The 119,322-nt window shown below is 46.0% G+C and overlaps 4 protein-coding genes and 1 long non-coding RNA gene across 10 annotated transcripts; 3 read left to right on the top strand and 2 right to left on the bottom strand.

Moving 5' to 3' along the window:
* The first annotated feature begins 7,870 nt into the window (after window positions 1–7,870).
* On the top strand, window positions 7,871–55,630 carry ABAT (4-aminobutyrate aminotransferase). Of its 3 annotated transcripts, XM_088152918.1 has the most exons (17): window positions 7,937–8,023; window positions 24,874–25,058; window positions 29,675–29,818; window positions 34,354–34,451; window positions 35,884–35,913; window positions 36,606–36,723; window positions 38,041–38,090; window positions 39,401–39,481; window positions 40,775–40,867; window positions 41,765–41,827; window positions 43,998–44,061; window positions 45,502–45,650; window positions 47,021–47,158; window positions 48,097–48,264; window positions 49,459–49,605; window positions 51,276–51,387; window positions 52,395–52,678. In XM_088152918.1, the coding sequence occupies exons 3-17, from the start codon at window positions 29,737–29,739 to the stop codon at window positions 52,565–52,567; spliced, it is 1,566 nt and encodes a 521-aa protein (XP_088009044.1). In that variant the 5' UTR covers window positions 7,937–8,023; window positions 24,874–25,058; window positions 29,675–29,736; the 3' UTR covers window positions 52,568–52,678. The 3 variants fall into 3 exon arrangements, with proteins under 3 accessions (XP_088009048.1, XP_088009038.1, XP_088009044.1); XM_088152922.1 differs by lacking the exons at window positions 24,874–25,058; window positions 52,395–52,678 and adding an exon at window positions 53,174–55,630 and having other exon boundaries at window positions 7,871–8,023; XM_088152912.1 differs by lacking the exon at window positions 24,874–25,058 and having other exon boundaries at window positions 7,871–8,023; window positions 52,395–52,675.
* Window positions 55,631–62,224: 6,594 nt separating this feature from the next.
* Window positions 62,225–64,681, bottom strand: TMEM186 (transmembrane protein 186). The gene is made up of 2 exons (XM_088152904.1): window positions 64,353–64,681; window positions 62,225–63,216 (listed from the first exon to the last, which is right to left on the bottom strand). Exon 2 carries the CDS (start codon window positions 63,214–63,216, stop codon window positions 62,497–62,499), a length of 720 nt encoding a protein of 239 aa, XP_088009030.1. The 5' UTR covers window positions 64,353–64,681; the 3' UTR covers window positions 62,225–62,496.
* A 365-nt stretch (window positions 64,682–65,046) lies between these two features.
* Window positions 65,047–77,377, top strand: PMM2 (phosphomannomutase 2). The gene is made up of 8 exons (XM_088152893.1): window positions 65,047–65,212; window positions 67,006–67,117; window positions 68,785–68,861; window positions 70,571–70,662; window positions 71,390–71,489; window positions 73,256–73,331; window positions 75,312–75,427; window positions 76,141–77,377. The coding sequence occupies exons 1-8, from the start codon at window positions 65,138–65,140 to the stop codon at window positions 76,243–76,245; spliced, it is 753 nt and encodes a 250-aa protein (XP_088009019.1). The 5' UTR covers window positions 65,047–65,137; the 3' UTR covers window positions 76,246–77,377.
* A 5,081-nt stretch (window positions 77,378–82,458) lies between these two features.
* Window positions 82,459–100,095, bottom strand: CARHSP1 (calcium regulated heat stable protein 1). Of its 4 annotated transcripts, none has more exons than XM_088152877.1 (4): window positions 99,987–100,095; window positions 89,281–89,460; window positions 85,603–85,725; window positions 82,459–84,441 (listed from the first exon to the last, which is right to left on the bottom strand). In XM_088152877.1, exons 2-4 carry the CDS (start codon window positions 89,436–89,438, stop codon window positions 84,279–84,281), a joined length of 444 nt encoding a protein of 147 aa, XP_088009003.1. In that variant the 5' UTR covers window positions 89,439–89,460; window positions 99,987–100,095; the 3' UTR covers window positions 82,459–84,278. The 4 variants fall into 4 exon arrangements, with proteins under 4 accessions (XP_088009003.1, XP_088008992.1, XP_025027577.1 ...); XM_088152866.1 differs by lacking the exon at window positions 99,987–100,095 and adding an exon at window positions 99,298–99,456; XM_025171809.2 differs by lacking the exon at window positions 99,987–100,095 and adding an exon at window positions 98,238–98,437.
* A 1,026-nt stretch (window positions 100,096–101,121) lies between these two features.
* LOC148216957 (uncharacterized) lies at window positions 101,122–105,190 on the top strand. Its single transcript, XR_015798288.1, has 3 exons — window positions 101,122–101,202; window positions 102,230–102,484; window positions 102,576–105,190. It is a non-coding gene; the product is annotated as an uncharacterized LOC148216957 (long non-coding RNA).
* Window positions 105,191–119,322: the final 14,132 nt, after the last annotated feature.

Raw genomic sequence — 119,322 nt, 5'->3', positions numbered from 1 at the left:
ATAAATATCAATAAATGCTGCTTTGTATTTAAATAGTGGCCAGGAGCAAAGAAAACCAACGCGCTCAGTGTAAAAGCAGAAAAGGATTCATGGCAGTTTTGCACTGAGGGTGAGTCAGACCTCTTCTAAACATAAGGGCAATGGGTTCATCCCCCATCCCTGGGTTTCTGAGGTCAACATCATTCCCACTGCCAAGATCTGGAAGGTGTTTTCCAGAAAACGTCTAGCAAGACGAAAAGAGTACAGTTCCTACACCCAAACAGCTTATAATATCACTTCCATTTTGTTGGAAGAATGATACAATTTAGGTTGAAATAACAGCAGGGAGAAGAAAACAGTTTACCGAAACAATTAACAGGCAGGAGTCAGCCAGTTCTGGATTCTACAATATTAGCTTTTGATTGAAAAAGTTGGAGATGAGTCGCTCTTGGGGTATTTAATCATCTCTCTTAACCTTTTTCAGACTGAATACATCTGTAAAATCTTCCAGGGATTTTTATGAGGGTGGTTAAATTTCCAATATACCCTTACAGCAGTATTTCTCTACTCTTAGAATATTTCTTCATTACAGAAGCTGCCAAAAACTTTCCAGAAAAATGAACAGATCTTGCCACTGGGGGACACTGTGACCTGGTGATGGCTGAGTGTTATTGTGTAAGAGGAGCAACCAAAGAAAGATGAAAGAGTTGCCTTTGCTCTGATGATGATGCATTTGCAGACTCTAATAGGCTAACCACAAATGGAGGCATGGGGAGGAATGATTCTCATACTACTCTGTGATCATTCCTGAAGTGTTAAACCTAACAGACGGGCAAGGCCAGCTTTCCTCAACTTGGAAGCCCTCCAGTTAGGGTGGACTTCAATTCCCAGAATTCTCCTGGCAGCATAATCAGAATTCTTAGAATACAGCAGTACATAAGTACTAGAATAAATTAAATAAAATGCTGAGAATGTTGGAATCTGGAGCATCCAGGTTGAGAAAAAGGCAGATGATAGATTCATTGGTCCGGTACATTTCACTTTTCTTTTCTGAAGGTTCTCGGTGAAATCTCTTCTCTGGAAAGAAATGTAATTTGCATGGGGGGTGGTGTTTAAACAAAAAGAAAAAATAAAGTAGTTTAGATAACTATAACAAACAATACTAAAAACCATTTGTATGAATATAAAAAGAACACAACCTTCTCCAGGATTAGAAGTGTAAAAAAATGTAAATTTCACAGGCTAAAATTCACAAGTTTCTCCTCTAGATTATTCAGAATAAATCAGGAAACATGATGTGGAGGAATTCTGGAATGTGGCTCAGACTGATGGTTTGGGTGTCACTTTTTTTTTTTAATACACCCCCCCCCCCCCGTCCAACTTTACTGAAATCTAGTAAACTGATCAGAGAAAAGAAAAAGACTACATCTGCTTTACACCAACACTACTCACTATACTTCTCCCTCCCTGCCTTGCAATTTTTCCTGATTTTCACCAGGTCCTTATACCAATTCATTCGCCTTTTTTGATCTGTAAACTTCTTTTATAATTTTATTAAACATTACAATTAAAAAAAGAAAAACTAATACAAACTACAAAAAATAGTAAAAAGGAAAAAAATAGTGCAGAAAAAAGAAAAGAAAAAAATAATAAAACAAATATATGAAGAAGTGACTTCCCCCTTCATCACAAATATAAACAATTTTAGTAACTTACCACCTTCTCTTAAAATATAACAAATGGTCTCTTCTTCCCATATCTCTTATCTAAAAACAAATCTTTAAAACCTCCTGATCAGCAAAAGTCCATTAAGGGTTACTAGAGATAACATATCTATTTTAACTTTGATCATATAAACCAACTTTATATTCCTTTTAACAATCTTGATCTTTAATCCCTTCAAATAATGTCTTAGAACTTGATTTCTTTTCATTTTTTCTTTGTCTCTTCTCACAAAATCCTTCAAAGCTTTAACAGGTCTCTTTTGCAAATCCAATATAGGAAAGTTATCCAGGTCACTCTTGATCTGTAATTTGAATATCCCTTTAAATTATTAAGACATCAGCCGGTTTTGTTTTTATATCCAGTGTAGCATCTTTTTCCATATCATTCTTGTAACCTGTCTTTTTTAAATCGACTTTCAAATCAATCTCAATCTTGGCCAGTAAAACTTGTTCCTCTTCCATAACGTATTTTAAATACACACTCTATAATGGCAAACACTCTTAAAATTAACTTAGTCCATTGTTCATAAATATTATTCGATACATCCAATGTTAAAATATTTTGCTCCATTCTGTATTAGTAAGTCAAATGTGTTTTTCTCCTTCACTTGTAATCTATAGTTCCTTCTAGTTCCCTCTAGTGTCTCACCTTCAAATTCCCATCCTATCTTTTTTTTTTTTTTTAAGAATTCAAAACAACAGCACTTTCCCATGGGAAGGATTCTTATAATTAATTTCAAAATTTTATTTCAATTTCATCTGGACCCTTAGTCCATTTGTAACTTTCCAGAATCAACATTCTAATCATCCCTTTGCTGTTTACCCCCCAAAAAGATTTTTTTTTAAGTTCTTAAACTTGTATTTAAAACTTCTTTCACTAAGGATTGAAGGAAACTCAACCAGTGCTGTAAAACTTGCCAATTCAAAGGTTCCTAATAGTTGAAAAGCAGTTAAAAAGCATTTTCCAAAAGTGATTAAGAAACAAGGCTCAGCTTATGTCCATATATTACATACGTTATGGCTGTGAGCTTGATTGAAATCTCTGGACTCCTAGCCGCTCAACTCACAAGTCAACCAGGAAAAACAGAGTTCCTGCAGTCTACTCACGAGGAGCAGCTGTCCAGAGTATAAGTGGGCAATCTCACGATCTGTCCTTTTTCCAGAGAGACTTTGCTGGCCAGAATTCACCATCTGGCCACCGATGTCCGCCACAATGCCATCCCTGCTCCTTCAGGGATGTCTAGTTCACCATGAATCCTCACTGGAAGTCTAAACCTCTCTCTCTGAGGATCGCATCAATTCCATCCATCCACAACTCCGTCCTAAACCATCCCCTCTTCCTTCATCGATTTGGTTGTCATTCATTTTTTCCATGTGACCAGACCACCTGCATGTTCCTCTTTTATAGTGGCCACCCACTTTGGTATTCAATCCCCATTCATCCAGACCCCTTCATTCTTGACTCTCGTTTTACTGCACATATGGCTTCACTTCACCTTCCCACAACATCCAACTTTTATGTTTTTCCTGACAGATTCAACTCTGATATTACAGAGTGGGCAGAAGCTGACTCCTGTACAGCCAGATCCAATTTTTTTCCCCAGATTCAGGTAGTCCCCAGTTTAAGAACGAGTTCCGTTCCCAAGGTGTGTCCTTAAGCTGAATTTGTGTGTAAGCTGGAACAGTATTATTGTATAATGCTGTATTGTGTAATGAACTCAAATCATTGTGTATTTAACTCAAATTTTGCTACAGTAGGCTCCGGTCTTAACTATGGGTCATCTGTAACCCAGCTGTTCTTAACCCAGAGACTCCCTGTATATTCATTCTTTGCCACAGACAGTATCAGCAGAGAGGGTCAAAAAGGCCAAGATGTCCATGTGGTTGAAGTTTCAACCCCCTTTTTACGTATGTCACAATGCAGGTAAAAAAAGGTGGGGCTTTGATGGTGTGCTTCTGGCCACCATGTTGACTTTCTGACCCCCTGGAAATATCCCTGGGCTCTACACTTCACCTCTACCTTTCTATCAGCATCTTAAAATTTCTCCATCTATTTTCCCCTTGTCAGTCAGTAAAAGTTCTATCAATTCATCCGTTTGCTCTCATTTTTCACTATTGACGTGGAACTTGCAATCGTTCCCTCTCTTTCCTATGCCACATGTTGATCCTTGTGAGACAATGAGCATGGTGTCTAATTACAATAAAATTGCTAATAAAGCTGTACAAATGAAGAGGCTCGGTAAGATTTAGAAGCTCATAAAAATTCTTGCCTACTAAAATGAAGCATATCTGAATAAAAGGCCTTCTGTTCACCTCATTTTTCTCTCCCTTGATCCTGCACTGAGGAGGGGGTTGGACTTAGGATTCTGTGACTCTTAAGATTGCTAGTTCCTCAGGGTGAAGATCTTTTTTCAAGGACTGCTGTGACTCCAGCCAGTTCCAAATCTGAAGAGTCCAGGACTGTACAGTCTCGTCTTCTCCCTCTTGAAATGCCCCATCATGTTCAAGAGGACTGTGCTGGGGGAATGAAGGCCTAGGTCCTTCCCTTTAGAAAGTTATGGGTTCACTGCACCATTTTGTTGCAGGTTCCATTAACAGTAATGAGCTGGAACCCTAACTAAAAGCCTTGGGCCTTCTCTCTGCTTTGTGGTTTGTGTGAACATTACAAAGTACTTCATTCTACCTTTTCCTAGATTTCTTGCATATCTGATAGGCAGCACAGTTTCCCCTCCAGGAAGCAGAATGGAATAATATCATGGGGTATCCAGATAGGAACTCTTGATTCTGCTTTTTTAAGAAAAAAAAAATGGAGAAAGTTTTATTAGTGACAGCTTTGAATCTGCAACCAGTGATCTTGGCTCCCTCTGTCTGTGAAGGTGTTTGGATCACCAATCTGAGTCCTCAAACTCTGCCCCTTTTCTCAGGCTTTGCATTCCATCACCAACGACCCATAGTTAAGAACGGAGCCATCCTTGAAAATGGCTGGATCTTGCAGTTTTTTTTCTCCCTTGACCTCTTCATGATGCACCTTCCAAACTCAGTAGATTGTCCTCTACAGTACAAAAGCAAACGGGCTAGCCCCTGTTACCTGTCCAGGAGCAGGTGCTTCTCCACATTTCCAATACCACAGCAAAGCTTTTAGGAAGGTGCTTGTTAAAAGAAGGCATTTGTGATCTTGGCTCACCCCCCTCCCTCGAATTGCTGTTGAGGTCCTCCTGCTTTCGTGTGGGGCAGGAGTAGGGGGAGTTGCTGGGAAATTAAAGGCAAGGTTAGAAGAGAAAATACTAAGGGAGAACATGGGAAGCGGGGGGCTTGCAGAAACGCAAAGAACAGGCAAGGGGTTTAAGAAGAGATTGTCATCTTGATATGAATCTATTGCCCTACCTTGCAAAAATCTCATTGCTCCTGCCGTAAGCAGGTGAGGATTTAACAGTACAAGAATCTCTTACAAGGAGGCAGTTTTTTCCTCCCTGCTATTAATTCTCCTTATCAGAGCGCTTTTGTAGAATCTTTGCCTCGGCTTGAATGTTGCATCCTTCAGGAATACTCCCTCAGTTTTTTTTCCTCCGGCTCTTGGCCAGGAGTTTTTCACAGTTTTCCCTTCCCTTTGTACCCCTCAAACTTGACACATGAAAACCTCAGCAGAAAAGCGGTTTTCCCAGAGCGCTCCTCCGGTGTCTGTTGGCCTTAGATGCATTGATGTAATTAAAATGCCAACTCCCTTGAGTATTAATGACTCAGCAGAGAGATTGGAAGAAATACTTTAGAACAATAAAGATAATGAAAGGGAGAGTAAGGGAATTGAAGAGGGAAAATTTGCTCGGTCAAAAGAGCAAGAACAAGCTGTTACTCAATATTGAAATGGGACTGATTTGGGGGGTGGAGAGGGTCAAGCAGTTCCCAGAATCGCTACACAATGTCTTCAACTCAGGAATTTGAGAAATCAAGTCTATCAACACTTGAAACCCCCTGCTTTGCAGTTATTGCAAACTCTTCCCATTTTCCTTTTTTCCTCTCTCTGAGGTTTATACACAAAATTTTATTTGATTTATTTTGGCAGGCACGATATGCAGACTCTCCTACGGTCACCAATTGGATGTCAATTGTTAAATATTAGCACAGGTCAAATGATGTGATGCCAGCTATTGATACAGATAACAAAGAGTCCTTGGTGAATATTTGTGTACTTAAATAATATTGAGAGAACATTGAATATTGGAGTTTGTAGAGGATTTTGAAGGCACTTGAAGCAAATTCGAGTTTGCTCTAAGGCTAAACTGATGGTGGTTTCTCAGATCATCTCAGAGGTTGGTCTGCAGAAAGCCCCAGGTGACCACCCCTGTGCCCTCTCTGGTCACTGTGATCTTCACCACTTGTTAGCAAGCCAAATCATCTGCTGCTAAATTTTCTCTTAAGCCCACTTAAGTTTTGCTTAAGTGCATTCCAGTGTACACTTCAGTGTCCCCACACGCAGCGCCTAAGAGGAAACGAGGAACATCAGAATTGGCTTGCTGGAGCAGGCCAAGATGTTTGTGATACCAAGGAGTCACACTGCAAGATACTAGAAGGGCTGTGAGAGGGAGAGAAGGGGATTGTGCGGTTCTTGCAGAAAGACCCCTTGTCTCCTCAGGGGCAACCACCAGATCGTGCGGGCACCTGTGACATCAACTGGTCCTAGTGAAAATGACCAGAAATGGTGCCTATGTTTGGTGATTCTTCTTCCCGTCTTGAAACTGTAAGGTGCTCTGACAGCCTTTTGGCTCACAAGTGGCTTTTAATGCTAAAAATAATCCAACAATGTTGGAAAGGCGGTCCTCTTGGCTGAGTTTACCTCAAGTCAAGCTTGTTTGTGAACTTCGCGTAACACTTAGAGTGGACCTAGTCAGTTCAGTACATTGTAGTTAAGCAAGCTGCGGTTATGGTGAATAAAGCCATAGAGTTGGGCTAGGTTAAGTCAGCGGGCTTTGACATTTCTTCCCAATAGCCAGAGAGATGTCACTGGAGTCGTCCTGTCCCTGGTCGGGCTGGGAAGAAGTGATGGGAATTGGTTTTGTTGCTGCTAGAAAACCAGTTTGGTGTTGTGGTTGAAGCGCTGAACTAGAAACCAGGAGACCCTGAGTTCTAGTCTTCCCTTAAGCATGAAAGCTGGGTGGGTGACTTTGGGCCAGTCCGTCTCTCTCAGCCCAACCCACCTCACAGGGCTGCTATTGGAGGTGGGAACAGTATGTTCGCTCCCTTGAGTTGCATAAAATACAGGCAAGGTATAAATCTAACAATAAAAATAGGTGTCAAGGTGGGCCCCCAAAATGCAAAGGCTTGCAGTTACACCTTGCAAATCAGCTCGGAAAGCAGTGAAAAGCTTTGGTGGGTTCAGGAAATGACGCTGTGGCCAGCGGTGATTTTACGGACCTTTGCGGGAACTGCTTCTTTCCGCAAGTAAAAATGGAGCAAGTGGAATCCCGGTTCTTTAATGCTGGGTGGCTGGCCACAGACAGGCTCGAATGCAGAAAAAAGTTTTCCGCAAATGCTCTGAGCCCATTTATTTGTTACTTGCTGTAACGTGATGTTACCTGCTGTACGTCAGACTCCTGAACGGTAAAATACTGTTGTGCGGATCCTTGGTCAGTCCCAGCTCCGAAAACAGATGTGATGCCCTTTAAGAATAAATGAGCGCTGCGGTAAATTCACACACCGATCAATCGAGGTGGTGTTTTCAGGTCGTTGGGAAATGCCATATGATCTCGGATGCATTTTTCCGGAGGCGGAATCTGAGATTGGGATTTTAAGTGCGACTCCAACATCCCCTCCCCGGCCCTTAACCCCATCGAGTACAGAAGCTGTGAAAGGCCAAGGTGCCTCTGAGCAAGTGAGGAGTGCATGTCGCCAGGAGAGGGGGTGGTCGTGAGCCAGAACCTTCGCTGCCTCTCTGGTCCATTCTCCCTAATAGGCAGAAGCTAATCCAAAGGGCAGCGCCCAGCTTGAGCCTTCCGCCCACCTCCCTGCAGAAGCGCTGGACCTCTGGCTCCCCGGCTGGGGATCATGGGAGCTGAAGTCCAACACCGCTGGCGGAGAGAGCAAAAGACGTCAGTCCGCCGCCCCTTCCTTAAAGGAGGGGTGTGTCCTGGGCGGCCCCTGCCATTGGCCAGGCCGTAGCGGGGCGGCGAGTTCTCCCCTCCGATTGGCTGCGGCGCGTTCGGCGAGCGAGCCAGCTGCTGGCTTCCCCCTCCGGCGCCCTAGTTGCAGGCGGGGGGCTGTGGCGGCGCTGGGAGACGCCGGGGCGAAAGCGGTCGAAGCCGAGGACGCGGGGTCGCCTGGACGCGGTGAGTGGAGGAGGGGCACGGCGCCGGGGGGCGAGGGGCCGCGACTCCCCGCTGTCCGCCTTTTCTTGGGCAATCCGTCAATGAAATGGGCAAGGCGAAGTTGAGAGCGGCTCCCGCCTCCTTCCTCCGCTGGTTTTCTGAGCAGCCCGTTCCTCCCCTCCCCTCCCCTCCATTCATTCCTGCGGGTTGTTCCCCCTCCCAACTTTTGGGGAGGTGGGAGATCGAAGCCGCGCGGCGGCGCTCGCTCTCGGCTGAGCCCGTTTTCCCTGCTGGAAACGCCTGTTCGCGCTAAAGCCCCCTCCTCTTCTCGGCAGGGGAGTAATTCTTGCCCCAGCACCTCCGACGCCCCTCCTGGTCTCCACCGCCGTGGATCTCCCCCCTGCCTACTTCAAACCCCTGTCCGCTTTCCCCTTCGTCCGTTTGGGGAAAAACCCCTCAAAAACTCTCTCCAGCGCCTCTGCGTGGATCGCCGTCATTTCCTCTTGTTCTACCCTGCAGGGTTGTTGTAGGCGAGTGCCTCCCCCTCATATCGCCCTTTTGATTGCTCTGATCCATGTTTGCTCACCAGTCCCTCCGGGGAGATTCCCATTCTGTGGCTGCATGTTTCCCTGTGTGTGCTTTTTTTTAAAGAGCATCGCTCTGTGCTTTTCTCCAGGCTTAATTTGGGGAACGTCTTCCAACTCTGAACATGCCCAGTATCTTCTCCTGCTCTGCCCGGGGGGCTTCTTCCCCATTTTCTGGATAATTCTGAGCCTCTCCATCCTTCTCAGCTCTGTGTGCGTTTCCTACAGGCCGCTGGAAGTGGTTTCTCCCCAAACATTGCTCAGACCTCTCTAACTGAATTTAATGTTCTTATCCTTTGCGAAACAAGCACATGCTACAATATTGAAATTTGGCTGCTTGGCTTTGATCAGCTTCCTGGGGAGATTAATTGGCTACAGCTTGATTTGATTAACTAAGAGAAGCTACTTGCATCTCCAAAAGGAAATGTATTATTTGCTTAAGCTATTTTTCATTAGAAGGAGAGAAATCCCAGTGCGTTTAAATTATTCTAAAAACCAACCCCCCTCTCCCCCTCCCCTAAAAACATCCAAATCAGCAAAAGACAAATGTTTAAGAGGGGTTAGCTTTAACAGTTGAGGCTTAAAGTTAAAGGCCTACCTATTTCAAGGCACTTAACCTTGTTTTCTTAACCATCCCACCAAAGATGATTTCTCCACCCAACAATAATTAACAGCCTGCTTACAAAATAACAAGTCCTTTCACAGTTCTGGTAACAGATCATAAAATATCTTATGCAAACCTACACATCCTTAAGCCAGTGATCTGAAAAGCCCTGAAAGTCCTTATAAAATTAGAGAGAAGAAAAGATGTGGGGTCATGACTCTTTTCTCTCATTGATGAGTCAACCAAGTTGTCTCCTTCTGCCCAAGCTGGAGCTGCCCACCAAGGGATTCCACAGAATCAGCAGCGTACGCAAGCCGGGCAAAGTTATGTAACTGTTGGAAAGACTCGGATGACTAGAGAAAGTAAGGTCTCCTGGAATCAAATCAATTCAGAATCACTCTTGTTTGGCTGGGGAATCTCTTAGCCAGTCTCCTCTGGCTTAAAAGCTAAGTAGGATTAAGCTGGCTTAGTGCTTGGATGAGCAAATGCAAACCCTGCTCGACTTTTGATATGTCCCAATTTGATCTGCCCTCTCTCAGACATAACTTGGAAGTCTTGAGGACTAGAAGCTTTCTTAAGGGAAAGTGAAGCTGAGTAGCGATGCTAAATTCTATTGCCAGGACAGACACCCGTCCACCCCTGAGCGTTCAGGCTGTCTTTGTCCCTGAGAAGTCAATTTCCTCCTTTTGCAGAGGTGTTACGCAACCAGATCAATTCAATTTCAATCCAATTTCCTCTGTTCATTTATCACTCTCAGATGAAATGTATACAGTACGGTTTGGCAGGAAGATCTGGGTGAGCAACATGGGAAATGAGGAAGTTGCACCTTCTATTTGAATCCCCAGACCTCACTTACATGACAAGGGATTAATTTTGGAATTCCAGTTGCTCTTGTCCTAGAGATCTCCAATCCATCTTTGTGACAAGATGCTGCCAGACTTTTCTCTAGCCATGGAGCACTCCCTACCTTCCTTTCTGGGTCCTTGTTCTAGCCTCCTTTCCTCTCCTTCCCCCCACCCCCCAGTGTGGAATCTCCACTTGGTAATGTTTCCCCACATCCTTTGAACTTCTCCATCCTGCAACTTCGTAGAGTTATTCCCCACCCCACCCCATTTCCTTTTTGGAAGAATGACCCAGCCTCTGTTTTCCTTCCCGATTTGCAGCAGTGAGCTGTCAACCTGCTGTCATTGCAAGGTTTTTCAGCCTTTAAAAGAGGAGATTTGGGCATTTCAGAAGTTGAGAGAGTAAGGGGGAGGGTCTTATGAAGACGCTGATCTTGTGGATGAATGCAGAAAAGGTTACTTGCAGCTAAATCACCTCTGTCTGGGTTGAACCAAAAATGTTCCCTGTTCATCTCCTCCCCCTTTTGTTATTTAGAGGGAAGAATTATAGCTTGTCCTACAGTCATGGAAGGAACAGATTTTTGCATCGTAAGCAATGTCTTCTATAAGATCTCTCTGTAGCATGATATAACCATGATGTGTGGCAACAGCCAACCGAACTTTGGTCTTTTTTGCTTAGTCATGATTAAGCTGAAGATGCCAAGATTATGTGATTGCTGCCGGAGCAGATTCGCCTTGTTCTGGTGGTTGCCCAAGAACATTATTGATTGCACCAGGTGCAACCCAGAATGGAGAAGCCAGATTGCTGTCACTTCCCATCTGAGCTCCCTGGATGCCCAGGAGCAGGGCCAAGGGTGCCGATGTCAGGGTGGTGCAGGTGTAGGAGAGCTCGCTGAGGCTGGGAAAGAAAAGGGGGCCGGTGGAGGTTGCGGTCCCAGGCTTAACTGGGAAAAGAGCAGTTAGTTCTTCATTTGAAAGAGGAAATTCAAGAATTCACCAAGACCCCATCTTAACAAAATCATGCAGACGTAAAGGCAGGAGACTTGCTTACTCGGCTTCCAAGAGTCTGTATATTGATGCCTTAATTCTTGGCCTTAAACCTGATCAGTGAAACTCCATGCGCACCTTGCTTCCTGGTCGTGCTCCGCTTTAGGAATTTGATTTTAACCTTAGAAGCTCACTTTAAAAGAGAGCTACCTGCTTGGGGTCCAAGACCTAATCCACAGCAGAAGGGGTTGGCTCAGACTGGGGAGACCCGGGTTGCCACTCGCCCTCAGCCATGGAAGATAGCTGGGTGACTTTGGGCCAGGGGTGATCTCTCCGACTTCCTTATGGTGGGGGGATAAAATTGGAGGAGGAAAAGGCTGCAAAGTCTCTTTGATCCTCATTTGTTTCCAGAAATCAAAGCCAGGCAAGTGAGGGGACTGTACCATCTGGAGGGGACTGTGCCATCCAGTTAAAAGAGAAATCAGTGGTTCGTGTCCATGTGTGATCAGGACCAAAAGAATGTTGCGTGTGTACACTTTAAAGGGCCAAAGTTATTTTGAAGTTTGCTGCTTTCTGTAGGAAGTGGGAGAGACAGACAGACAGGCATCACTTTCTGCTCTTCTTTCTTTAAGAGCATCTTGACATTCTGCATAGCCCAGGCAGAGAATCTTTTCATGATTAAGGGGATGTGCATTTTGTTATGTTAATTATGTCTGGGACATTGCAGGAGACGGTTTCAGGGTAGTTCCGTTATGATACCACCAGAGTGAGGGCAAATATATGGATTTCTTTTTTCATTGCAGTTGGGGGGGTGGGGAGAGAGAGGATTTAATCTTAGACCTGGAGGGTAAATCAGCAGTCCTGACCCCAGTCCAATTCTGATGGGTTTCTGGTCACTTATCTGATTGCTTCGGTTTTTGCAAAAGACGCTGGACCTTGGCCTTAATCTTGCAAGCAGCACTGGCCAAGTGGGGCAGTGATGATGGAAAGGAAGCCCCCAGCATCCTTGTATTCCTGGTTTTATTGCAACGTGTTTACTGTTTCTGCCTGCCTTGTCTGCAAGGAGAGTGCTAGCAAGTCGGAACAGTTAATAGGTATCGTAAATTATTCAGTGCTTGTATACAGCTTTCCTTCAGGGAGCAAAGCAATGTGGGGAAGGGGGTCTCATTCCTCAAACCTTCACTTCAAACAATAACCCTGCGAGATCAGTTGGGCGGGGAGATTGCAAGTGGCCCCAAAGTTTCCAGGAGGCTCCTTGGTCAAAGCTTCCTGCTCTAAAGTCCAGCTTCTTGACCGCTACCATACTCCAGCACGTACTTTTCATTTCTCTGCATTTCTTGGGCCCTACAGTTGGGTAGGGAGAACAGATAAAGAATAAGGGGATCGTTGCAGAGAAAATCGTCCACTACAGCAGGGTTCCTCAACCTTGGCGGCTTGAAGATGTGTGGACTTCAACTCCCAGAATTCCCCAGCCAGCATGGCTGGCTGGGGAATTCTGGGAATTGTAGTCCACACATCTTCAAGTCGCCAAGGCTGAGGAACCCTGCACTACAGTAATGGTGGTTTGCTCCAGCACCCTGAACTGAGCCGTTCTGGCCACGCGCTTCTTGCATCCTTAGAGGCGAGCGAAGGCTCAGAGTTTGAGCAGCCGCAGACACGAAGGCCTTGAAAATGGCCAGGGAACGGAACATGGGTTCTCGGACTAGGAGTCCCAGTGTGATGTCAAAGGGTGCTGCCTGACCTGCACCCCTTTCTCTGGTGCCCACCAGGCTGGCTGCCACCCTTAGAGATGGAAGGAAAGAGCCCAACTAGCAGGCTGGCACAAGGCAAGGTGAAGCCCTTAGCTCGGGCATCAGGCGACTCCTCAAAAATGTCTCCGGGCCATAAGAAATCCTGCCAGATAAAGATGGCAGTGCTTCCTATTACCAAACAGAAGGAAAAATGAGGCTTGGGGAGAAAATAAGAAGAATGGGAGAAGCAGGAGCAGGATGTTTGACCTGCGTTATGCACGTTACTTGGTCTCTGCTTTGGAGTGGGTTTTCTTTGGCCTTTGGTAGATGACCTGGAGAACGGTGGAGGCAAATATTGGGGGGAGAACCAGATAAAGGGGGGAAGGGGTGCTCTTCCTACACATTTCTGGCCTTTTTCTTTTCCTGGTCATCTTTAATTTGGGGATACAGACATCTGGAGCAGCAAGACGCTTTGCATGTGTTTTGTAACCTCCTGCAATCTCTTGAACCTCCATTTTTGTTTCTCTGCCATGGGTATCATGCTTTGCCAGGGCAAATATATCATTTCATATTTCAAGCTCTGACTGGTTTTGCTTTGTGCTTCGTTTCTTGCCCAAATTCCTTGTGGTGAAGCCTCATCTATGCTTTCGGTGACATGACGCAAGAGCAGGAAATGCGCATTCAAACCATTTTTGTGGGGGGGGCTGGTTTTGGAGGTCAGGCAGTGCTGCTGCCTCGCACTCAGGTCCTCAGGCAACTTTTCACAGCCCACCAAGTTCATACACAGTGGGCTTCACTAGCCTGGCTGGCAGGGAATTCCCAGTATTGTGGTCCCAACATCTGGCAGCAGCAGCTGGGGAAGGCAGGAAAGAAGCAAGCCGCCCCCCAAACTTTGCAGCTGCTGCGCTGTGACATCCAGGAAGCCTCTTCAGTGGCGGGTGCCGCACACTAATGGCACACAAATAGATTTTCCACCAAGCAGGTGTTCTGTTGCCAACAGCTGCTCCGTTTTTCTGGGGGATGAAAAGAGTCAAAAGCTGTTTTTTGCAACTGTTTACCAGCCATGTAAGCTGCTGCTGGCATGATCCCATGGTTCATAAGGGAGTGTGTGATGGGGCTCATAAATTCCTCCACGACTCTTGTTGATGGCCAGAGCCTGTGTCTGGAACCGCGCTAGCCAGTTATGCGAGGATAATGGAGGTGAGGGTTGCTGAGGGCCTTCCCGGGAAGGCACGAGAAGCGGGAGTCGCGCACAGATTTGGACGCCTTCCTAGGCTGGCACGCTGGGTCTCAAGGTTGCCGAGAGCCAGTTTAATCATTGTAGCCATTTATTCAACTTGTATGCTGCTCGACTCTTGACGACGCTGGGTGGCTCGCAGCCATCCAAAAAGAAATTACAAGAAAATCAAAAATAAGGACCCAAGGAGGCAAGTGCATTGAATTGAGGGTCTCCCTCTCCCTCACCAAAGGCCAGGTCTTTGTGGCTCTTCTAAACATCAGCAGAGGGGGGCATCCAGAGGGCAGGTGCTGCTACCGAGAAGGTGCGCTTCCGGGGTCCCAAGAGATGGCACTGTTTAATCGAAGGAACCCGGAGTGCACCAACCCTGCAGGATCAAATCAGCCGGGCAGACGTTATGGGAGACTGGCTGCCCTGCAAGCATCCAGGCCTTGTGCCATGTTTAAGGAAGTTTAAGGCAGCAGGATGAAAAATGCCTGAAGTCATTGATTAGAGAAATGCCCATTCTTGTGCCAAAGGAAGAAGGGAGGACAGATTGCAAAAACCCTGGTGTTGCCTTGGGCCCCCTTGAGAATCGCTAGAGTTGACGAGCGTGAACTGGGGAAAGGAGCTGTGCCTTGGTTGAAGGCTGTCTTCCACCCTTTTAGGCAGGTATGCCAAGGACTAAGTCTTAGGACTCTGACCACCACCCAGGGGGGCTGCCCTTCTGCTCCTGTGGCTGCAGGATTCATTCAAAAGCTGCAGAAATGCAGAGGAGATCTGGTCAGGTTTGGGGCAGAGCTGATGGAGAACACGAGGGTTGATTTTTCCTCGCAGGATCAAGGATAGCCTTTAAAGCATGAGGCATACCGACCGACTGGCCTTTGTCTTGCTTTTTTTTGCAAATAACATGTTCCTCTTGGAACACAAGCCTGGAGTGTCACAAAATTGTGCACAGCTTGGAACAAGAGGAAGCAAACTGGGCCATTGGATGTAACTTGGAAGACGATTCCCATGGTGGTCACGTAGCAGAAAGCACCAAATTGTCAATCCCTCTTTTAAACAGAGATGAAAAAATTCCTGCCTGAACCTCTGCAGAGAGATTCTCGGCCACAATAAAGCACCTTTCTCAGTAAAAATGTAAAGTCTGCCAGCTGAATTCAGCATCTTCATGTAGTTACCTTGGCAACAATGCAAAGTAGTTTGCCCTTGGGTATTCTTCATTTCCCAGTCCAGCTTACAGTCCTGGGATTTCCTTGTGGTGTCTCATCCAAGGACTAACCCTATGTAGTTTTTTGATGTTAAGGTCATCTAAGTGCTGTGACCTCACCAGACCTCTTTCTCTATGCCTAGCGTTATAGCAGGCAGCAAAGAAGGATGTGAAGGAACATCATAGGAATAGAAAAATAATAGAATTAAGTGCTGGAAAATAAGGTTGGTAAAATCTGTAGGTACAGAACTAAAATGATCTTAATGCAAAAGAGGGCTTTAAACTTGTAGAGGTCTCGAATGTGTGCAGAGCCAGGAAAAGCAGACCTTCCACCCCTACCCACCTCATCCCAAGCCTTCAAGATCTTTCTTGACCCAAAGCTTAATGAAGAGCCAGGCAGATGATGAGGGGTTTGATAAACAGCTGGACCTGGTTGGCCTTGAAACCTTTAGAACAGTGTTTCTCAACCTTGGCAACTTTAAGATGTGTGGACTTCAACTCCCACAATGGCTGGCTGGGGAATTCTGGGAGTTGAAGTCCACACATCTTAAAGTTGCCAATTTGAAAAAAACAGCTTTAGAACAAAGAAGCCAACTCATGTCTATCACTCCATTATTGCCGTGATGCATTTTACATCTGTTTCATAAGTGAGAATTGCACACCCCTGGCCAAATTCTACCCTTCGAGTTTTCGGTGCAAGTGATCACAGTACCTGGGGCTGTGTATGTTTGGGGTGGGGGCCGAAGGACAAATGTTGAAGACTCTTATCAGAGGTTGCATACCCCCACCACCACCACCACCACCACCACCACAAGGTTCTCCTACCCAATTCACCTTTGGTTAACGTTCTTACCTTGTGGAATCTGTTAAACATCCTGCTGATGAATTAACAACTGCTTAGTTGAGATCTCTCTTGCTTTTCACCATCCAGCAGATCTGCATATCTTACAGAGGATGAAAACAAGTTTAACAGCCAGAATTTAGCATTTCCCCCCCCCCCGCCCCCAAAAAGTGGAATTTATAAACATCTGGTTGCTTCCTTTTCCCATTTGGAAGGGGAGAGCCCTTGGTCCTGCTTAATACCATTTTGGACAAGATTCAGTTTGTGTTTTTGGAGGTTATTTCCTAGATTGATCTAACAATGCAACTTGGTTATGGATGTATCTTCACCCCATCGTGTCTGATGAAGAGTTCTTGGAAGCTCATAAGCTTCTCCTTGTTTTCTAAAACTTCAGGGGATGTAAAAAGGTACCATCAGTATGGATGTTGAATTTGTAATACCCCTGTTCCCCACAGAGTTTTTTTTATCATCCCTATCCCCAGTCAACTGCCAGCCTGTCCGTTAGCCATCACTGAAATAATGAAATTCACTTACTGCAAATAGACGGGGTCTCTTGTGGAGCTAAGTTGTATTTGTAGATTATCAAGAACAATCCTTTTTAAGGAAAAACGTCTTGCTTTCAAAGCAGATCTCTTTTAGAAGTGGGATAAACCTGGCTCTAGCTTATCAAAGTTTAATACATGTGTTAGTTTCTAGGGTCCTATGAGATTTTTCAGTTTTGATCCAGGAGACAGGTAGAACAACTCCTCTGCAAATGTCCTTGAATAGATTCAACCCGAAAGTGTTCAACTGCATTTGAGCAAAGACTGAGCTGGCACTGACTGCTAGCTTCTCTGGCTACATCAACATTTGTTTTTGAAGTTCTTTGACCCACAAATGTGAAAAATATTGTGTATATATGGTCAAATCTAACTTCCCCAACCTGGCTGGCCTCCAGAGATGTGCACTTCCAATTGTGTTAGATTTCAACTCCCAGTTTCCCAGCAAACATGACTATTGCTGAGTTTTCTGGAAGTTGAAGTTGATATATCAGGAAGATATCAAGGTTGGTGAAGATATCAAGGTTGATTTATCTTAGTAGCTTATGAGCAGGACCTTCAGATGTCCTTACTAGATCAACCAGGTTTTGCTCCAGCATCTGGGTCATCTCAGGCTTTGTTTGCTTAATGTACATATGCTGCTCCTTAACAAGAGGGTCATTGGTCTCAAGAGGTCTTGAGGAGACACAGTTTAAGACACTGGCCAAAACCTCCATTTATTGGTGGACATACACTGGTTACCTGGTGGCATTGACCAGATCAAGAAATCAACTCCACAGGAAGGCTAAAACTACTTTTATTGAGATTGGCTAGAAGAACAGAAACTTGCAAGTCTGACTGGGTTGCACCTCCTCCCCCTTACAGTTCAGTAAATTAGGGAGTCACTTCCAAATGTTATCTTGTTCTGGACTAAAAATGCTTCAGCTCCTTTTGCCTTGGATAGTCCCTGCATAACCCCATCAAGATCATCTTCCTTACTCTCTCCATGTAGCTGTTTACTTTTTCTTGCAATACATATCTGGCCTTTTCATGAGCACAGTGAAGGCAGTTGCCTAAATTAGCCTGGAATAAAAGAATTGCACAAAATCTGTGTAGTACGGATTCGGTCCCTCCTGAATCCTAGCAACTGAGGGTACCAAATGATGCAGAAATAGCTCCTGTTATGTCTTTGTCCATCAATTCCCACAAATATCCTCAGATTTAAGCAGGATACAACATGGAGGAGAAAGAGAAGCCCTCTTTCCATCATTGTCCACTGCAGCTTGAACCTGTGTGGTGCAGAAAAACGATCCTGCATTTTTTTCCCTGCCTTTTTTCATTTCTTTTACTGAAAGAGAGTTACCGTAGCTTTCAAAATTGGTCTCAAGGGGAAGAGGATTTGATGATGTAGTTGCAGATAGAGTGTGATGTTTCTACATGTATTTCTTGGTGAGTGGGCATGCCCTACGCTTTGTTGTACAATCTTCAGTGATCAGCGGTCTCTGTAGCTTCTTTACTCTTCCAGTAATCCTAAAAGAAGATTGGGAGGAATTTTCAGATTGTGCAGGCTCCCTGGCTACTCCAGAATGAAAAAACTACACAGTGAAAAGCAAAAGGATGGCAGAAATACCTCTCCTACCTCCAGCAACAAACTAATTTGAACACACACACGCAGAGCCAGGAGAGATTGAAAAGAAATTCTCAAGCCCCCTAAGAATATGGTAGAATCACAGTCTCTTTCACCAGGGAAGAACTTGTTTGAAGCAGAGCAAGAGAGATGTTGGCCCCATGTTAGGAGGAGACCTGGCCCTTTTCTGTCCTATTTTGCTTGGTCAAACTGTGGTTTGGTTTCTTGTAACAAAAGCAGGGAGGTGGTGTCTGGTTTAAGTCTGGACCAAAGGCACTGATTTTTTGTCATTTCGATTATTCTGCTAAATTGGTGAACTTCGTAGTCATGGCTTGCAAGCATCTCATAATGCTTCAGCCTCTGATTGGTTCAGTATCTCTGTAAGGCAGTGTTGTCCAAACTTGGCCACTTTAAGATGAGTGGACTTCAACTCCCAGAATTCCCCAGCCAGCATGGCTGGCTGGGGAATTCTGGGAGTTGAAGTCCACTCATCTTAAAGTGGCCAAGTTTGGACAACACTGCTGTAAGGTTTAGAGCAGGAAGGAGGAAAGGAAGTGCACATTCTTGAATCCGGTCTCCTAACCAGCTCCCTTAACATTTTAGCATGCGCCGTATTTCTTGCGCCATCTCTGTCAACAGTGCAGTGAAGGAAGATCAACACTTCTTCCTTGGAAAGCTTCTTACTCTGGGAAAATACCCAATGTTCATACTGCCTGGGGATAATGGGAGCTGTAGTTCAACATACCAGGAAGAAGATACCAGATTGAGAATGCTACACTAGAGCAGCCTTTAATTCGCTGTTTCTCAAAATCTGATAAATATGTTCTTCATTTATCCGATTGAAAACTAACATCACATTTTGCTGCATTTTCTTATCGGGATAATTTTGGCTGTGAGTTTTACTGCAGTTCTAAAAAAATGGCATAGCCCTAAATAAATCGGCTTCTGATACTACACATTGACTTGTGAACAGGCAAGGCAAAAGGATTGGTTGCGCTTTTAAAAGATCTCTGTAAAAAAGATCTCAAGGCCAGACACGACAGCCAACCACGAGCTGATCGGTGTGGGAAAGGGAGGAAGGAGACTGAAAGAGGAAGATGCTGGTGCAAAAGTTGTGCAAACTTCTTGGTACCCCCTCCTGAAGCCCTCCACATTTGCAAATTCTGCAGAGAAAGCTATTGAATGTGTGTTCAAATCAAGCACATCTGTACAGAAGGTAAAATCTCCTCTGCATCTATCTGGACTCTGTGTGACTTTGTGAACACGTATATGGAGTTTTCTTGACAGCAGCTTATCGTGGCCTTCTGCATTTTGACTTCCTGCTCTAGCCTACAATCCTGGGATTTCTTAGGTGTCTCCATCAGCCCCACGAGGTAGACCAGACCAGGAAATCAGCTCCATGGGAAAGTTGAAACTACTTTTATTGAGCTTGGCTATAAGAACAGAATCTTGCAAGTCTGACTGTAATGGACCTCCTCCGAATAGTTCAGAGAATTAGGGAGGCGTCTGTCTGAGCCTCTTCCGAAGGTCATCTCATTGCGTCTACGTTGCTGGAGGCTGGTGCGTATCACTGCGGTTTTGAGAGTAGGTCGTGGATGTTTCCCCCAAAATGGCTGTCAGGAGACAGCGTGCCTACTCGTAGAACGGACGCGACAAGGGGCAAGGCTGGGTCGAAAGCAGGGCTGGTGAGCCTTTCTTGTCAAAAATTCGGAAAATGCCTAACTTGACTCTGTTGGCGTGTCACCACCGTCCCCCGAACGAAAGAGAAGCAATTCTTTACATATTCATGTATTTTAAAAAAAATACAGTCCGATACCATCCATAGCACCTGCGTGGTGCTACGCATTATATCAAGAAACGTCAAATAATTACAAAAATGAAATGCGAGTAAAACAAACTCAGTTTCTTTGGTAACGCAGACAGGGGGAATAGTCGTCGTCAGGTGCTGGTGAATGCTGGCGTGTCACCCAAAATGTAGGGGTGTGTCACCTTTGACACGTGTGTCATAGGTTCGCCATCACTGGTCTAAAGCATGTCTCAACTAGAAACTCTACTTCAGCCCTCCAAGATGGTCTCTGTGACTTGAGTTTAGGTTCGTTTTCTGGGCCGAGGAGCACACTTCCAAACCAGGTTTCAGCAACCTACTGTTTTGGTTGCTGAAGGACACCAACGACATTAACGCAGCACATTGAAGCATCCTGGTAAAGTTTACGATAATGGCTGCGCTGTGCTGCACATCAGTGTCATCTTCCATTTCTTATAAAAGTTCATGAAAAGAACCTTTCAAAAACCTGCAGCTGAGATGTGGAGCATGGGGAACCTGGTGGGAAGTTTCCATGGGCCAAATGTTGTCTCTCTGGGTTGTTCGGTGCCACACCTAAGTGCATTAGCCCATCACACCCTGGGATTTCTCTCTGGCCTCGAGAAGGTGGTTCCTTTAAACTCAAGGTGTCCGCAGAACCTGGTCAAAAAAGTCAAAACAATGGCTGCGATGGTGCAGTCAAAGTTCCACCTGTTTTATGTGCGCCAGGATAGATAAAAAAACAGAGCCGCCCCTGCGCCATCCACCATCTTTACTTTTTTTACTATATCCTGTTAACCCCCTGGATTCTAACTGTTAAGGCAAAGAGGCAAAGAAAACTCTTTTCAGTTTTATATTTAGAATAAGATAAAGGCTGAAACAACGACGTTGAGCTTCTTTGAAATTTACTGAACTGGTGAGCTTATATAGCTATTTTGAGAATCTGTTAGAACCTCAGCTGTTTGGTTGCCTGCTTTGGCAGTTTTCTACTGCAACTATAAACAAAGCAGATATCAGACAAACAACATAATTTGATGACCCAGTGACAGACTATCAAAAGGAAATAAACTCTGCAGCAACCCTGGAATTGTTCAGTGCTTGACAGGCATGTCTAGTAACTGGTGCTAATAGAAGATTTTAGTACTCTGGCCTGTCCAAAGCAGAAGGTCGCTCATAAAAAGTGTACAGGGGGTCCGCGTTTAGCAACAGCCTCATTTAGTGACCATTCTCAGTTATGACGGTGATGAAAAAACAACTTAGTGACCAATCCTTGCATGTACGACCTTTGCAGGTCTGTAAAACAAAGGAACAGAAGATTGTAAGCACCATCGCGGATCCACTGAGCGGCTACTTCGCTTAATGGCTGAGTTGCTGGTCCCAATTGTAGTCGCTAAACGAGGACGACCTGTACTTCAAAAAGACATTGGAATAGTACAGGCCTCTGGACCAGATGAGTAGATAAGGAGGTTTAATGGTTGAATATTGTTGTGGGCTAGCAAGAAACAGGGCAATTTGTCTATTCTAGAGTTGCAATAACTGATGAAGTTTAAAAGCTGGAGGACATCTCTTTCTTAAATATTGGACTGAAAAACAGTCTGGTGCAACGATTAGGAACAGTTGGAAAGGGGAGATCCAGGTTCAGTTCCCCATCTAGTAGCAGAAGCTGCTCTGGACCCTCCAAAACGGGAAGGAACCAGCTAGGAAATTTCAACGTAAGGCCTGAAGATGGAAAGCAGGAAGGAGCAGAAAATTCAGAAGGAATTTTAAGCCACCAATTGCACCAAAACTGAGTAGGACACGAGAAGTTGGAGAGGGGGTAATGCAACATTTGGAAAGCAACTTGTTGCTATAATATTAGTAGTTATAATAATGTGGACTCCTTTCTCTTCTTCTATAGCGAATTTCAGGTCGGGCAGAAGCGTTTGTCCCTCTCTGAAATAGTTCACTGCAGAGCTGGAGAAGATCTAAGGTTGAGCATCTCCAGATTCTCTTTTGCACCATTCACTTCACTCCACCGTTATCTAAGATGCAAGAGTTGTAAATTTCCTGCCTGGTTTTCTTCTGCTTGGTTACTACAGCAACCGGGTAATTGCTGAGATGAAGCAGTTGCCAGGAGATTGATGGTGCACAGACCCCCCCCCTTCCCTTCCCTTCCCTTCCACTGGCTCTCCCCCCACCCTTGCTCCCATTCCTGCCCCACTGTGGGTGCCATGGCAACCCACTTGGAATATGCCAGGCTCCCGGTATGGAAGGAGGGCGGGGAGAGCCGCTGCAGGGGCTTACATTGTGGACAACAGGTTTGCGTCCAACGTGTCTGTGCGTGCTGAATGTTTGTGCAAACGAAAGGGTTTTTCCGCCCAGATTTCATGCTGGACCTCTGGACTGAGCACAACACTGGGCACTTCACACCCACGTTGGCACATTGGGCACCCCTGGGGTACAGCCACAATCTCAGAGTCATTGCTCTTGTTTGGAAAAAGAAGTGTTCAGCAAAGCTGCCTCGGTTGGTCTGTTCACCCAGGCGCATTCAGCATTCATCCAGGCGCAGCTTAAACAGCATCTTCGTGTCACTAAGCCATATCGATTGCCTTGAGCCAGAGGTGTTTGCCTTGTCTATGAGGAGCTCTAACACAGGTACGAAAAATGTACAAGGCAACATTTAAAATGTACTTACCCCTCTTGTTTGCTATCCTCAATACAAAAATGATCTGTTGGTGAAATTTGGCCAAATGAATCTCCCACAGTGGACAGTTATCTACAAATGTCTGTTTTTCAGATGTTCTTTAGCACTGATGCGTCCAGTGGCTTGCATGTGAGGCTGTGCATTGATCCAGCCCAACCAGCAAACCATTTTTTAGAAAGGACCACCCAATGGACTTCGATAGGAGCAAGAATTACGTATTGGAGAGATACTTCGTTGGATGGAGGAAAAAACGGATAGGAAGGGATAAAGGAAAAGTATAGCCAACTTAGGAATCATTACAAAGAAGAAGAAAAAATGCGCCTTCCTTTAATGGATATTTTTAAGAGATATCTTAAAATATAATGGATTACCACCTCTAGGACGTACCCCCACTCAGAAATGTGACAATGCTAAATTATTTTCTTTCCCAGTGAATGTCACTCAACCAGTTCTTACGTTATTCTGTGGATTTTTTTTTTGAAAGGTTGGTGCCCGTTCAATCTGGAAAATTATTCACATGTTTGTCAAAATGTAGCACACAAAGACAAGCCGACTGATCACCTCGATCTGTTGAAGCAGTCAATTTAGCTAGCAAAGAGCGATGGGAGTTGTGGTATCTGGTTGGGGAAGACCACCCTCAAAGGTCACTCATCATGAACGACGGGTGATCCTGTTGAATTCCCGGCTCCATCTCAGAACGCAGGAGATTTGGGCTTGAATCACGATTCACTTGTGAGCAAACCCAGATTTTGCTGAGAGTCAAAACAGATGTGACAGCACATCCACGGCTTGACCTCTTTCCTGTCAATTCATTTTGAAATTAAAAAAGACAAGCCTCAGAAGGAGCCTGGAGAAATGCCGGTAAGAGAAGGATGAGTCTCTGCCTCTCCGCCTTACCGTTTTCAGGATCAACATTGGTGCCAAGTGGAAAAATCCCCTTTATTTTTTGTTCTACAAAATCTTCCGTTTGGTGAAAAGGACATTCCTTTCCAAGAAGAAGAGGATTTCTGAGAAACTCTCCTGGATAGCATGCCCTGTTCTTGCACTAACGTAGGCATGGGGTGTGTGGGAATATTCTCTTTCTCACTGCATAAACTGCCCCCCTCGGGGTCTGCAGCCTCCCTGGCTTCTCCCATTTTCATCCAGTCTCATGGAGCTTTTCAGACCAAGAAAGGTGGGCAGCCAGGGAGGCTGCAGAAGGCTCCCAAGATGTCTTACGGAAAACTCCTGTGTGCGTCTGTCCTGCCCTTGAGAAATAGTTGGGGAATCTCTCCCTTCCTTGGACTACTTGGGGAAACCATCCTTCCCCATTCCCTGCCTACTTTGTGGGGGGATTCATTGGAGAAACCAGGTATGCTATCTTAGAACATCAAAACCCTCCTGCCAAAATGTCTGCTCTGTTGGGGAGGGAGGCCGGTGTCCCTACTGCCTTCCCTTCCCTTCCCCACGGCTGGGCGCCCACAATGGGTGCCTTTTGGGCAGGACAGTTGGGTGGAGAAGATTCCATTGAAGATTGCATCTCCCATCAACTGCTGCTGCCCCGGGTGTGTGGGGAGATTTAAATCAAATCAAAAGTTGTGTTTTGCTGTACTATAAAGGCAGTCCCGTTACATCTTTTTGTGGGTGTGTGCAGCGGGAAGTCTCAAAAACTGGCCCAAGAAATGCTTTGGGAACATCTGTAAAAGGGGAGTTTTTGAAAAAATCAAGATAATAGCTGCAACCACGTCATTCCTCTATCTATCTATCTATCTATCTATCTATCTATCTATCTATCTATCTATCTATCTATCTATCTATCTATCACATTTCTATGGCTGCCCGTCTCCAATACATGACTCTGGATAGCTAACAATTAAAAACAGAATAAAGACAAAGTGATAAATAAGACAGAAACAGCAGCCACAAAAATGAGGCGGGGCTTTCCCTGCGCCTTTGGGGCTGGCTTCTTGGGGTTTTTTTGATCCCTGGAGGGGGAGATGGGGGGGAATGTCTTAGACCGAAACCTGTAGTAATTTGCCTTTTACAGCAGAAAATGGGAACAGGGACTTAAAATTTTACATTGGAGTGTTACCTGAAACAAATTAGCCTGGAAAAAGTTTTTGAGAGGGAGATGGGGTGAAATTAAGTGTGTTCCTTTATTTTACGTATTTAGATCGGGTGTAAAAGGGGGTGGGGGGATTTTGATCCAACTAACTGGGTTGTGTTTTACCCTGTATTTGTACATACAGTGGTACCTCAGGATACGAACGCCTCTACTAACGAACATTTCGGGTTACGACCAGCTTCAGCAGGAAAATTTTACCTCAGGATACGAACTTGCCTCTACTTACGAACTGGATCCGCGGCCATTTTCCCTGCTGCCACGCGGTCGCGGCTTCCTGTGGGCGAGGTCGCGGTAGCAAGGAGACGTTCGGTGAGGCTTGTGGTGTGTTTTGCGGTGTTTTGCGAAGGTTTTTGGTGTGCGTGTTAGCATGGCTCCAAAGAAAATGCAGAGCAGGTTTGGCGGGAGTCAGGCTCTGAAGAGAAAATTGCCTCGGGTTGCGACCAAATTCAGGCGGAGGGTGGAACGGATTAACCGGATTTACATTGAACCCTATGGGGAAATTCGCCTCGGGTTGCGACCAAATTCGGAGGGCGGAACGGATTAACCGGATTTACATTGAACCCTATGGGAAACTTTACCTCGACTTGAGACCAACTCGAGTTGCAACCAGAGTCACGGAACGGATTAAGTTCGTATCCCGAGGTACCACTGTACGTGTTTGTTCATTGGCTTGCTTAGGTTCAGAGGCTGCACGAATCACAAATGACTGCATGGAAGCAAATCCATCAGGCCCACCATATCATGCCAGGGAGGAAACCCCCCCACCCCCCCATCAGTCCTTTCCAAAACAGCCAAGTCTTGGAGGCTTTTCTAAATGCCAGCCGGCTGGTATTGATCTAATGTGGTGGTGGGCTGTTCCAGAGGAGAGGGAAAGGCCAGCTTTTGTAGTCTCTGGGGTGACAATCCCTCAAGGAGGAGGCGCAAAGAGGGGCCTTCCTAGTAGATCCTCCTGGGTGGGCAGCAGATTCAGCTGGTCCTGAAGATATCCAGCCCCTGAGCCCTTTAAAGATGACCACAAGCACGTTGAATTGCACCCAGTGCAGATTTCTTAGAGGTGCTATAGAGGCAGATTGTGCCATTTCTGTCACTGCTCCAGCTGCTGCATTCTGGACCAGCTGTAGCTTCAGGTCAGCCCCACGCAGAGCCCAAAGGAAGAGTCCAACCAAGAGGAGGTCAAGGCCTGAGTGACTGCGAGCAGGGCCTCCAGATCCAAGAACGGTTGCAATGGGTGCCCAAGCTGGAATGGCGCAAAGGCCCTCCTAATCACTGTGGCCACCTTCTCAAGCAGCAGCTGTGAATCCAGGAGGTCCCTCGAGTTATGAACCTGTTCAGTCGGGGGGAGTGCAACCTTATCCCAAACCAGAGGTGGAATGTCACTGGTCTCAGTTGGTCTTGAACCCTGAGCTGCTCCAACTGGCTGGGATTCTCTTCCTTCTGAATCTCTTCCTTCTCATCCACACCTTCATAGCTTAAAAATAAATTCGGCGGTTGAGTCCTCTGTTTTCTGGACGGGCATCATTGTTCAAGGCTAATGCGTTTGTTGACCTGACCCAAGTTATGCAATCCTTCTGCTCTCATCAGTGCTTGGCGAGGACTGGAATCAGGCCCAGAGGTCCTTTTCTGACCTCCCACTCCCACCCCACCCCAAAAAAGGCCCACTTCTGATTTTCTGAGCTGAAAAACTCTGGAAATCGGAGTAACTAGTCTGCTCCGTTAGGTAACCCTTCTGGAATTAATGTCAAGCAAGAATCGTTGGATGTAGCATTACCCAGTTTAGTCTGTGAGTCAGCATACGTGAAATTCTTATTTCTAGCAGCTGAACTGGATTTGACCTGCTTTCCATGTTGGGATCCTTACCAAGATTCCATTAGGCAGGAAAGGGATAAGATAGAAATAAATGCACACTGCTTACAGATCTCCCTTTTGTTTTGCAAGGTTTGTTAGAGCAGGCAGGAATACCTTCTGCACAGAACTGGGGGTCCTGCACAGCGTGGCTTATGACGATGCAGTTCTTTAACCAGAAAATATGTTTTCAAAGTCTTGGGCTTCCAATATTGCTGTAACAATTTGGAGCAAGCCACATCTTCTTTGAGGCTGTAGATGAAAAGCCAGAGAAACGACTAAATAGCACTTGAATCCATGGGTTCCTTTGTGAAACCTCTGTGGCCAACTAAGAAAAATCTAGTTTTTATGTAAGGAAGAAGTTTTGAACTTGCTTGTCTAAACAACAGAGTCCAGGGGGGCATTTTGAATCTGGATCTGGAATTATTGACTGAATTCTGCCTACGGTTGTTTAAAAAAGGAAATGGGTAGAGAGGAACACCAGGGGACGTTTCCAGCATTTTAATTAAGTGTTTCAAATTCACTGCCTTGTATTGATGTTAATCCAAGGCTGAGTGGTTTTAAACAGCAGCAGCCAAAGGATTTACAAATGCTGAAAATTGCCTGTATCTGAGCAACGGATTTAAATTCAGGGTTTTTGAGAACAGGAGGTAATGTTCCAGCATGAAAGCTGGAATTGCCTGCCCTCTAAACTCTGGATGGAATTCTAGCAATGTGGAATCATAAAAACAATGTTAAAAACACCAGAAGCTCCTCTTGGAAAGCTGGATTTGACATTCCTTTTCATGGCCTGGTCTTGGAGACTCTTGACCAACCAGTTCAAGGATCTCCATTTGCTCATTTGTGCTCCGTATTTATTTTTGTTGCACTTTCTTCCAAGAATCCTGGGGGTGGTTGTTTGAGTGAAGAAGACAGATGCTCCTGCTGTGCTGAATATTTTACTTCCATTTGTTCTGTTCATTCTCATTCAGCTTGATGGAGAGTTAGTTTTGAAAACAGATTTCCAATGAGAAGAGAAGGTCAGAAACATCAAATTAGGGGTGTATGATATTCCTGCACTTGGTGGCCAAGGAGCTTCTGAGAAGCTTCTGTCAAGGGGGGGTCTTTTCTGCAGCCATCGGCAGACTCCTGGTTTCCCACCTTCCCATTCAATCCCAAGGGAAGACCTCAGCGTGGAAGTCCTTTGAGGAAGTTCTTCAAATGGAGAAGAGAGACTTCAAAGTAATAGAAAGGAATGTGCCACTTCCAGCAGGAAAGCCAGCTCAAAAATCCCTCCAAGAGAGACAATCAATTTTTTCCCCGAACAACTGAAAACATAGTTGAAAACTAGGAGACTGTTTGGGTTTTTTCTCCCTTTGTTTTTTGCAAGGGAAGAATTGGAGGACAGATTGAATGCTCAACCAGGTATTATGATAGGCGTTGTAGGAGAAGGGCCGTGTGGTCTATGGTAGCAAAAAATCAGAGGGAGCCTGGTAGCCCCTTTTCTGACTCAAAATGTTAGTCAAAGGCCCACATTTTCATGAGTGTCAGCCCACTAAGTACACCAGACCAGAAAATCGACTCCACTGGAAGACTACAACTACTTTTATTGAGATTGTCTAGAACCATGTTTCTCAACCTTGAGAACTTTAAGAGGGGTGGACTTCAACTCCCAGAATTCCCCAGCCAGCATGGCTGGCTGGGGAATTCTGGGAGTTGAAGTCCACCCCTCTTAAAGTTCCCAAGGTTGAGAAACACTGGTCTAGAATAACAGAATCTTGCAAGTCTGATTATTCAGCACCTCCTCCTCCTCATTATTATCCAATGAATTAGGGAGGCATCTGCCTGATCCACTTCCAGATGTTATCCTGCTGTTCTGGACTTTAAAAATGCTTCAACCCCTTTTTCCTGGGGAACACTCCTTGCGTATCTCCATCCAGGTCATCTTCCTTACTCTTTACAATAAACTTCAGCTCATTTCATCAGATGTATGATATTACAGTAGTAACTCTTCCCTGCCTTTGGAAAAGAATGAGATGACTGGGAGGGTTGAGAGAGGAAGGGAAGTAGAAAGTGGGGCGTCTACAGCACAGTACCAAAGACTAGTATCTGCAGTGTTGTATGGATCTTGGAGCATCCTCCAGCTGAAAAAAACTTTGACCTACCCAATAAAACATCATTTGGTGCTTTAGTGAAGACAATGACCAGCTAGGCAGCAACACCTAGACGACCTTGACAGATCCTGAAAAACTTAGCCAGATTCAGATCCATTCAATACTTGGATGAGAAGCTGCAATAGGTCCTATGGCTTTAGTTACATTAGGAAGTTTCAAGAACATTTCAGAATAAGGCAATGGAAAATAACTTCCGTATCGCTGCTACGAAAACCATATGACGTGCCTATGTGTGGTCACTGAGAATCACTCAACTTCAGGAGACTTTATTTTTAACCAAGGCAAGAAACTCCACATTCCGTTCAGCTTAACCCACTTACTCAACCGTAGTCGTCTTTTTGTTAGACCAACATTTTGTCCAAATTTAATGCACGGTGATAGTTATGGTCAACTGTTTTCAGATTGGAGTCACACATCACCTAATGCAGTGGTTTGCTTAAGTAAAGTTTATCAAATAAATTGCAACTGACTGGGTTTGCGCAGCCCTCAACGCAATAAACCAGGGTTTACAAACATCAATGACTGGGGTCACCCAAACATTCAGCCAAAGCCAAGTAAACTAGCTTGTTCACATGGCACCATTGCCCTTTCAGATGCATTTGCAAAACAAGCTAAGCTCAGTTAAGGTCAGTTTTGGTTGGGTTTTATGTGGTTTATTGTGATACATGTAACCCTCTGATTTGGTTAATTTCTAGTTCAAGGTATTGTGCAAACCCAGAAACAGTTCAGTAGCCAGCTTAAGTTTGTGAAGGCAGCCTTAGGCCACAAATGCACCCATTTGCTTATTTGTTGGATTTACACACCAGACTCTTAAGATCTAGATGCTTCCTGGTGTTTTTAAGAGAAGACCAAAGTCCTGTTCCGCTGATCCTCCTTGGTAAAATGATTGAGGATGTTTCTGGTGGTGATTTCGCCTACTTCCTTTTCCAGGTCATCAGCAGGAGGGGAGAAAAAGAGTCCTTGGAATTCATTTTTGTGGCTGAAGAAAAATCATGTTGACTAAAATGGCCCTGATGCTCCTCAACCGACACATAACATGGTCACTGCAACAGAGTTCTAGGATATTTACAGGAGGTAAGTGGGTGTGGAAATAACTGGAGCAGAAGGAAGATTTTTTTAAGGTTTTATAGCCCAGCACACTGTTTTATAAACTCTACTGTGAGAGAGAACTGGGAATAGAGAAGCTGTAAAAAAAGCTTGGGGTCCTTAAGAAGGAAGTTATTAGGGAAACCTTCCATGGATGAAACAACTGGTTGATTTTTTAAAAAAATTTCACTGAACAACCATAGTTGAGTGATGTGAGATTGGATGCTCTTACAGCGTGTCCTCAGAGCTCCTAAACGCCTAGAACCAGGATGGGAATTGTCCTCTACTGTTCTTTTGATGGTCCTAGCTTTTCAAAACCTCCTGGTCCAGCTTCCTCACACTTAGAGGCAGAAAACATACAAATAGCCAAGGGTGGGCCTTAACAGATATTTAAAAAAAACAAAAACAAAGAATCGTACCTCCTAAAGGGAAGAAAGGATGATTTTGGCTAAGACTACATGGCAGTGTCACTTACTGTGTCACCTGCTGTCAAGCCTCATCCCACAGGATCAGGAAGCAAGAACAAGAATTGCAAGGATTAGGGATATAATACAGAATCTTGAAAGCTGGGAAAGGAACATCCAGCCCTGATTTATTAGTGAGCCCAAATTTGGTTGGTTTTTAGTATTTTAATTGAAATCTTTTCTCCGCTGCCCTCTTTTGTTCCCCTCTTTTTTGCAGCCCAAACAAAGCTGCTGGTCCTGAGATGAGCTACTAACAAACTTCTCTCCCATCTGTTGGTTGATTCTATCTAGAGTTTCTCCTGTGTCTTTCTCAGCTTCCTCCCCATCTCTTACACCTCCTTTGCGTTCCTGTCCTACTCACATGACATAGCTTTGCTTTGGACAGCCCTTTCCTTGCCCTAAAGTTTAAGCACACCTCTTGGCCCCCAAAAGCTTCCCTACTGCTGTCTGAGAACATTGACCCTATGCTGTTGACCTGACTAGAACATCTCTCAGAAGCCTCTCTGCTTACCTGTTTTCCATCTGAATGCAGCAGTTCAATTCTCTAGGCCAGTGTTTCTCAACCTTGTCAACTTAAAGATGTGTGGACTTCAACTCCCAGAATTCCCCAGCCAGCCTTGCTGGCTGGGGAATTCTGGGAGTTGAAGTCCACACATCTTCAAGTTGACAAGGTTGAGAAACACTGCTCTAGCCAATTCCAAAATTAAAGACTTTTGCAAACTCTTCTCCTTGAGCAAGCCCTTTAAAGACAGCTCCTCTCCTGGGCATGTTTATGATGGAATGCTTGAAATCCTTTTTCATCCACTTAAAAAAATCCATTTGAAGTATAGATTCCTTTTTTAAAAAGAGAAAAAAAATACTTAGCCTACTCCGTGGCAACTGTTTGGGACTTCTGAAAGCAGCAGGGATAGATATGTGGTCCTGGATCAGCTCTTGTCTCCGCAGAGGGACGGACAGGCCACAACAAGCTGTAGAGAATGCTTCACATGGCACTACCCAACATTTGTTGGCTCTTGGAAAGAGTCAGCTTGTTCCTTGATCTTCTCCCCAACCCCTGGGGAAATTCTGCCCCATTTTCCTCCTATCTAGTTTGAGATCCAGAGGACAGAGATAGCTGTGAACGCTCAGGATAGGGAAAAATGCCAGTTTGTGAAAATATTTCCAAAGGAGAACTTAGCAACTGTGTCTTGGTGCAAATGCAGGAGGAGGAACCATCATTCATCCTGACATTATTTTCTTTTCCGTATTTCAGATCAATTAATTCCTATGTCCAACATCACCCAAGTTACTGAGCATTTGGCTGTGATCCATGCAACTTCACAGCTTGATGACTTGCATGTCTAGGCAACTTCAGTATGAACCCCATGGAGAGGAACTCTTTTTTACTTCCAATAAACATGCATTTAGCTTTAAGGCATCAGGGGCTGATTTTAGACCTCAGTTGTTTACTCCGCTACTATAGACTCTAAATCATGGTGGGACATCCAACCCGGCCTGTTCAGCTAGACTTCTATTCAAGCAGCTGAATATCTGAGTAGATATCTTGGGAGAGCTTTGAGGTCATGATGAAACAAAAACCCTTTGATGTTGCAATACGAGGGCCATTAGAAGAAAATATTACATGTGGTCCTAAAAAGCTTATAGCAGTAGCTAGAAATACTGGAGCACATGGAACACCCACAATGCCTTCAAGTCCCCAGAATTAAATGAAAATAAATTAATTTATTTTTCTACCACTGAAAGGAGTCCTGCAAATAATTTTCCATTGGAGCAATTAGCTAACACAAACAACAGTAAAACCACCTGGAGTCAAAATGATTCAAATACAGGAATAAAATAAAGTATATGCCCCAATTTGGGAGATTCCAGGTGAGAGTGTGTAAGAGATTGTCTAAGTTGCTGAAATATTATATTCTTAACCTCAGCAGTAAACACAGATCCCTGTCTGGAAGCAGTGTGTAGGAGAACCCCTGTAAACAACCTGATCAGTCCTTGTAGGTTGTAGAGTATGTATGAACCTGATTGTACTGTGTCACATTTCATGTTCTCAGTTCTGGATCTCATATACTGGTCTTCATTTCAAGCAGAGAATCAGTATTTTCTTTTCCAAAGAAAAGCAGAGCATGTCTTGCAATAGTTGCAGGTGCAGGTAGTCCTTGTTGAGCGACCACAACTGGCACTGGAAACTTGGTTGTTAACCAAAGCGGTCGCTCAGTGAAACCGCACCTGGGCTTATGATCTTCCTTCAGTTTTCCTTTGCTTTACAGACCTGCAAAGGTTGTAAATGCGAGGACTGGTCGCAAAGTTACTTTTTCGTCACCGTCGTAACTGCAAATGGTCACTAAACAAGGACTAGCTGTACTGAATAAGTAGGAGAACATGCCCCCAACTTCATCCAATCCAGAATCCCAGTCTGCCCAGTTGCTTTAGTTAGGCTAAAACTTATACCTGTCCTTCTGTTGAAAATAGCCAGAGAACAAGATCTCCCTAAATGGATTATTTTTTAAAATTTACATCAGAAGAGGTCTGTGTTTGGGGGCACTTAAGCAGCAGGTTTTCTCAATCCACTTGCACACTCTCTACATCTGCTGTCTACCTCCTTTAGGGGCCTTCAGAGAGACTCTTTGGGCTCAAGTTCTGGTCATTTTAAGAGAAGTTATAGAAGAAACGATGACTGTTCTGTTATTTCCAGCACTTGTAGGTCACTCACCAAAACAGTAACCTTGAAGCCTGTTCTTGCCTGCCCCAGATCCTTTGCATTTGCAAATCTTTCATGGAGACCCAACCCAGGTTTACTCTTAACCTTGACAGCCAGCCTGGTTTGCATGTCTGAACGATTGGCTAGCCTTTGTCTACGATACAAGGTCTGCTCCTCCTTGGAGCTCCTGTAGCTTTTCAGCGTTGTGCCCAAGGAATGCGTGTAGCATTGTGTAAGCAGAGTTGGTTCAATTCCCACGGGATGATGATGATGATTTTGGTATCAGGATCCCCATGCTAGGGAAAGCATACTCTGAGCGCGCATGAACTCCTGCATCTCGTTTGTCCTCAGTCACATCTGACGTCCTCTTTCAAGCATTTCATAAATAAGGCGCACATTCCCAGGCTGTGTGCGAGAGCTGTTTACTTGCTGAAAGGTTTCTGACCATCTGGCTCTTCGAGCTGTTCAGATGACACTAGTAGCCGAGTCCGTTTGGCTGATGTGACTTCCTGGAAAACTCCACAGATTTCCTGCTCTTCCCTCTTTTTGTGGGGAAGGGTGGATTTGGTCTCTCTTTTTCTTTTCTTTTTTTTAAGGGTATTCAATTTTATATCCATAAAAGGTATACAGAAAGAATTACATATGTAATATAAAAAAAACATATCTACAGTATGTGTCAGTATAATATTTGCACGTTACTACATATAATTACATGTTGTTATACATAATTCTGTTGCCCTTTCTTGAAGAACTTTGGGCGGCACCATAGAATAACTTATTTGCTCTCACTATAACAATTTTAAGTAGGCTAGGCTGAGAGGGACATCTAATGCAAAGCCACTCAGTGCACTTCATTGGTAAACACAAAAAAACACATTCAGAATATTCCTTGGAGGCAGATACTCCACTTTTTACATTTTGGGGGGGTCGTTAAATTGAGCTGTGATTCCTCCTTGTTCCCTGAACAGTTGGAATGTTTATGAATATTCCTTGCCAACATACCAGCTTCAGTGCCGACAGAATAACAAGTTAGTGCTTACTTTAATTGTAGATGAATGAATTAAAATGTTACTGACTGATCAAAGGGAATAACTCTTGGTGGACTGCAACTCTTGCTAATCGCTGTTTTGCTTTGGGAACAAAGTCGGTTTCAATTCGTATTCATGTCTTAAATAGCAGATTTCAAAAAAGCTAGTTGGGGAGATTGGCTAATATCAGAAGTTATATTTAGTACATCATTCATCCAATAGGTACTATGCAATGTTATACTATCCGTGTTTATGCAGAAGTCCCGCCTGGGGTGTACTTCTGAATCAACACATGGAGAGTCACTTCTTTAACTACATTTTTGTTTTTTGCAGGGCACCGAGGAATCAGCCAAGTGGCAGCTAAAATTGACATAGAATTTGACTACGATGGGCCACTGATGAAGACCAAAGTCCCTGGACCGAAATCCAGGGTAAATTGATATGGGGAGGACCATCTTAATACTCCTCCCCTCCACCACCATCTCCAAATATTTTGAAAAAAGCACAAGAACCCAAACACTCCATAAGAGCCCTTCCCTGACCTCATGGTTGGACTTTAATTCCCATCACGTGCAGAGGAAAGCAGACGCTGGAAGACTGCTTTATCATTATAATCCCATTATATTTTTTAAAAAAATGATTCTAGTCCTTATGGATTTGGGATATACTTTAAATCATGATATTTCAATGTCCATTGCACTTCCCTGGGGTGAATAAAATAAAAAAGACTACAGAAAAACCAAAAAAGCTGAATAAATTATACTACCCCCCCCCCAAAAAACCCCCAAGAATTGGGTTGGTGTCACACCATCAAATGAGAAGCAAATGCGGCCATCCCCTTGAGGTGTGTGGGGCTATACTCCCATTTGCAACCAGCTGCTTGGGAATGATGGTACTTGGGAATCCAACACATTTTGAAGGTACCACAAAAAGGGGGTGGAGAAGGAAGGGAACCTCCCACCAACATCATACTAAGCTGTCCTGTGGTTTGCCTTTGTCTTAATGCACAGCCCCAGCTATTACAGTGGAGCATTATGTGTGATTCACACCAGTAGGGCTTCTCCAGTGTGCCACAGTTAAAAATGCTAACTTAGCATCATGTGTGAATGCAATCTTGGGCTTAAGAGATGCTTGTAAGTCGCAACCATAGATGAAACCTTGAGAATAAGCCCAAATGTCATATGTTTGAGCTGGGCAACCCTATCAATTGAATGAATGAATGAATACAAATACAGGTAGTCCTTGCTTAACGACCATCGCAAACCGTTGCACCACCCGCCTGCAGTCGTGTGATTGTGATTTGTGACCTTTTTTACAATGGTCATCAAGCGAATCGCATGGTTGTTAAGCGAATTCTGGCAGAAAAGTCCCTTGGAGAGCTGGATTTGTTTAACTACCACGTGATTCGCTTAATGACCGTGGTGATTTACTTAACAGCTGTCATAAAAATGGACATAAAATCGGGTCCAGTCATGTGGTGACTCGCTTAATGACTGCCCTGTTTAATGACCAATTTTCAGGTCCCTATTGTGGTCGTTAAGTGAGGACTACCTGTAAATAAAGCCCAAATAGGTTGATTTTTTTGCAGCTGAGAGGTTACCTTTCATTTAAATTAGCAAAGCTGACCATGCGGACACCATCATGGTCCCTTCTCTGGTTGGTGCAACACGGCACCAGGGTCTCAAGGCTTTTCCAGTGATTCAGAGCCTTGATCGTTATGGCAGCATTACCAAGTTTCACGGGCATCTTTCCTAACCCAGGCTGGAGATAAATCCTCTGTCTGTAGCACAGGAACATTTCATCTCCTCACTTTTCGACTGATTGATCTGTATAATGACGTTCTTTCCTTTCTTCTTCTTTCAGGAGTTAATGAAACAGTTGAATGGAATTCAGGTAACTTCTTCAGTTTCAACTTGAAAAAACTCCCAGGCCTTCTACCATTAACACAATGGCTGCTGAGTCACAAACTCGTATGAATGGCAGGCCGCCAACTTTTTGTTCTGTAAACTGGGCGCTTCCCAACACTGCTGGTGGAAAGGCAGAACTGTTCCAGGTGCTGTTCTTAGGGGCTTTTCTCCCCCAGTAAAGACTGAAGAAGTGATGGGAAAACTCAAGGGGGCTTCAAAAATGAGAGGCTGCTTTGTTCAGACCCCTTGAAAAATTCTGTAAAAGAGGCTTATATAACAATAAGGCAAACCTGGAATTCCCTTACCTTTCCTAGATAATTTTTCAATATAATAAAATGTACAAAACAGAAACAAAGATAGAAAACAAGAAATAGAAAAACAAGAGAGCACTTAAAAAAGAAAAGTAAAAACATTCAATTACGTCTTCCACTCTTCTTTCTGTCGAGTGGTTGTTACCTTAAACTTTTCCCCAACTTCTCTTCTCCTTCTTCAGTCCCCAAATCCCTTGTCTTTCCAAGACAAGCAGCTGTCACGCAGGCATGAAAAATTATTTACAGCAGCGGGAAACAGAGTTCCCCATTTTCCTCCCTGTCCAGCCTAAATCGTGGCTCATTTTGCCAATTCTTACCTTCTGCGTGGTGCCAGGAAATTTCAGCTTGTTTCCTCTGTTTCTGTCAGAACGCGGAAGCGGTCCACTTTTTCTGCAACTACGAAGAAAGCCGAGGAAACTATCTTGTGGACGCCGATGGGAACCGGATGTTGGATCTCTACTCTCAGATTTCATCCATCCCCATTGGTAAGAGCCACTTAGGGTGGTCCGCGTGGCTTCAAACCTCAGCTCCAGCAGGGATGGGCAATCATAAGCCCACGCCTCTTCTTTTCGGCCTCAGGAGCCCACACCGATGAAGCTTGTGCCAAATTGGAAGTGCGGGCAGGAAAAGCATAATTTCTTGGGCATCAAATGCAGAGAAGCAGGAGTGCAGATCCTAAGATAGGACATGCAGTTTTAAGAATAAAGAAGACTCCAAAAATTGTTTCAATTGATCAGGGGGGGAAATGGAAAAATCTCAGCTGTTATCAGATCTTTCCAACCTTCTCACACGTGCACATAGCCAGTTTTTTTTTTTTAATTCAGGTTAGTCACTCTTTGCAGCTGGCATTTCAAAGGGGAAGACCACAGTGAAAAGACAAAGGTGAGAAACGTCCAGAGCTGAGATTTTTCCAATTCCTTCCCCGCCTCCCACTTGATATTTTGCATGGTTTCAAACCTCAGCTTGAGCAAGAGTGGACAATCGCAAGTCCAGACCTCTTCTTTTCAGCACCAAGAGCCCACTAGTATTTTTACTTTCTCACCTACTTATTTGAATTTATAAGCCGCCCAACTCTAAGGCGCTCTGAGTGGCATACAAAACTAGAAAAAAAAACATAAAAACGGGTTAAAAAAAACATAAAAACAGATAAAAACATTAAACCAGACAGACATCCCAGACAATACTTGATGGATGTGAAATGGAGCGAGGAAAAAGGAAAGCCTCCTTCAAGTTGAGCCCGACTCGGTTTTTCCATGGATATATTCATGTCATTTTCTAAGGAACAGTGTGGAAGGGGTTTCCCATTGCTGTTTATGTTGGTGTTTTGTTTTAATTTGCAGACTAATAACAGATCTGGATTTCCTGGTGGTGTCCCTTCTAATCAGGCCTGGTTTTTTGAGATTCTCCAAGTTTCACTGACACTATGGGACAAAGGAAAGATTTCTTGTAAACTTTACAGAAGTAATTTACTATGGCCTTCCTTCAGGGTGTTTTTTTCACCTCCCAGTCATAACCAGAACTGATCCTGTTTAGCGTCTAACCTGGAGAAGGTTAGCCAAATGCTACCACCTCCTAACACTTTGTTAAGCTATAAACCCAAATGTATCACTATTCACCATTTCTCTTAAAAGCAAGTTTCTTGGTGTCGAAGATCCTCCTTACTCCGTTTACATTCTTAAAACAAATTCAGAACGGGCTGGTTCTGCTTCTCAGCAGCACTCTAAAGAGGTTACCAAATTTAATTTGAAAGCTGCTGAAATTTCTTGAAAGCGGATGATAAAGGTCCCTCTGTTTCATTCTAGGCTACAACCACCCATCTCTGATCAAACTTTTGCAACAGCCCCAGAATCTGGTAAGTAACCTTTTGCATAAGGTACCAAGTTGCCAAAGTAAAAGCCACTTATGTTGAGATGTTTCTTCATCACCTGCCTACATATCCCAACACAAGCCATACACCACTTTTCCGTGTCCAAGAAAGGGCAAAATCAGCGGAATTTAATTCAGCTTCAAGGTAAACGCAAGTGTATTTAGTCTGGACTTGATTAATGCCATTGCATAGAGTACTCTGTATTTATTCTTCTCTTCCACTGCATTAAAAAAAAAAAACAATTGGTGAGATTATGGAAAGCTAAAATTCTTGGAAGGAATTCTCTGTGGCCATGAAGTCAAAGGTGGAAGATGATAGCAGGATGCCTTGCAAATAAAACCACCTCCTTTATCTCAGATTTTGGCCACCACAACAGGCACTTTAGGAAGGCACCCGAGGTTTCTTGCTCTCCCTTTGCCTCTGGAAATGCAGGACATTCAGTAGTCCTTCAGTGGGCCATGGAGGGCATGGGACCCTCCTAGCCACTCCCAGCTGTGATGCTGATCATAATACTGTGATGGTTTACTGTATTAGTATTGCTGATATAGTTGATAACATTTATGATTATTGCACTGTTGAGGACGTGTATGTTGCTGCTTGGGGGCAGAATGATAAAAACTGTTTGTCACGAATAATGAAGAAATAAGGTCACCCTGTCTGTGAAGTTGCCCTTCCTCTCCCCAAGACCCCAGAGTTTTCTCTGTATGTCCATGGCAAGATGGGTCTTTCTTGACAAATGAGGCAAGGATGGATCAAAAGGAATGGTCTTGGAGGCCCAGCAAAACCTGGTTAATTTTTAGACATAAGTTAAACCCAACCAATGTTCTAGAGCAATGTTTCTCAACCTTGGCAGCTTTAAGATGCTGTCTGGGCATTTCTGGGAGTTGAAGTCCACACTTCATCTCAAAGCTGCCAAGGTTGAGGAACACTGTTCTAGAGGTCACAAAGAAATATGTTCAGAATCACAGATATATATCTAGAGGACACCAAAGCATCTCAGTAGCCAGTAGTATCCATTCCCCATCTTCAACTTCTCTCAAATATTTGCCATGCTAGATAAATTCTGATGCCAGAAACAGCCTGGTTGCATTATGGGTTTTGGGGAAGGGTGGTTGCAAGTGTCAAAATTGGGGATGTTCTTTGTTTAAGTCAATCAAGGTCAACCCAAGCATTGTTTTCAGTTGACCCTTAGATAAGAAGGTTTTATTTCAATCATGTTGAAGTCCTCTTCTCTTCTCTTCTCTTCTCTTCTCTTCTCTTCTCTTCTCTTCTCTTCTCTTCTCTTCTCTTCTCAGAGTACTTTTGTCAACAGGCCTGCCCTAGGAATTTTGCCCCCAGAAAATTTTGCTGAAAAGCTAAAGGAATCTTTGCTTTCGGTAAGTTTTGTCTAGCAGAGAAGGAGCAATGGAATTGACATCTAGCGTTGGCAGGTCTCCATCCTGCCAAGAATTCCACTTCTTCTGCAGCCTTAGGGATGTGAAGGGCACACAAAATAGAGGTGGGGAAGCACCTTGGTGTAGGAATGCTGAAATACATTCCTGTGGTGACCGGATAAATCCCAAGGATAAGGAACGTTACTGCTCATTCAATACAAGAGTTTTCAGAATGGTTTCAAAATCATCAAAGTCTGCTGCTGGAGGTTGGGGAAGTTGTAGCTCTCTAGGGTTGGAGGCACCTTAAAACTTCTTTCTTTTTTTAAGGGGGAAAAGGGGGAAATGAGCAACAGAAAGACACATCATTTTAGCATTCCTGGAAGGCTGAAATTCTAAGATTAAAGTTTAAAGCACATGTAGTATTCCTCACTGCTACTGCAATGGGAAAAATTACCAGCTCAGAGATCTGCCACCTTCTATTGATACCCTGGGCAAAAGGGAGTCCCAGTTCAGAGGAATTTCAGAGCTCAAGCCAACTTCTTATTTAGAATTGTTTGATCACAAACTGAATCGAAGTCAGTGGTGTGAAAGTGTGGCTGTAAAAAAAACATTACTTCAGTGCTGAGGCTGCATCATTGTAGGAAGTGAGAGTTTTGTTCTGTTCTGCATTGGCCAGATTTCCCCTTGAATAAATGTGTCCAGTTTTGGGCGCACGTTTTAAGAAGGATTCAGACAAGCTAGAACAGGTTCGGAGAAGAGCAATGAAGATGATCAGAGGACCGGCAACCAAGTCCTACAAGGAGAGGCTGAGGAAACTGGGTAGGCCTAGCAGTAAAAAAGGACAACTGGGATAGGGGAATGATAGAACTCCTCAAGAACCTGAAAGGATGCCACATAGAAGAAGACCACTATGAGTTCTCCGTTTATCCCAGACTGCAGGATATGGAATAATGGATTTAAGTTACACAAAGAAAAGTTTCGTAAGAATGAAAGCAATTCAGCAAGGACCTTGGAGGTGATGGACCTTCTTCTCAGGACCAAAGAGAAGTTGGACTGCCATCTGTTGGGGATCCCTTATTTTGGATTCCTGCCTTGGATAGCTGGTTGGAGTCAATTGGCTTAAATGGCCCCTTCCAACTCTAAGATTCCATAATTGTATCCATAGGCAGTAGAGGGTAATTTTAAAAATTAGGGGGGTTAAAATAAGCATCATTTTGTTGTGATGTACATTTATGATGGAGGTGTTCCTTACTAACTGTTTGAATTGAAAGGTCTGTGTCTCTTCTCCACTGCCAGGTGGCTCCTAAAGGTCTCTCTCAAGTAATAACCATGTCCTGTGGATCTTGCTCTAATGAAAATGCCTTTAAAACCATATTTATGTGGTACAGGGTAAGTAAAAGCTATATGAATGCTCTGCCTTGTACAGATGCTCTCCAGATGCTGAGGAAAACAGGGAGGGCTGTCTTTGCTCCAAGCAGGGGTAGGGGGCCCTCAGTTTAATTTCAAAATCTCTGTATGTCAGCACTTAGACCTTGGATCAGTGATCAGTTCCTTGACCCGTTCTGCTTGATTAATCTGCTGAATAGACAGCAGATCAGTCAAGCAGGAAAGGAAGGGGAAGGGAAAGGGAAAGGAAGGTGCAGAAATATGGAGAGGAAAAGAGGGTTCCTGTCCCCCTCCCCATGTCTGACTTGGAGCTCTACTAATCCTCATTTAGGGTTCCACCACTTTTGGTTTAGATCTTGCCTATTCATAGCCATGGGCCCTGATAGATTCTGTGGAATGAGGGCCCCAAGGGAAAAGAAATGTCTCCATTCCAGAATTAAAAGGATCTCATTTCATAGAAAGTTCAAGAGGAGCTCCTAAAAGAAGTCCTCAAAATTGCTGTCTAGCAGAGAATAGTCATATAGTCCACATGAGGGGATGGTTGAGATGGTCAGGCTTTTTCAGTCTTGGGAGATCCTTTTTAGTCATGCTTCCCATCTGCTGAGACTGCCCCAGTAGTCCTGGGAAATAAGTCCAGGAAGTAGATGGGAAAAAGAATCCATTTTGGTTCTTCTCAAATGGATTAAGTATTTAAGCTATTTAAAGCTATCAACTATGACATTCTTCTCGGATGGAGGAGGGACACTCTTGTTTCCTCTAGTTCCCGTTCTCCTTAGGACATTGGTATAGGGAGACTGTTGAATACCATAACCATTGGCATACTGCCATCTTCCCTGAATCATGCCTGTTGGATGGCAACTCTTGACTGGGAAGATTATGGGAAACTTCTTTATTTTCCAGAACAAAGAAAGAGGACACAACAGTGTTACCAAAGAAGAGTTGGAGACCTGCATGATTAACCAGGTAAGACATTCCTTCATTCAGCAGAGCAAAAGCCACATCAAATCCACATTCTGTGTGTGGGGCAGTGGTTCCTGCTTACGTTTGCACCTGACCAACAAGTCAACAAGCTACTGAATTTAGAATGTGAGGACAAGCTACACACTTTGCAATGGCAGAGGACTGGCAGCGAAAAAGACAACGTGGACTGAGTAGTAGTTAGCACAATGCTGCCACGTTTTGTTGTTTTCACTCCAGTTTCCTGATTACAAACATCTCTGTGTTCAAACCCTCACTCCTGCATTCCTGCGTAGTGGATGTCACTTACGTAAAAATCAGCCCTTTTTTAACCCCACAGACCCTTTCCTTGCATCATCTGCTTAGAACTTTGCTCATTCTTTAATCCCTTTCACAACTCAGTTTCATCACAGAATCTGATGGCATCGGTTTCATAATCCCTTACATCAGTTTTGCAAACAGATAGTAAATGCTGCAGCTCGATTTTCCCTGCTTACGCAAGGAAAGTCCATTTTTCCCCACGGTGTTTCACCAATAAAACTGAGAACAGCTCAAGTTTTTTATACATTGTTCTCAGTCGCGCATGAAGGTCCCAAGTGCCAAAGGGCCTGTCCTAAAAACATTCAGAGAATACAACAGATTTTATGAAATAAAATAGTATGAAAAGGGCGGGAGAGCTTGTATCATGGGTTCGATGTGTAAAATCTTTGCATTGCCAGGTTTTAACTTCTGTAGATTGACCTTTAGGATTCTGGAATATAAAAATAAAAGCTAAGTCATCAATACCTGTCCGTGAAGGATATTTTTCCTGCTTACTCTTGTTCTCCAGAGCTCCCTCTATTGCTCCAGCATCAATGAACTCTTCTGAAGTGAAGTGATGCTTCAATTCAAATGCTAGAATCAAACTGAACATCTCTAAATCAGTCCCACTCAGACCAATTCAGACCTATTTTGCACCTCTAAGTGGCTGAATTCTCTAAGCCAAATTGACGTGATTTGAACAAATGTTGCTTGAGAGGTATGAAGAAGATCAATTTCCCAAACAAACAGTTTGAATCAGATTATTTGAATCAGGCTGGACCAAATCTAAAAAAATCACATAATAAAGAACACATTTTCAAACCAGCCTTTCTGCTAAAAAATAACCCTCCTGTTTCTCTATTTCTAGCTTTACTTCTGATGATCCTCCCACTGAAGTCTTAGTGTGGTTTGTCTAAACCGAGAAAGATTTAAAGTGTTAGCTGTGTACAATTCATCTATTATTCTTTTGTTTCATTTATCTTATCTTGGACCTTGTTTTATTTCCATGCTTTATGTTATGTAAAGCTGGTCAATGTCCAGAATAAAGATTGGGCCACTAGAAAACTGAGGGCGGATGGATGTCGCCAATTGTTTCTTTTATAGTTAAATTTCAAAAATATTTTAAACAACAGGCAAGCACTATGGCCAGGGAAGAATGCTTTCTCCAAGTTGGGATGCGATGCAGTGACCCAGATGTGAGGGCCAGAGGGCAGCCCCATCACTTCCTGCAGAGTCAGCAACACCCCAGCATCTTTAATCAGGAAGCACAGGGCCATTCTGGAGGAATGCTTGGTGGCCTCGAAAGGGCTAATGATCGAGGTCAACCTAGGACCAGGAAGGTCCCCATTTCACCTCCTGCTCAGCCATAATGTGAAGGAATGGTTGGATGAAGGCCGTGCTCGAGGAGATAAGCATTCCCTTAACCCTCAACAGGAGCGTGGGAATGCTTATCTCCTCGAGCGCGGCCTTCATCCAACCATTCCTTCACACATGAAGCCCTCTGGATGGCTTTGGGCCAGTCACTCCTAGCCTAACACTACCCCACCAGGTGGAGTCTATGAACACCTTGAACACTATGAACACCTATGAACACTTGAAGAAGAGCGAAATAAAACTGCATCTTGATGGATCATTTTTTCTTGGTTTTTCAAATCTGCTACGTGTGGGTTTGATTGCCAGCACCCTGAATTAATGTTCTTCCTAGAGGAGGGCTATCTCCTAAAAATGCAGTAGAATTGAAAAAATGAAATAAAATAAGTTCTCCTCCACCCGGATAGGCTAGGTCATTCCGGCTAGCATTGCTGTGGGGACAAGGCTGCCCCCTAATGACCAAATCAAAGCAAGCAACAGTATTAATTTCCTCTTTGCATTTCAGCCACCAGGTTGCCCGGAATACAGCATGCTTTCCTTTATGGGCGCATTTCACGGGAGAACCATGGGTAAGGAAGAGTTTCTGTTTTTTGTTGGAAGCAGCATTATAGACAAGCTTAGATGATCAGTGAGATGGCTCGATCGAATATGTGCCATCAACTTGGTGTCAAATAAGCCCTAATATTTCAAGAGCTTTCACTCTTAACTCAGCGGCATTTAGATCATCCACAAAGCTGTGTTGGGGGCATTGGGGGCAATTAATGTATAGACAGAAGTCTGCCAGAGAAGTCGTGCGCAGAAAGGAGAAAGGTCTGAGGCGTCTACCATCCTCCTATGCTATTTTCCTTCTCTTCTCTTCCCTTCCCTGCCCTTCCTATCCTGTCTTATAGAATAGTTCTAGATTGGAATAGTTATTCCATATAGATATAGAATATAGAATATAGATATAGATATAGAATAGTTCTAGATCTGGCTGGGGAATTCTGGGAGTTGAAGTCCACACCTCTTAAAGCGGCCGAGTTTGAGAAACACTGTTCTAGATAGTCCCTTCCAATCTGATTCTTTTCCTTTGTATTATACCTCTTCCCTTCTCTTCCCTTCCCATTGTTTGCATCTGATTCCAGTTCATTCCATGGGATTTCTTTCCTTTCTTCCTACCCATCTTCCTACAATTTCTCAAGTATGAAAAAAGTTTGGGTTTTTGTTGGCTGCTTGGTTGGTTTTTTAATTTGTTTCTTTCGCATTTCTTTTGGGGATCTTTTGAAGCAGACTTGATGGGTGGAAGCGGCTGGGCTGGGAGGTTGTTTCCTGTGTCACGTCATTCCAGGATTTTGTAGCCCCCTGGGCTGTTCTGACAGTCTGAAAAAGGCTTCTGGAAGGCATTCGCTCTTGATTTCTTCACTTGACATTTAACAGAAGCAGGGAAGCCGAGGAAGACATAAAGCGTTGGAAGGATAGTTGTACAATGAAAGCCAGGATGGTCACACACACCTTCTTGGCCACCTCGTCATAAAATAAGTACAGGGATGCCCTGATCCACCCTGGAGAATTTCCTCGAAATTCTCTTCTCCTTTGCTCTGATCAGTGATTGCATTAAAAAATTACTCAGAGGACATGCTTTGAACCCCGCATGAGTGCTTGTCCCTGAAAAGGGACACAGCTGTTTTAAGAGGCACGTGGGAAAGCCTGCTGCTTTAATGCGTGACTCATTAAAGCGGCACCGTCTTTTTCAGGCTCACACGGAACTCTGCAAAAGGACAAGCTGCTTTCATGAAAAGCAGAGGAGCTCCACTTGCACCTTGTGCGAACCTGGCCTGAAGTGCTCCTTCCAAGGGTGGGCAGCCCTAAATTGTATTGATCGATTTGATTTGAGGGAAAGGAGCTTGGAAAACCAACGCTGTCCCGTCAACATGAGCAAGCATTTTTCTGCTGGATGTTATTTGGCCAGGAGGAGGTGGTATCTTTGAAGGCTTCCTCTGGTGTTCATGGTTTTGTTCCTCTTTGTTTAGGCTGCTTAGCCACTACGCATTCCAAAGCCATTCACAAGCTGGACATCCCTTCCTTTGACTGGCCCATCGCTCCATTCCCGAGGCTAAAGTACCCCTTGGAAGACTTTGTGAGAGAAAACGAGCAGGAGGAGGCGCGCTGCTTGGAGGAGGTGAGGACACCCCAGCTGCAGAAGGTGCCTGGGGCAGCAGAGGCCTGCAAATGTAAAGTGCTTGTTTTCCTCAATTAAACCAGCACAGAAGGATCAAGCGTAAGGCCAGGGAGGAGGACAGCAAGGGGCATCCAACTTTCGTATTTCCTGGAAGAGAGAAAATGCTCCCCAAACATCTCTGTTTTGGCTTAGCTGGATCCTGACCAAACCAAGTTAACTTTAATCAGCTTGCTGTCTTGTAATGCAAGCAGTGGCCCAAAACTAGGGTCCTGCAGTAGAAATGTCAGGATGGCAATCAGGCAAATGCATCGCGTTTGTTTGCTTGGCCCCTCATTAAAGCGGTGGAATGACTGTCCCTTTGAAGGGACTGATATAGGGCCTATACCCACATCTGTCCACCAGCAGCACTAAAAGACACCAGAGTCATCTGCACCGCACGGCCAGTGACGTTAACTGAAATAACTTGATTGCCAGATTTTTTTTAAATTTTTTTTTACAAATTCAAATAGAGGGTGGCAAAAGAAAAAAACTGATGCTTTAATTCAGTCCCTGCCACAGGCTGTAGCTAGTCTGCTCTCAAACGATAATTGGCGATTGCTAGCAAAAAACAAGCCGGCTGTTCTGGCTGGCCTGATTTTTTGCTGGCAAGCAAGGAACGAGATGGGCTTTTGCTGTGTCTGAGCAGGTACAGGGTCGCCACGAAGGGGTGAAGGATACTTCCGTTAGGACTGGAGGCTGGAACTCAAGCTGAAGAGAACAACATCTTCAAAATGCACCACGGTTAACGCTTTTTTAAAGAAGGCCAAAGCAGGAATGAATCCATCCAATTAGAATTTGGTGGAAGCCCGCAAAGAAATGGGCATTTTCCAGTTAGAATTGGTTGGCTTTCTGTTTTCAGAGTGGTTGCTTTGGATAAACCACCACTCTTAATCATATCTTTGGCCTGTATTGATATCAGTCACATTTCTTCTTAATCTGTTTAATTTATTTCATGTATATCCTCATTAGCTTTAACAAGCGGTTTATGCCTTCGATGGGACTCTTTTATTTAATACCGGATTATAACAGGTTTTATTAACAAATTGGCCCATGATCCTCTTTCTCCAGCCTGGGATCCTTCCAGATGTGTGAGACTTCAGCTCCCATAATTCCCAGCCCACATGGGAAAGATTGCATACAACTGGAGGACTCTGTTTTGAAGAAGGTTGTTCAATGGTGCAAAAACAACATAAATTCTTCCTCTTGATTGTTCCCTGAAATGTAATACATGGTTGCAATGAATTGGAATAAGAGAAATAATATCAATGACTGGTTGCATATCAATGATTTGTTTCTTTAAAAAAAAAATCTTACTATGTTCTAACATACAGGTGGAAGATTTGATTGTAAAATACAGGAAAAAGAATAAAGTTGTTGCAGGAATCATTGTGGAACCCATTCAGTCCGAAGGGGGGGACAATCACGCGTCAGACGACTTTTTCAGGAAGTTGAGAAACATTGCTAAAAAGGTGAGCTCTGACATAAATGGGACATTTTCTAAACATAAGATTTCTCTCCTGAGCGATGTGTCTTTCTAATCTTTGAGTAGTCACTTCCAAGCTGATCTGGGAAAATCCCGTGAAAGTGAATGTCTGGATTTAGCTCCTATTCTAAAGCAAAAGATGTCTGTTTAGGCTTAAGCAGCAAGAACCTGATGTCATGATAATTTCCAACTCAGCAGGTTCGTGCTGGGCTTGCTATTTAAAGCTTTTTTGTTTTTTGGTAAAATAGTACCATTCAGACAAGCAGTGGATAGATCTGGGAGGTGGAAACTTGTTCCCACTAATTTCCAACTGTTGCCTCTTAGATATCGAGATCTGTATTTGACAAAATATCTGTTTTATTTTATATGTCAGGCAGAAAGAATGCCTGATTTCATGCTCCAGGCTGAACCATAACATGACTTGTTTAGTTTCGGCTTGCACCATGCACCACCCCAACCGTTGTCACTTACAAAGTATGATTTGTGGCATAACTCAGCCTTGCACAACCTGAATGACTTCCAGCCATCAACCATGGTCTTGCTGGCTGGGGAATTCTACAGATCCAGACATCTAGAAGACAACTCTCCTTGCAGAAGTCTGGCTTAACTTTGGGTTGTGAGCCGCCCAGAGTTAAATTAAATTAATTAACCTGCTGCCCAATCTAAACAAACCATAATTAATACAAAACATGACTTGGTGATGAACATGTGGAGTGACTTTCCGAAGGCTGCACACCCACTGAGACCAGCGATGCAACTTGACCGCCGTATTTACAGATCTTTCCAGTCTCTTCCTCTGAGAATTATCAGCTCATGCATTCCTTAAAGAGGCCAAGCAAGGCTGTTTTTCCCTCCTTCCTTTCTCCTAAAGAGGTCCCAGCTCTTCTCCTAAAGAGACTAACTTCATCCATGCTTTCTCAACAGCACGGCTGCGGTTTCTTGATAGACGAGGTACAAACGGGAGGTGGATGTACCGGCAAATTCTGGGCCCACGAACACTGGGGGCTCGAGGACCCAGCCGACATCCTGACTTTCAGTAAGAAGATGATGACTGGAGGGTTTTTCCACAAGGAGGAATTTCGGGCGAATGCAGTAAGTCCTGTTTTGAAGGGCTGTAGAAGGCACATGATGCCATAATTGAAAATTGCCTTTGGCTAGACCCTTCTTCTCTCCAACGTTGCACAGATTCCAAAAATCATTCAGGAACAAAAGTCAACCTGCTGCGAGTTTGTTTTTAATTCTGTTCTAAATAAGGCGCTTAATTAAAAAAAACCAAACTCTTTAACCCACAGAGGTTGACCTATGCATGTTTCAAAGCCAGTAGAAGAGACTGAAGAGTAAATCTGATGATCATCATGCATGCAATATTTATTTGATTTTATTTATAGCCTAGTTTGATGACAAGTAATCCTCCGGTGAGATCCAATACTGCAAAATGCACCCGTAAATGGTACAATTGCAAAATGCGAAGCTTAAAACCCAGTGTAAAATGCAAAACTTTAAAAAAATTACGAACATCAAGAACTATATAAAATCGCAGAAGTCAAGAGAAACTTAGTAGAATGATGCCGCAGCGTAAGTCCAGATAAATTGAATGGACAGAGCAGGTCTTTTCCAGATCCAGAGTGGAAAAAAAGAATGTAGTTCTTGACCCTGTACATAAGGACTTGCGGGACTCTCTGCCACTAGGTCTGGCAACATCTGTCATTCAGGCAGCTTTTCAAAAGGTACGTCAAAGGAAAAGAAAGAGATGAACTCTTCCTTGTCAATTATCATGTTTTTTTTCTCTCTTCTCTTCTCTTCTCTCCTCTCCTCTCCTCTCCTCTCCTCTCCTCTCCTCTCCCCTCCCCTCCCCTCCCCTCCCCTCTCCTCTCCTCTCCCCTCCCCTCCCCTCCCCTCTTCCCTCCTCTCCTCTCCTCTCCTCTCCCCTCCCCTCCCCTCTCCTCTCCTCTCCTCTCCTCTCCCCTCCCCTCCCCTCTCCCCTCCCCTCCTCTCTCCCCTCCCCTCCTCTCCCCTCCCCTCCTCTCCCCTCCCCTCCCCTCCCCTCCCCTCCCCTCCCCTCTCCTCTCCTCTCCCCTCCCCTCTCCCCTCCCCTCCCCTCCCCTCTCCTCTCCCCTCCCCTCTCCTCTCCTCTCCCCTCCCCTCCCCTCCCCTCCCCTCTTCCCTCCTCTCCTCTCCTCTCCTCTCCCCTCCCCTCCCCTCCCCTCTCCCCTCCTCTCCTCTCCTCTCCTCTCCTCTCCTCTCCCCTCCCCTCCCCTCCCCTCCTTCGGTGTGTCCACCTTGCAGCCATATAGGATTTTTAACACATGGCTTGGGGACCCTTCCAAGAATCTCCTGCTAGCAGAAGTCATTAACGTTATAAAAAGGGAGGATCTTCTGAGCAACGTCATCCATGCAGGGAAGGCCCTGTTGACAGGGCTGCTGGAATTGCAGGTAAAGATGCCTTAAAAGACAAGCGGTTAAGTGGTTTTTGTAGTTTGATGTGAAGCGGGAAATTCTGCAATCTCAATGGGGGTACAGTTTTTAAAATCGCCTTTCTCTTTAATTGGGATTCATGACGTGAATTTGATTTGTTTTGTGGACTCGGTATACAGTGGACAACGTGCCATAGTTAGTTTTTCTGTAAAAAAAACCAAAAATACATCTGTCCCCTCTCTGGAGTTTTACAGCCCAGGTCTGGTAATTGTAGTTAATTATGTGTGTGTCTGTGATTGGCCATATTGTGTAACTCAGTCTGTTTAGTCTGTGATTCAGTATATTACGGGTTAATTATGGGTGCAAACCCTGCCATTGTCTTCCACATTATTTTGACTGTCAAGTAACAGATTTGGACAATTTGTGAGATGCAAAGCAGCCTGGGTTTTTACAGTTAAATATGAAAAGCGATGGGCAAGACCTGTTTAGTGGGATCTCTGATGCCCACCAATGGAGCTCCTATGGCCCAGCAGGGCTGGTGATGGATCATGCTATGACAAGCAGGCTAGCAGACCTGGACCTCCATAGCCATTCACATGTTTCCACTGCTACAGTTGAAGCCCAGCGTCACCATAAGTGGAGCCAATGGCTGTTAGATTCAGGAGTGGCTGGAGGCTGAGAAAGCTAAGAAGCCATTAACCCTAAAATCGAGAGCGTATAGCCAGATGTTGGAGGGAAGGTATCTTTGGACCAACACAACACTCTTGTGTTTCAACCAGCTTTCAACCAACCCTTCTCTCAAATCCATAGAAAAAGGTCAATGGATGCAAGTCCCTTCATGGCCCTTTTCACACAATGTGGACCACCCATAACCTGTTCTCACAACCCATTTGCTCATTTTTGTGTGCCAACAACACATCGTCCAGGAAGAATGGGTCCACAAGGGAGTTGCAAAACAGTAGTTGAAAAATGGGAGAAAAACCTACCGGAAAACCAAAGTGGTGGTTTCCCAGGGGCTGAAAACTGGAATGACAGCTGGTTCCCTGTCGCCCACGGCTGGAATAGCGTGATTCCAGCAGCTACTTGGATTCTTAACATCCAGCACATGCCTGTCACAAACACACCCACACACCCCAAATCTACTCTGGAAGGTTAGGAAGACCCCACCAAGCAGAGGAATTTGGAATTTCACTGCCCCAGCACTGTTGTTCTGGTTTAATAACAGATGTGGCACGCTTCTCCATGTAAATAAAACCATGCTTTTTGTGATGATTCAACAGAGTGCAAGTCAGACCCTTTGTACCAGTGTCCAGCGTGGCACAAAGCAGACAATGACATCATTGTAAAATTGCTAAGAATGTGGCAATTATGCAGACTGCATAAAGACTTAACAGCTGCATTTCCACAATATGTGAAGCTTCATCACGGTTATCTGTAGTGGGTTGGCTGGTGTTGTGGCTAAAGGTGTAGTGTGCAAAACCAGATAATTTGAGTATTTTATGGTTCACTGGATTGTGCAAACCCAAAAGAGGGTTCAGTCAATAACCAAGGTGACCATCAAATGAACATCCAGCACATTTTTTTTTAAGTCCAGCATCTGGGAATTACATTTCCTCCCCCTGCCTTTTTTCAGCACCTTGCTTTCCAAGAAGACGACAAAGTGTGATTTACCTTTTCCTTCCTTGTAGAGTCGCTACCCCCATCTGATCAGCCGAGCCCGGGGGCGAGGGACGTTCTGCTCCTTCGACACTCCAAATGACACTATTCGGAATAAGCTGATCGAAATAGCAAGAAACAAAGGTGAGATGTTGTGCTTTGAACTGGGGTTGGGTCTCCTGCTGTGGGATCTCAAGATTGGGGAGCACTTAATAAATCACGTTTTATGTTTAAAAAAAATAAAGCTTCACTTCAGGCTTAACCTCAAGTGGGGGTGGGCAAAAATAGAGCAGCAATTTGCCACTGTTTTCGTTAGGGACTTTTTGAACTTCACAGTCTAGTCTGTGGCCCTGAGATCTCCTGATGGTCTCCTATCCCCTTCCAAATGCTAAACAGGCCTAATCCTGCTTAGTTTCTAAGTCCAGATGAAAGCATGGTGCCACCTACTGAGATTTTTCTTTTTATCAGACTGAATTATGCATAAATGATTGAGCAACTGCATAAATTGTGTTTATTTTGCCATCTACATTTTAAAAGCCAGTACTTCATTATTAACTCTTAGATGGTGTGAGGCTGTCCCTGTTTCTAAGGTGATAATATAGGTACGCAATTTTGAATGAAGGAGGGAGTGAAACAGGAAAAAAGAAGCTATGCTACCACGAAAAATTGATATTTTATAAATCATAGCTTCCAATAGAAGAGAATTTCCATAGCTCAGGGTTGAACTGTGGAGTCCTTGATGCTCTCTGAGCTCGGTTGTTGCCTTGCAGACGTTTCATTACCTGACTAGGTAACATCACCAGGCGCCGATGTGGGTGGGTAATGAAACATATAAATCATAGGGTCAAAGAAGTGAGTTTTTGGTCCTCCTAGCAGAAGAAATCCATCGGCCTCTTCCATTTCCAGCTTTGGTTGAAAAGCTTATGAGTGACGTCTAATGAAAGCTAAGACTCTGGGTGTGAGTCTTCTATGTTTTTCTTCCCTGTCTGGCCTGCTTACCTAAGATTCTCGTGATTCATATGAGCAGGACATTTGACCTCCTGGGTCACATTCAGAAGGCTAAGCGTGGCCTGCCCTTTCAACCAGAGGAGGACCTTCCGTTTTCCAACTCCAGCCCTTTCTCCAAAATCCCCCTATTTTCCTGTTCCAAGGAATTCCACAGCTACGGAGCATACTTAGCGAAGGATGTCCTCTTAGATGGTCTTCGAGAGACTCCCTGCCCCGCCATGAGAAATTGTGGGGAGGCCATGAAAGGAAGGGAAGGGAAAGGAGATGTAAGCCATCAAGAGACAGAAGGCGAGTCTGTTGGCAGCTCATCTCGTAAACAGCAACTCGGCCCAGGTGCGGAGAAACCCGGGAAGAAGCGTTTCAGATCATGCAAATGAACTCCCTAGAAATTGCTTTTGCAGCGTCCAAGATTCTGTATTTGCCCCACTGTAGCATTAAAGCATTCCTGAAATCTGGTTAGATCTTCTTTCCACGATCTTCCCCATGTATGTGGGGCTTGACATCTTTTCCTTGGGGGGCGCACAACCTATTCTTCCAAGCCTGATGCCTCCAGCATCTTAGTGGCCCTGTTTTGACTCTCAGTATCTGCCACCTAAGTTCACTATTGCCAAGAATGATTTGGTCCAGATTATATTTTATTTAGTTACGTTACTTTAGTGAAAAGTAATGATAGCCCACCACTATCCAGGGGATCTTGTGATGGATTACCTGCTTTGTCTGTGTGTCCTGTGTGATTAAAGCAGTGTTTCTCAACCTTGGCAGCTTGAAGATGTGTGGACTTCAACTCCCAGAATTCCCCAGCCAGCTATGCTGGCTGGGGAATTCTGGGAGTTGAAGTCCACACATCTTCAAGCTGCCAAGGTTGAGAAACTCTGGATTAAAGGGAACTGAATCTGCAACTTCTTTCTTTCTCTGCCCTTAGGTGTGGTATTAGGCGGCAGCGGGGACAGATCGATCCGTTTCCGACCCACCCTGGTCTTCCGAGACCACCACGCGCATCTTTTCCTGAACATCTTCAGTGATATTCTAGCAGACTTCAAGTAGTCGAGTCATACCTTGCACTGAGAGAGGCCAAATGTCTTATAAGAATCAGAGAATAGTTTATTTAAGATCATAAATCTATATGTATATACATATTATATATATATATATATATATATATATATATATATATATATATATATATTCACTAATAGGAAAGATGGAATTCATGAAGTGCTTTTTTTTTTAATGTTGGTCTTATCATGCTTACCTCCACCACAAACTGCTTCTGACTAAAAACTCTGGACATGCTTGTGATCTCCTCAGCTGTCTCCTTTGACTTAGCATAGATTAAGTGGTAGGTTTCGGGTGTCAAAGTTTGGCCTGGAATTTGAATTCCAGGGCCTGTTTTTCTGCAACGGGTTTCTAGCTCTCAAGTCTGTAGTGAGGCTTTGGAAAAGGCACTCCTACCGCCATGGATCCAGAACCCTGTTGCTAGATATCAATGTGCACTTCCAAGGAGAAAGCAGTGTGGCACCCATCCATGTCTGTCTCCAGAATCCCTTCACCCAGTGTGGTCTCTCGTGAAGCACGCCTTGAAACTCAAGATCCATTTTCTCCCTCCAAGTCATGTGTCCTTCTAGAGTGGAAACTCGCACCAGACACTTACTGCACCACCCTTGAGGGTCTACAGGCCTTTCCAAAAGGGGGTTATGGACCTTGGAAGATCCACAGCATCTTTTCCAAGCCTGGATCCTCATCCCTTTTACAGAGGAGTTGCCCAAATGGATTTGGGACTTTCCACATGCCAACCCCCTTCCCTGCTTTCTTGCGTGTGACCTCTTGCTTTACGGCTCTTCCCTCCCTATTGCTGTCATTGCTTTTGTTTTACGTTTTTCGGCCACATTTGCTTGGAATACAACGTGCAGGTGGCACTTCCTTTGGCGACAAAACGGGTTTTTTTAGATCAGAAGGACAACCCCAAGTGCTGGAAGGGTGCTTCGCCAGAACCAGGGTAGAATTTTTGCAACTGTGGAGGTCAAACGGAGCCAGCAAAGTGGGTAAACCCACCAACTTCTACAGCAGTGGTGCACCATCTGGGGCCCTGTAATGCCACCCAGTCCCCCACATCCCCAAACCATGATTGCAACCCACAGAACCCTCCAAACATTGTTGTCTTGCTGCATTTTTTTAATACAACGGAAGGGAAAGTTGCATCGGGGCATGGTTGTATGAATTCTAATGTAATCTTAATTCAGTTTGGCTTAGCTTCTGTTCCAACCTTGTCCTTTTCTTGAAGTGGAATTCAAAGCTCACGCGTGGTCCTCGGTTCAAAGGCAACGATGCCTCCTCTCTGTGTACTGTGGTGCTTATGGAGGAATAACCCCAAACAGGTTGCGGAACGAGGGCATTTATCCTGTCGGCAACCTGTGATTTGGCCCCCACGCTCTCTGCTTCGGCGGCCCTCCCATTTGTGGACTGGCTTCGATTCTGTCCATTTCGGTTTTCAGAACCAGGAAGACATTCACGAGTGTGCGTTTTGAAGTCTTTCCAGCAGAAAAGCTGCCTCCTGAAGGGATCGGAATTGAACAAGATTGGAAGATATCTGCTCTTCCTGTTCCAAATGATGCTTTGGCAGCGATTGAAATCGAACACTTGACGCATCAACCTGGACCAAACATAGAACCTCTCTCTTAAACATTGTGGTTGTTAACAACAGTCCCAACCTGCAAGATAGCTTATGGGGAGGTGGGTGGGTAGATAGAAAAAAGGTGTCATTATTCTCTTCAAGTGGCCTGGTCAACCTCTACTATATCCTACTGTTATCCCACCCCACCCCCAATTCGGCCAGAGGGACAGAATGTCTTCCCCTTCCCTACTTCTGTCTTCCAGGACAGCCTCAAAAACAGGATGGAAAGGCTGGTCACCTTTGGGAATGTAGAAGATGGGAAGAGAAAGAAAGATGAAAAGCTAACAGTATTAAACTTACCAAATCCACCATCACCACCACCACTTTGAAAGGCCAGGGGACTGTTGCCAATTTGCAGCAATGATGGTTGGAGAGTGCCCCGGAGATCACAAAACTCTGGCAAGGGGCTACTTGGGGTTCAAAAGGCTACAGAAGATCAGGTTTCGCTCTTGTAAAAGCTGGATCTCGTGAGAGAGAAACAAGAAGTTCTCAGGCTAGACAGAATCATTTTGCAAACCTAGAGCAGATGTCTCCCATTCTTGAGGCCAGGAAGAAAGTAACCAAATTTCCATAGACTCTAGGAAAGGGCCTAGAATTTAAACCTGTAAGAGATACAGAGAAATCATTGATTTTTTTGTCTTCTGCAGTTGGTATATCTTCTGCATATATATGGCTTCTTTCTTGTCTACAATAAAAAAACTAATCTAGCTGTGTCACATCTCTGAGCTTCTGCTGTGAACAAGGTTCTGAACACCAAGTGAAGTCCTTAGAGATCTGGACGGGGTGTGGAAACTAACAAGATCTACCTGCTCATATTCCCAGCACTACACAAGGAGAGTCTGTACTTTGACACCAACATTAAACAAAGACTACAGATCCCACTGATGATCATTGAAGTTCTCCATGTTTTGCTTCAATATTAAAACAAGTTACGACCCAGATGCATTAGCTAACCTTGCACTGGGGGGTGTGGGTGTGGGTGTGCAGAATCTGCTACAACCAGCGGCTCCCATACCATTCCCAGGTGTTGCTGGAGCAACTGCAAAAGCAGCAGTTTCCTGCAGCTAGTATCCCTCTCTTTGCTAGACAAATCCTAGCAATTTACTGTCTTCTTTGCTCAGTGTGAATTGTCCGTCTCCCTAAGACCTGAGGATTTTCTTATGGATTGACCTTGAGTAGGATTTATAATGAGCCTAATGATGGAAGAATGGCAAAATGCAGAATAACTCAAACTTGGACAACCATGCCAATTCCATGACACATCTGAGGGCCAACTCTGATGATCAAGTCAAGCAACTGATCTCCAACTCTGAAATCTGTTGCTCCAAAAGAGTAATCCAGGCCTGCACAGCATACAGCCCATGGGCCACCTGTGGCTCATCAAGCAGCCTTGTGTGGCCCACCAGTGTTTCTTGAAAACTCAACCAACCCACTGCCGCCAAACATTGCCACCACCAGGAATGACCCACCACCACCGCCACCTGATTTTTCACAGCCACCTCCACCCTGAAAGACACACTGGGGACCACCTCCAAGCCTCACCAACACTGCCAGCTCCATTGCTGCTGCCGTGCCAAGCCACCACACAGCTGATCAGTGCCCCAGCTATTCCTTTGCGACCCCCAATTATTTGTCATGCAGCAATCCAGCCCTTCCCTTCTGGGAGTTGGGCTAGCCTGGGTGTCTGAGTACTTTGGTGCTGAAGTTTGCTGCTAATGCTGAAGCTACTAAATTCAGCTGAGGATGTGAGCTGGAATGAAAAGTATTTAATTGACCAATTCATAGTCTATCAGATGAAATACAAGATGAACTAATTCACTAGGGCACCCCAGAGACCTTTTTTGCATTCATCAAGGTCAGGCTGGGTATTGGAGGAAGATTGGCAGTTGAATACAAATGGGGAAAGAAAATGGCACTCCTCTCATTCTGTTCTTCCTAACTTTGGAAGTTAGACACATGCAATGAGGAGCTAACAGAGTTCTACTATTTGCCAGGGCGCACAAGGCTATGTTTATATTGTGGAGAACTTGAACACTTTGCATGCTTGACTAAGATCTCTCCCTTGCAAAGAATCGGCTGTTTTACTCGTGGGGGAGGGAGCATTTCGCAATCAGATGTCCTAAACCCTCCAGAGCAGTGTTTCTCAACCTTGGCGATTCTGGAAGTTGAAGTCCAGACATCTTAAAGTTGCCAAGGTTGAGAAACACTGCTCCAGATCTAGCCTGTTGGGAAATAAGCTACTTCCCAACTCCAGGGGCTCACAGCTAGCCAGAAATTAAGTGGAGCCCAGACATGAAAAGGTGTGCCTTGACTTTTCATCATTCCTGTCACTCTACCAACCCAGCTGGGGATTGGAAATATAACTCAAGGTCTTAATAGATTGGTGCCACAGGCAATTTCCCTGAATCCTCTACTGCATGCAAATTAGTTCTATCCCCATAGCCTGTCTAACCATTTGTTAGACCATTGATGGCTGGTTCTTATGCTGAGGACCAATCACGGAGTGCATTGAACCTCTAGAGGAGGTCCCTGCAACATTACCTAGGCTCCGCATTAAGTTTATTGTGAAGGGACTGGCCTGTGATTCACAATTCCCATATTAACTAGGCCATGATAACAGAAGCTTTGATTCCCCCACATCCAAAACTCTCAGCGTCAGACTTTAATCTTTTACCAACCTGCTGCAGGAACAGACTAGGCTGATGTGTTGGGAAAGGAGGGAATATGGGCCCTGCGCCCTCAATGATTCTGTGACTGATCAATCTCATCCCTGGAGCTCAGATTGCTGCAAAATATCACCTGATGTCAAATGCAGAGTTGGCCAGCCTAAAATAATTCATCAGTGAAAAGTTATAGAAAAGCTTTGTTTACTTGGCCTTACCCACGAGTGAAAAGAAGGGTCCTTACATGTTGGGCATGATCACTTGCTCCTGAGCTATGTAGCTAATAGGAATCACTACCCTCTTCCTCTCTGCCAATGATTCCTGTGATGAAATCCATGTATCTGATGTTCTGTGGATTGGTGAACACTCCATCAGTCTTTGTGTTCTTTATGAATTGTATTTTTCATGGTTTCTGAACAATGCTTTGTCTGTGTACTTGGATGATTTGCTCCTTTATTCTCATTTGCTCATTTGTTCTTAGATGATTTGCTCATTTATTCTAATTCTACTCTTGATTATTGATTACGTGCCATCAAGTCAGTGTCAGCTCTTAGCGACCACACAGATAGATTTTCTCCATGATGATCTGTCCCTAACCTGGTCTTTCAGGTCTTCCAGCGTTGCACCCATCACCACTGAAACTGAGTCCATCCCCCTTGCTGGTGATCATCCTCTTCTTCTCTTTCCTTCCACCCTTCCCAGCATTAGAGCCTTCTCTAGAGAGTTGGGTCTTGGCATAATGTGTCTGAAGTAGGATAAATCAAGCCTGGTCATTTGTGCCTCGAGTGACAATTCTGGATCAATTTGTTTGATGATCCATTGGTTTGTTTTCTTGGCTGTCCACGGTCTTCTCAGGAGCCTTCTCCACCACCAAAGTTCAAAGATATCAATATTCTTCCTATCCTACTTCTTCAACTTTCACTTCCACAGAGTGTCCCAGGGAATCCCATGGCTTGTATGATTCTGATCTTTGTAAATATAGACCACGTCACAGCATCTGAATATTGTTTCCAATATTCAGTACACTTTCTGGGCTTTGCCAACCTTTACCATACTTTGGTTCCTAATGTTGCTCCCCTAACCTAAATGTGATACTCAGGAACCCTTTCTTCTGCTCCAACAGACATTCATTTCTCAGCCATCCTTCATCCTCCAGGTCCCCCCTATCCCTTTGCTCTACAGGGTGATACTTCTGATTTTGTCGTGAGAATTGAACTTTGGCAACCCAATGACACCCTTCCGAATATTTTCTGGCTGCTCAATGCTTCAGCCTCTTTGGCCCAGCAACAGCTTCTGCAAATCTGTCGAGGTCATCTTCCTTACTTGTACTCAGATGATGTCATTTGTCCAGACACACTTCAGGAAAAAATGACTTATGCGTGATTTCAGGGTCAGTCAGAGAATCAAGGCTTTACTATAAATTAGCAAGTCCTAGGGAAGAAGAGAGATGACAATGTATACATGCGTCAAAGTAATAAAAAGTTGAATCCTTCAAACCCCGATAGCAGTCATTGCTTTTCTTTCTATTCAACCGTTCCTGGCTATAAATTGCAACTTCTTTAAAAGAGGGGCTTCTTGAGGGGTGGGGAAGGGGCAGAATATTGATGCAATTGATGCTTCAAGCATTTCTTGCAAACGTTGTATTTTGATCAAATCCCCAATCCTGGGAACCTAAACTTTTGCCACAAATATTCTGGTTTTAACTATTATAAAATACCTCCTGGCTATTAGAGACTTCTGCAAGATCCAGTACGTTCGTCAAAATGATTAAAACAGCATAGCAACACAAGTTCCACCACCCCTTTTTTATGGGCCTGTGACCCCAAGACACGCAGAAGGGATGAAGCTTGAGTTGCGACAACACACCTTTTCACAACCCTGCCCCCCCCATAGATGCATTTTATACAGCTTGTTATTTTCCCCCCTTTTAAGTAATTTTGATGGAACCCATATTAATAAGAACTTAAGGTGGCACAAGTGGGCATAGTTCTAGATACATCCATCCATCCATCCATACATGTCTGGACACAACTAATGGGGGTGGGGGTGGGAGGAAGACCATGGTGAGGGCCACACCATGGTAGATGGTTTAACATAGGCAAGAAGGTGACAACAACACTCACCTTTAAAAACAATTAATAATTTTGTTTACAGCCTTGGTTAACTATGCCAAATGTATGTATAACTGTGTGATTTCAGCTGCCAGGTCGAATAGATCAGTGAAACATCTTTCTTGTGTTAACTGGTTTTCTTAAAATAATAAACAAAAAAGGATATTTATAACTGAATTTCTCGAGCTGCAAAGCAGTTTCTTTAACGCGCCAGGGTACATGGCTGAGGTCGCACACCTACAAAGCCATCACAGTCTGGTTTAGAGTTAGGAGGTGGTGTGATCCCGGCCATCATGACTCCTGAATCATGGTTTGGAACATCACGAGATGGGAAACCCAGCAATCGTGGCTATTCAAGGCTTGGTGTTGGGATAAGCTTTCAAGGGCCGTGGGGGCGTCCTTGTGTGGTATCCTTCTGAGGGGGGCAAAATGTATAGGATATTTGTGAGCAGTATAAAGGCTCTCGCTCTTTTCTTGGCAGCGACAGAAATCCTTGGTTCCTTGATTCCAAGACTGTTTTGACTTTTTTCAATCTCGCCTTTGCTGTGGAAAACTCAGAAGGAGCACAACCCCAAGGAGAAATAATAATTTATTCAGCCATCCTTTACAAGAAAGAGGAGCCCCGAACGATGGAAAAGCAGAAATATTTATGGAAGTGGAGGGCTACAGGATGAGAAATCCAAGGACCTGATTGGTTGGAAAATGGGGGGGGGGGGAAGCTAGGTGGGTCCTTGGCTTTGGGGCTGGGGGGCTGCTTCTGTTAGGCAAAACGCAGCAGCGGTGCAAGAAAAGCCTCTGGGGAAGGGGCTGGAGGGTTGAGACAATCGGGGGGGTGTCCTGGAGTACACGGTACTCAGTTCCCAATGAAAGCAATTCCCATTGGATTCATCACCCCAGTGTATCGATCGTCCTCATTTAGGGACCGCAATTGGGTCTGGCAACCTGGTCATTAAGCAAAGCGGTTGCTAAGTGAAACATCACACGATCGCAACTGTGCTTATGATTTTACATAGGACAACGGGCACTGACTGTAATGATGAACACACAACTGAGAGACGTGAAGGTTGTAAATGCAAGGATTGGTTGCAGAGTTACTTTTTCATCACCGTCATAACTGCGAATGCTCACTAAATGAGGCAGTCGCTAAGCAAGGGCTACCTGTAATGTGATGAACTAACCCCGGGGTGCTGGGGTTCAAACTTCCACATCTGCTATGGATTTCCTGGAGATCAGATACATATTGCTGTTGTTCAGGGATGCGCTGCTTTTATTTCAAGCTATTTTTTTCACTTTTAAGAGTTTTCAGTTAAGGTGGGAAGAATTTGAGCAATCCCTAACTGGAAACAGAGATACTTGGCCAGGAAAATTCTGGGAGTTGAAGTCCCACACATCTTCAAGCTGCCAAGGTTGAGAAACACGGATCTAGGCCAACCTTTTGCAACGTGTCCAGATTCTTCTTCAAACCGCCAGAGGTGGAGAACCCACAACTGTTCCGCTGTTGGACAGATCTTACCATCAGAAAGCTTTTCCTTAAACAAAAGTAGGGAGCTGCAGGTTACACCAGTCATTTCTGGCCCTAGTTTCATGGCCTGACCATGTTCCCTTTACCTCCCTGCACACAGCTATCATGGATTCCCTAAGTCTCCTTTTCACCAGACGGAACACCCCGACTTCCTCCAGCCTGTCAAGTCCCTGTATCCCCATCGTTGTCCTCCTCTGGTCCTCCCCTATCCTGTCAATCTCCTCCAAAGAACAACAGTTTTGCTGCAAAAGCTGGCCCGTAGTCCAGATGTTAAACATAAATTGTAAAAATTTACCTTCCACGTGCGTCCATTTTTCAGGGGTGTGCAACTTTTGGGGGTTCGGAGAAGCACAGAGTCTTTGAATAGCAACCCCAACCCGCATTCCGAAAGACAAGGCACAGCCTAAACTCAAAACCCTTGTGAACCACAAAACAATACAATTTGACAGCAGCCAGTTTTGGAAGGCCTCCAGCTGCAGGAAGACCAGTGGCTCAGAGCGTGGCTGGTCATCAGCTCCTGAGAAGCCACCACGTGCAGTTTCCCTGCAGGCTGAATCTGGTCCCTCAATTCCAGCAGCCCTGTGCAGAATTCCTCTTTTTCCCACCACTGCCTCTTTCCCCGGGGTTCATCTTCATCTCTGTTGACGCTTTCCTGAAGTTGCAGTTATTACCCTTTCACTCTTGGCCAACGCTGCTCCCCTGAGGGAGGAGAGCAGGGGAAATGCAGCCGCGGCTAAAAGGAAAATCAGGACGCTACAAAGACAAGCAAGCATCGGAAGATGCTAAGGAACATTATTTAGAGCAGACTCCCCGGCCCGGTTTGGTTCAGGACAGCAATGCCCAGAGTCCTTGCAACGGGTCAGGAGGAGGCTAAAGGTGCCTTTAGATGATGTCCCACTTTCCTGCATCGTCTCTTTCATTTATCCTGCAAAACGTGAGGTGCAGCATATTGATGGACTCTGGAAAGTGGTTTTTATTTTATTTTATTTTATTTTATTTTATTTTATTTTATTTTATTTTATTTTATTTTATTTTATTTTGAGAAAGAGACTACAGAAGGTAAAGAGCAACCTTGTTCAGGAAGTTTTTTTTTTTAAAAAAGCCTTTCACAAGAACTAATTTTTTTTTTATTCATCTTCTTTCTCTGTCTTTGAGAAATAATGTCTGCTATAAAAGACAGTTGGAGAAACCTCCTATTTCAGTGAACCAGGTCATGATCCCCCCATGCAAAATGTTCTGGATGTTAAGGTTTTCTCTTTCTCTCTCTGACACACGCACTTAGGAAAAATACCCAAACACTTTGGCAAAGCCTTCCTGATCCACAATCTGACCCAAGTGAAGTGAAAAATACAAGTTCTCTTTCTGGTCATACTGCCTGAACTTCAGGAGGAATCTGTTCTTGCCTTCGTCCGCATTTCCTAGGGTCATGACAGATTCAACCGGACAGCAGAAATTTCTCCTCTTCCCCCAAAACGTCAAGTGCGAAACTTTTAAAAGAGTGCCGTTCTCATTCAGGTACATGAAGCCGATGATCCGTTGCAGAAAGAAGCTGATTGCGTACAAGACGACTACGGAGAAGCAGAGCACGCCTGTCGCGTAAAGACCGTGAGTCAGAGTAACCTGGTTTAGCTGGTAGAAATACCAGACCGAAGGGAGGATCACAAGAGCGATGCCCGACTGCAGTACCTTCAGCCTCGACAAGAATCTCAAGAACGTGATGCCGGAGAATTGGTAAATCAAGGTAAATTTCTCTGAGCTTTCGAAGCTGGGTTGCGGCCCCGGATCACGCTGAGAAAAGGCCGCCCCGCCCAGCCAACGGGGCTGCCCCAGGCGAAGGCCGGGCGCCTGGCCAGCTCCCCGCTGCAGCACGGCCGGACTTCCAAAGGAACGGAGCACGCGGTGGTCCCCTTTCCACAGCTGCGGAGCAAGGCTGTTTTGAAGACCTCTGGGCCCGAAGAGGACCAAGCGCCAACGGGCGCAAGCCGCGAGGACCTTCATCTGGAACGAAACAGATGGGTGTCCGTCAGGTTGTGAAGGGGAGGCCTCCGGATCTAACCGCGGAGAACTTCTCACAGCAATTCGGAAAGCAGACCGTTTGCGTCCAGGCTCGTAAATAAGAAAAACCGATGCTTCAGTTTAATTAAAGGGCAGGATGTCACGTTGGAGGTTATGGCACTCTATTCTGCTTTTTCCCCACGTAGCTACCGGGATTCCCCCATGCCTAGCTTCTGTCCTCGTGACAACCGTGTGAGGTAGGCCAGGCTGACAAATGGGCAGCGACTCCCCGGTCACCCGCTGCCGGAGATAAGAAACGGCCTTCTGCGTGAAATGCCTCGGCAGTATTATGGGTTTTCCGTGCTTCCTGCCTTCCAGACCCAAAGCAGAGCCTCAGGCCTCCACTAGAAGGCTGGTCTTCTCTAATGTGTTGGACTACAACCTCCATCATCCCCCAGGACTACAGGAGGTGCCATTCGAACCACCTCTCAGCAGGAGGCAGCAATGCCCCCCCCTCTGGAAACCAAGCAAGGTCAAACCCAGTTAGGGCTTGGATGGGAGACCACCAGGCGCTCCCAGCTCCGCAAAATCCAGAAACATTTCGGAGGGAAGCCGAGGCCCGCCGCAGCTGTTCTGCTGACAAGAAAGCCGTTTCGGGGCGAGAGTGGCTGGTTCAGCCCGGGCAGCACCAGCTGGCCAGGCCGAGTGAGCCGTGGACAGGAGACCACAAAGAAATGCCGGGCTGTCAGCTGGGCCAGGCCGGCGGCAGCAGCCAACCGTTTCCAAGCATCTGCCAAGGAAAACCACCCGCGGGCCTTGCAATCCAGTGCCCGACGCAGCGCGATTTAACAGGAAAAGCCCGCGCCACGATAAAAAGGGGCAAAGACGGCCCCAGGTCCCGGTGGCCTCCTCTCCGCGCAGGCCGGACCCAGCCCTGCTCAGATCAGCCAAGACGCCCGAAGGGCTCGCTGGGTGGTCTCCACTCCGCACGGAGCCCACCGCAGGAGGCGGCGGCTCGCTTGGCGCCGCCAACCCGCCCCAGGGCTGCACGGGGCAGCGCGGGCGCGCGCCGACAATGGCCCCCGGGAGGGGATGATGGGCCCTGCAGTCCGAGGCGCCCAGCAGGCAACCTCCCTTACCGCAGAGGCTCCGAGGGGCGCGGCGGCAGCGCCGGGCGGCTCGCGCAGACGCCGAGGCGGGGCGGGGCGGCGCGACGCCTGCTGGGAGTTGTAGTGCGCGCGGGGAGGGGTGACGTCACTCGCGGCCGGCGGGCGGGGAGCTCCGGCGCTGCCAGGCCTCGCGCGGCCACGAGGTGGCAGCAGAGGCGCCCGAGAGGGGCGCCCGGGATTTTCCGCCCCCTTGTGGCGGTCGGGAGCGCTGCAGGCTCTGGTCGTCCTCTGAGACAGGTCTCCTCCACCTTGGCCACTGTAAGACGGGTGGACTTCAGCTCCCAGAATTCCCCAGCCACCACGCGCCCCTTGGAGCTAAACCAGGGTTTCTCAATCCCAGCCACTGGGAGATGGGTGGACTTCAACTCCCAGAATGCACGGAGGCTGGGGAGTTCTGGGAGCCGACGCCCCCCCCTCTTGAAGCTGCAGAGGAGGGAGAGGCCCTGCCCCAACCGGGCTTAACGAATCCCCGCGAGCCGCGTGTCTTCCCCCGCCACCCCCGCCCCGCATTGGACGGCAGCCGAATGGGAACCGAAAGCGCCGAGCGCCGCCCGTCCTTCCGCCTCTACTCCCTCTCCAAAGCCTCCGCGGGGCACGTGGCGGAGGGGGCGCATGCGTAGACGTCGCCTGCCCGGAGGCACGCTGGGAGCTGTAGTCCTCGCTGGGTGCATCCAGTCGGGAGGCGCCGCGGCGCTGAGCGCAGACGAGGAAGCGGCTCGGGCAGGCGGGCAGGTGGCGGGCGGCGGGCGGCGGCCATGGAGGGCGACGGCGGCGGCGGCTCGGCGCTGTGCCTCTTCGACGTGGACGGCACCCTGACCGCGCCTCGGCAGGTGGGGCTTGGGGGGCGTCGGTCACGAGGGCGCCCCTGAGCATGTGCAGAGTGCTTTGAGCCCGGGAGCAGCCTGCGGGGGAAGAGGGCGGTGCATTGAGTTCCTCGCCTAAAAACTGCTGCAAGGAAGCGATGCGGCTGTCTTTCTCGTTGGGGGGATAATTGGGGGGGGTGATGATGATGATGATGGTGGTGGCGGTGACGACTCTCTGAGGAATAGCTGAAGCCCATCCGTTGGCCAGGCTTGCAGTGGAGCCCCCCCGTCGTATCTCCTGCCCGGCTTTGATCCTTTTGCTCCGGTGCTGCCGGCGCGCTCTTGGTCGCGGGAAGCGAGGAAACGGGGCGGGGACGGGCCGGCCGGCCGCCCGGTTCCTGGGTCAATTCTGGGGGCTCCTTGTGGGGGCGATTTGCCCAAACGGGTCTGAGCTCGTGGGACTCGGTCGTGAGGAACCCGTCGATTCTTGGCGCTTCGGCTCTTGGGGGGCTTCCGATTCCTCGCTCCCCAGCCGCTAATTATTTTTGTAATAACTCTTACTGAAAGTTTTAACAGCAGGAATAAGGACTAATGCAAACTAAAATGGAACAGAGAAACCGAAAAGGAAAAAGAAAGAAAAGAAAAAGCTAAAAGTGCACTAAGGAAAGAAAAAGTAGAAGAAAAGAGGAAAAAGAGAGAGAGATAAAGAAAGATATAAAGAAGGGGCTTCAATATTCTTGACACAGTTATAAGTGCAACTATATTTTAGCCTCTCTCTAAAGTTACATCATGACTGTCTTCTTTCTATAATCTGTCCCGTCTAATCATCAAAGCCATAAATCAGAAGTTCATCTTTTTTTCATTTGTATGCAGAAAGTCCGCAAGGACAATGATGAGAGTGTAAGAAGAATGTAATCGTGATAAATGCAACTGTTTGTATTTCAAGGCCGCTACTTCCTGGTCGGATGAGCTGGACATTTTATTTCCTTGTAGCAATGGCAGAAAGCGGCTTTGGTGATGAAGCCATTTCTCCATTTGATTTCTTCATTTGCAGTCGATAATGGCCGTAATCAAGATTTGATTGATTGATTCACTTGCAATATATAAATACGCTGGCCTACCTTACAGGCCTGTTGCAAAAATTAGCGGAGCAAGGTGTGCGAAGTAAAGTTCTTCAGATTAAAGCCGGTTTTACTACACTTGGTAAACTGCTTTGCACAGTAAGTGCATGATGATCATGATGATGATCATGATGATGATGCCACCTTCACGCTTAATATGCTCTATTAATAATAATAATAACAAAAATAAATTGGCACTCACCGAATCAAAAGAACACAATCTCCCTTTAGGGCTGCTTCAAACGTTGCGGCTGAATTGCAATTTTTACTATGAGGGGGGAAATGTATAAAAACGTAATGCTGTTATTTGTATTGAAGTGGTTAACTTTGAATTCAATTCAAAAGTCAATCGTATATGTCATTTTGCTCTGCCATTCGATCATGCCCCTCTAAGGTCAGTTGTATTTTAATGTTTCAAAGTAGAAATCTGGTTCTTTGAACCCCTTAAAAACCAGAGCAATCTAGAAAAGAGAGTTTGAAAATTGGGCTTAAGTTGCTCGCGCGTTCAAGCCCTTTGGGTCGCCTCATGGCCTCCCCTCCTACCCCACAGGACCGTTGTAAGAACAAGAGGGAAAGGAGTCCACATTCCTAGTGGTGTGGAAATAATAATAAAAGGGAGCAAGGGAGCAAGGGCGTGTTGCTGGATTCCCTGTCTGATCTGATAGCAGACACTGATTTCTCTTTTCTCGCCCGATCTAGAAAATCACGTCCGAGATGGCAGAGTTTCTGCAGGCTTTGCGGCAGAAGGTGAAAGTCGGCGTCGTGGGGGGCTCGGACTTCGAAAAGATTCAAGAACAGCTGGGGGCGGACGGTAAGAAGGCAGGGTGAGGCGTGGGAAGCCGAGCCAGGCGTGGCAAAGGAGGGTGGCGTGTGCCGCCATCGTGGGTTGGGCAACTGTCCTCGCCTTCCTTATCAAACTCGCTTCGGCGGTCAGCTTGCTCAAATATAATCCACGCTTGTCAGCTGAGCATACCGAGAACGTGCCATGTGGCAAAGGGCAGCCATTTTCAGTCTCTTCGTGAGCGAGCTGCCTTAAATTGGATTAAAAGCCCACTCCTGTTTTCAGGTTGGAGAAAACATGTGGCTTGAAATCAGGGAGGCAAATCTCTCGCAGCTCTTCAGCCCGGTGGCTCGTTGGCTTCTGTGAATTTAGAGAGAATATCTTTCTGAGAAATAAGCCTTGGGGGGGAACAGCAAAGCTGCTGATTAGATGAACGGTTTGCCTTTGTGTTTCACCCCCAAGCCACTCGTTTGGGATCCTTATTATTATTTAACGGCAACTTTATGATTACGGTTTGCAACCAGCCAGGAGAAAAATCACAGCATCCGTGCAGAACCGAGTCCAAAAGAAGAATTTAATTCGAAGAATAAGGAGTGGTTTGAACGTTTCATGCCGAAAAGTCTTTTAAAAAGTCGCTTTCAGCTTTACCGAAAGAAGAGCAAACATATATCCAATAAAATGCAACTCATAAAGAGCATTGGCCAAAAAAAAAAAACAACAACAACAGAGAATCCATTATTCCAGTATAGAAATGGCACTTAAAATCAAGCTGTAGAAATACCTGGCAGACCTAATGCCAAAAACGTATCACGTTAGACACCAGGTGTGTTTTGGGGGGGGGGGGTTGCCATAAGGACACCCATTCAAGAAGGTCCCCTCCCCCAGCTCCCTTCATGGAGAGGATTATTACATTCATTAGAGATTTGCAGTCCTTTAGATTTGAAGATTCTTTCGATCACTTTTTGGCGTTCTGAGGTGCAAACTCCTTCAAACAGCTGTCCCTTTTACCAGAATTGGCAGTATCGTCCGAGGAAGAGAGATATTTGATTTAAGGGTCTGCTGGCAGGTGCTTTGGGCTCCCAAGCACCTTTTTTGCCTTCCGATCTGCTGCTGCCTTTAGACCTGCAGTCTTTATCTCCCCCGCCCCGTCCCCTTTCCTCCGGAAGCACCAGGTGGCCTTCTGAGATCTCCTCCTCCCTTGCAATTATCTTCACAGCAACCCTTTGAGGTAGGTCGCCCGAGAGAGACAGACCAGCTCAGAGTTGGTTTGAACCTGGAGACAAACTGGTTCCAAATAGCCAGCTTTGTTTTCAAAGATGTCTTTGGCCTGTTTGGGGCCGAGGGTGTTCTTGTGCAGTACGCAAACGTGATGTTGGAAACCGTCACTTTGGTTTGTAACAAACCAGTTCCCTGTGTCGTTTTTTGTCATCTAAAAATCTTAATAGAGGAGGAGAGATTGGCAGTTATTCATGGGCATGTTTTCTGCACGATGTAGTGTAAATTGACTGTAATCAGTTTAACCAATTGCTTTGAGGTTGCTGGGCAGAGTTTTTTTTAATCTGTCAGGGCATCATGAGTTCAGAGGAGGGAAGAGGAAAGAAGACTTTTCTGTTAATTTCATGGAAATTTCCCCTGAACTGAATAATACAAATTAAAGTTTCTTTGTTTTGTTTTTTTCTTCCTTTTTTGGAGGTTAGTGGTTGGAAAATATGACTATGTTTTCCCAGAGAATGGTCTGGTGTCCTACAAAGATGGAAAACTTCTTAGCAAACAGGTAGGTTTGTGAATTAGGATCTGGTGACTGTTTGAGGGGCTGGTTTCAAATAATGCAGTGTTTTATTCTGCCTTGGTGGCCAGTAGACCATCGGGTAGGGCATCAGGCTTATAAATAGGGTAATGTTGCAAACTTACTGTGTAACGTCTGATATTTTGGGATTAATGCAGGATTAGACATTACAATGTGATTGAGACCCGTAATAGAATTCACTGAGCCTGGAAATGGGAGGGTCCATTTGCAATATATGACAGGACCAGAAAACAGCTGCTGTTTGAATCCGGCTTCAAACCTGAAGCATTTTGACTGGAATGTCAAGTGTCAGTCTGCCTGTGCTCGCCAAAATTCAAATTCTGCATTTTCCCGAGGAACCTGTCTTTCGGCAACGGGGCTGGCAATGTGAAGGGTTGTACCAGGTATCCTTCATGGAGGGGACGGTTCTCAAAGGATGATTTGGCATCAGACGAGCAATCCTTTCCATTCAGTGTGACAGAACAAATCAGTGCCAATTGAATCCCCAAAATAATTTTTCAGTCTTTGGGAACGTTCCACGCAATCCCATTTTGCCAGGCCAGGAATTTTGTGGGCAACAAAGAACAGAAAATAAATTACAGTGATGTGGGGTGCAGTGAAAAGAAAAGGAAGGGAGCTCCAATGAACATTTGACCCTATCATTTCTCACCATGTTTAACGAGTCCTTGTATTTGTTGGAAAAATACATGGAATTCAAATGGAGAACACTGGGTTGTGATATAATATGTGATGGATATAATGTTTGAGTACGCCGTATCATGGTAAGAGAGAGCTTTTCTGTCACGAGGATAAATATAATAAAATAAATATAAATGTATTGTAAATATAAATAGATAAATATAAGATAAATCTCTGAAATCAAAGAGTGAGGGGATTCTAAAAGTGTAAAGAGTGAAGAAAAGTTATGTGCAAAACTTTCTGGGAACAAAATGTTCTGGAAATTACATTTCTTCTTCTCTGGACCCTGCTGATCTGGCAGTTTTCTGGTGGTTTCCCTGAAATTAATCTTCCAGATTGGTGCAGTAGGGAGAGAAATGGAGTGTTTCATTTTCAGGGATTGTAGGCTTAGCCCGCCCCTAGGAAAGAAGGTTGCCTTCATTTCTTCAGCTACAGAGAATTGTGCGAAGAGCGTAAAATGCTTTGAGATTGAAACACTCTAGAAAAGTATTTCTCAGCCTTGGCAACTGAAGAAGATCCATTCAGTTTTCCAAGAGACTCTGGTCCTCCATCCTGCTGCCGCCATCTTTTCCTCTCCAAAAAACTGTCTGTGGCCTTTTTGACCATGCTTGGTCCTTTGTGGGCTTCACAGGGGAGGGAGGGGGGTCCTTGGGTTGCCCCTTATGTTCATTTAAGATAATCTAATTTATGATCATTGGCCATGGGTCAAGGCACGTTGCCTTCAGTGGCCCACCAATTTGGTTGCCTGTTTGGCTGTGGTGAGAGGCGAGGTGGACCTGTGGTCAAATCAGGGCTGCTGAAAACGCGTTAAAATCACCATGGGGGGACCCTGCCCCATCCAGTCCCTGCGTGGTCAGTAAGAATCTCCCTGATTCCAGAAGAAACAATCCTCCAAGCTTTGGGAAGTAGGACCAATGTTGCGCTGTGTTTTTATTCCTCGAGGGTTGCTCCTTGGGGTTGGGGACTCTGGTCTGATTCTTCTTTGTGTCTTCTGGCAGAGCATTCAGGACCACCTGGGCGAAGAGGTGCTCCAGGATTTGATCAACTATTGCCTGAGTTACATTGCAAAAATTAAGCTGCCCAGGAAAAGGTACGTACAATTGTGCTTTCCTGTAGGCAGCCCGTCCTTGAAGAAGAGGCGTGGTAACCCTTCGGATTAGCATTTCCTGAGAACTCTGCAATATCAAGCCAGAGTGTTTTGAATCCAGCACTCTGGGAAAAGCCACACCATGAAGGTTGGAGATGTAGAAGTCCACGCATGGAGGAACAGGCTCAATGCGTCAGATTGGATAAATACCTTGCTGTTGTTCTGCAGTGAGTCAGGCAAAAAATGTGCTCCTTGACAAAATATTTATCCAATCTGACTCACTGAGCCTGTTCCTCCATGCGGAATAAACACGTCAATCTGGACACATGTAAAAAATTCCCTGCATAGACTAAACTAGCATCTCAAGGAGAGAACCCTGCCAAGTATCTCTTGTCTGCTAGTTTTCAACCACTTGTACGGAGGAAATGCAACCCCGCTCTACAACAATGAGAACACCTACTTTACGACTCCTTTTTGCGTAGTGTGGCTCTTAGACGTTATAATTTGTGCTAGAAACACTCCTCAAAGGGGTAATTTCCCTTGGCAAGAAGGTGTGCCATTGCTCTGGTTGAGTGCAGCCTTAAACCTTCCAACTAGAGAAGGATTTTCTTAACCAAGTTCAGAAACATGTTGATTCCCAGGGGAGGGTCATTTGTCTCTGCTGTCCCCTCCCCCAGCAGACTTGGTTTATTCCCCTTTCCAATGATATATGTGATTATTTCTTTTTCAGGGGCACTTTCATTGAATTCCGAAACGGGATGCTGAACGTTTCCCCCGTTGGCAGAAGCTGTAGCCAAGAGGAGCGGATGGAGTTTTTTGAACTCGATAAGGCAGGTGACTGGGTCGTGTCTTATGGTTCAGGTTCCTCCTTAGGGATCTGGGGTTTGTCAGGGGTCAGCTGGTCAGCCTGTAGAGGAGGTAGGAACCGAGCCAGGCTTAGGCTGGATGGACCTTCACTTAACCATGGTTAAGCAATTTGGGGACACCTGGGTATTTTTAAGGGGTGTGATGGGTGCCCTAAGCAAGTTATTTCACCACTCCAGCATCCGGCCAAACTCCCAGAAATTGACTTGACTTTTCTGGGAACTGCAAATAGACTGGGGGGCTCAAGGGGTTTCTGGGCCATCTGCTTTACTACCATTTCTGAAGCCAATCTGTGGGGCACAGACATGGAATTGTGGGGTTACAGTGCAAACGGGTATGCCCAGAAGTAGACTCCCTTGAATTCGGGGGAGATACCCCTAAGTAACTACATACACACTAGCTACCTGGTTAGCTGCTTTGATGATCCAGGGCAAAACTGTCAGTCCTACCAGTTAGACCAGACCAGGAAATCGATTCCACCGGAAGGCTAAAACTATATTTATGGAGACCGGCTGTAAGAACAAAATCTTGCCAGTCTGCTTGTACTGCCTCCTCCTCCCTATACTTGAGCGAATCAAGGAGGTGTCTGTCTGAGCCACCTTTGAATGTTATCTCCTTGTTCTGACTTAAAAAAGTGTTTCAGCCCCCTTTGCTTAAGTAATGATTCTTGCCTGTTTCCATCAAGATCATCTTCTTTACTCTCCACAATGATATAGGAAGTTATCTTGGTGTAAATCTATTCTGTGATTGGGGCAGCAAGCAAACATTGTGAACATCTGTCTGTGACACTGAAGCGGTTAAGAGCTGGTGCTGTCTTTAAGGACACGTGATGCACGTCATGGCTTTGCTTTCTGCAGTATGACCTTATCGTAGTGAGAACAACCTTAAATGCAAACTCTCCTATTAGTAGCTACGTGGCTCTCCATCCCTTGCAACAGGCTAGACTTGAGCAATGGATAGGCACCCCAGAATCCAGGGTCTTCTGACTAGGAATGTTAGTGTAGGAGGAAAACTCTTCTGAAAGAATTCCAGCAACTTTTGTGTTTCAAATCAGTCTATTGAATCAAGTTTATCTTAACTTTTTTTTCCTCATAACTTTTGTGTTTCAAATCAGTATACTGAATCTGCAGTTAGGCAGCCTAGACGTTTGACAAATTAATCATAATAAATGTTTGAGGGCCTCTTTCCTACGCAGCTCCCCACACCTTTTTCTGGTGGGGCAGGAGACCCGGTTTCCATCAGTCCCTTGTTTTGGAACAGCCATGTCTGCTCCTACCTTGTTTCTCTCTGCCTGTAAGAGAGCTCTCATATCCTAAAGCTTTTGTGGGCTAGAAGCATGACATCTGTCACTTTTTCAATGTAACCTCTTGCTGATGGAAATCCTGGGAAATGGATTAACACCTTCAGAGGGAAGACCCTTTGAGTGGACTTTCCAAAGGAAGGGGGCGTTACAGGGGGTTAGTTTGTAGACCACGTCCTGAGACACTGAGGAGCTTCACAGATGGCTTCCTCTCTCTGAGAAGACGTGGGGCACAATTTTGGTGGCCCGGCCTCCACGCAAGGCCGTGGTGCAGCTCATCCCCCAGGATCCGAGGCAACCAAGTAGGGTTTTATGGCAGACGCGCCGCAGCAGAGGATCTCTGCTGGCAGGAGGAAGCCAGAAGGATGCTGGGGAAAATCCATCTCCTTCCCTAAACTGATACACCTTTTTTGCTTGTATTTCTCTGAACAGCGGGAGCACATCCGAGAGAGATTTGTAGCCGATTTACGCCGTGACTTTGCAGGAAAAGGCCTCACGTTTTCCATAGGTACCACTTTTTAAGAACAGAAATAGAAAATGGCGTTCAGAAAGTATCTTAATTGTCTGCATCTCCTGAAAGTCACATTAACAGAGGGCCCTCTTCTCTTCCCCCGTGCTAGCCTAGCGGCGGCCCGTTTCCTGGGGAAGAAGCCCCACTGGGGTCCAAGGATTTCCCAGGCAGCATGAGGAGAGGAACAGCCCCAGTCTGCAAAGCGTTTGCTCTTTTTCTCCAATTTGCTCTTTTCCAGGGGCGCCCAGAATCCTGATGGGAATTAAAACCCCTTTCAGGTGGGGGGGCACCAAGTTGGAGAAAACTAGGCTGATTTGGCAATACAGGCAGTCCTTGAGTTATGATAGCAATTGGGACCAGAATTTCTGTTACTAAGTGATGTGGTTATAAAGCACATCACATGACTGTATTGCTTAGCAACAGTAGTCCTGGCAGTCCTCCTTGCCGTTGTTAAGCAAGGATCACGGGCCATTAAGCGAGGACCTCTTCGCAACTACCTGCTGGCTTCCAACAACCAAAGTCAGTGGAGAAGCTGGCAGGAAGTTGCAAGTCCTAGGTGGCTTGCAAGCAGGCCAGCAGGCAGGTAAGTGGCTACTGCCGGGTGTGCAAGTGGCCAGGGAGGCATGGCGTGAGTCCCATGAGGCTCAGGGAGGGAGTGCAGGTGCGGGAGACTTACCTGAGCAACTTGCGACCTTCCCTGCTGGCCTCCCCTTTGACTTTGCTTGTGGGAAGCCGGCCGAGGTTGCAAATGATGATCGCATGACGCAGGATGCTGCAACCGGCCGTGAACACAAGCTAGTTGCCAAGCGCCCAAATTTTATTCATGTGACCATGGGGGCACTGCAAGGGCCAGAACTTTGAGGACTGGTCATAAGTCCCTTTGTTCAGCGTCGTAACTTTGAACAGTTGTTGAACAAGTGGTTGGTAAGCAAGGACTACTTGTAGCAGCCAAAACACACAGCAGAAATGTCCGTTGTGATTGTCAGATATAGAGACAAGGGGAATGCAACTGAGATGCTGAGTTTTGGATGCAACAAACATTTGCTGTGGATTTTCAGATTAATGCTGAGATCCTTGAGGGGATGGGACAGCTCAAGAGTTGTAGTAGTAGTAGTACCGATGATGAAGATGATGATGCCACCCGATCTGCCCAAGAATTGCAGTCTTAGCCTGCAATTCCATAGCAATGAATAATAATAATAATTATTATTATTATTATTACTATTATTATTATTGTCCTTTAACAATGTGTAGAACAAAACAGAACAGCACAGTGTCAACAATCCAATCAATTTAGCTCAGAAACCACTCAACAAATACTGACATTAAAACACTACTTTTAAAACACCGTCCTAGGATAGGACGGGGTCTCGGTACATCCATAATAATTTACAAGCTCACAGCTGGTGGCATTTCCCCCTTGGAGGTCACAGACCAAACTCCGGTTTCAAGGGAGGAAGTCTGACATCTCACACAAACACCGCTGCCAGCCTTCAAGGTGGGCTCTTTCAGGGCTCAAAAGTAAAAGGGTGGAGAGGAAACACGCCATCATTTGTCAGGTTTACTGTGAGGAGCAGTGGATCTCCAGAATCCCCAACTCTTCGGGATGAGAGACGTGTACCCAGATATAACCTACAGCAGCTTCATAGCTGGCCAGAGATGTTGTCCCACCTGAGGGTTTCTTCTTGGATTTCTGGGAATCACTGGATTTCTAGAAATTGGGCTGCATTCCCCATCAAAGGTAGCATTGCCCTGTTGGAGGGACATCTGGATCAGGAGATGTCACTATCTAGGGCCAGAACTGAACTCTCTCTTGGCCTCTGAGCAAGGCAGTGTTCACTCTGGTTCTGGATTCTGTGTCTCCCCTGCATTCTGAGTCTTTGGATTTTTACTCCATCCAAAGCCACCCTTGCTCGAATCAGCTCCATCGCTTCTGTCGCTCAGCTCACCGTCCTCACCCCTCTTTTATCTCTCCAGGAGGGCAGATCAGTTTTGATGTATTCCCCAACGGTTGGGACAAGCGGTACTGTTTAGGAATTGTTTCTCAGGACAACTTCGAAAAGATCTACTTCTTTGGAGATAAGACCATGCCGGTGAGTATGAGACCAGAACAGGCTGGTCAGGTCCAAATACTGCTTCGAGACAAGGTGACCCAGTGGAATTGCAACAGGGATTCTCCCTAAAAATACCAGTGTAAAGATCATGGTGGTGCTCAACTTGTGGTGGTACCATAACATGTCCTTGCACTGTTCTTTGGCAACAGCATTGGATACATTTCTTCCTGGATGTTTTTCAGTTTCCAAATCTACCCTCCAGACCTGAGATCTCCTGCTGGCTTCCTATCCAAGTGCTAACCATCCCGACCCTATCTGGCTTTCCAAGATCAGCCATAAATGTACCCCTCTCTTTTTTTTTGCAAACAGATAACAAATCGTGGCAGTTGAGCAAAGTGGCAAAGGGATGGCTTCATTATTTCATTGCAACTTTTGAAATAATGAAAAGAAACCTGGTGGGTTTTTTGTGAATAAACTCATCTTTTGTGAGTAGTTTCCTCTGGGTTTGGGGAAAAGAGGCCGTTTTGAATCCCACACATGAAGGGAGAAAGTTTCTCTTCTGTAGAATTCTTTCTTCTGGAACATAGTTGCCAAAAATCAGGACAGAATTTTGAGCAGAAATACTAATGTTGACCTAATTGTTCAATGACAGCAAAGAAGTGCATTTTCCGAGCAAAGTGGGCCTAACAGACTTTTCTTCTTCTTTTTTTCCCTTGGAATCCATTTCCTCAATTGTTTGGTCTCGTTTGCAGGGTGGGAACGACTATGAAATTTACACGGACCCCAGAACCCTCGGCCACAGCGTCTCTTCGCCCGAGCAGACGAGAGAAATTTGCGAAGCCTTATTTCTTAAATAGATGATGGACGTCCTTTGCACTGAAGGAAAGCAAGCCAGGTTCAGGACCAATATTTGAAAACTGTCGGAGGAAAGGTTGGGGTAGAGTCAGCACTGCGCGGGAGGAGTCCCAGCTATCCTGCCCAGTTGGCTGTTCTGAGTTCACACATTGCACTAAGCTATGGTTTCTTCCCCTCCATTTGAGGAAGGAACAGTTGGGTTTGCACTACACAATGAGCCCTAAACCAGGGGTCACCAACCATCATCGCACAGCTCGCTTCCCCAGGATAACACAGCAGGTTTGATGGCTTGGCGCAGTTTGTGGACCAGATCTGTCTTGAGAAGGAAGCGGCCATTTTCCAAGTGGAAAGCAGAGGGGTGGGGGGTGGGGGTCTCAAGTATGGAGTCACCCAGACTCCTAACCTCTGGTGGGAGGCCTTGCACCGGTAGTCTGGCTTCGGGGACGAGTCCTCGCAGTGGAGACATTTTCTCAGCGTGGAAGCAACGGCAGGGTTCGATTTGTCTCCGAAGGCCGGTTTCTGATGCACCTCAGAATGCCCCTCGTCCCCAAGCAATTTGTGGGAACAGCTCACGAGACGTGCACGGCTTCACGTGTGCCGAGGCCTCCCAGAAGCCATCTGTGGGGTAAGAAATACTCCACTGGCCATAAATAGGTAATCCACCCTCTTATGTTTTTCTAGCTGCTGAGTAGCTCTCAAACACTACTGTTGGGTCACGGTTCAGTCTTTCCGCAACGGAAATGTCCAGTGACATTTGGGTGCCTTCTGACCCCATTCTCCCTCCCTCCATTCTCCCTCCGCCCCTACAACCTGGTCCTTCCCCACACTGTGTGCAGAGCCATTTTTGGGAAGGTAGTCCAAAACATCTGGAGAACGTTCAGAGAGGTCCTTTCTTTTCCCTGAATCCACCCTTGTTCTGAACGCTTCGTCACTCTGGGGCAGCATTTGGTGGTTCCTTTTATGTTTGGAATTTAATGGACTGGAGAAAGAGTGGAAGAGACCACAGTGCCTCCCGCGGGCATTTTAAAGTCTAAAAAGATGGGTCAACTTGCTCGATCTGCCGTTAGATTTCTGGAAACTAAACATACAGTAAACATCAATCTGGATCATCTCTCATTAAAATCTCTCTGAATAGTCTGCTTTTTCTGTCCAGTGTTTGGCCTCCGCAGGGCTTCTCTTCCCTGAAACCAGAAACAGCCGCTGGACTGGAGCCATCACGAGCCTCAAATGCTCTTCATCCTGGCTTGTAGCGACTTCAAAAACAGGCGTTATTCTGCCTCCTGCGACATTTGAAGTCCACCTTTGAATGAAGTTGGAAGGAGGGTGGAACTTACACAAAGCTAGTTTTAAAATGAAGACTCCGCTTAATTAAAGCTAGCCAGCCCCTCCAAAGAAGAAGAATCAAATTCACCGCTTTCAAAACACAGTTTCTGAATAAACCACAGCAAGTTGGGTTTGTTCCCTTATCGGAAGCAAACCAGTTTTTGGTGTGGGGTTCAAACTTTTGTGCAGAGGTAGTATCCAATTGTGTCCTGCCTTTCCTACATAGCTCTCCCTCCTTCAAAGCCACAAAGCTTTGTGCATGAAGCAAAACACAATTTTTTGAAAATATGTCGGACCCGAGTTTCAAATCCTACATGCCAGTTGAAACCATTATTTTGCACCACTGCGCTGTCACCATTTTCATATTTCTAGGCAGTCTCTACGTCTTTGTACGTTAACATAAACATGATGTTTTTAAGAACGACTGCACACATCCAGGTTTGATCGATTTAAAGTTGTGGTTCTAGGTTTCTAACGTCTGGCGCCACATTTATGCCCGGGGAAGCGCATACAGGAAACAAGATTTTCTATAATCACAGCCCTGTAATTAAAGATACAGGAATGCCTGGTGAACTTACAGCGTGCAAAATTCAGCCCCTTGAAATATTCAGATGTAGGAGAAGCCATGTTAGCAGCCAAAAATCAGGAGTGTCTTACCACCTTAGACCAGTGTTTCTCAACCTCGGCAACTTTAAGATGGGTGGACTTCAACTCCCAGAATTCCCCAGCCAGCATGGCTGGCTGGGGAATTCTGGGAGTTGAAGTCCACCCATCTTAAAGTCGCCGAGGTTGAGAAACACTGCCTTAGACTAACACATTTTATTAAAAAGCAAACGTGTTTGTGAACAGCAGCATGTTGGAGCTTTTTAAAATATGCAGATATCGGTGAAATGGAAGAGGATGTTTCCGATCTTCGGGACCCTTTGCAGGCCATTCCCTGCTGACATCTCAAAAACCAAGTAGTGGACGTTGGAGGGCAGGTGGGGTGGGCTTCAGCATCGTTCCCCTCTCAAGCAGAGGGTAATTAATCACCATTATTAATTAGGCAAAGAAGAGGAAGGTGGCGAGCATGTCTAATTTGATGCCCCCCGAATTCAGGAAGATGGACAAAGTTCAACGAACACATTTTGGCATCGCGTGGAGAGAGGTGGGAAGTTGTGAACTCCCACCACTCTTTCCTGAAGCCCGCCGGCGAGCCTGCCAAGTAAGACTTCCTGCCGAGTAAGGCAGGGGAAAGGCAAAAAATGAATAAAGTGAGATGGCTTCGAGTTACCGGAAATGTGGAATTGTTCCTCCGCTAATTAACCTCTGAAGTTACGGAGACCAGATGCCTTAGGAAAAAAACCCTCCAGTTCTCAATTACCAACGGGATCGCTTTGGGATTGAGGTGCAAACCCATTTGGACTTTGGGAACCTGCTGGAATCCTACAGGATGTACAGCTTGAGAATTTCCCAGGTGCAGTTGTTTATTTCTAGTCTTACTTTATTGCCACCGTGCGTGGTTTTTTCTATAATAATATTTTATTGAAATTTTAAAATTACAGAGTTACAAGTTAGAAATGGAAAAGAAAATGAAAAATACAAATGATAAGGAAAAGGAAAAGGAAACGTGAGATAAAGTAAAGAAAAAGAAGAAAGGCATGAAAAATAGATAGCTTCCAATCTATCTCTGGTCTTAAGAATAGTAAGAGTGTCATAGGTGCTAGTTTTTAATGCATTAAATAGGAATAATTCTTTGTCTAATATATCCCATTACATTTATAATCTAATCTTCAAATCCCCATGTAAGCTTCGCCCCGCCTGCATTTTGCAAATAGTCCATCAATGGTTTCCGTTCATTAAGGTAATAATTATTTGATTTTTCTTTTAATAAACAAGTCAGTTTATCACCACTGTGTGTGGTTTTAATCTTTCTGTGCCACCTTGTTTGCAATGAGGCGGCCTTATTGTTATTCATGTCCCCCAAGATTAGCCACCCCGGGCTTAAGCGAGGCATTAAGAATACGCCACGGCCCTTTGGAAACTGGTACCCTCCCAACAGATTAGACCACATTTCTCACCACGCAACAGCCAGGTTGGCTGGGAATTTTGAAAGCTGTAGCCCCAACATCTGGGAGGCTCCCGACTGACAAAGGCTGCTGTATTTGCTCAATCACCCAATGAGCAATTGCTGCCAAATTGAAAACGACTGCAAAAAAGGGGCTGGTCTGTATTAGCGCGAGGTTTTGCTAAAATTCTTCAGCCCAGCCCCTGCCTGCTAATTCTGGACATTCCCACCGGCCAGCTGTGAGACTAAATTAGGAAGATACCAAACCCCAACAGGCATCTAAAACACAGTGTGAACAGTTTCAAGGCCAGACTCGGTTCATTCACCACTGTATCTGTTTCCTTGTTCTGCCTGCCAGCCCCAAAAAGCGGGCACCAGTTCCCAGGCTAATGCAGTAGAAAAAAGTAAAAATTTGCAGTGGTACCATCCCCTCTTGCTTTGGCCTTGTAATGAGCTAGAAGAGATTTTAATTTCCTCTTCTTTTAGGCTGCCACGGATGATAAATGAGGCAGCCCGCCCGATCGCATCAAGAACTCTCCATCTGTCCCCTGCAGTTTGCAGCTCCGGGAAGGATTTTGAGAGCCGTATTTCCCCAAGGGCCAGTAGCAGAGAGGCAACCGTTTTGCAGATACAGAATAGGAAGCGCAACTTCTTATTGACGCCTGAAGAGTTTCACTCTTGGAGCACTCAAGACACGAGTAATAAAAATAATGATTTATTAAACTTGCACGCCGCCCGACTCTCAATGATTCCGGGCGGCTTTTTGATTTTCTGCTTAGCTCACGTGGATGTGAGAAAGGAAACAGGGTAGAGCTACCAGTGCGAAGGCAAGCAGGAACAACAAGATTAGTCAATCATTAGAGACAACTGTTTTTAAACAAATACCCCCCCACACACACACACAGCAAATCTCCATCTGGGGGTGGGGGGGGGGACCCTGAAGCTTGTGGCTTGGCTTTGCAAGAGATTTCTGCAAGCAGCAGGAGGCAGTCAAGACATTGTACGGACAAAGCTACGTTTGCTCCTCTGCATTTTCGTAGCCCTGCGTGAGGCTGTTCACCAGGGTCTTCAGCTTCCCATTAATTAATTAGTTAATTAAATTTAAAGAGTCTCTCTTTCTCTCTCTCTGTCTCCATCAGTGTTTCTCAACCTTGGGAACTTTAAGACGTGTGGACTTCAACTCCCAGAATTCCCCAGCCAGCCATGCTGCCTGGGGAATTCTGGGAGTTGAAGTCCGCATGTCTTAAAGTTCCCAAGGTTGAGAAATACCGTTCTAAGGAATAAATTTTTAATTTTTTAAAAAAATTCCTGTAGTTTTCTTTAAGCTATGCTAGCTAGACCACACACTGACCTGCATGTTCTTTCCCCACCTTATTGGTCAGTCTAGAAACGGAATCAATAATATATGTGCTGCTTCCTCAGTAACAAGGGAGGCACCCATCATGGGGAAGAGGCCTTATACCAGTGTTTCTCAGCCTTAGCAACTTTAAGAATGTGTGGACTTCAACTCCCAGGATTCCCCAGCCAGCATGGCTGGCTGGGGAATCCTGGGAGTTGAAGTCCACACCTCTTAAAGTTGCCACGGTTGAGAAACACTGCACTCTAATATATATATATGTATATTATACTGCTGGATTGCTGGATTGCTGGATTGCTGGATGGATGGATGGATGGATGGATGGATGGATGGATGGATGGATGGATGGATGGATGGATGGATGGATGGATGGATGGATGGATGGCAGGGCAGGGCAGGGCAGGGCAGGGCTGGGCTGGGCTGGGCTGGGCTGGTGGGCTGGCTGGATTTAGACAGTTCCCCTTTAAGCAATGTTTTTAATGCCAGCTGCCAGGGAAGTTACTGACCCTGACTCACCAAGCAACGGGATATCAAAAGGAAGCAGAGCGCCTCCCAGCCAGGCATGGGTCCCGATGGCACCGTATGGCAAACCTGAGCACGCCTCACTGGGTCACCGTGTGCCTGATCTGCCCTCCCTGCCAACAAGCAACACGCTCGGCGTCCCCAGATAAGAGAGACCCGGGTTTCTGCCGCTAAATGAACTTGCGATTACCAGCTGCAGTGCAAGCCCTGCCAAAATCTACCTTGGCAATTGCTCAACACCGCTCTTGGTTGTGAAAGAGGCTTCTGTTTTTCTACCTCCTTGAGAATTTCGCATGGCGGCGTTTTTGGCCGGACCTTCTCGTTGGGAGATGCCGAGGGTGCACCCTCTGTTTCCTGTGGCTACCACGCTTCCTAGCTGGGAAAAAGAGACTTTTAATCTCCTTCCTTGAGATTTAATTCAAGGGCTAAACCAGAGAGGCTGGAAAGAGGGTGGGGGCCACCCGAAAACCGATATCCCGCACCCCTCCCAGCCCCGAGATTCAATTGCGTAGCACGCCTCTGAGGAATAGGCCCAAATCCTCTCCTCCTTTCAAAGAAAGTCTGATGGTGATTTTTTTCATCAGGCTGCAAACTGGTAGAAGAAAATTCGTGGATACCTTTGCTCCGTGATCGTGTGTTCTGTTTGGGAAACAGCACGGAGAGTTACGGATTTCTGCAAACTCCAAGTCTTTTATTTGTAATGTTTTATCCGCCATTGGTCAGTGACTGTAACACTTTCACGCAGACCCCCAGGAGGGAAGTTCATTCCAAACATTTCATTTCCCTCCCACTCCCCTCGAAAGTTTCTAACTGTTAGAGATAAATACTGTTCAGAACAATGGTTTTGCTGGACAAAGATCAAAAGCGTTTGAAATGAAAATGAACACAACTTTGGCTACAAACTACAAACCTCAAAGCTTTAAATACGTGTGTGCATGCAACTATTGCAATAACACAGATTGTCAGTTGAAGAAGCCACAACAATTTCAAAGCTTGATTGGTGGGGGGGCAGTTGGGGTGCATGCAGTAAGCCCCCCCCCCAAGAAAAGCTGTTTTTTATGTTTTATTTTTGGGGGAAAAAAGCAATTGGAAGGCAGTTTCATCAACCACAAATATTTAACCCAAACACCAGGTACTAAATTTATGTAGGGAAGGTATGTATATGAAAAGGCAGCCTTTTCTCTCTCTCTTTTTTTTAGTTTCTCTAAAACATTCAAGAAGAATATCAGATTATATGACACGCATCCTCCGTAGGTGTTCCCTCAAGCTATTTCTTTGGCTTTAGTAATTAATCCGAAAAGCAGCAGGGAAAATAATCTAGAAAATGACCAGTGGATTTTAGGACAGCAAAGCTCTCAGCTCTGGCCTCAGAATGCTACCTTCAACTCACTTCATCAAAACACGTCCCAAACTCATCCTTGGCCCCATTCTGTCTTCCAGTTTCTTGGAAATGTTCACCCCCTGCCAAAGAGGCTTCTGTTTTTCCACCACATTTCCAGGGTCCTTTAGAATTACTTTGGTGGAGGAGGGTGACCGTGCTGTTTTCTTTCCCTTTCCTAGTTGCCCAAAGTTTCTGATCTTACAAGAAAAGCTCCCCCTCCAGACTGAAGGGACATACAGGAACCCACAAAAACCTGCAGAGCATTAAGGGGAGGACTATACAGGTAATCTCCGACCTATGACCACAATTGGGACTGGAACTTCCATTGCTAAGTGACGCACCTGTTAAGTGAGTCATGCCCAATTTTACCAACTTTTTTGCTGCGGTCGTTAAGCAAATCCAGTTGCCCCATTGACTCTGTTTGTCGGAAGTCAACCAGGAAGGTTGCAAACGGCAATCATGGGACCCTGGGACACTGTAACCATTGTAAATACATGCCAGTTGCCAAGTGTCCGAATTTTGATCATGTGACCGCGGGGACGCTGTGATGGTCATAAGTGCGAGGACCAGTCGTCACTTCTTTCAGCAGTGTTGTAACTTCGAAGTGTCATTAAACGAACAGTCATAAGTCAAGGACTATCTGTACCATTAAAGATGGGACTGACTTATACACCCATCTTGTAACTTCAGTAAATCCAAGAACTCTGCAGCCCACCCATATTTTTCAAGCTGACATTAAATGTTCTGGGGGAAATCAAAAGCAGGCCTTTTGCATCAAATTAACTGAAATTAATCAGAACAAAACATGAAGAAATACTCAGAACAGCACTAAGCACAATCAGTAATTTTCTGATATAAAACAAAGAAATATTCCCCTAAATTGGTTGCACCTAAATACTAAAGCAGAGAACATCTTTAATCAGCTGCTGCCTCCTTGAATCTGATCTATTCAGACGTGTTGGGACTTCAAGCGCCCTAATACACAGCCAGCCTAGCCTTCAAAGTTGGAAGTTCATGTTCTGAAAGGTACCAGATTTCGGAAGGATCCCCCACAAGGTCATGCTGTTTGGGGAGATGGGCCAGTTCCTACTTCTTCCTTTTCTGGTTAAATCTTTCTAAGGTCTTTGAGTATCCTACTCACGAATGGGAAAACATTCAATTTGTAAAGCAAGAGCTAAACATCTGCTTTCTTGCTAGCACAAACGCTACAACCTTTCCAATTATTAATTTTTATACTTTGAAAAACATGGGTTTAAAAAAAAAAAAGAGGTTTAATCTGGCCACCTTTGGAACCCTGTTTTCAATGACACAATCTGCAGAAAAATCCTCAGGTTTGGTCACTCTAGGTTGTTGAACAAGATCTAATAGTCCAGCCTCTTCAGTCAACATGGCTTCAGAACTCCCTCTAGGAGTTGATCACGTGTCCAGACCACGTCTCGTGTTTCGTGCCGGGAGCTAAGTGAGTGATGTTGACCTCTACAGCTTGCAGTTTCTCATTCTTTGGCGGAATGGTGCAGACCTTGTAGGTGACCTCGTCACCAGCTACCGGGACATACTCTCCTTCAATACTGGAAGAGAAGTAAAGAAGACCATAATTATTCTAATGGAAGGGAGAAAGCAGTCATATGTCCCCATCCGCCACCTCCATCAGGTTTAGCTTCTTCTCAACCATCAGCCAATTCGCACAGTGCACCAGAACACTAAGATCAACCTTCTGGTTCAGTCTGAACACCAGAATATGAAAAGAGCCCTAAGGCTGGATAAGGCCAAGAGCCCAATTGCTCCAAGGATGGGCAACTTAGTGTCCACAGAAGTTTTGGATTTGGCTTCCCAGCAATCCCCACCAGCATGGCCAATGGCAAAGGAGCATGGGAGTTGTGTTCCAAACTTCTGGAGGACACCAAATAGCCTATGCTGATCCACTCAAATTCTTTGCCTTGAAGCAGTCAACCAGGGTTGTTCAGAAACGTCACAGACATCGATAGGAGCATGGTCATTCTTTTCGCTGTTGTCCACTGTTGCTGGCATTTAAAGCCCCCTGCATGTGGTCGGGGTAACCGGAATTGGCCACCGAGCCCTGTTTCCTGACTTCTTTTAAAGCCATTTAATCGGTAGCCATCACCTGATGACAGTGCATGCCACTCTTCACTCAGGCCCTTGCAAAGGACCCTTTCCTTTTACCGGTTCCTACAATTATTTTCCACGGACGAGCCCACTGTTCTCACATTGCAAGAGGGAAAACATTTCTATCCCCGTGTCCCATCACGTGCATGAATTCATTTATCTCTATCTCCCTTTAGTGCCTTTGATCTGAACTACAAAGCGCCGCTCTTTTTTTCACAGGGGAACTGCTCTGAACCTGCTTATTATTCTGGCCGCTCCTTTATCTTCTCCTGCATCTTCTCTTCTTTTTTTGCAGGAGGAACAACCCAAATGATCCACCGTATTCCTTCTACGGGTACATGACAGATTTAGGGAAGGGCAGTTTTAACCTTACCTTGGTTGACCTTAGTCCTGAGATTTTCAACGTGATTTCAGGATTGAATCCTGATGGTTCACCACCAGCTCAAATTCCATCAATGAAATGAAAACACATCGAGTTTGGAGCCCATCAACCCTCTCCTCAGATATCACTGTAGACTTCCAACTATGGTTTCTCTATTCTGAATTATGCAAAAGCTAGAAAGCAAGATGATCAGGACTCTGCTTCCAGGAGGAGGTTTGCTTACTCAGAAATATGGACGAAGATATCTGGCCCTCCATCACCAGGTGTGATGAAACCGTGGCCCTTGGATCGGCAGAAGCATTTACACACCCCACTGTAGGTGGGCCCTTCAGCGGCTCGTGTCGTCCTACAGAGGAAGACAAAGTTGTTCAGGAAATAGAAGATTATTCAGCTTGGGGTGGGGAGACCACACTTCATTTAGAGGAAGTTCTAACACCACCTTTTTGTTCTAAGGTGGCAAGACTTCCTACCAGTTTAGATCACAAAATGCCCCATTTAACGTGCTTCTGCTCTCCAAAATTTAACTTTAGCTTTACAAAAAGCCATTGCCATTCATTGGGTTTTACAAGGGCAGAAGCTGGCTTCCTCAATATCTCAGAAATTGTTTTTAAAAGTCAAGTATCTCATCCCTGTGCTTGAAAACAGGTAGGCAAGGCCTGATGATATCTCCAAAACCCAAAGAACAACAGAGAGACAGGAATGGGGATCAACAATTAGAAGGGCATGTAGTTCTGCAGGATTTAGCCAAATGCAGAATTATACAAAAGGAGGAAGAATTCTAAAAATGGACTGCAGAATTCAGATTTTGTATGCTGAAACACAGAGAAGCTTGTTCCAGATATGTTTAGATTTAAAGAACTTTTTGGGTTCTGTTTTTGCTTTTTTAAGGCAGAACCCTGTCCCTGAATGGCAATTATAGAAGAGGAAAGGCATATTCCATCACAAAACCAACTCATAGATTCTCATGGTAGGCCAGATGTAGACCTGTACAGAACTTCAAGGCGGGCTTTGCATTAACCCAAGATCAGTCCTACAAGATAAGCAAGTGAGGAAAGTCTAGGAATTGCTAATAGTCTTGGAATATGCTTTAATGTATTTAGGGCATCGTAACAGAATCTTGAAAGCCTACACAGCCCCTCTCTACTTCAACTTATACCTAACAAGATCAAGGCAGAATTGTCCTGACTCTCTTTCCCACGCTTTCTACCTTCCCAGGACTCCGATGTCTTTCTTGTAGCAGTTCAGCATTCCTCTGCTCCTTTTCTCTCATTTCTTCACATCATTTGAACCACTTCCTAAAAGCTCTGTGGGAGTCTGCTTTTATCCAGCCACATCACCGCACTCAGCAAAAGTGATTTTAGCATACACACAACTTTGGTCAAAATGGAGCCCTGACTGGATGGAATCAGGCTGTCCTTAAAACTTGTTGGAAGCAGAGCGATGCACCTTGGCCAACTGACCACCATTCACAGGCCCAAGGTAGGTGCCACTTCTCCTGGGTCTGAAGCTAATCAAGAACTTTGGCCAGGAAGGCAATGTGGGCATCTCTATCACTGACCTCCCACAGATCCCTTTCCTGGCGTGCAGCAAATTCTCTGTCCCATCTGCTGTCATTCTTAAAAGGTGCTTTTCATGAAAACTAGAATACAATAAATTGGGAAGAAGCGATCTCCAGCTTCCTCATTTCCCAAGAATGCTTCAGCATCCCATCGGTCAAAAAGGTAATGGGGATGGAGGTAACAGTGGGCTTTGCAGAATGGGCTTTGCAAGTTTGCTATAGTTTGAGATAAATAATAAACAACATAGAAAGACTAGATTTGTGAAAAGAAGATCCAAAATGCTTATATCACAGGACAAAGTACTTCAAAAACTATTCATTAGAGCATAAAAATAGTACAGGAGAAATGAGAAGAAAAACATGCAAATGTTGTTGCAATCTTTAAAAAAAAACCCAAAAATCTAATTAAATGTACAAACAGATAAATCAAGCATTAAGATCAGAAATGAGAAAGGGAGAAAAACCAGAATCAATTGTCCCATTCAAATCAATTGTCCCAGCCATCCTTCGTCACTAACACTGGTTGGTTTCTCTTTGACTCCCACCAAGTTCCATCTTCTGAAATTTCTCAAATGTGGGCCACGAGCTCTGCTCAATGCAGCTTGAAGAGAAGGAATCAGAAGCTGGAAGGCAGCTGTTGGCTCATCATTCAAGGGGGACCCTTGAGCTTGTGAGCTCTTACGTGGATTTGTTGCTACTCCTGGCTGAGAGTTTTGAGGTTCTCGCTCACCTTGACTTACTGGACCGAAGTTGTTCTGATGCCATGGAGGTGCCAGGGTGGTTGCACACCCTTCCTACCGACCAGGAGAGGGAGAAGCTGGAAGCAGCTTGACTCCCATGTCCTTCCCTTTCCCTCCTGTCCACAACCGCCCTCCCTTGCACAACCTTTCAGCTTCTGGCCTGGATGCAATTGTGACACAACCACCTGTGGCTGAGTCATGTATGCTTCTCACTTGATCTGATGTCACAGTTACTCTTGGGTGCAAATCACCTCCAGAGCACTTGCAAATGAATCATACCTGGGTTGGTCCCAACTGGGTTGGGGGAAACTCTAATCCGTAACAAGGCGACACCTTTATTTGGACCAACCAAAATGGTGCAAAAGGGATTACAAGCTTGCAAGATCTCCAACCTGTTCATTAGGCAAGATGTTAAGAGAGGGAAGAAGCAAAACGCCTTTCAAAATTAACGCAGACGTTTAAGCCATGAGATTTGCAGCAGTTGAAAACAATCCCAAAATGGAGGTTGTGGGCTGATCATAAAATCACTGCATTCACTATTGCTCGCAGCACACACCTCATCTTAACACTCAGGCTGTGTTCAGACAATAGACCCAGCTAAGTCAGTTAATGTTAAGTCTAGCACGTTGTGCAAACACCACCTCTAATTCGTTTCTTTGTCACAAGTGCAAATCCAGCTTGTTGGAACCAGACATCATTTGCATTCAGACCACACACCTGGACAGAACAGAGTTGGGTTGTTTGTTTCATTTATTTCATTGTGTCAAACCATTATGTGGTTCAGGTGACGTGAACACAACCATTGTGCCTTGTCCATCCAGATACAGAGCGTTCTTATAAATCCAGCCTACGTTTCCTTAACCTGGCGTCCTCCAGGTTTGTCAGATTTCGACTCCCCAAACTCTTTCAACCTGCTTCCAAATGGGATTGATCCACCTTGTGAGGAGACCCTATGTTTCTGCCCCCAAATCCTGCCAGATGAAGCAGCTGAATAATCTATCATCCCATTTCACAGATTGCTTTGCCACAAAACTGAGGCTGAGCCTCCTGTGAAAGAGGCAGCATTAAAGGCAGAGGTCTACCCAAAGTAGTCCCAGCACCTTCCAGCCATGCACATGGAAGAGATGATGCTCCCCTGTTCAATTTACGTCTTTTAGGATCCAGTTGCACATTAGGGATGACTAACGTCTCAGTGACCCTGCAGACAGACCAGTCTGCTGATCCAGAGCGACACTGCAGCCTCCACAAATGAGGAGCATCCTGGCTGGGGAATTCTGGAGTTGAAGTCCACCCATCTTAAAGTTGCTAAGGTTGAGAAACACCGTTCTAGAGGGTCTCCAGTTGATACGAAAAAGAATCTTCTGATGGATCAATTTCAACTTTAAATGACAGGTCGTAAACTTAGTATTCTCAAGATGCCCTCCCTCCTTAATGCACATCATATTTGTAGCGCCCTTCAACGGAAGAGCATCCAAGGTGGACTTCAGTTGTTAGGAAAATGTGGTGCCCCCTGAAATTATGCTAATTCAAGACGAGGGAAGGACTCCTAGACATCTTCTCGTCCTCCCCACCCATGATCCCACCTCCTCGCCTCCATACTCACGCTGAAACCGTGCGGTTCCTCCGAGTCGGCAGCGGACTTGGGATGAGATAAGTTCTCATTGGGGAAGGAGAACGTTCCCTGGTCCGGCGGCCTTCTGGCAGATGGAGAGCTCCTGGAGACGGAGAGCGCTGGTGGGCTGAAGCTGGCTCTGAAGTCATTTTGGACACAGTCAGTGGAAAGCTGAAAAGAAAGAAGACAACGCTTTAGGGGCACCTGGATCCGCTCCATGAAACATGGCTCTCTGGTTGATGATGCTTTGTCTGAGCAGGATTCTGCACGGGATGAGACCACAAATTCATTTCCTCAGTGGTTGCAGGCCAAAAATGGAGGCTTCAGTTATATGAAGGCAGGATAACCCTCAGCTGCTGAAGCCGGGAAAGCAAGCGGAGTTTCTCCCAAGAACCATCACGCTTCTTCTTAGGCCCACCAACAAAATTCCTCTGGAAAATACATGGACACATTTTGGCATCACCACTGCTGGGGACCCCAATCCAACCTGCTTCTCCTGTAGCAACCCGTCTCACTCCGGAGGGGAAAATCAAATTTCGCCCTGGTTAAACGAAGGCCCCACAGACAGCAAAACAAGCTTTTGGCTCAAGGGGCGCAATTCGCAGCCACATTACATCCTCACTCGTGCATGGGTCTCACTGTCCTAGCCACAGAAAAAGTCCTTCTTGATCACATCTAAGTCGAACCAGTGACTCGAACTACGTCGTCCAGAGCAAACCACAGACAACTCCCTTAACAAAGGCCAGGCCTTTTGCGCTGATCCTCCTTGGCAATAGCTTAAACTAAAAATAAAAATGGAAGCAAAAATGGTGCAAAGTCACAGCCGCGGACACTGCCTGGGTTCCCAGGGATGTTTCCAGACACATGGCATTCCTGGAAACCAAAGGGTGGGGGGATGCACCCCAGGGTCTTTGGAGAGGGCACCCATCCGCCGGGAGAAGAGTCAGAGCTAAGGGGAGAGGGCTCCTTCTTCTCCGCTTCATTATTATTACTGCCCGTTTTAAAGGAAAAAGGACAAAGAACTAAAAAAGAGAATAAAACACCTAATGAAGAAGCAAGACATTTACAAGCATCGTGAAACCGAACAAAATGGAATATATTCAACTCAATTTAAGTTCGAATGCGTATTAGAATATATTTTGAATACAACATGAGCTTGGTTTTAAACAGCTAAGTCTCTTAGGTCATTTTAAGAACTGCGGGCCATTATGAAAATCAAACCAGGATCAACCACCGTAGCCGACACAGGACAAAGCGGGAAACCAATAGGAAGGTTACGGTAATTCCCGTCTCGTGTCGAGATTTGTGCCGGGCTGGATGCAATTTCATCCGATTCCCCCCTGCGAACGGGGGGCTTGTGCAGCTCTGCAGCTCTTTTGGGAGCGATCCACAACCGTTTTGTGAAGGGTCACAACACGTCCTCCAGATTCAAAGCAGCCCCTTCCGGGCATTCAAGCCACCTGCTCGATATTTCTGAAAGGTCTTCGGAAGGGCATCTGGGACGAGTGAAGCTCACACGTGACTGTTGGCCCATCGAGCTGGTTGCACTGCTGTCATTAATGATTGTCCTTTTTTTAATTTGAATCCCATTTTGTCCGTCTGGTGCAGCATCGGGGTCTTCAGAAAGGGAGCCACACGTCCGCAGAAGGGAATAAATCAATAGAACAAAAAGTCAAATCCACCCCAGGTCCAAACTGGTCCATCGTCTGGCAGATTCTAATAAATCAGTGCAACTTTTCCTTAACTCCCTTCTACCTGTGCTGGGTTTCAATTCCCATCATCCCCCAACCTACGTTGGTCTGGGGGTGACTGACAACTATCCACCCAAAGACCCCCAGACTGAACTAGGGTGGCCATAACTGAATATTCTTCTTGCACGTTTTGGGTTCACTTGGCACACACGAGCACAAGCTGATCGCCTTTTAGGACACGGGCCGAACTTAGGTTTATGGTACCGGATCCTATGCAAACCCTGAAAATTGGTTCACTGAGAAAACCATGGTTTACCCAACTGTGGGTAACAGGGTTATGCAAGCCAATCCTTCAAAAATCAACATACATACAGAGGTAAGGAGGTTACTGAGATTCTTATTTTGGGGGGAAACTGTTAAAAATTGAACATGAGTCAAGACAATCAGAAAATGTCAGCTCTACACAAAAGAATGCGTTCCGCCCTCTCTATTCTCCCCATTATACAGAAACCCATCCATGATGTCATGTTTTCCATGGCATCTCAATAAATCAAAAGAAAGGAAGGAGAGGCGTGCTGTCAATGTGAGAATTTTCCACTCTGCTTTCAAGAGTGAAAGAATAATATTTAAGGCAGCGTTCGGGGAAAACACGTGCCGAAGTCTTGGGTTCATCCGGAGGGTACGACTAAGATACAGTCCATATCCCCAAGGATCCAGATGCATTTTTCCCACTGCATTCCCGGCTGCAGCGCATGATTGAAATGGAGGTTGTCTTGTCTCCTTTGCAGGAGGAGTTTGCAGACTTACGGAGAAGTAAACCGGCTTTGCATGACCAGCCGGGAGAAAACAAGTTGGATTCACCCTGCTCCAGGGGCTGAAGGCACCTGTGGGCCAACTCACCTTTGCTCTTTCAATCTGGATCTCTTATGATGGAGGACAGGCCCCGCTGACAGCCCTCCGCCCCAATGGAAACCGCAATGGAGCCTCCACCTTCAGAAGCAACATACCAGAGGTTTAAGACTGAAAGGAATTGCCGCCACCCGCTTCCTTCCCTCTTACTTTTCTCTAGCTGGCTGCTGGCTCAGAAACGTTTGCAAAGGAGAAGCCAAACGGCTGTTGCAGAGACGCAACAGCAACAAAAACAACCCATGTGCCACAGCGAGCAAATGACAGCCCTGGAGCTTCTGGATCTCTGCAAAGCCCTGGGGAAGAGGGAGGTGACGAGGGCGACGCGCTGCCCTCCCTTCATTTTCCATCCCTCGAGCATATTTTTGCCCTGCAGAACTGTTTACTCACAAGCCGGCTCAGCTAATTGACCCTGATTATTGACTTCTCTTGCACGCTCCCCTGCTCCAGCCCAAGAAAAACACAATTAAAACTCTTGCGGAAACAAAGCTTTCATTTGCCCCTCTCTTCTTTCCAGGAAGTTTTTTCTACCAGCCGGTCGTCTCAGAGTCACTTTTTTGTGAGATGGGCGGTATCGAAATGTGAAATATAAATAAATAAATACATTTCTTAGTGGTCTCCCATCCAAATCCTAAGCAGGCCAGGCTTTCTACCAGATCAGCCATGATTCATTTTAACCATAGTTTGCTGAGCTGGATTTGCAGATGATGCTAAGCCATAACCCACATTGCACAGAGCCAGAAACCGACATGATATCCAACCGCAGGACTGGGATATCTTTTGGTGGCAAAGGGGTACACTTAACATGGGGGGGGGCAAAAAGAGACCACATAAGGGTGGGGGGGGAATATCACACATGCAGCAAGGCGGCGGCAATTGGAGGATTTTCCTTTTTATTTTACGTTAATCGATAAAAGCCTAAGGCAGTGGTTCTTAAACTGGGGGTAATTTGGGCATATCTGGGGGCAGGGGGAATTTGAACCTGCCATTTCTAAGAAGCTTGTATAAAACAAAGTGGGGTTTTTTTGTGTGTGGGGGTAATGACACTATTGGAGACCATGAAAAGGGGTAACTGAGTCAAACAGTTGAAGAACACGGACCTAAATGAATGTTTCTCAAACTTGGCCACTTTAAGATGTGTGGACTTCAACTCCCAGAATTCCCCAGCCAGCCATGCTGGCTGGGGAATTCTGGGAGTTGAAGTCCACTCATCTTAAAGTGGCCAAGTTTGAGAAACACTCATCTAGGGGATACATAGGACTTTTCTGCAGCAGAAAACCACATCCTTTCAACCATTATGGGCAGAAGGGCAAAAAAGGAGGACTCAAAGGCAGATTATTAACGGCATCCATACGTTCTGCCAAGCAGGGATTCCTTTGAACCCTGATCTGCGGCACGAGACAAACCACCATTCCCACCCAATGTTTTGGGCAAACCGCGCAAAGCAAACCTGGGCCCCGCTTTCTCCGCCTGACGCCCCCCGGGTGGGTGGGAGGCCGGCTGGGAATTCCGGCAGATACCCAAAAGCCCCCGGCAGGGGAGGGGGCTGTAGCTAACACACAGCCAACCTTGTTTAAAAGGCTCGGAGAGCTGAGCCTCAAACCCAAGACTGGACGCGAGGTCCCCGCAGGCAGTGTTGGTTTTACTTGGCTGAGCGCACTGGGCAAAGCCACCCACTGGGCTCCGGGCAAATTTTCTGAGCCAAAGCCCCGCTTGGCCTTTTTGGGCAGGGTGCCCAAAATAATAGGCAGGACAAAACTCAATAAAATGTCATCTACATTCCATGAAAACGGAAGGCAATTCCTATATGGAATAGAACCCCTCTTTGGTGACCTTCAAAATGACATCGCATGTCAAAAATAAAAAGGTGGTGGCCATCTTGACTTTTTTGACAGCTAGCCCGCAGACACCTCTGCGATTTGCTATCAATTTTGGCCGTCTTTCGGAGAGGCACGCCAGCCTTCTGGAGCCTCTTGACTTTGCAAATCTAGCGGTTGGTGGCCTGTACAATACGAAAGGGCTGCTTTCCCTACAATGCACCACCCTGCAAGAAAAAAGCGCTCCGGTGTCATTTGCACTGTCTGCTAGGCTTCCATCCCATTGCCTTTAAGTAAAATTCCAGTTGCTAGATCTCTCGAAGCAGCCCAACGAAGGGACGGGACGGTCAGAACGGCAGAACCATTTCGGATTGCAGGTGGAAGCTGCTTTCCTATCGTTTGCATAAAACACACATACCCCCCTCCCTCCCCATACACACAGCTCTTGCAAGTAAAGCATTCTCAGAAAGGAAGCTCCTGCTTCTCCTTGCTGTGCTAGCTTTCTCCTTGCAGGGAGATCCACCTCAGTCTGCTGTTCGTCCTAGCCCTGTAAAGAGAACTCCTCTCAAGGGTGGAGTCAGCCCGATCAGATTCTGGTCATCTACTTTTAGAAGCAACCTGACCCGTAGGCAAATCTGCATCTACCGCTTTTAGGAACCTTGAGAGGATAAAATAAAAGGAGGCTGATATTTTACACCATAAGAGGAAGAGGCGTGCCCAGAAATAAATAAATACAGTGCTGGGTTCCTGGCAGAGGCCGTGCCTGGAAAAAAAAAGCCAGCTGTTGAAACAGGGCACCTGGTCTTTCCTTTCTGACATTTTTTTTTTAAATCAAGCCAAATAAGTGAAAGGATAGAGCTCTTTTGTAGAAGCAGAAGAAGAGACGGGCATAGGCCTTAAATCTTGCTTCCACCCACCCTATTTTAAGCAGAAAGCTCCCCTCTAATGCTAGATCACATTGACATCTTTTACGCCAGGATGCAGAACTGGAACCTGCCCCTTCCACGGGCCCAAGGCCTCCATCTGCAGGGAGACCCAACCCCGGGGCTGGCAAAGGCCAGGTGTGTCACTGTAAACCCCCCACCCTGGGGGTTTCCGGCAAGCCAACGGTCTCTGCGCAACCGAGAGCAGAACGCTGTCGCGAAATATTGACAGAGGCTTCCTCTCCTTCCAGGCTCAAATTTATGTTGCAATCTCACCCCGAGCCCTGGCAAAGGAAATTGCGGGGAAGTGGCACCGGAACCCAGTTTGTTGAAACCCCCCAGAAAACGGGCAGGGCGGGGAGGAGTCTCAGAGCAGCAAGAAACTCCAGATTTCACCCCGGATGAAGTCCAGGGAGGGCAGATGAGGGATTTTTCTAATGCAAACGAGCACAGAGACATGCATTAAAGAAGTAGATGGTTTTTTCCCTAACTTCAAGAATTCTCACCCAATCTCTCGTGTTTCCCAGAAATCTTCCAGCCTATTGCCTAACCATAAGAGCTAGAAGCTTGACTGCACGTTTAAAAGATAAAAGCAGAGGTATTTGATGCTGCCTCCCTCACGGCGCAGGTTTATAATCGTTGGAAAAGGCCGGAAAGAAAAACAATTGGTCTTAACTTGTTTAATCAAATTGGGCATCACCCCTGTTTTAGTTGCACTTTGAAAAATAATTACAACCAACTAAAGATAACCATAAGATAATTACGAGCCAATTATTCTGCTTGCTGACGGTGCCCGTGGTCTCTCTTAAAAGCAAAAAATCCAGAGATTAGGTTAAGGACAAACATGGCCACATCTGAACAAAAATGTTGATCTTTCCATGGAAGTTCAAGAGTTTTGTTTAAATAAATAAAAATCTCGCAGCAGCAACAGCAGGGATCCATTACATGGAAGGGATACAATTCCGTTGTTAAATGATTCCACCGTCAAGTTTATTTATCTGATGAACTGAAAGAACAGCCTGGATCAATCCACCTCCCGAAGAGAGGCGAAAACACGGCTGTCTTGTCTGCCTACCAGTTACAACTGCTTCACCCATCCATTTAAGCCAGGAATCGTGGCTTATTAAACCACGGTCTCAATGAGCTATCTTAACACACACACCGTTTGCTCGCTTCCCAGTTTTTTTCCTCTCCTTTTCAGGAGCAAAACACCAGCACATTGGAGCAAGAACTGAACTGCAAAGTTCACACTTTATACTAGTGCACAGTGTCTGGGGTGAAGGGTGATGCATGGCTTATAAAGCCTGGTTTATGGCTCAGTGTGATGTGCAAACAACAGCTTGCTCAACAAACCAGGATTTTGCCTTTTGCTCAAGCCCAGCGCTTTAACACCTATAATGCGCAGAAAAGTAGTGTGTGTGAGGGACACAGATAAAGATTAGCTATAGCTATAGATACAGATGATATAGATTATATAAATATAGATATACAGATGATAGCTATACATTACATATAGGTACAGATGATATAGATTAGTTATAGATATACAGATGATACAGATGATAATTTAAATATACAGATACAAGTGATACAGATCAGATATAATTTATATAGATACAGACATGCAGATGATAGATATAGAAGATAGATATAGATTAGACAGATACAGACATACGGAGTAGTTGAAGCACCGGATTAGAAACGCCGTGGCCCAGTTCGTATTCCCACTCAACTGTGAAGTTCGCCAGGCGATTAATTCTCGAGCTAGCCTACTTTGCAGGGTTGTTGTGAGAATTAAACGCAGAGGGAGAGCTCTGTAAGTTGCCTCAAACTTTCTGGAGGAAAAATGGGATATAACCCTAATTAACAAGCCCAGGTCCCCCCTCTATGCTGTGCTGAGATCACCATGTTCTTGGCATCGCTGAATGCCAACGGGAACCACAGGGCACCCTGACCCGGGCTAAGCCAGCCTTCCTCCTGCAGGAGAGAGGAGAACCGAAGCAGAGAGCTGCATCTCTGTCCTCCTTCCCTGAGGATGCTCAGATCCCCCCTTAAGGCTGGGCTGACACAAAGGCCATTCCCCCTTGGCCTGGTCTGCCTTACAGGGTTGTTATGAGGATCTCTCTGGTCCTGATTTAATACTCCAATCTTCTCATCTCCCAGCTCCACCCTTCCATTTCCATTTTTTTTTGGCTGTTCAAGGGAAGAAGGGGGGAAAAAATGTCACCGTGCAGGTCGCACAACGAAACCCAGGGCGTGTCAAGGTTCCAGATTTGGGGTTTTTAATCCTACAAGCCCACTTTTCGATTTCCCAATGGTTTCCCAACTGTCTCTGCTTCCCCCAGGCCAGGGCTGGGCAATCTGATCTCAGGCAAGACCAGACAACTCCAGATCTCCAGAGAGAGAAAAGTGAGAGAAGACAGCTCAGATTCTGTCGGTTCCCATTCGTAGTTTTCTGCATCCCTGCCCGGAATGGCAGAGCCGCCCTGAGAGGCTTGCTGTCTACCTGCAAGGAGAGGCAATTCCCACCTCTGCTGCTTGTTTGGCAAGGAACGTGCAGGGCTGAACCCACAACCCTAATCTCTAGTTCTGGTCCTCCCTCCTTCGAATAAGCCTGGCGTTGCTCCCTGTCTTCCAAGAGGAAGATGCTATCAATGATTCATCAGCAATGAATCAAAGGAGCTATCGTGGGATTTTCCCCCTGACAATTAAGACATATTTAATTATACCGCAGCTCATGTCAAATACATCTTGATCCTCTCGCTAAAAACAACGTTCGACAATTCCACACGGACGCACCACTCATTTATCCAGCCTTTGACTTCACGCTGGTAGCCATATGCTAACTTACTCTTGTTTTAGGAAGCCAACCTGATCACAAAGATCGCATCTAATCGCTGGTTTGGGCCTGCAGTTAATAACTAGGAAAGAAAGGCAGAGAGAGAGGGAGAAAAAAAGAAAAGAAAACAGATCAGCAAAAGAAAAGAAGAAGGGGAGTGGGGGAGAAAGCAGAACAATTTCCAGGACTTATTACTGCAGCCGACTCCACCCGGGGTTCTCCTTGAAGGCTATCCAAAAGCCTCCACTCTGCCACCAGGTCACCAGAAGCCTTGGGTCTTGTGTATGATTTTATTTCTACCCCATTTTTCTTCCAGGAAATGATAGGCAAGCCCACCCCCCCACCACAGCAAGGCTGGCTGGGGAATTCTGGGAGTTGAAGTCCACCCGTCTTAAAGTCGCCAAGGTTGAGGGACCCTGCTCTATAGGACAGCATAATCTATAGGGTGCATGTCATCTTAGTCTCCTTTGCAGGACTCTGGTCACCATAAACTCAAGAGGAGAAACAAAACATCTCCGTGAGCTATCCTTAAATCCTTGGAAGGAAAGGAAGAATTACAGGTACATATTAAATGCAGGTTTTAAAAAGCTGCCTCCCAGCTCATCTCACCAATCCCTGGCAAGCATCTCTTCCGGCTCGCACACCTTCCTCCAGCCTGCAAGCGACCGCGCTGGTCGACGCGACTAGTGCCCCACCCGAGGCTGCTGCAGGAATGGGGAAAACCAGAGAGGCACCAAGGCTGCGGGAAATAATCCAGAAAAGGGGCTCGGACCTCTGCAGCTGTTGAAGGCAGCGACCTCTTTTCCTGCTGGAAAAGACCCGGCTGGTTTCAAGGGAAGCAAGCAGGGCTCCGCGTCTGCCTCCACGTCTCCGAAGCCCCACTTTGTCATCGCATCCAAAGCATCCCGCGGCCCTCGTGGGCACCATCCGAAAAGAGCGGGAGGCAGAGACGGCAAGGGCTCAAAAGGCGGGCTGGTCTTTTTCAGCAGGGCCTCGCCCCCCCCCCCCAGGCAGAAAGGCAGCAGAGGGAGGCTCCCCACCGGCCCCCTTTCAGGCAGGGAAAAGTTCAGTTTCAGCCACCGAGGGAGCCACCCACGCCGAACAATGAAGCTCCGGGGGAAAGTCGCGGAGGAAGAGCGAGGCCGCCGCAGCCCTTTCCTCTCCCCCGACCTTGAACGGCGCTCGCAACTCCACCCCTCCGCCTGCGATCCAGAAGCCCCCCCCGCGCGGAGGCAGAGCAGCCCCGCCAGGCCAGGCCAGGCCAGGCCGAGGGGAAAACTCGCCCCCCCCCGGCAACTTGTCTGGGAGCCGAGAGCCGCGGCGGGCAAGCCGCCCCCTCCCCGCCCCGGGTCTGCCGGCGACCTGGGAGGCGCCTGAAACGCCGGAGCTCTGGTCTCGGGAGTTCTCGCTCCCCGCCCCGGCCCGCTGCCCACCGACCGCCCCAGCCCTCCTTCGACGCGGGCTGCTGGAAGGGGCGCGCCTGGGAGCCGCCGCCGCCGGGAGGGGAAGGCACCCGGCCGCTAAACGAGGCTCAGCGCATTCAGAGCGCTGGGCAAACGGGGCTCTGGCTGCAAAGCGACCCCCCCCCCCGAGAGGTTTTGCAAGTCAACGCGGCTGCTCCGCCCGACCCCCCCCGGGTTTCAGTGCGAGGCAGCAGCGCTTTGCCCTGCTGTCTGCAACCCGCCACCTTAAATAGTAGCCGTCGTTGGCCCGAGTGGGACCGCAGACCGAGGTCCTGGGCTGCCCGAGGGAGACCAGCTTCAAGTCCGCCTTGCAGCCCGGAAACCTAGTGGGCGCCTCCAGGCCGGTCGCTCTTCCCCGTGCCAGCCTACCTCACAGGGCTGTGGTTGTGGGCGCGGCACTGGAGAAGGGACTGCTGAAAACGCCGCCCGGAAGCCGTGGGCAAAGCACGGGCCCCTGAAAAGGAGCCACCCGCGGGGCGCCCGGTCTTCTGAGGCCCCACCGCGGGCGGACGGACGCCCCGCCCCGCCCCGCCCCGCCCCGCCCGGCCAGGGGGTCCTCGAGAGCGCCAGGCGGGCGCCCGGCTGCCCGCGGCCCCGCCCCCGGCCCTCGCCTCTCGGGGCGGCGGGAGGAAGCCGTGCCAGCCCAGCCGCCCGTCCAAGAAAGGGACCTGGGGCAAAGCCAGCCCAGCGGGCGACGGAGCGCCCCCTGCAAAGTGGGAAGGGGCACCCCCCCCGCGAACCGCCATGATCTCCGCGCCCCTCGATTCTTTTGGTCCGGCTCGCGCGCTGCGGACCTGCTCCACTCGGGACCCGCGGTGGGCATCTTTTCTCGCCCCTCTCCCTTTTCCTTCCCTTTGGCAAACTTTATCCCCGCCCCCGTTTCCTTGGTACGCTCTCGCAAGTTTGCCTGGACACCCCCCCCCGCAACCATTAGCCCGTTCCGAGCCCAGCTTCTACGCAAAGGAGCGCGCCCCTTTCCTCTCCCTCACCCGCCCTCTTTCCTCTACAGCTGCACCCCGACATGGCACTCCCCGGAGCAAGGAGCCCGAACAACTCACCAAGTCCTCGCCGAGGGGCTCAGAGTCCGCCAAAAACAATACGGCTTCCTCGGCTGAGGCGGCGGCGCCTGCTGGTGCGACGCCCTCGCCCTCCCCGCCCCGTCCGGGATCCGCCCCCCGCCGGTGGGTGGAGCTTGCAGGGAAAGGCCAGGCCAGCGTGCGGTCCCGGGCTCGGCCGGCAGAGGGCGCCGTGGCGCTCGAAGGAGGCTCAGCCCCGAGGACGTTGCAGGGCCGGGAACGGAGCAGGCCCCGGAGCCGTCACCCACGCGGGGTGCGCAAGAGGAAGGGAGGACCGGAAAACAGTGAGGGGAAACGTGTCTCTGGACATGGACAGAGCGCGCTTCTCTCTTTGAGCCATCGCAGCTGGTCCGTGCAGGGACGGAACCCTGGAAATTGCAGAGCGGGGGGCTTGTTTTCGGGTTTCGCTTTTCTTTTTTCTTTGCTGGTTTGGGGGTTCAGGGTCGGCTGAGTTCCCCAACAGCCCAGCGAGTTACCCTGGTTGTTGAATGGACACTTTTCCTGAGTTCACAGGGATCTTTTGGGCGGTCTTCTTAGCCCTTCCCAACACGATGCTTGTCTGCAGAGAAAATCCCTAAAGCGCGACTGATAGCGCAGCACGTTGCACGAACCTGCTGATCCCAAAAACCTTTGTCTGGCGAGCTTAGCGAGCCTTTGTCCGCCGGCCCAGAGAGGTGGAAACGTTCGGCCCTCGCCCGATGAGCGGGGTCAGCCTCGCAAACAGAGACAAGAAACGTTTCCAGGCCCTTTTGCAGGGGAGTGCATGATGCATGCCGGACACTTAGCACTTTCCCCAGCCCTTTGGGATAGTCTTTGCACTGAGCGGATCGCTCAGAGGCTCACCCCTGTCCCACCTCACAGGGCTGCTGTGAAGCTAAAACACCATCCTGAGTTTGCTGAAGGAAGCACAAGGGTAAGTGTGGAAGCTGAAACAGTTTTCTGGGGGGCACCTCCCAGCGAACAGATTATCCTCCCACCCGCTTTGATGGAGCGCAGCCCACTCCACTTAGCCCAGCTCCTCTTCGGGGGCATTTCCTATACAAGGAATGGCATTTCAGGAATTTTGTATAAAAATAGACTGCCCGTATGAGAAGTTTATAAAGTTATGCATTGTGTTAGGAAAGCAGACAGAAGCGTTTTCTTCGTCTCCTCTCTCCCTGACACTTGTGGCCCCGCGGTGGAACTGACTTGATAAAAGGTCAGTTCAAACCTTTGGCTCCCCCCCCCCCGCTCAAAATTCATACTGCGATGGCATCGAAGGGGAAACTGGACATTCACAAGGCGAAAAAACTGATTAATAGTTAGTAGTCTTAAACCTGAGTGGAGCCTCATGTTCAGAGGCAGTATACCACTGAATTCCAAATAACGGACAGAGAAGCCTGCTCGTGAGCACTCCCCCTCCGGTGATGTGTGCTGAGAAGCAGGATGTTGGCTGTTGGACTGATTCAGTGGGGGGGGAGGGGAGGGGAGGGAAGGGGAAGGGGGGAAGGAAGGAAGGAAGGAAGGAGGGAGGGAGGGAGAAGGAGAAAGAAGAAGGGAGGAAGGAAGGAGAAAGAAGAAGGAAGGAGAAGGAGAAAGGGAGGAGGGAGGGAGGAAGGAAGGAAGGAGAAAGAAGAAGGGAGGAAGGAAGGAAGGAGAAAGGAGAAGGGAGGAAGGAGAAGGGAGGAGGGAGGGAGGAAGAAAGGAGGGAGGAAGGAAGAAAGAAGGAGGGAGGAAGAAGAAGGAAGGAAGGAGAAGGAGGAAGGAAGGAAGGAAGGAAGGAAGGAAGGAAGGAAGGAAGGAAGGAAGGAAGGAAGGAAGGAAGGAAGGAAGGAAGATCCATCCATTGTGAGCATCATGAACGTAGGCTTAAAACCTCAGGTCCTGCAGAAGTATTCCTTAAAAGGGCAAGAAACATCTGCTTTTTAAAAGCATACTGATTCTGCAAAGTGGCAGCCAGGGGCTGTTTACTAAACAATTCCACTGTGCTCTTTCATTTATCTAACGGGATGAAGCTTAGCAGGGCAGAGGATCAAATCTTTTGGTTCTACTCTGGGACTGTTTTGATGCAACTAAATCTTTCATCTGGATTCTATCTATGTTCCAGAATCCACTTCTGATTCTGGACTCGCTGCTTAAAAAGCCAGCGGGGCTAGTTCTGGCCAGTTCCAGTAACCAAGCAGCCTGTCCCTTTGCAGAAATAAAAAAACAGGTTGTTTTGAACGTCTCTGCCTGTTTGTCTGCAGGCCTTCTCCCAGACATCTTTAGGAGCAAATGTCTAGGAAAGCCTGGATTTACCCAAAGCACGTCTGCAGCATACCAGGGAAAACAAAGAAACCTGTGATTTTAGGAAGAGCCCAAACACCGTGCCAGACACCGTGCGAAAGGGAAAAAGAAGGCCGTGTTAAATTAACGTGGCTTCTGTTAAATGAAAGCTGGATGAAGTGTCCAGAAGGGAAAGTGTAGATAACAAAATGTCTGCACGAAAGCAGAAGTAGGAGGTAAGATAAGCTGAACATCTTTTTAGAAATGTTAGAAAGAGATAGGATATATTTATTTATTTGTTTATTTCCTGACCAACTTATTTACTAGACGCTGCCCACTCCTGGAGACTCATACAGCTCGCAATAAATGGCTTAAACCCCCGATGCATACAAGCCCAAAATAAATAAACCGGGGGTGCCACAGACCCCACCCGCAGGCTACGGAGCATCCTACTGCAGGGCCAGCTGGAAGAGGAAAGCATTGCCAAGTTTCCTGCAGCTCAGGAGGGACGAAGCCGCCCAACGTTTCCCTGGCAAGAGCTCCGGAGAACATGGGCAGCGATGGGAAGAGCCGAGGACCGGCGGAAAATTCACCTCTCAGATCAGATGGGGCGGGTAGATGAGTGCCAAAGGAGGCTGTTTTTCAGGGAACCAGGGCTGGGGCCATGTCAGCTGTGTATTTTAGCTCTCGTGGCCTTGGCACAGACACTTTTGGGGGCCCAACCAGAAGTGGCATGCTAATTGAATTTCAGGACCGTCCTCCTCTTCCGAATGCGGCGAACTGGCTCTGCTGTGTACCCCTGAGAGTGCCAGCCCTTCAAGGTAGGCAGAGCCCAGAAGGAGAAGCAGCAGCAGGGACACCCGCAGGATATTGTCAAAGAAGTCAAGATGGCGGCCACAATGGTACCATCGAAGCTCCCCTATTTTTTAGGTGCAATGCACCACGGCAGCCACCATCTTAACTTTTTCGAACTTCCCTTACGGACATCTCTGAGCAGCCAGGATTCCAGGAATATTTTTTATTGTTATGGAGAAGACGAGCAGAACCTGGGGAGCCTGTCTGACTTCCTCTCTGCGGCATCTTATAGCAAACAAAACCCTTCCTCACCGTCTCCTCCCCAAGACTGCATTGTCTTCTCTCCTTGCTTCAGGGGCCGTGGCTTCTTTCTCCCTTTCCCAATGAAGGCCCTCTGAATCAATTCATGAACAAACGATTAGAGGCTTTTGTAAGCCATGAATTAGCTCCAGCTAGAGTTATTCCACAGTCATCTCTTTGTGCTTTTGCTTGTTAAGAACCAGCACTTCCTTAACTTGCTAGCAGGGGCTAGGAAAACTGACCACGAAGGCTTCGTAGGCTGACCACAACGCTCCATACTTGGACTCGCTGGCAGGTTGCTGCTCTTGCTCAAGAAGTTTTGTAAGTGAGCCCCTTACTGGAATAAAGAAAGTAGGTGTGGCGTCAGTCATTACTGAAATAAAATTTTAATCATAAGTTTCAGAATTTAAAAAACAAAATTGAAATAAACAGTAAAAAGCTAAATAAGACTTTGATCTTAGCAAGTTATAAACGGATTAAGGGTCCAGATAAATTTGGAATAAGGTTCTGGAATGAATGATAAAGAATCCTCGTGGGAAATAGATTTGTTTGGACTTTTGCAAGATAAAATAAAAGCAGTTTTAAAAATTGGACACTAGAGGAAACTAACGTTTTTAGCTAAAGGAGAAAAATACACAAGCCTGATTAACAGCTAATTAGCTGGGACTTATAAAATGACACAAAACATTTTAACACTGAAAATACTGAAGGTCACTTTTGAAAAATGGAATCAGAATCACAGAATAGACTGTGTCCAAAAGATGTCATGGAAGAAATGGCAGATGAGAAACAAGCTTTATTTGACAAGGAGGAGATGGCATTGAAAATGGATCTACAAATGACAGGTTACAAGAATGATATGGAAAAGGATGTCTCACATAGCACATAGAAAAGAAACCGATTGATGTTTTAAAACTCAGAAGGGAAATACAAATAATAAACCAAGGGAGTGACCTGGATAATTCTTGTATATTGGATTTACAAAAGAGGCTTGTTAAAGCTTTGAAGAATCTCGTGAGGAGGGACGAAGAAGAAATGAAAAGAAATCAAACTCTACGACAGTATTTGAATGGACTAAAGATTAAGACTGTTAGAAGTAAAAGAAAGGAATATAAAGTTGGTCTATTTGATCAAGGTTAAAATACGATATGTTGTTATTTCTGGTACCCCTTAATAGACATTCTGCTGACACTAGGACTGAAAAGATGATGCTTTATGGATTGGTCTATTATCTATCTGGGATGAAGAGATCATTGGTTGTAAACTAAGAGGGGGTGAAGAGTTACAAAATTGTTTATAGTTGTGATGAAGGTTGGAAGTCACTTCTTTAAATATTCTTTCTTTTTTTACTATACTCTTTTCTTTCTATTTTCTATATTTTTGTTCTTCCCCTTTCTTCCTTCCTTCCTTCCTTCCTTCCTTCCTTCCTTCCTTCCTTCCTTCCTTCCTTCCTTCCTTCCTTCTTTCTTTCTTTCTTTCTTTCTTTCTTTCTTTCTTTCTTTCTTTCTTTCTTTCTTTCTTTTTGCTATTGTAATTAAAATCCTTAATAGAATTATACATTAAAAAAAAAGTTGCAGGATTATATCAGCATATTTCATTCAGGGGCATCTGTGGGGGGCAAGAGGGGGTCAATAAAGCCAAGAGAGCAGCCCTGGTGAGCTTTTGAACCCTCCGATAATATTATAGATTTGAACCAGGCAGGAAATTGCTCAAAGATTCTTGTTGTTCACCATCACAGCGCATGACTCTCCTGTACGGATTTGTCTTTAGTCTGGTACGTAAAGGTATCCTGCCACTTAAAATCAAACCAAATCCATTTTTATTAAAATCATAGACCAGCATAAGGGGATGGAGTAGAGTCATTCTAAAAAAGTGTTCCTCAACCTCAGCGACTTGAAGACGTGCGGACTTCAACTCCCAGAATTCCCCTGCTGGCTGGGGAATTCTGGGAGTTGAAGTCCACACATCTAGTTGATAAGGTTGAGAAACTCTATTCTAAAGTGTGTGAAGTAAAAAGAGAGGGATGAGACATAGAAAGGTATAAAATATATCAAAAGTGAGAATCTAAAAGGAATTGCATATAAGATGTAAAAAGCTAAGTATACAGGATCTATAAGAGACATGTAAATTAAAAAGCTAAGTATAAATGTAAGAGACATAGAAAGTATAAAGGCTATAAAAGTGAGGATCTAAAAGGAGGGATGGGAGCCTTAGAAGGGTGTAGGGCAGCATAAGTAGGGGCGGCTAACGCCTCGACGACGCTCCCTGAGCGATTGCCAATTATTCTGGATCTTTTTATTTTTTATTTGTTACTGCAATTTGAATTGATTTTAATTGTTTCGTAAACCGGCCGGAGTCGTTTAACGAGATGGGTGGTGATAAATTAAAATGAAACAAAATAAAAAACCGCTTCGCACAGAGGGTCTGCTTCAGGAGCACGGCTCCTGGCAAGTAAAGCCACAAACATCTAGAGAACCTGTTCTGCTCCGTGTCACAAATCGGGGGCTCCGTTTCTGATCATTCTCCCTCCTGATCTCACCTCGTCGACCAGCTCTTCGTCTCTCGATCCACAGGACCTGCCAGATGCCCTTTCTCCTTTGCAGTCCCCTTTGTCTCCCGTATGCCCCCCCTCTACCCCCCACCCCCCAATGCAGTGTTTGACTTCCAGGAGGCCCAGTGTCGGCACACATTGGAGAATAGCTTTGTTTCGATTGCTCCCGGGTGGAATCTGTTTGGGTCGTCTGCTGCTTTGTCTGCCAATACCCTCTTATTGTTCCCGTTGTCCTGAGCGATCTCGCAAAGCCCTCTGCAAACTGAAGATGAAGAACGGAGCGAGGTTTCGCCCAGCCTCCTGCAGCAGTTGGCCTGAGTGCCCAACGCATTTTGCAACTTAGGATTGCCAACAGTCCTTCAGTGCCTTGTTGTTGGTACAGCCCATCCAGACAACCTTGATCCCAGGTGACTACAGGGACAGGTCCCCGCCGTTTTCTTGGCAATGTGTTTGGAAATGGCTTGCCAGCACCTTCTTCCCAAGGCTGAGAGCGAATGACTGGCCCAAGATTATCAGTTGGCTTCATGCCCAAGGCAAGCCCAGAACTCATGGTCTCCCAGCTTCTGATCCTTGTCCAACTCCTGCACAGCAACTGTCTTACAAGGAAGGTTGGGCTGAGAGATCATGTTGAGACTATCAGTTTTCAGGCTGAGGATGGACTCATAGTTTAACAGTTTAACTACTGTGTGTGTGAGAGGAGGGAAGGAGGGAGACGGGGGAAGGAAGGAAGGAAGGAAGGAAGGAAGGAAGGAAGGAAGGAAGGAAGGAAGGAAGGAAGGAAGGAAGGAAGGAAGGAAGGAAGGAAGGAAGACCTCTTTGTCCCTCAGTTTTCAGGCTGAGGATGGACTTATAGTTTAATAGTTTAACTACTGTGTGTGTGTGAGGAGGGAAGGAGGGAGACGGGGGAAGGGAGGAGGAAGGAAGGAAGGAAGGAAGGAAGGAAGGAAGGAAGGAAGGAAGGAAGGAAGGAAGGAAGGAAGGAAGGAAGGAAGGAAGGAAGGAAGGAAGGAAGGAAGGAAGACCTCTTTGTCCCTCAGTTTTCCGGCTGAGGATGGACTTATAGTTTAATAGTTTAACTACTGTGTGTGTGTGAGGAGAAGGAAGGCAGGCAGGCAGGCAGGCAGGCAGCCCTCTTTCCCTCATTATGAACCAGAACATGTCCTATCAGTAAGTGGAAGAAGATCATTTCCTTGGAAAAAACAAGGGAATCATATCTAGATTACACTGACCACCAGGAGGCAGTCCATGAGCACTTTCATCCTTATTGGAAACCATCAGATGTACTGTATATAGCAGATTTTATTCTATGGGGTTCTACTGGGGATTGAACTCGTGGGCCCTTGCATTTTAGATGACTATATACCGTGCACTCGTTTTAAGAGTTCTCCAGGTCCTGGTGCGCAGTGGTGGAAGCCATGGGGGGATGACCTAAGGTAACATCTGCGTCTCTCTCTGCTCTGAGAGTTGAAGGGAAGGTGGACCGTATATGCCATCCTGATGGATTCTTGATAGCCCTTCCTGCAGTCCAACCTCCCGCAGCCACTTTCCTTCGAAAAGGCGTCTTCCCCCAATCCTTCTACATTGCTCAGTCCACAGCCTTTCAGAGCTGCCAATTTCTCGCTCTGCTCAGGAAAGTTGTGTAATATTTCGATAGGCAGAACAAATCAAACCAGGGAATTATTTTTTGGCCTCATGATGAACTTGACTAAGGGGTATGAAATTGACTCCATCTGATTCTTTGTGAAATTCACAGGCAGAAAAGTTTCCAGGGGATGAAGCAGGCAAGAAAAAAAACGTTTTAAAAAGCTGTACATCAAACAGGCAGGAACAAAGACGTAACCACTCAAACTTGTGCATGTGGGAAAACCTGCCAGAAAGAACGCCTGAACTGCACAGCTGTTTCTCCCACAGTTGCAAGCGTGCACGCTCGTGGTTGCAACACCTTGGAGACTAAACAGGTAAATTCTACCTATATTCTAGTTCACGTTGATTTTTAGGTCGCTTGATTTTTTTTCTGAACAATCATCTTTTATTATTTTACTTTTCTTTTTTTATTGCTCCTGTTGGGCCAGTCTTTGCACTGCTGTCAGGGGGGAAAGAGGAAGAGACAGCAGACACCTTCTGCAACAGTCTTCGTCTAAGCCCAGTGTTGTCCAAACTTGGCCACTTTAAGATGAGTGGACTTCAATTCCCAGAATTCCCCAGCCAGCATGGCTGGCTGGGGAATTCTGGGAGTTGAAGTCCACTCATCTTAAAGTGGCCAAGTTTGGACAACACTGGTCTAAGCCTCCGTGAAACAACAGAAAGTTGGATGCTCTACAGTTGAATTTACCATTTGCCTCCAGCCTCACAAACGCATTTTGGAAAACTGCTATTAATGTGCTGCATTGTAAAAAAAAAAAAAAAAGAGCCCCCGCAAATCAGTTAGTAATAATGCCAGATATTCTCTAAAACAGCTCCCTGTGAACCTGGAAGTTTCTGAAGCTGCAATATAAAGGGGAGGAATTTAACTCTTTTCAGAGTTAAGAATTTTTCTGATATTTTTCTGACATTTCTCAAAACACTGAATTTTGCTTAGCTAAGTCACAGCTAAGACGTATAAGAACAGCAGCCGAACATTTCCCATTTACTGAGCGTGTAAACAAGACTCGGCATTTCTATCTCAGTTTAACTTTGGTTTGCTTGTGTTTGTGCAAGCACATTAGGCTTGCCTAACTCATCTGGCAGGTTATGGTTTAATGTGCTGTGTGAACCCACAAAAGGAGTTAATTCAGTGTTTTGCCTAGCAAAAACAGCCATGTATTTATTTGTAGTAAGAAGCGTCCCTAATAATTTTCATGTAAATATTTGATTCCCCATTTTTCTACATTGCAAACTCCCCCAAAATGTTGTGTGTCCTTCCTTCCTTCCTTCCTTCCTTCCCTCCCTCCCTCCCTCCCTCCTTCCTTCCTCCCTCCCTCCCTCCCTCCCTCCTTCCTTCCTTCCTTCCTTCCTTCGTTCCCCCCTCCCCTTCTTTCTTTCATCCCATTCATATATTAACAAATCAATGCAATTTACAAAACAATCAACAAAAACATCCATAACAGTTACAACATCCATAGCAAATTGTTGTTGTTCAGTCGTTAAGTCGTGTCCGACTCTTCGTGACCCCATGAACCATATTGCGCCAGGCCTTAATCAAACTTGCAGCAATACAAGGTGAATTTGTAATAAAAGCAATAATGAAAAAGAAAAAAAATCAGAACAAGGCCAAATAAAACAATATCAACAATTAAATCAAGGGAAGCAATTCAAAGCAAAATAAATTCTAGAAGGCAAAAAGAAACTCTTTGGAAAAGTTCCATCTTCAGGAGCTTCCAGAACGTTAAAAGGAATATATATATATACTGACTCTGACAAAGATCCTCACCATTTGACTTTAAACTTTGCATAATAAATATAACTGTTTATCCCACCTATATAGTTCTAGTGGCTTTATTAAGCCCTGAGAAATTATGAGGTGCTCAGGGGTTGGCCAGGTGTGACAGTACAAGCCCTCAGGCCCCCTCCCCGAGCGATGCCCTCCTCTGGACAGTGTTGTCCTCACTCCTTAAATCAGATCAAGACATTTCCCAAGATCTGTAGATGGCAGCAAAATGCAACACAGCCTAGGACACTCGCTTTTTGGTGGAACGATAAATTGTTTTCAGTGCTAAGGTTCAGCGGAGAATAATAAAAAGGTCCCAACAGAAGAGAAGATCTGTAGCTCTGGGTTGAAGGGTGGAGTTCTTGGTGCTCTCTGAGCAAACCACCAAACTCAGAGAGCACCAAGTACTCCACAGAAGGTCCCTTTTGCATATGTGCAGAATAAGTAAGGTCTTCCTGGAGTGGTGCTCAGCTCCAGGTGACTTCATGGACACCACCAAGTAGTTGTCCTCCCAACAGCATAGAAATGATCTGCCCTTTCCTCCTCTGGAAATTCCTATCTAGCCCGCCAGGACTTCTTGGTGGCCCAGATGTCCCCACTTGCTGAGACATGATCCGACTCTTTCCCAGAAAACTCCAGAACCTGAAGCACTTGTGTCCATAATTTTTCCAGCACTAACATTTGAGCTGTTCAGCAACATTAATGTGCCCAACGTTTTACAGAATAACAGATGCTACTCCTTCCCACCCCCAAAAAACCCTCCGCATTGTTGTGGGGATGTCAACATTCATGACATTGCAGATTTACTGCCAGTTGGCTTCTGGTGCAGTTCAAACTGGTGGTCATCTTTAAAGCTCTACATGACCCAGCACCTGGATCCCTCCAAGGTCCCCTTCTCAGACTGAATTTGACTGCCCAGTGAGAAAGAGAAGGTCCGTTCTTTGAGGGAATGTCATCTATAGTATAGTATAGGAGGTGAGCCTCCTTGGTGATGCCCAGCTTTTTGGGAATGGTTGATCCCTGGGCCTTGGTCCTCCTCTACCTTCTAGAGTTTCTGAAGGGCCATAAAGACTTGGATCTTGAGCAGCACATTGGAGGAAGTGGAGGCTTGGCTGCCACAGGCTGGTGTGGACTGTGGGGTGTTCATGTGTTGAAGGTTAAAAAAATAATCAAGATAGTGTCCAGCCCTGGGAAGGAAGCAATTCCCAAATCCCTTCTGGAGCATCCAACCACAGTGATGAGTCCTATCAGAAAACCAAGGGCAAATTGTCAGCCATGTAAGGTGGTTTCTGGAGTCTTTGGTTTCTTAGAAATCAGAAGCAACGAAGGGACAATTGCTGAACAGGGAGTTGGAGACAGAAAGGGGTTTTGAAGCCCATATTGTCCATACACAGGAACGCACACGCATATGCACTCATGGGTTGGTGACATCAGCCCTGTTATGCATCAGACCGGAAGGTGATTCACCTGATCACAATCTTCCCCATTAAAATAATTCCTTCCATTTCTATTATGATACAATAGAAATAATAAAACAGTGTTTCTCAACCTTGGCAACTTGAAGATGTGGCTGCCTGGGGAATTCTGGGAGTAGAAGTCCACACATCTTCAAGTTGCCAAGGCTGAGAAACCCTGTCATAGAGGAATTAGCTGTACGTTGGCCATGTGTCTACAGGAAAAGGGAGGTTTTAAGTGCAAACTGATGGTCTCTTTGCTTTGACGTGTTTCCCAACCTGATTCCCCCCACCATGGGCTGGGCTACTATAGCCCCCATTTCAGCACACCCATATAGTGTGTGGATTAGGATGATGGGATTTACAGTCCCACAATTTGGAAGGTAGGGGCAGACCTTTCTGAGTTCCAACCAGCGGTATGTCTCTAATGATTCAGACCTTGTATTATATGCAAATAGGGCATCTGCAGATGGGTCAATAAAGTCAAGATGACAACTCAAAGGCTCAAAGGCCCACCCCTTTCATGCAGTTGGCCTGCAATCTTGACTTTTTTGACTCCCTCCCTTGTGGAGTCTCACATTCAAGACCAAGATAGAAATGGTGTTTCTTGGCCTGGCTACCAAGATCGCCAATTCTGGTTATAAATAGGAAGCTGACAGACAGTAACACAAGATAAAGGAAACGATCTAACGGAACCAATACATTTATTCATTTGATCTCTATTCCTCCTTTATTTTCTACAACTCAAAGCAGCGTACATAGTGATCCCTCCTCCTGGTTTCCCTACAACAGGGACAACCCTCCCTCCCTTTATCTTTGTCAGAACTAGGGAGGGTCTTGTCTAAGACACTTACTCAGGTTACAGATCTGGCCTAGACTCAAAGTTCTTTTATCTGACCATCAGCTTGGTTGCGGCTCTTCCTCCTGGTCCTCAAGGTTATTCCTTTACCCCATTGGAACAGCTTTGTGAGGTGGGTTGGGCTGAGAGAGAGGGACTGGCCCAAAGTCACCCAGCTGGCTTTCATGGCTAAGGAACTCGTGGTCTCCCAGTTTCTAGTCCTGCACCTGAATCACTGCATCAGTCTGGCTCCCCCAACATCTCACCCTATATATATGGTTGTGACCCCACAGCCTATTAAACCATGTGCTGGGTTGTTGGTCAGGGCATGTCAGCCCCAGCTCCTATGGTTTGTCACACATAGTTTATGGCTTACACCAGTTGTCCCGTGCGAGGAGATCCATTAGGGAGCAGGAAGAAAACATTAGAATGTCTATTCATATTTATTTATGTCTATTCATATTTATTTATTCCTCATCTCATCCTTTCCTCATTTTGTAATGTACATAATCTATTAAAACGGTTGTACATGTCTGACATTTATAAACAGATAACCATATGTATTGGGGTGCAGACGCAAAAGGTTTTATTGATAAGGGTGCACAAGTTTGAGACCTTCAGCCATTCCAGTTCATTCAAGAAACCATCCTTTTTGATTAAGCAGAAGTTGACTTAGCGAGATGTATGACCTCCAGCAGTTGCAGTTTATTCAACAAACCACGGCTTAGCCCACATGCATTCAGCCTCTCTTTCGATATCTCAGGAGAAAACAGCTATCATTTACTGTTGGAACATCCACTAAAAATCAAGTGTGGTTTATTTTGGAAACCACCTGAAACTCAGAAAATTAATTCTTAGACTTGATTGGGGATAAATCAACAGCCCGGATGTACAAAGAGGGAAGACCACAGGGTGTAGGTAGCCTAAGTGTCTAAAGCATTGGGGGGCCTGCTGCTATGAGCCAGCCCAGGCCCTACCATTTCAGCAGAACCTTTTGGGGGTCCCAAAGAAATTTGAGGACCGCGTCCTAACCTCCTTGCCTCACTTCTCCTGCTCTCCCCATCTTGGTTTCTGGTCATCTCCCCTGCTAGAAGGGAGAGAGAGACCCACCTGGCTGCTGTGGCTTATCTGGGTCCATTTGTGACACAGATCCTGCCTGGTGACAGAGGGCCAGGTTGATTCATGGCAGCGGCAGGAAGCCTCTGACTCACGCCAGATGTCTAAACTCACTGCAGAGGATCCCTGATCAGGTCATCATCATTTGCAGCTCCCAGCTGAGTCATGGCAAGCTGGAGCAGCATCAGGCAAGCAGCAAAGCCAGCTGGCGGACAGCCAGACGTCTGCCTGTTCCCAGACGGGCCTGTATTTTGGTCAGCAGGCACCTGGTTGATTCTGCTGCCCCCAGGAAGAGGGAAGATTGTCTTCTCCGTGATCCTTCCCAAGCTTTGGAGATGCCACCCTCGCCAAAAGGTGAAAGGATGACTTGTGAGAACCAAACAGCCTGCCAAGGAAGAGTTAGACCCAATTCAAACATTTATTTGATTTTAAGAACAGCCAGATGCTTGTCCCCCAAATGCTTGTCCGCCCCCTCCGACAGCTCCTGGGGGAGGAGGAATTCATTTCCTTGTCCCACTGTGGCTAACTGATTCAAAGGCAGAATGTTGCCATGAATCATTTTCTTGCTCCGGAGGAGCTGTGAGGTTCTCAGTTGACCTGGCTTGGCTTGCTTAACCATGTTTCCTTTGCTGAATAAATTACAGATGGCTGGATTCACAAAACAACGTTTACAGATCATGATGACTGAGTTCACACAACATACTAAGCCACAAGCAAGCCAAGGAGGTTATGGTTTAGCTTGTTGTAGGAATATAGACATATGGGAGTAAGAAAATTGATAACCATAGTAAGACTTATTGCTGAAGCCCACCATTGTTTCTAAATACTCTTACTCTAGAAACCACAGTCATGAAACAGGTATGAGAGTCTTGCCCAACTTGGTGTTCTCCAGATTTGAGGGGAGATCAACTGTCCTAATTTCCAGCCAGGTGGGAATTATGGGAGTTGTTCTCCATGGTCTATTCATCCACCCAATCTGGAGAGCATCAAGCTGAGGAAGGTTGAGAGAAGCCAGTTTGCCCCACCCACTAGGCCATATTGTGCTTCACTGCCATTCATAGGGTGGGCAAGCTGGAGATGGCCTTGAAGGGGATAATCAGAAGCCACTGCAGAAAAACCAAGGACAGGAGCATTTCTTCAGCCCTGGGAAAGGAGATGGTATTAGGAAGGGGTTCAGACTGGACCCTCCCTGACTCAGTGGGATATAAGAGGAGGGGAAGAAAACACAAGCGGGTTTGTAAGATTCTATTACCATAGCCCAGGGTCTCCCAACTCCAGCAACTTTAAGATGTGTGGACTGGCTGGGGAATTCTGGGAGTTGAAGTCCACCCTGGCTGGGGAATTCTGGGAGTGGAAGTCCCTACCTCTTAAAGTTGCCAAGGCTGAGAAACACTGCCGTAGCCTACCACCATAAAGTCTAGCTGTAGTCTTCCCCTGGAGTTGGTTTCCTGATGTGGTCTACCTCACAGGGCTGACAAAACCGAATGATGAAGCATGCCTTAGGTTCGAATGCTGCAATTTGCATCCTTGCCTCGGGGACACAAGATGTCAGTGCATCATGGCTGTATTTGCATGGTGGCCTTACTGAGGGTGAGGGGTCTTTGTGATATCCTCGGGGCTGCTGCAAACGCAGCTAATGGGCTTCCTTCCGTTTTGGTTTCACAGGTTGCCCAGATGGCAGACTTGGTGGTGCCAGGTGACAATGACAGTTGGGGCGTGACAGCTTTAGGCATTTGCTTCACCTCATGCTTTTAATCATTTAAGCTGCCCTAATATAAGTGTCCAAGTGCCTAAACCGACTGGAACAGGATAAACGTTCTTCCTGCTGTAATGATTTTCCTCCTTTTAATCCCCAAACAACTGGCCGTCTCTTTCCTTTGCTCCTTTCTGCAGGCACTTGGGTGGGCTTCAACCTTTATTGCTGGCGTGCCCCCTCTGCAAAAACTCGTTACCATTAATAATTTGATTGCATCTACCTTTTTAGCTAGATTTGCTTTGTGTGCTCAATTGTTAGCCTCACTAATCCGGTCAAAAGGAGTGTAAGTGTCCATGTATGCGCACGCGGCTGCTTGTTGGAAACGGTCGCCATTCAAATACACAAGGAAAGGTTTACGCTAGTGTTAAAAGCAAATTTCCCCTGCAAGGAGACAACCTTGTGCAAGGAGCACAGAGCATAAATAGTGGCCCCATTGGACTGAGTTGCTGCGTGCAAACAGGACTTTAAACGAGGAAATGTCAAGATGTGATTTTACCTAAGGCGCTTCCCAGGAATTCTGCTGCATGGTTTCAGTGCCTACGTGGCAGGGGGGTTTGCAGGGTAGGGTCAAAAAAGTCAAGAGGGCAGCCATGATGGTGCGATCAAAGCTCTCCCAAGGTGGCCATCATCTTAATTTCATTCGATCAATTTCGATCGTAAATAAATAACTAACTAAATCAAATCATCTTGACTTTTTTAACCCTACCCTGCAGACATTCCTGCTCCACGGCTTACTCTTATCTACGGACACTGCGTCCTTCATAAAACTTAGGCACCAGCCTTTGTTTATTCATTTACCCAAGTTTAGAGAACCAAATTAACTTGAGACGAGGCTTTTTATCTAACAGATGTTTTATTGGCCAAGAAACATTCTGGATGGCTCATTCAACACCGTGGCAAGGTGTTGAGGAGAACCACACCTTGCAAAGCAAGCAACAAAGATTTTATAGTCATCCACAAATGTAATCAGATGCATACATCCCCTCATGTCCATATAAGGGATTTTTGGGATGGTCCAGGGAGGAGTAAAGGTGGGACCTAAAGAGGTGAACCTAAGTAACTTTTTCTTCTGGTTACCAAGGAAATAGCCCATATCAGTCCTTATCTCTTCTTTGTTCCTCTTTGGAATTTCTTCTGGCCTTCTTTGTAACTTCTTTGGAATTTGGTGTCTCTGCCTGCTCTAATTTATAGCTGACTTGTTCAGTCAGGCATCTGGCTAATTGCTTCTAAAGGAAATGGGGTGGGGGAATGGTGTGCTCTCTTGGAAGGCAATCAGGCATTCAACAAAGAGATAAGGTGGGGGGAAAGAAATGCTGTGCTCTTTACAAAGCAGGTTAATCCTTTATAAGTAAGATAGAGTGCACCGTCACATGCATGCCCACACATTATGAGAGAGTATAAAATTGTGTATCAAAACAATGCCCTTCAAAACGTAAGCAAAAGGCCTGTTGCCTCGCAATTCTGGAAGCTGAAATGCGAAAGACGTTGAGAGACGCAGAGGACTCCAAGTTATCAGCTGGAGGTCCAGAAGAGCTTATTTTGAAGGGAAACAATGGAAACTGAAAAACTGGAATGAATGTTAAATATTAGGAAGACAAACGTGTCTCTTTGCACGCTCCGTGATTTCTCTGTTGATGGAGCAGAAGTCGAGGTAGTGGGTGGTTTCGTTTCCTTGGCCTCGAGAACAGAGGAAATGTGCCAGAGAAGGGAAGAGGAGATGAAACCTGAAGAGGAAGGCAACGGTAGGGTTAGACAAGACCTTGCGACTCATTGGGAAGGCAGCAAAGATCAGGACGGTTAAAGCAATGCTTTTAGCTGCCGATAACATGCCATTGTAAAGGCTGGACCTTGAGAGAGAGAAAGAGAAGAAAGGTATCTCCTTGGATTAAAGATTTGGATCTTGGATGGTTATGGGAGTTGGTTCCAAGAATGATGGTGAGAGCTGGAGAAGCAAAGAGGGCAAGCGAGAGCATCCCGATGGGCAGAGTCCAGCATCCCCCGTGAGCTCCAGGAAGGCCTGGGGCAAGACCAGTGCGCCCCTGGTGGCCGTGTGGGTCTAGTGCACCCATCACCACTTGGGCCACTTTGGCCTCCACCTGCAGACGGGGAAGGGCCCAGCTGGCAGCCGGCTAGCGCCAGCGGGCCCAGAGAACCAAGCAGGGCAAGGGTGCCCCAGCCATCTAAGGCAGTGTTGTCCAAACTTGGCCACTTTAAGATGAGTGGACTTCAACTCCCAGAATTCCCCAGCCAGCCATGCTGGCTGGGGAATTCTGGGAGTTGAAGTCCACTCATCTTAAAGTGGCCAAGTTTGGACAACACTGATCTAAGGAAAGCAGGCTCTGGGAGTCATCCTCGTTGGGGAACCCAGACAGCACCCACCTTTGTCCAGGGAAGTTGCCCTGCCATGCTTCAGATCCTCCATTTAAGAACCAGTTCCCACAAACTGGACTGGACTGGCTAGACAACCTTCCTGGATTGATCTTCCCTTGAGGACAGGCTTAGCAAACCGAACTCAAATACTCTGGGCGTGGGATACAAGGGATTCTTTACCCTTGTTTTTAACTTTGCTTTGTTTATTTTTTAAAAAATAATGTTTATTGTTGCCATTTTTAGAAGCACAGAAAAATGGTGTGTTTTGTTCATTTCATCACTATCGTATTTAGGGTCCTTTTGTGCTGTAGTGCATCATCCTGTTCAGCGTAGACTCGTTTCTTTTGTACTTCACTCTTTCAGCGAATGGGATGTGACACAAGTTTGTGGTGATGGGCAACCAAAGATGACTGCGTTTGGCAAGGCTGAGGGGAGGAGGCTGAGGAGAAGACCATGGCTGCAATTGACACCCCCTCGAGGTAGTCCAGATAAGAAACCAACGCCATGAGGACCAACACGACTCTTATTGGAAGGTGACGGTAACAGAATCTCGCAAGTCTGAAGGCACTTCTCCCCTCCTGTAATGGTATGTGGGAAAGACCTTGGGAGACTGGCCCAGAGACGCTGCCTGGGGAACGGTCAGATAAGAGACAGCATAGCCCACAGCTCGATAATGGGCAGGGCAAGAGGCTCAGAAAGACCCTCCCTAGTTTCTTGGGCTGTAAAGGAGACAGCAGGAGAATTGTACTTTTAGACTTGCAAGGTTCTGTTAATGTAGTTTAACAATAAAGTCGAATTAGCTCATCTGGTCGTGTTTCCTGTCCGGTCTACCTAGTAAGGCTGACAGCTCCCTTGCCTTTACTTTCCAGAGAACAAGGGAGGGTCCCTTCTAAGACGCTTTCTCCACCCCTACTCCTTCAGCGGGCTTCTTCTCTGACCATTGTCTAGGCTGCCGCCCCTCCCTCTCCTGTCCCCCAAGGTCATTCTCACAGTCCCTTACAGCAGTTATTGGTATGGGATCAAAGCTGCTGCTGTAATGTCAAGAGTTGCTTGAGAGAAGTCACAATTTCCAACGTTGGTTGGAAATGTAATCAACAAGAAGGGTCATTTTACCATATGTGGTGGACCTGTAAAATTGCAAAGAAATTCTGGATTCAAATAGAAACCTTGATGCAGAGCATACTACAAATACAGATTCCATTTAAACTAGAACTATTCCTGTTGGGGATAATGGACTTTCAAATAGGAAAACATCTTATTAGAATTACTCAATACATGATTACCGCAGCAAGACTTCTTTATGCACAATTTTGGAAAACCCAGATGCTACCAACAATACAAGAATGGCTGTTAAAATTAATGGATATGGCAGAAAATGATAAACGGACTTGCTTATTAAAAGAAAACTCAAATAACTATTACCTTAAAGAATGGAAACCATTGATAGACTATTTGCAAAATGCAGGTGGGGTGAAGCGTACATGGGGATTTGAAGATTAGATTATAAATGTAATGGGATATGTTTTGACAAAGAATCATTCCTACTTAATGTATTAAAAACTAGCACTTATGATAGTCTTACTATTCCTAAGACCAGAGATAGATTGGAAGTTATCTATTTTTCATATATTTTTTCTTTTTCTTTTACTTTATCTCATCTTTTCTTTTCCTTTTCTTTATAATTTGTATTTTCAATTTTCTTTTCCATTTCTAACTTTTAACTTTGTAACTTTAAAATTTCAATAAAATATTATTAAAAAAAAAAAAGAGTTGCTTGAGAGAAGTCAAGATGGCAGGTGTTTGTTCCTGCAGTCACTTAGGGTTGAACCTAATTTTAGGATACCCTCAGGTCACCAGGGTGGAGAAGATGCTCTCCTCCCATCCGATGTGTATCATGAGCCTTTAGCAAGGCTGCCCCATGGGACACAGAGGCGGGTCCTCTCCTGCCATGCCCTTGGGATTCTCAGGGAAGTTACTGCTCCAGGAACAGTCCAGGAATAATGAACTGGTAGTCATTGCTCATTGTTGATGGAAGCCTCAATAGCTGGAATCCATGTTGCTGCACTGTTGCTCTGACACATAGACCAAATCCCACACCTGCTGGCTTCGGGTTACATAACACAACAATTCCTCTTGCTCAGATCCACCACATTTGACATAATTGATTGCCTTCTTAACTGGCAAAATGCACTTTGATGGGGTGGTGCCCCACATAAATTAGCAGGTTTTGTTTGTAGTGCCTTCCCTAGCCCTGTTGGTCTTTCACTTTATGAGAGATTCCCTGCACAGCTGGACGCACATCCCCATTCATAAATCCATGTGCCATTTGCACACGGCCCTTTGTAACCCATGACGGAACCCGTGGAACCCGGTTCTCCAGGCTTTCAATGTTCGGCCTGTCTGGACTGAAATGGCCCATTCTTGGTGGCCCACATTTAGAGCTTCAGATCTTGAACTTGCTTTAGACCAGTGTTGTCCAAACGTGGCC

Source organism: Python bivittatus, unplaced genomic scaffold (genome assembly GCF_059951505.1).
Source record: "Python bivittatus isolate LINGU-HERP-01145 unplaced genomic scaffold, Pbiv_v1 ctg000030_np1212, whole genome shotgun sequence".
Lineage (NCBI taxonomy): Eukaryota > Metazoa > Chordata > Lepidosauria > Squamata > Pythonidae > Python > Python bivittatus.
Note: the sequence above shows the minus strand (reverse complement) of the source record. Positions and strands in the feature narration are given on the sequence as shown.

Excerpts from the sequence above, each read along its gene's own strand:
- ABAT (XM_088152918.1), top strand. The coding sequence starts at position 29,737 with ATGTTGACTAAAATGGCCCTGATGCTCCTCAACCGACACATAACATGG. Across the intron at positions 47,159-48,096 it reads TGAGAAACATTGCTAAAAAG|CACGGCTGCGGTTTCTTGAT; the intron begins GTGAGCTCTGAC and ends CTTTCTCAACAG. Across the intron at positions 49,606-51,275 it reads CAGGGCTGCTGGAATTGCAG|AGTCGCTACCCCCATCTGAT; the intron begins GTAAAGATGCCT and ends CCTTCCTTGTAG.
- CARHSP1 (XM_025171809.2), bottom strand. The coding sequence starts at position 98,392 with ATGGTGCCCACGAGGGCCGCGGGATGCTTTGGATGCGATGACAAAGTG. Across the intron at positions 89,461-98,237 it reads TGCCTTCAACAGCTGCAGAG|CTTTCCACTGACTGTGTCCA; the intron begins GTCCGAGCCCCT and ends CTTTCTTTTCAG. Across the intron at positions 84,442-85,602 it reads ATCTTCGTCCATATTTCTGA|TATTGAAGGAGAGTATGTCC; the intron begins GTAAGCAAACCT and ends CTTCTCTTCCAG.
- TMEM186 (XM_088152904.1), bottom strand. The coding sequence starts at position 63,216 with ATGAAGGTCCTCGCGGCTTGCGCCCGTTGGCGCTTGGTCCTCTTCGGG.
- PMM2 (XM_088152893.1), top strand. The coding sequence starts at position 65,138 with ATGGAGGGCGACGGCGGCGGCGGCTCGGCGCTGTGCCTCTTCGACGTG. Across the intron at positions 70,663-71,389 it reads ATTAAGCTGCCCAGGAAAAG|GGGCACTTTCATTGAATTCC; the intron begins GTACGTACAATT and ends TTTCTTTTTCAG. Across the intron at positions 71,490-73,255 it reads AGTTTTTTGAACTCGATAAG|CGGGAGCACATCCGAGAGAG; the intron begins GCAGGTGACTGG and ends TTCTCTGAACAG.